Below are 127,569 nucleotides of genomic sequence, written 5' to 3' on the forward strand. Positions count from 1 at the left end.
GGAGGTCAGGTCGTTGGGTGTATTTAAGGCAGAAGTGGAGGTCAGGTCGTTGGGTGTACTTAAGGCAGAAGTGGAGGTCAGGTCATTGGGTGTATTTAAGGCAGAAGTGGAGGTCAGGTCGTTGGGTGTACTTAAGGCAGAAGTGGTCAGGTCGTTGGGTGTATTTAAGGCAGAAGTGGAGGTCAGGTCGTTGGGTGTATTTAAGGCAGAAGTGGAGGTCAGGTCGTTGGGTGTATTTAAGGCAGAAGTGGAGGTCAAGTCGTTGGGTGTACTTAAGGCAGAAGTGGAGGTCAAGTCGTTGGGTGTACTTAAGGCAGAAGTGGAGGTCAAGTCGTTGGGTGTATTTAAGGCAGAAGTGGAGGTCAGGTCGTTGGGTGTATTTAAGGCAGAAGTGGAGGTCAAGTCGTTGAGTGTATTTAAGGCAGAAGTGGAGGTCAGGTCGTTGGGTGTATTTAAGGCAGAAGTGGAGGTCAAGTCGTTGGGTGTATTTAAGGCAGAAGTGGAGGTCAGGTCGTTGGGTGTACTTAAGGCAGAAGTGGAGGTCAAGTCATTGGGTGTACTTAAGGCAGAAGTGGAGGTCAGGTCGTTGGGTGTACTTAAGGCAGAAGTGGAGGTCAGGTCATTGGGTGTATTTAAGGCAGAAGTGGAGGTCAGGTCGTTGGGTGTATTTAAGGCAGAAGTGGAGGTCAGGTCGTTGGGTGTACTTAAGGCAGAAGTGGAGGTCAGGTCGTTGGGTGTACTTAAGGCAGAGCTTGGTAGATTCTTGATTGGACATGGGATCAAAGGTTATGGAGAGAAGGCTGGGAGGTGGGGCTTAGAAGGGGAGAAAAGAATCAGCCATAATTGAATGGTGGAGCAGACTCGATGGGCCAAACAACCAAATTCTGCTCCTATGTTTTCTGATGATGATGATGGCACATCTGTAGAAATTTGTTAGAGTCTGATGAAACACCAAATCTGCTCAAACCAAATCAAATCAGTTGACCATTCCCTTGTGGTCAGACAGCACTAGCTAGTTGTCCCACATTTCACAGTCAACACTGATTAATCTCCTCTGAACTTGCCTAGAGGCAATTAATGAAGGGCAATAATGGTCAGCCCTGCCAGTGATGCCCAAGGCCTGGAAAAATAATAATAAATAAAACCACTTAACTATAGTTCTAGGCAATTAACAAGAACATAATTAAAAACTGTATTTGCACCCCATAGTTGCATCTTTATTTATCATCTCTCAGGAACACCTGGACAAGTGAGTTTTAATTAATTGTGCCTATTCATTGCTTCTCCTTTAAACAGAAATCCTCCTTCACAGGCAGTGATACATGATTAAAATTGGTTGTCATTGCTATTGAGATGTCAGAGCCAGCGAACAGGATGCAAAACAACTTCAAGCCTCTCATCTTAACATTTAATTAAAATCCTAAATAAACACCCTCAGCCTGCCAATTTTATGTAGTTGGTTTTAAATCTGCAATAGAAAAATTATCAGGGGACATACATTTAAACAGAAATCTAATTTGAATGGATGCTTATTGATTGGCAACACACACAAAATACTGGATGAACTCAGCAGGTCAGGCAGCATCTACGGAAGTGAATAATCAGTCAACGCTTCAGGTCAAGACCTTCTTCAGAATGGTAAAGGAAGGAAGAAAGACAGATACCAGATTTAAAAAGGTGAGGGGAAGGGAAGGAGGACTATCTAGAAAATAATAGTGGAAGCCAGGTGGGTGAGAAAGGTAAAGGACTGGAGAGGAAGGAATTTGATAAGAGAGTGGACCATAGGAGTAAGGGACCAGGGGGAAGTGATAGGCAGGTGGGAAGAAGAGGTAAGAGAATAGAAGAAAAGTGGAAAGGGAGGGAAAATTTTTTTTACCAGAAGAAGAAATCACTATTCATGCCATCAGGTTGAAGGGTACTCAAATGGAAGATAAGGTGTTGCTCCTTTACCCTGAGTGTGGCCTCATTGTGGCACAAATGGAGGCCATGGACTAACATATCGGAACTGGGAATGGAAATCAGAACTAAAATGTTTGGCTACCATGAAGTTCCGCTTTAGGCGAACGGAGCAGAGGTGCTCAGCAAAGTCATCCTCCAGATACATTAGTAAGACCAACAGGTCTTACCAATGTATCAGGCCACATCAGCAGCACCGGACACAAACGGCAACCCCAGAAGATTCACAGGTGAAGTGTCTCCTCATCTGGAAAGACAGTTTGGGGCCCTGAATGGAAGTGAGGGAGGAGGAGATTGGGCAGTTGTAGGACTTTGACTGCTTGCAGGGATATATGCCTGGAGGGAGATTAGTGAGGAGAGACGAATGGGCAATGAATCATGGAGGGAGTGATCCCAGTGGAAAGCAGAGGGTAGGGAGGTAAAGATGCATTTGATGGTAGGATCCTTTTGGAGGTGGCAGAAGTTGTGGAGAATGATGTGTTGGATGTGGAGGCTCATGGGGTGGTAAGTAATGACAAGAGGAACTCTTGCTGTTAAGGCAGCAGGAAGGTGGGGTGAACATGGATGTTCAGGAAATGGAGAAGATGCAAGTTGATTCAAAGTGTCATGAGTAATTGAGCAAAAGCACAGTTCTTCTTGTACAATATTCAATTTTTTTCCAACTGTAGTCACTGACAGTTTAGGGAAGACCTTGCCGAATCAGTTATCCACTCCTCTGAGGTCAGCATGCATTGGCATGCTCTCTCACAGTGTCTTATGTCTTCCAGGCAAAATGGCGCTGAACAGAGGTCTCCAAGATTGTGGATCAGACCTTTTTTGGGTTTGTAGGAATAGTTTTGGAGACAGAGAGGGTGTTAGGGGTCAGGTTAGGGTTTAGGTATAGGGATGTAGGGGAGTTAGAGGTCAGGTTAGAGTCTAGGCCTCCAGTCTGACCTCTGACCTCTATAGAGGACACACATGGAGGGATGTTAGGCCAGCAAGCACTATGGACAATGACCAGAAAGGATGAGGCTTGATGCCACCTCCCCCCCACCCCACAGATCCTGGGGTTCAGAGATCTGTGTGGAGAGGATGCATGAGAGCTAGTGAACCCCTAAATATGCAAATCAGTAAGTCCGGAGTCTGAGGCCTGAAGTTTGAGGTCCTGTCATCGGCGAGTCCAGTTATGATTGCTGCAGTTTCTGTTGCTCTGTCAAATATAGTGCCCATACTTTGTTGGTGCATGAATGTGTGGCAACATAATCATAGGTTGTGTTGGATTGTTAATGCAAATGATGCATTTCACTGCATGTTTCAATGTACAGATGCATAAATCTATAAGTAAACAAATAAATCTAAATCTGAATCTGTATAATCAGTCAACACCTCAGAGTCACTCCAGGCAGAATTAAAAAGATGTTTGTGGTAATGACAGGCCAAAGGTTATGGGGAACAGACAGAAATGAGAGGCTGGTTGTGAGTAGTGTCACAACAACCTTGCAGTCAACATCAGTAAGACCAGGAATTGATTGTGGACTTCAGGAAAGGAAAGTCAGGAGAACACACACTAACCCTCACTAAGGGGCCAGCAGTGGAAAGGGTGAGCAGCTTCACGTCTCTGGGCATCAACATCTCAGAGGATTTATTCTATTCCTAGAAGGCATGCTAGCAGCCATAATTCATTAGGAGTTTGAGGAGATTTGGTATGTCACCAAGACTCCAGCAAACTTCTGCAGATATACCGTGGAGCGCAATCAGAGTGGTTGCATCACTGGCTACAATGGAGATTCCAATACGTAGGATTGAGAAGAGCCACAGACAGGTGTACATTCAGCCAGCTCCATCATAATCACAAGTCTGCTCACCATCAAGGACATCTTTGAAAGGCTGTGCCTGGAGAAGGCAGCATCCATCATTGGCAACCCTCACCATCCAGGACTTGCCCTCTTCTCTTTGCTATCATCAGGGATGTGATTCAGGAGCTTAAAGATGCACACTCAGAGTTTTAGATATGGCTTCTTCCTCACCACCATCAGATTTCTCAATATTCCATGAAGACCACCTCACAATTTTGCTTTCATTTTGGACGCCACATCTATTTTTATATGTTTTTGTTATAATTTATGGTAATCTCTTATGTATTGCTCTGTACTGTTGCCACAAAACAACCAACTTCATGTCATATATCACTGATAATAAACCTGATTCTGATTTTGAAAATCAGAATGTGACCTTATTGGGGTTGTCTCTACTAAATTACTCAAGTTACATATTTAGTCAAGAAATATACTGGCTCAAGTTAAATTTTTATTTAAATTTGTGCCCTTATGTCCTGTTTGTTTTTAGGATTTTGTGACCCGCTGCTCAGTTTCACAACAAGAGATGAATGAGGAGAACTGCCTGACTGGATTTATAAACTGGACACAAGACAAATGATCTCGAGGTTGTTAAGCTAAGAGAAGATGTCAGATAACAGACTGTAAACCAACTGCTTTATTTCAACTGTCACTTTCCCCAGGCCAATGAAATCGTCTCAGGGTTGTCAAAGAGTGATAAATGTTAACAGAAAAACAGATTGATGGAAATCCTTGGTAAACTAGTCAGCAGCTTGCACTGAAAGGTCCAGTTTTATAATCTAAAAATTTACCGACTTACCTCTTAGACCATAAGACCATAAAATACAGGAGCAGAATTAGACTGTTCAGCCCTTCAAGTCTAATCTAACATTCGATCATAGCTGACTTCTTTTCCCTTTCAATCACATTCTCCTGGCTCAAATAAGAGAAAACCTGCAGATGCTGGAAATGTGTCTTGGCCTGAAACGTTGACTGTACTCTTTTCCATCGATGCTGCCTGGCCTGCTGAGTTCCTCCAGCATTTTGTGTGTGCTGCCATTATCTTGGCTTTTCCCTGTAACCTTTCATGCCCTTTCAAATCAAGTATCTATCAACTTCACTTTAAACATACCAATGACTTAGCCTTCAGAACCTTCTATGGCAATGAATTCTACAGATTCAGAACACTGGCTAAAGAAGTTCCTCAACTCTGTACTAAAAGGTAGCCCTTATATTCTGAGTGAGTGCCCTAAACTGTATCACTAATGTAAACATCCTCTGCACGTACGCTCTAAGCATTTCAATAAGATTTGCCCCCTCCCCCAGTTCTTTTAAATTCCAGTGCCCCAGAGACCTCAAAGACTCCTCATACCTTAACCCTTTCCTTCCTGGGATCATTCTTGTAAACCTCCTCTAGACCCTCTCAATGCCAGCACATCCTTTCTTAGACACAGGGTCCGAAACAGCTCCCAATACTGTACTCCAAATGTAGCCAAACCAACATGTTATAAAGCCTCAGCATTACATCCTTGCTTTTATTTTCTAGTCTTCTTGAAATGAATGCTAACATTGCATTTGCCTTCTTACTACCAACTCAACTTGCAAGTTCCTGTACTGGACTTCCAAGTCGCTTTGCACCTCTGATTTCTGAATATGCTCCCCATTTACAAAATGGTCTACGCTATTATTCTTTCTACCAAAGTGCATGACCAAACTTTGATTCCATCTGCCACTTTTTGCCCATTCTCCTCATCTGTTCAAGTCCTGCAGATGCATTGCTTCCATGACTTAGCCACAAAGCCATCAATTCCTTTTGAACTGAGCGATGTCTTTTGAACACACAAAAAAAGGACAGCAAATAACATAGTGAAAGAACTTAACCTTTCAGCCACAATGTCTGCAAAAACCATGACAGCAAAGTAAAGCAATCCTGTCTAACTCCAGCTGGTCCATACCACTCTATTCCCTGCCTGATACATATATCTATAAAAAGTATTCCCCCCCCCCCAGAAGTTTTCATGTTCTATTGTTTTACTGCATTGAATTACAGTGGAATTAATTTGTCTTTTTTAACACTGATCAACAGACAAATACTCTTTCCTGTTGAAGTAAAAACAGATCCCGACAAAGAGATCTAAATTAATTACAAATATAAAACACAAAATAGTTGATTGTGTAAGTATTGACCCCTTCCCCCACCCCCCTTTAACATGACACACCAAATCATCACTGGTGCAGCTAATTGGTTTTAAAAGTCACATAATTAGTTAAATGAAGGTCTGTTTTTGGAGATCTGTGTGCAGTCAAGGTGTTTCAAATTGATTGTAGTAAAAATACACCTGTATCTGGAAGATCCAACTGCTGGTGAATCAGTATCCTGGCAAAAACTACACCATGAAGACAAAAGAACACTCCAAGCAATTCTGTGAAAAGGTTATTGAAAAGCACCAGTCAGGAGATTGATACAAGGAAATTTCCAAGTCACTGAATATCCCTTGGAGTACAGTTAAGTCAATCATCAAGAAATGGAAAGAATATGGCTCATATTCTCTCTAGAGCAGGCTGTTCTCAAAAAACTGAGTGACCCTGCTCTGATGTAAGTGATTCATCCCACGTTTTGCTTTTTGTAATGTCTTTTCCGTAAGAGATACAAATTTAATTACTGATTTCTGATGCCCATGGTTCCTTAAGGTTATTACCGGGGTTGGTACTGGGGACAAGCTCCCACTACCTATTAAACCAATGGCGTGTGTCCCAAATAGCCTCTGACAACCAAGTCCAGCTCCTAGCCTTCATGTGTGGTTTAGCTGCTAAGCCCAGTGGTACTGTTTCTACTGACAGGCGAAGGGGAAAAGGCAGGCTACTAGCACCATAAAACCAGTTGCTTCGGCAGATGGGGTTCACCAGCCATGGTTGACAGTTCGAGAACGAAAACTCTGACCTCGAACCTCGGCTGCCTTGTGGCTATACCCATGGGGAGGGCGTCAGGAATAAACCCCGAGGGAAAAGTCCAGAGCTGGAGTCCTTAAGGCAGTCCCATATTGAGTTCAACACTGACTGTCAACTCCTGCGATACTGCGGGTGCCAAACTGTATCGGTCTTTGCCAATCCTTCGGGTTCATCAGATGTGTGGAGAGGGGGAGCTTGCTACATGGGCAACAGTTTGCTCTCCATATTGTACGCCTTGGCTTGTGTATCTAGACAGCTAGGACACAACATCCATGGTCAACCCTGACCGACAGAGGCCTCATCTGTATGCCCATTCAGAGATGCTAAATCTTTCCAAACACTAGCTGTTAAGCCAATCTAAAAATAGTGAGAACTCCCCAGCTCAGTGCCTTAATGTAGTGGAAGCACTTTGCAGAGGTATAGTTGCTAAATGGATAGGTTCAAGAAATGGGTCTGAAGCAGGTTTTAAGGCAGACTTTAAAACTTCTACTGATGTATTGTTGAAAGTCTCATGATTGGTTGCATCTTGGTCTGGTGCAGCAATTCAAACATACAGGAACATAAGCAGTTGCAGAGTAGTGGATGTAGCCCAACACATCACAGGCACATCCCTCCCTACCATCGATAGTATCTCAAGAAGGCAACACCCAACATACAAGATACCCACCTTCTGGGCCATGCTATCTTCTCACAGCTACCATCGAACAGAAGTCTGAAGACCCATACCACCCAGTTCACAAACAACTACATTCCTTCAACCACTCGGTGCTTGAACCAACCAGCAAAGCCCTAATCACTACAGTTCAGCAACACCATTACCACTTCAATCACTTTGTACTGAAATGGTTTTTGTCTTTTCTCTTGTTTTAATAGTGGTCTTTCTTGTAGAAACTATGTATAATTTAACTCTCAACACACACAAAATGCTGGAGGAACTCAGCAGGTCAGGCAGCATCAATGGAAATGAATAAATAATTGATATTTTGGGCCGAGACCCTTCTTCAGGACCCATCGTTTCTGTCTATAATTTAAGGTTAATTGATATTTTTCTTGCAAATGCTGCTCATCTGATCCTATGTGCCTGTGATCCAAGTTATTCATTGCACCTGTGCATACATGTACTTGCGTAGATGACAGTTGTTTGATCTTAACTGCAAAAAAAGAAAAGCTTTATGAAGAGAATTCTCAGATTAGACTGCAAAAAGATCACATATTATTAATCCGCTATGTGTAGCCTGGATTGGTTTTCAGGTGGAGTAGGACAATGCTCAAATTCAAAATCCCCACACCAGCCAGAGGAAATTGTCAGCGCTCTTACTCCCAGTTACATTCCAGTTGTAGCTGGAGGGAAGCTTCCCTAAACTGTTGCCAGGCGTGGAAACATGACTCAAAACAGCCAATAATTTTAAAAAAAGTTACAGAACTATTTCTTGTTAAATCCCCAGCACAATTTGGGAGCAGAATGAGTTACTTTCCTGAATTAACTTGGCACGATTGCTGTTAAGTGTAGTTACTTGTTACCTGACACTCTGTTTCCGCTTGTATAGCTGGATTCCTGCTCTCGATCTGGATGGCTCCATTTGTAATTTTCTCAGTTGTCCCCTTCCTGATTTAGTGTCAAAGCAAGAAACAGATTAATTGCAGTTTCTTTCCCAACTAACAATGTTAACCTGCACCGAATTGTTAATTGAAACTGAAACACACATTAAAGCTTTTTGCCATTACTTCCACAATCGTTAAATGAGAACATGCATTTTCTAAATGGTTGCTGGAGAAAATAACATTAAAGATGGGATTTCTTAAGACAACATGTAAACATTACAACACACTGCACAAAGTGGGAGCCATCTCTGTTTTGTGTTCCTGCATTCAGCCTCTGAAGGTTGGATAAGGCTTCTGAAAAGGTTGGGAAGGTGGGAGTGTTTGAGAAGATAGTTTCAAAACATGAGGACGGTTCGGCTGATATGGAAGCTCCTATGCACTGGATTACAAGAGGCTGCAAAGAGTTATGATCTCAGCCACAGGCACAAACCTCCCCACCATCGGGAACATTTTCAAGAGACAGTGCCTCAGGATGGTGACATCCATCACTAAGGACTCTCACCATCCTGGACATGTTCTCTTCTCATTCCTACAATTGGGAAGGACGTACAGGAGGCTCAAGACCTACATTCATCAATTCAGAAACAGCTTCTTTCCCTCCACCATCAGATTTCTGAATTGTTCATGAATCTATGATCATTATGTTAACCCTTCTTATTTGCACTATTTTTGTAATTTATAGTCATTTTATGTCTTTGCACAACAAATTTCATATAAGTCAACTATAATAATTCTAAGATAGGTAAGGACTATATCACAGTGTAAGTAACCTAATCTCAGTGCAGCATTTTGATAGAGGTCTAGGATAATCTCCAATTTGCTCTTTCAGTTGGGAAGTTGTAGTTACAAAGAACATGTCTCTTCCTCAGAGGGGTGAGGGAACACAAGGGCAGAACTAGAATAATAGGGATTAACAGGTCCTGGGGAAAACAACCAAAGGTGGATTTTGAGGCTGGGATAGTCTTAACTGTTGAATTTTGGAAGCAAGGAAGAAGAGTAGATAATAGAATATGGTGGCCCTGGAGATGCTGATCTGAGGATGAATTCTGTTCCACCAAGTAGAAATGCATCTGTTCATCTGTGGTGGGGAACACATTTTATGTTCATTCCCTTGGTCTGATTCTGAGTACTTAAAACGGCTGGAGAGATGCTTCTTTCTTCCAGTTGACTTGGACTTTCATTGTGTTTAGTCACACTAGGGATTGCAAGAGAAACCTGTATAGATTCCCTGTATCATGATGTACAGATAGCAAGGTTAACAACCTGTGGAGTTGCAGGAGCTGAGTGAGATTCTTAATGTCTATTTCTCTTCAGTGTTTACTAAGGAGAATCCTATGGATGCCAAACGAATGAGGATAATGTAATGAGGTCTTGAAACCTATGCATATTACAAGGGCTGAGGTATCTGCACCCTTGATGCGTATTAATGTGGGTGAATCCCTGGGAACCCTCAGATGTTCTCAGAGGCCAGAGAAGAAATTGTATAGGTTCTTGTAGACATATTGCCTTGATCATTAGCCTTCAGTGAAGATCCAGAAGTCTGGAAGGTGGCTAATGTTCTTCCATTGTTCGAAAGGGATGACAAGGACAGACCAGAGAGCCTGACTTCAGTTGTAGGGAAGTTACTGGAGGAAATTATGAGGATCAAGCGCTAACATCATTTGGATATTCAGTATGATTCTGTTTTTGGGAAGTCATGTTTGTCGAATCTTTTGGAGTTTTTTTTTTAAAAGAGGCAACTAAGGGAATAGATGAAGGTAGGGCAGTGGATGTTACCTATATGGACTTTAATAAAGCATTTGACAAAGTACGGTAGGCTGATCTGGAAGATTATGTTGCATGGGATTCAGGAGAGCTAGCAAGGTGGACTTAGAATTGATTCAATGATAGGAAGCAGAGGGTGATAGTTAATGGTTGATTCTGCAACTGGAAGTCTGTAACTAGTGGAGTGCCCAAAGGGTCAGTGTTGGGACTTCTATTATTCATTATGCAAATAATTTGGGTGAGATTGCACATGGCACGATTAGCAACTTTATTTATTTATTTAGATTATACAACACAGAGTGGGTCAATCCAGCCCTTTGAACCACACCACCCAGCAACCCCACACAGACAGGCCCAGTGGACTGTGGGAGGAGACCAGAGCACCTGGAGAAAACCTATGTATTTTACGAGAAGGAGATGCAGAGCCACTTTACAGAGGATGCTGGGATTGAACTCTGATGTCCCAAGCTGGAGTAGTGTCATGCCAACTGCTTTGCTATCACGGTGCCCACTGTTTGCTGATGCAGAAATAGGAGAGAGTATAGCAGGTGACAATGAAATGCAAGAAGATCTCAAGCAGTTAGGTAGGCCAAGGAACTGCAAATGGCTTTCAAAAGAGATAAGTGTGAGGTGATGAACTTTGGACATTAAGACCTCAGTAGGACTTGTGCAGTGAATGGAAGGACACTGACAAGTGTTGTGGAACAGAGGGATCTGGGCATACAAGTGCAGAATTTGCTGGAAGTGGCTGTGCAAATCAACAGGGTGGTGAAGAAGGCGATTGGCATGCTGGCCTTCATCAGGCAGGACATCAAGTTTAGGAGTAGGACATAATGTTTCAGCTCTATAAGTTGTTGATGAGACTGCATTTGGATATCGTGTACAGTTTTGGTCACCTATTATAAGGACATTGTCAGAAGAGATTTACAAGAATGCTACCTTGACAAGAGGCTCTGAATTATAGGGAAAGATTGGCCATGTTGAATCTTCATTCCTTGGAGTATAGGACAATGAGAGGCAACCTCAAATCTTATAAAACTATGAGGAATATGGATAAGTCATTGTGTTTTTCTCACAGTTGGGGAGTCCAAAACTAGATTTAAGGGAGACCTGAGAGGCATCTTCTTGACACAGAGGGTAGTGAGTACCTAGGATGAGCTACCAGAGGACGTGGTCAAGGCTAGTACAATTGCAACATTTAAGAGGCATATGGATGGGTACATAGAGAATTATGGGCCAAATGCAGGCAAGTGGGACTAGTAGTGAGGGTGCCGTGTTTGAGTGAACTAGTTGGGCTGAATGACCTGTTTCCATGCTGTATTACACTGTGATTCTCCTTTATAACATAGTTTATCAAGTATGTAACTGACTAGAACAGGTGTTCCCAACCTGGAGTCCACAGACGCCTTGTTTTGGTCCATGGTATAAAGAAGTTTGGGAACCCCTGGACTGGAAAAATCACTGACTTTATTTCTATTTGACATTTATGTTCATCTACCAAGCACATTGAGTGCCACTGTAGCATAGCAGCTAGTACAACACTATTACAGTTTGGGACGTTCCGAGCTTGGAGCTCAATTCTGACATCCTCTGTAAGGAGTTTGCGTATTCTCCCCATAAACCGCACGGATTTCCTCTGGTTGCTGCACTTCCTCCCACATTCCAAAGATGCACCGGTTAAAAAGTTAATTGGTCATTATAACTTCTCCTGTGATTAGGCTAGTGTTAAAAAGGTGGGTTGCTGGGTGGTGTGGCTCATTGGGCCGGAAGTGCCTGTTCTGTGCTGAATCAATAAATAAAAATAAAAAGTAATTATATCTTTTAATTAGCCCCATTTGCTATATAGAGTCACTCTTCACTCTAAGAATACTTTCAGCCCATTGTGACTGTCCTATGTCTTTCAAAGAGACATTAAGTCAGTTCCACCCGCCCACCACCCCTCCCATGCCCAGCCTTTTACTCTTGAACCCCCAAAATCAGTACAATCCATTTTGGATGTGCAAACTCAAACCCCTTAGGCAGTCAACGCCAGATCATAACAACTTTCTTCTCAAGACCAATCTGCCTTCACCCACTTTTAGATCTGTTGTCAATTATGCTTAATCGCAGGTTACTGATTTTTCTAGCATAGTAGACAGTCTTTTCTCTCTAAGTGGTCTATCAACATCTCTATTGATATGTGGGATCTATGTAGTTCTTCACTTCAGACCAAGTGGTTATAAGGCCCATATGTGATTAAATCAAAGGTACATGTCAGTCAATGTTATCATCCAGGCCAATATCAGAAAAACAGGAACAATTACTCTATCTACTGCACGACAATTGGAATTCCAAACTCTGTCAGTTAGCTGTTTTTTCTTTAATTTCTTTCCTCTAGATATTCAATAAGAAAGACTACAGTATATAATTGTTTCTTGAAATAAGGGCTAACCCCAATCCTTTAGGACCCATTAGAGCTTCTGTTAAACTTAGCACATACCCTGTTGGCACCAAGTATACACATAGTCAGGAAAGAGAACCAGTTATTCATGGTGTCGTGGAATTACAGGATCAAAGAAATCTGCAGCATGGGAGCCATTCAGCCATCCATATCTGTGCTTACCATAAATGCACTGAAGAGCCTATCTCACATGCAAATATCTAGTTGTAATCTATATTTTATCAGCACATTCTAAGTGCTATTTATAATAAAAGGAGGGCCTCTGCTCCTAATATCAATTTCAGAGTTAACCATACTATCCTTTGGATGAAAATTTTTTCTTCTTAATTCCTCTCAAATCCTCCCCTAAATAGCTTTATGTCTCTAGGATACTAAGCACTTTTCCATGATAAAATGTCTTCCCGACATTGTTACAGCTGAGCTTTAAAATAGATATCAGAAAGTTCACACCATCTCTTCATAACTGAAGGAATCTCCATGCAGCATCCCTCATGCTTATCAATAAAACTAGTGTGTTAACAAAGAGAAGTGAAAGGGAAGTTTGGAATTCTCTACAGTGGAGGTATCTGGGAATTAGTTGGCTTATTCGAATTCTGCATGAAGAATCAATATATGCATAACAAGATGAGATCCGGAAGCCAAGAACTTCTAATGCTCATCTTGGTCTGTCTTGATCTCATAGTCTGCCCTAATTTCACACAATAATGATAAGGGGTTACTGTGAGCTCTGCACTACTGAAATTGTTTTGGGCTTCCCAGTTCTGACAAAGGGTCTTTGAAACACTTGGGTCTGTTTCTCTTCACACAGATACTGCCTGACTTTCCGAGTGTTTCCAGCATCCTGTTTTTATTTGTGGCTGCTACAGTCATGAATATCTAAAGACAACTGGATCAGAAATACCAGACATCGTGCAGATGCTGGAAATCCAGAGCAATACACACACAAAATGCTGGAGGAACTCAGCAGATCAGGCAGCATCTAAAGTGAGGAATAAACAGTTGACGTTTCAGGCCATGACTCTTCATTCAAGATCAGGCTTGACCACCTATAACCTCCAAAAAACCTGCAGGGCTATTGATCTGTTCAAGTCGCTGCCCAATATTGGTTGGGTGAGAGATCGTGGGGGACTTCAGTACCGTGAAATTAAATTGCCAATATGAGCTCTTATTCACCAAGAGGAGAAAACTGTAGAAACAGCAAGTATTTAATATAACTAAACCCCAAATTTGCTAACTGTATGCAAATCAAAAACAGTCTAAGATAGGTTCATCAAAACATTGATGGAATTATTTGGATGTCTACAAATCAAATATTACATTACTTTTAAAAAATCAAAAATGTCAGGAAAGGATTTACCTGTCATTGTTTACATTCAAGCCCAAAGACCTGTGATAAGCATCGAAGCCATCCTGCGACAATTCTGTGTCAAGTCCCCTTTCTCCTGCTACTTTCCACCTATGGAATTGTCCGAGTAAAGATTACCCTGCTCTGGTTTCGAATTCTGATAGTAGGGAATGCTTACAAGTTATATTCCCACTCAGATTTGAGCAATTCCTCCCCCTGTGGAAGGTTCTTACACGATTACGTGTTTCCTCAGGGAGCATATGCTGCTGACAACCCATCCCCAGTTACACTTTTCAAGTGGTTCCATTTTCAGATGGCAACAAGATGCTGCTTTCAGTGTTGATTCTGCACATGAGTCTTTCTGCTGGGGAAAGATAAAACTCAGAAATGAGTGACAGTGTGTCTAAACAACAAATTGGTATTAAATGATTTCCAAATATACAATTGCAAAATAAGTCTGTGCTAAAACAAAATGTAAATATTTCCAGATTCCAAATTCAAGCAATTCTATTGGCTTTAAGGTATCGTTCATTTCCCCTCAGTCCTTGATTCATATTTCACCATGAAACAGGTGGTGCTGATAGCCCATCTTAAGTGGCCCTTGAAGAACTTGCATTATATAATGCACTTCACAAGCAAAATATTTCACAGCCCCTTTTTCCTGCTGTCATCCAAGAGACATCACAACAAACCCCGGCACAGCAAATTCACATAAAGGGCTACGTAATAACATCACTCATTGTTATGTGGAGGGTTATGGTCCAAGTGCTAGTCGATGGCACTAAACAGAATAGTCTGGCACAGACTAGATGGGCTGAAAGGCCTGTGTCTGTGCTGTACTGTTCTATCCCTCTATGACTCTATTAGATCATCTGTTTCAGTAATGCTTTGAAGGATAAATCAGCCTTGATGGAAGCAGATTCAATGGACTGAATGATCTAATTCTGATGTCCTATAGTCTGGTAAAAGGATGAGCAGGACACTGGTGAGATCTCTCTCAATCTTCCTATAAAGTCAAGGATGCCTAGGGAATGAAGACAGGAATAAATTTTGAAGGCAGGTTACAACATGATGATGCAAATATACAGCGCAATGAACAGAAGTGAATGAATAGGAGTTTCAAAGAGGAGCCCTTTGTGTTAATTAAGAGAATAGAGACTTGGGGGTTTATTGCCTAGTCATAAATATAGGCACAAAAGTCATATAGCACAGAAGCTATCGTCTGTACTGACGATTAAACACCCGTTAATCCTATGATAATCCTTGATTTTATTCCTCTCATATTCCCATCAATTCTCTCCACCCTTCACTCTAACACTCACCCTCATACTCAGGGCAATTTACAGCTGAGCAGGGAGAGGTTTAATAGGAAGCTGAGGGGCAACATTTTCACATAGGGAGTGGTTAGTATCTGACATCAGCAGCCTTCCAATAAGATGGCTACGCATTCGGTTGCAGCAGCTGCTATGGGGTCAATCAAAGGTGGTGGTGTCTTTTTTTAAACCTATTTTGTTTTTAAATGATCACAAGACCCTGCTGGACCTTTAGAACTTACAGTACTGCAGGTCTACCCCATCAGCGAATTGCTCTTTGGGGGAGGGAACTGAAGGAGCTTGACAGTGCGGATCGTGCTGCTGCTTCTGTCAGAGGCATCGGAGGAGCCGGTGCACGAAGGATGTGTGCAGCCTAACAGCGAGTAATCACCTTGTGATTACAAGACCCCGTTGGACATTGTTACTGTGGAATGCTGTAGGTCTGATTTATCAGCGGAGCTCTGTGGCCTTGGTTGTAGAGAGGACTAGGCCTCAAGCCATGGTATCACCTGTTTAGAGCTGCCAAGGACAGCGGCAGCGGAGTCGGTGCGTTCAACCAGAGGCGTTGTGGTGTGGAGTCAGTGCTGCCCCCAGTGTTTACTCAACAAAAGACACGCTATATTGTGGTTGACTGTAGATTTCTGCAACATTCATGAACTCAGGAGAATTGGACTATTTTTTTATGTGACTGTACTTTACTGATAACTTATATGTAGTTGCTATCTTATATCTGCTCCATGTGTTATGTGTTTTGTGCTATGTGTGACTCTTGCGACTGTGTGTTCCACCTTGGCTCCCAGAACAATGCTGTTTCGTTTGGCTGTTTTCGTGTATGGTTGAATGACAATTAAACTTGAACTTGAAGTGGTTGAGGCAGGTACATTAACAACATTTAGATGGTAGTTGGACAGCTGTGTGGATAGCAACAATTTGCAGAGATTTAGGCTAAACCTGAGCAAATAGGACTATCTTAGGTGGGATTTTGGCTGGCATGGGCCATTTGGGTTGAATAGCCAGTTTCCATACTGTAAGACTCTATTTCTCTATTAAACTAGCAATGTAGAAGAGACCAGATCACTCTGAGGAAACTCACAAGGGGGTGTGGGGTGGGGAGGTAATATTGCAAACTACAGAGTCAGCTCTGGATGTCAGGATAGAAGTGCAAATCCATTTTGTATTTTTGACTTTGTATCGGTCATTCATCAGCCTTGCCCCACCTTTAGAAACATAGAAAACCTACAGCACAATACAGGCCCTTCAGCCCACAATGCTGTGCCAAACATGTATGTACTTTAGAAATTACCTAGGGTTACCTAACTCTATTTTTCTAAGCTCCATGTACCTATCCAGGAGTCTCTTAAAAGACCCTATTGTATCTGCCTCACCACCGTTGCCGACAGCCCATTCCATGCACTCACCACTCTCTACGTAAAAAACTTAATCCTGACAGCTCCTCTGTACCTACTTCCAAACACCTTAAAACTGTGCCCTCTCGTGTTAGCCATTTCAGCCCTGGGAAAAAGCATCTAACCACACAATCGATTCCTCTTATCATCTTATACACTTCTATCGGATCACCTCTCATCCTCCGTCACTCCAAGAAGAAAAGGCCGAGTTCACTCAACCTATTCTCATAAGGCATGCTCCCCAACCCAGGCAACATTCTTGTAAATCTCCTCTGCACCCTTTCTATGGTTTCCACGTCCTTCCTGTAGCGAGGTGACCAGAACTGAGCACAGTACTCCAAGTGGGGTCTGACCAGGGTCCTATATAGCTGTAACATTACCTCTCGGCTCTTAAACTCAGTCCCACGGTTGATGAAGGCCAATGCACTGTATGCCGCCTTAACCACAGAGTCAACCTGCGCAGCAGCTTTGACTGTCCTATGGACTCAGACCACAAGATCCTTCTGATCCTCCATACTGACAAGAATCTTACCATCAATAATATTTTCTGCCATCATATTTGACCTACCAAAATGAACCACCTCACACTTATCTGGGTTGAACTCCATCTGCCGCTGCCAGTTTTGCATCCTATTGATGTCCCACTGTAACCTCTGACAGCCCTCCACACCATCCACAACACTCCTAACCTTTGTGTCATCAGCAAATTTGACAAAGCCATGCTGACTATTCCTAATCATATTATGCCTCTCCAAATGTTCATAAATCCTGCCTCTCAGGATCTTCTCCATCAACTTACCAAGCACTGAAGTAAGACTTACTGGTCTATAATTTTCTGGGCTATCTCTACTCCCTTTCTTGAATAAGAGAGCAACATCCGCAACCCTTCAAATCCTCCGGAACCTCTCCAGTCCCCATTGATAATACAAAGATCATTGCCAGAAGCTCAGCAATCTCCTCCCCCATCTCCCACAGTAGCCTAAGGTATATCTCATCCAGTCCTGGTGACTTATCAAACTTGATGCTTTCCAAAAGCTCCACCAGCACATCATCTTTCTTAATATCTACATGCTCAAGCTTTTCAGTCCACTGTAAGTCATCCCTACAATAGCCAAGATCCTTTTCCATAGTGAATACTGAAGCAAAGTATTCATTAAGTACCTCTGCTATCTCCTTCGGTTCCATACATACTTTTATCATCATGTCACACTTGATTGGTTCTATTCTCGCAAATCTTATCCTCTTGCTCTTCACATACCTTTACATCAGAATGTTTTGAATAAATATAACAAAAGTGGCCTCCAACCAGAATTTTAAAATTTTTACTTAATTATTCAGAGTTAATAAAAAAAACATGTTCTATTTTGAGTGTTTCTGAGGGTAGATATACAACATATGTATTTATATACTGTTTTAACTCCTAAAGTTCATTTCAACTATCATTCCTTTCAAAATGCTGATTTCCTTCTTTTGGAAGGACCATTGCCATTGCCATTTCCAATTGCAGACAGCTCTAATTGCTTAACTTGATGCTGTCCCTGAATGGTGCTCTCCTCAGACTGATGCATTTGCTGTTTCGTGTGGGATCAATTCTGCATTTGACAATCCTCCTGCAAGGTCTCTTAAAGTCTCCGGTTCAAAGTCTGTCAAAGAGTTTCTCCCTTTCAGCCATGGGATCTGTTCCAATTGACTAACCACACTAAGTGATTGATCCAGAAGGTGTTCTGCCATGTTGTGTTTCTCTCCTTCCTTGTCCTTTTTCAAAATTATCTTCAGATTGGAAAGAATTTCTTCCAGCTGATAAAACAAATGAATAATGTGATTCATTCGGTCTCGTTCTTCCCATTCAGGTTCTATCCTGACTAATACTTCTCTCTCAGAAGAATATTTGCCTGGTCGAACCTTGTGTTGCGAGTTTCCTGACAATTGACTATTGAGATTTTTAAGTATAGAACTGCAGAGGTCGAGGATCTGAAGCAAAGTACGTTCACTGATTAGAAGGTCTTTCTTTTTGTCTGCTGTAAAGTTACTTGCTGCCGTAGCTATCGTTACGTTAAGTTTTCCAAGAAGTTCTGTGAACCTTGGTTCATAGCTACGCAGAGAGTCAGAGGTTAGTATTCCAGCTGTCTTGTTAGCTAATAAATGATTCTGCAAAAAATCATTGATTTCTTTTGCCATTTGAGCAGCCAAATAATTGGTTTCATTTTCTTCCTCTTTTAGAATACCTTCAGGTACACTTTTCTTTACAACTGGTTCTGTAACATTAGACTGTGAAGTGTTACCACCATCCAAGACCTCAACAACAGCAACCACTTTACTTGGAGGCTTGGTTTCTTTCACTGGCGATGCTTCAGTAGTGGGCAGCTGGAGGAGATGTTGAAGTAAGGACTTCCTATTCTGTATTTTTATAATGTTTCCATTTAGGTGCTGTTTCTGCAATAAGCTGTTGATTTTAGAAAATCTCCTCAGATCATTATCATCTTCTTTCACTTGATCTGTATTTGTGGTTGTGCTGAGGGTTGTCGCACTTTGATTTAACTTTTCCACGTATTTCAGGGTAAGTTCTGGTATCTCACTTTGATTATGGGCACCATCTTTATGCAATAAATGATCTGGCAGAAATATGATATTGACAGTCAATTTTCGCAAGCTTACATTTACTCTGAACATTATTTACATGAATCTTTTTCAATAATAGAACAACCAGAAATACAGTAATAATGCCAATTTGTGTTGCTAATTATTTATGGGTTAAAAACACTGGTTAATAACTCAAGCGACTTGCACCTTTAACATTTCCCATGGTGCTTCACAGGGCTGTTATCATACAAAAGTAGATGTCCAAATAAGGGACCAAAACCTTGATTAAAGTTGTACAAGACATTGGTGAGGTCTAATTTGGAGGATTGCGTGCAGTTTTAGTCACCTGCCTACAGGAAAGATGTAAATAAAGTTGAAAGAGTACAGAGAAATTTACAAGAATGTTGCCGGATCCAGAGGATGGAGTTATAAGGAAAGACTGAATAGGTTAGGACTTTATTCCTTGGAATGTAGATGATTAAGTGGAGATTTGATAGAGGAAGAAAAATTATGAGGGGGTATAGATAGAGTAAATGCAAGCAGGTTTTTTTCCACTGAGGTTGGATGGGACTACAACCAGAGGTTGTGGGTTAAGGGGAACACTCAGAGGGTTGTGAGAGTGTGGAACAAACTGCCAGCGCAAGTGGTGCATGTGAGCTCTATTTCAATGTTTAAGAGAAGTTTGGACAGGTAGGGGTATGGAGGGCTAGGGTCCTGGTGCAGGTGGACAGGTGTAGGCAGTTTAAATGGATCACCATGGTCTAGATGGGCTGAAGGTTCTGTTTCTGTGCTCTACTTTTCTATGACAATAAGATGTATTTTTTATGAACTATCTTACTGGAGGAAAGAGAGGTGTAAAGATTGAGTGAGTGAATTCTAGAGTCTTCGAAACTGGAAATAAAACCACCAATGAAAGGACAAAAGAAATCAAAACCATGCAAGAGGCCAGCACTGGAGTTATGAATAACCTGAAGCTAATGGGACAATAGTAGAAAACAGAGACGGTCTGTGGAGAGAATTGAAAACAAGAATATAAACCATAAATTCAAAATGCTATTAGACCAGATGGTTTTGACCAATAGAATATTAAAGACAATTATTTTGTCTGTCATTGGGTATAATTAAAGCAGAGCTGGATAGATTCTTGATTAGTCAGGGTGTCAAAGGCTACAGGGAGATTGAGGTTGAGAGGGATAACAAATCAGTCATGATAGAATGGTGGAGCAGACTCGATGGGCTGAATGGCCTAATTCAGCCCCCTATGTCTTACAGTCTTATGGTCTGAAGGATAAGGAATAAAGGACTTCACAGTTCTGCACCTGGTGGCACTGCTTACTCACAGCTCTGTCAACTCTCACTCAATCCTGTTCTCTAGTGCTGTCTGTACGGAGACCTTTTATCTAAGATTGGTCTAACTCTTCCCTCCCACATAGCCCTCCATTTTTCTATCATCCATGTGCCTATCTAAGAGTTTCTTAAATGCCCCTACTTCTATCACCACCCCTGGCAGAATGTTCCACATACCCATCACTCCTTAAACAGCCTATCTCTGACATTCCCCCTATACTTTACTCCAATCACTTTAAAATTATGGCCCATCATATTAGCCTTTTTGGTACTGCGAAAAAGCCCTTAGCTGTCCACTCTACCTCTGCCATTTATCATCTGTGCCTCTCTATCAAGTCACCACTAATCCTCCTTTGCTCCAAAGAGAAAATCCCTAGCTAGTGATGGCTATTCCCAGGGCAATTTCTCCCAGAAGGCTCTAAACACTGACCTGCAAGGAAATACCATGACTAAAGTATTAATGGCACAGAATTTCACAGTAAATTTATTGTGTGTGTGTGTGTGTGTGTGTGTGTGTGTGTGTGTGTGTGTGTGTGTGTGTGTGTGTGTGTGTGTGTGTGTGTGTAAAAAAATTGTACAAATACAAAAAAGTAATAAGGATAGCCAAGTGATAAATGATATTGAGGTGTATTAAGTTGTAGAGTCCTTGAAAGTTGAGGCTGTAGGTTGTGGAACCAGTTCAGTGTCGAGGTAAGTAAAGTTATCCACGCTGGTTCAGGAACCTGATGGTTGGAAGGTAATAACTGTTCCTGAACCTGGTGATAATGAGACCAAAGGCTCCTTCCTAATGGCAACAGCTAGAAGAGAGCATGGCCTGGATGGTGGAGGTCCTGGAAAATCCAGTAGAATTAAAGTGAATTGACTTGACTTGACTTGATTTCTTTTTAAGCAGTTGGAACTTAGCTCAGAGATGGTTACGCTGTCGTTCCTGGTTAATGAAACAGAATTCTCGGGTGCAAAACATTGAAGGAAACTGCACTACACATCCAGAATTCTAGCTTAATATTTCTATAGCTTGCTGTTGATATGCTATTGCAACCACTATGCTACTCACAGGTAATTACTGTTAAAATGAAATAGCTTCACCTTTTTCATCGTTGAACTCATTTATAGCATGAAGTAATGACATTTCAAACAGCTTTGATGATACATTAGAACCCTGGAAAAGATATTTTAAAAAGTCAAATAAATTAAAGGTATTTTCCAAAACCTAAACCATTCTTCTGACTGAATCAAAAGCAGAATTAGTGAACAAAGAGCAGCAATCACCCTTAGGGATAGAGGACTGTTGACAATCCAGGTCAGTGCAGGCTTTCAACCAGAATTACTGACAATTCCCATCACAGATACACCCACTGAGTTCCTAGAGTGGGTTACTTGCTGCTCCAGATTCCAACATCTGCAGTTTGTTGTGACAGCACAACAGTCATTCTGGAAGTACAGTGAACTCTGGTTAATTGGGACACATCAGGGCCAGTATACTTGACCCAATTAAGTGGTTCCCCCATTTAGCAGAAGTTTCATGGAAATAGTTCAAAAGGTATAAGAAAAAGAAAAACATGTATTTAAACGAAGTACAGAAAAATTATAACACTACCAATAATACCGCGGTACTGGAAAACTGTATTAGTTCCAGTGTATTAGTCAAATGGGGGAATCCTTCTGCATCACGCTCTTTTGACTGTCACTGAACAAAATCAGCACAGACACTGAGTGCAGATAATGGGACTGTCAACAATTGTATCTTCCAAATCTTCATTTTCATTATAACATTCAGATGATTGTGATACCTTCAAATTCTTTGTAATTCCTAACTTGTTAAAGTAGTGAAATTGTTTCATTTTCACTCCTGGCCATTCTGGCATCTCCAATCCTGAATACTTGGAACCACAGTGAGCAGAACAGTTCTGAAATGTCTTACTGTTTATTTCTCACCAATTATCAGTGTCAAAAATGACTGCTTTTTGAACACAAGCACATGGAACTGATGCTATTTAAAATCTGTTCAATCTAAGCATGATGATTAATGGCCACACAAGTGTGCATGACTGGCACTGGTTAGAAACTGTTCAACAATAGTCTCCTGCCTCAATTAAGCTGCGTCATGTCCCAAATGAACAAAGGGAATCCTGGCTATTTTCTCAATTAGTTCGTATTCTTTAAGAGTTGTCTCAAATAGGAGACTGCCTCATTTAACTGATAGCTCAATTAACTGGAATCCACTGTATATGACTTACAAACACACCTGAAATCCTCACATGAAATTTTTGATGGAAGCTATTTTATAGAGGCATTATGTTTGAAGTTACAGGACCACCTAATCCATGTAGCTTGGTCTGCCTCTGAGTGTCTCACACAAACCACCTTCAATACTCGCAACAGAATATGAAGGACAAAACAAGCACAATTACAGATTGGCATTTATGATTTTGTAGGCATCACTGAATCATGGCTGAAAGATTATAGCTGGGAGCTTAATGTCCAAGGATACACTTTGTATCGAAAGGACAGGCAGGAAGGCCAAGGGGGGTGGCATTGCTCTGTTGGTAAAAAAAAATGAAATCAAATCATTAGAAAGAGGTCAGAAGGTGTTGAATCATTGTGAATAGAGCTAAGGAACTGCAAGGGTAAAAAGACCCTGTGGGAGTTGGATACAGACCGCCCAAAGAGTAGTAAGGATGTGGTCTACAAATTACAACAGGAGATGATAAATATACGCCAAAATGGCAATGTTACAATAGTCATGGGGGACTTCAATATGTAGGTAGATTCGGAAAAATCAGGTTGGTGCTGGATTCCAAGAAATCCAAGGGGTGAATTTCTAGAAATCCTTTGAGTTGGCTTATTAGAACAGCTCATGGTTGAAGCCACTAGAGGATCAGCTATTCTGGATTGGGTGTTGTGCATTGAACTGAAATTGATCAGAGAGCAGAAGGGAAAAGAATCCTTCGTGGAAAGTGATCATAATGTGATCGATTTCACCCTGAAATTTGAGAAGGAGAAGCTAAAGTTAGATGTATCAGTATTACAATGGAGTAATGGAAATTTAAGAGGCAAGAGAGATGAGTTGGGAATTGATTGGAAAAGAACACCAGCAGGGATGATGGCAGAGTAGCAATGGTTGGATTTTCTGGAAGCAATTTGGGGGCATAGGATATATACATCCCAAAGAGGAAGAAATATTCAGAAGGCAAGATGGCACAACCATAACAAACAAGAGAAACTAAAGCCAACATAAAAGTCAAAAAGAGGATATATAATAGAGCAAAAATTAGTGGGAAGTTAGAGGATTTGGGAAGCTTTTAAAAACAAGAAGAAAGCAACTAAGTCATTAAGGTAAAGATGGAATGAAAAAAAGCTAGCCAGTAATATTAAAAACCATACCAAAAGTTTCTTCAGATACATAAAGTATAAAGGAGAGATTAGAATGGATATTGGATCACTAGAAAACAATGCTGGAGAGGTAGTTATGGGGGACAAGGAAATAGCGGATGAAATGAATAAGTATTTTGCATCAGTCCTCACTGTGGACTAGCAGTATGGTGGAAGTTCTAGGTGTCAGGGGTCATGAACTGTGAAGCTACCATTACTAGAGAGAAGGTTCTTGGGAAACTGAAAGGTCTGAAAGTAGAGAAGTCACCTGAACTGGACGAGTTCCAAAAAAGGTGGCTGAAGAGTTTGTGGAGGTATCAGTAGAGATCTTTCAAGAATCACTAGATTCTGGAATGGTTCCAAGACACTGGAATATTGCAAATGTCAGTCCACTCTTCAAGAAGGGAAGAAAGAAGAAGAAAGGAAATTATAGGGCTGTTAGTCTGTCCTCTTACTAACGGGAATTAGTAACCTCTTTACTAATTAAAGAAGAGGTTAGGACTATCATCTTCCTAACAGGTTGGGAAGATGTTGGAGTCAATTTTTAAGGATGAAGTCTCAGGGTACTTGGAAGCACATGATAAAATAGGCCAGTGTCAGCATGGTTTCCTCAAGGGAAAATTTTGCCTGACAAATCTGTTGGAATTCTTTGAAGAAATATCAAGCAGGATAGACAGGAGAATCAGTTGATGTTCTGCACTTGGATTTTCAGATGGCCTTTGACAAGGTGTGTCACATGAGGCTACTTAACAAGCTAGGAGTCCACGGTATTATGGGAAAGATTCTAGCATGGATAAAGCAGTGGCTGATTGACAGGAGGCAAAGAGTGGGAATAAAGGGAGTCTTCACCAGTGACTAGTGGAGTTCCACAGGGGTCTGTGCTGGGACTGATTCTTTTTACATTATATGCAAATAACTAGGATGATGGAATTGATGGCTTTGTTGCAAAGTTTGCAGATGATATGACAATAGGTGGAGGGACAGGTAAATTTGAGGAAGTAGAGAGGCTACAGAAGGACTTAGATTAGGACAGTGGGCAAAGAAATGATAGATGGAATACAGTGTTGGGAAGTGTACGGTCATGCACTTTGACAGAAGAAAGAAAAGGGTTGACTATTTTCTAACTATTTTCTAGATGGAGAGAAAATACAAAAAAAGAGGCACAAGGGGACTTGGGAGTCATTGTGCAGGATTCCCTAAAACTTAATTTGTAGATCATGTCTGTGGTGAGGAAGATAAATATGATGTTAGCACATTCATTTCAAGAGGACTAGAATATAAAAGCAAGGATGTAATGTTGAGACTTTATAAAGCTCTGGTGAGGCCTCACTCGGAGTATTCTGAGCAGTTTTGAGCCCTTAACTTAAAGGATATGCTGAAAATAGATGCTAGAAAAGGGTGTGTCATATAGGGTGAGTAGTGAATGGTTAGATTGGCTGTTAATTAGTAAGAGTACCAACGGTAGGAGAATGGGGTTGGGAGGGATCATAAATCAACTATAATCAAATGATAGAACAGTCTCAATGGGCTGATGGTCTTAATGGCCTAATTGTTGTTCCAGTTCAATTAACTTTTATCAGAAGTTTAAGAAATACATTTTATTCCTATTGTGGTTGCTATTAAGTAAATCACTAAATCTGTAAATAGGGTTTTTTCTCTCTAGGGTACAAGCCTGCTGCCCAAACATGCTGTCCACAGTGCCTGCTTGCCAACAGTGTTCCCATGTTATGGCTCCATACCCGAGGGTCACCTTGGGAGACAATGTGGACACTAAGCAGCCAACTTGGACTGTAAATCAGATTCCTTGCCTGCTGATAATAGTTTTTAATGTCGGCAACATTTTTTTTAAATTCATGTGGATTTAAATAATTAAAACAATAAAAATATTGACTTTTTAATATATAAATGTAAAGATTGATTGACTGATCAGCTGCATTTATCACATGTATATCAAAACACAGAAACATACTGCGAAATCCATTGTTTTTCATTTACAATCAACAAAGTCCAAGGATTGTGCTGGGGCAGCCAGCAATTATTGCCACTCTTCCAGTACCAGTGTAGCGTGCCCACAAATCATGAATCCTAACTATACATCTTTGGAATGTGTGAAGAAACTAGAGGACCCAGACAAAACCTGCATGGTTACAGGGAGAACATACAAACTCCTTACAGAAAGCAGTAGAAGTTGAACCCCAAACAGAGTTTGCTGACGCTGCAATGAGATGGTGTTAATGGCTACACTACTATGCCATAAATGATTGAAGACATTAAAATGAAGTATCAGAAAGTAGATCATGCATTTACTTTAATCAATAGGGTCAACAAGCTCATTCAGATATCTCACACTTGACAGAGCTGAGGGGTCAGATTTAAAATGCATCCTGATTTTCTTTCCATCTTGTTCTTGAGGAAAAGCCATCAATCAGTCAGGTTGATTTATTCACTGTTGCAGACTCCAGAAATGTGCTAACTTTCAGACAGGTAAAAGTATTATCTCCCATTTTTATAATTGAGTTCTTTATCCCTGCAAGGTACACTCAAGGGCTACTTTATTAGGTACACATGTTCAGTAATGCAAATATCTAATTAGCTAATCATGTGGCAGCAACTCAAAATATAAAAGCATGCAGACATGGTCAAGAGGTTCAGTTGTTGTTCAAACCAAACATCAGAATGGGGAAGAAATGTGACCTAAGTATCTTTGACTTTGGAATGATTGTTGGTGCCAGACAGTGTGGTTTGAGTATCTAAGAAATTGCTAAATCTCTTGGTATTTTCATGCACAACTGTCCCTAGAGTGCACAGAGAATGGTGTGAAAAACAAAAAGAAAATCCAGTGACCAGCAGTTTTGTGTGTGAACATACCTTGTTAATGAGGGAGGTCAGAGCAGAAAGGGGCAGAATGGTTCAAGCTAACAGGAAGGTGACAATAACTCAAAGAACCACTCATTGAAACCTATTGAATATTGAAAGGCCTAGATAGACTCAATGTGGAGAGGATCTTTCCGATAGTGGGGGAAGTCCAGGGCCACCAGAGGGCACCAACGCAGAATAGAGGGACAGAGATGAAGAGTTTCTTTAGCCCAGGGGTGGGCAAACTTTTTGACTTGTGGGCCACAAAGGGTTTTAAAATTTGACAGGGGGGCTGGACCAGGAGCAGATGGATGGAGTGTTTTGGTAATACACCTCATAAGAGAAAATAAAATATCATGGGATATGTAGAAAACATGTGCTTTAATTTCAATTGAAAATGAACAAGTGCATTACAACAAAATATCTGTCTTTGAAGTCCCATGGTATTTAGCCATTTATTGAAATGACTTTTAAAACACTGAAAATTAAATGAATAAAATACAGCTTTTTTAATAGTAACAGTTATTATTTTAAAGCACTGGAAATTCTGTTATTCTTCAAGATATTATCATCATCACTCTCCTCCTGACTGTCTTTATTTCAAAAACGGTAGGAGATTCAGGTCTACTTGTCCTGCTCCTTCTTATTCAATTGTCCCCTGTGCCAAAACTCAACAACGACCAGCACAAAGACAGAACAGTGACAGCGCGCCAGTATGCGGAGCGCGTTATTTGATCTGGAGCGCATTTTTTATTTTGAGAACGTACGTGCACCTGCGCACTACTCATGTCCTTCACTTAACAGAAATGACATGTAACATGTAAGGCTTATTGAAAAAAATATTTTCAAATGCATTTTTTACATAACACAATGAAGAAACTTATTTTTAATTTCAGTGGGAACAGTGTTGTTGGTCTCCCTTTTTAGCCAGCGCATCAAAGGCTGGATTTAGTTTTGTTGTGGCGATTCTCAGGATGGATCTGAGGTGTTGGTCAGTTAACTTAGATCTGTGGCTGGCTTTGTTGATGTTCATGATGCTGAACGCCTGTTCACACAAATAGGTTGAGCTGAACAAAGAGTAAAGCGCAAATGTGGAGTAATACGCTGCACCTCAAAGGTCAATGTGTAGCGGTGTGCTACATGCAGCGCTAAAATTATGACACAGAGTCGGTAACTGCAGTCGAAGAAAAAAACTTTATTCGAAATCCCCAGCCTCACTTTTAAGCATCCCTCAACCTGCCCCCCTGCGCAGAGGCTCCAAAGCTCTGTGCTCGCAAATCCCCGCAGGCTATCTCCCTTAGCCGGAACACTGGCTAATTGTGAGCCAGTTCGGATGTGCCAGGAAATGGGTCGCCACAAATGTATATAGAGTGCGTCATCTATTGGGAAAACGCCAGAATTGTGGGGAAAAAACATTAACAAGGTTTATTAATATAATTTCATCAAGTTCTGCGGGCCGGATTAAAAAGCTTAACAGGCCGCATATGGCCCGCGGGCCGTAGTTTGCCCATGCCTGCTTTAGCCCGTGAGCAGTGAAATCAGTGGAATTCATTGCCACAGACAACTGTGGAGACCAGGTTATTAGTGTATTTAAGGGAGAGTTTGATAAATTCTTGATAAGTCAGGGTGTGAAAGGTTACGGGGAGAAAGCAGGAGAATGGGGTTTAGAAGGAAATGGACCAGCCAAGATCAAATGGCAGAGCAGACACAATTAACCAAATGGTCTACTTCTGCTCCAATGTCTTATGGTCTAATAATGACTTTTGCAGAAGATATAGGCTGATGTACTTGCGATAAAAGTAGCACAAAGTGTAGCCTGGACTATTTGGGCCAAAAGGCCTGTTTCTACACTGTAGTTATAAATATGCAGTTTATTCACTGGGTTTCAGCAGACTTATACATGACAATCCTTACATCTCAAAGAATTACTAATCATCAAAATTACATATATTGATATTCCAATTACAAAAAGATAAATTCAACTATTCAAAGGAATGATGGCAAGATGCACCTTAGGATGAGCTGGAACACATCATTAGTGATGTAACCTGGAGTCATCGGGTGTTTTGGGTCTTTCAACATCAGACATTCTCACCCTGGCTTCCCAGCCAGGGTTGATCTGACCCCGGCAGTATCGTTTCATGGGTCACTCCTCTCAATCCAGAGCTAACTAGAGGCTCAGTCAGTGGCCTCTGTGACGGTCCTGATGCCAAGGGGAGAGTAGGCTCTGCACAGTGAGCATCTTGCAGCACCTGAACACCCCACCTCTATAGGCTCACATGGTGCCCCTCCACCCGTCTCTGGCACTGTTCTACCACGCTCTGGTATTTGGCTTTCTTATTATGCTCAAAAGCCTCCTTAATCCAGTCTTCCCAAGGAACTGTCAGTTCTACCATGACCACCTTCTTCGAGATTTATGACAGATTGACCATATCAGGCCTCAGTCCTTCCCAGATGCCCGTTTACTTTCTACTTGGATATTTGGCCACATCACAGCTACTAATAGAGAGTGAACATACAACTCCTATTTACAAGTCAAATCTTAATTCTACTCCTTTTTAAAAAAAATTTCAAGTCAAGCTTTATTGTCATTTCGACCATAACTGCTGGTACAGTGCATAGTAAAAATTAGACGTTTTTCAGGACCATGGTGTTACATGACACGGTACAAAAAACTAGACTGAACTACGTAATTAAATAAAAAACAGAGAAAGCTACACTAGACTACAGACCTACACAGGACTACATAAAGTGCACAAAATCAGTCCAGGCATTACAATAAATAATAAACAGGACAGTAGGGCAAGGTGTCAGTCCAGGCTTCGGGTATTGAGGAGTCTGATAGCTTCGGGGAAGAAACTGTTACATAGTCTGGTTGTGAGAGCCCAATTGCTTTGGAGCCTTTTCCCAGACGGCAGGAGGGAGAAGAGATTGTATGAGGGGTGCATGGGGTCCTTCATAATGCTGTTTCCTTTGCGGATGCAGCGTGTAGTGTAAATGTCCGTGATGGCGGGAAGAGAGACTCCGATGATCTTCTCAGCTGACCTCACTATTCGCTGCAGGGTCTTGTGATCCAAGATGGAGCAATTCCCGAACCAGGCAGTGATGCAGCTGCTCAGGATGCTCTCAATGACTTTGGTATTGCTCCACCCCATCTAAACAATAAAAAAAAGTTTTGAATATCTGCCTTTAATGTCCTGAGTATCTTCTGTTCTCTTATTTTTAGTCTTTGCTGGACATCTTGTAGGAAACATTCAGAAAAGGATGTAGGCTATACCCTCAGCTATTAATTGCATGTGAGACATTTGAGATATCACAGATGAAGTGTTAAGACACCATGTCTCAAAACAGGACCATATTAAGGAGACCACAGGACCATGATCAATGTAACCTGATCGTATAGGCAGGCTAGAACATGCTCTGATCACGAAACATCCAAACTAACTTTGGAAGGTGCGACACAGTAACAGAGCATCAGTGACCCATACAGTATTCACCTTTCGCACCTGTGCGTAAGGAGTTTGTACACTGTCCCCGTGACTGCACGTATTTCCTCCAGGTGATCCAGTTTCTTCCCACAGTCCAAAGATGTACAGGTTAGTAGGTTCATTGGTCACATGGGTGCAATTGGATGGTACAGGCAGAATGGCCTGCATCTCTAAATAAATAAACAAAACAGAGACAAATGCCCTGAGGAACTCAGAAAGTCCTGACATTCAGAAGCATGAAACAATTACCAAAATTTTAAAAAATATTTGAGCAAAACTACAAAAATCTAAAAACAGTACTCGCCTTATTCTTCTTGCCTTTGTTCTTCAACAGCCTTAAAACCCCCATTCAAATGAACTGATTTATGGATCGTGTGCCAGTCAAACCTGGCATTGGTACTGTGGCCTGATCCCCCGGCATAGGTGCTGCAAGTATCAAGGATGTTTGTGCTCAGGTGTTGACCCCATAAACATCTCAGGTACAAAATGTAGCTATGAAATGAGAGACTTCACTCAGCAAGTTCCTGATCTCTACACTGACACAACATTCTGAAATTAGCCAGGGCATCAAAGGGTATGGGATTGAATGGCAGAGCAGACTCAATGGGCCAAATAGCCTACTTCTGCTCCTATATCTTATTACTGGCTCTTACAAGTAATAAAGTCAGGAATACCAAGGGAATTTAAAGTACCTCCAAATAAGTGCTAACCTTTTCTTTACATTTAAGTACAATGTGGGAAGATTCAAAGTTCAAAGTGAATTTATTATCAAAGTACATTTACATCCTGATATATATATAACCCTGAGATTCATTTTCTTGTACATTCACCTTAAGTACAAAGAAACACAACAGAACCAATGAAAAAAAAACACACAATCAATCAGTCTGGATTGGGAGCAGCATCTCCAACACCATCACACTGAGCACAGGGGCTCCCCAGGGTTGCGTGCTCAGTCCACTGCTGTTCACTCTGCTGACTCACGATTGTGCTGCAACACACAGCTCGAACCATATCATCAAATTAGCCAATGACACGACCGTGGTGGGTCTCATCAGCAAGAACGACGAGTCAGCTTACAGAGAGCAAGTGCAGTGGCTAACGGACCGGTGCAGAGTCAACAACTTGTCTCTTAATGTGAACAAAACAAGAGTTTTGTTGACTTCAGGAGGGCACAGAGCAACCACTCCCTGCTGAACATTGACGGCTCCTCGGTAGAGATTGTAAAGAGCACCAAATTTCTTGGTGTTCACCTAACGGAGAATTGCACCTGGTCCCTCAACACCAGCTCCATAGCAAAGAAAGCCCAGCAGTCTCTCTACTTTTTGCGAAGGCCGAGGAAAGTCCAACTCCCACCCCCATCTCATCACATTCTACAGGAGTTGTATTGAGAGCATCCTGAGCAGCTGCACCACTGCCTGGTTCGGAAATTGTACCATCTCAGATCGCAAGGCCCTGCAGCAGATAGTGAGGTCAGCTGAGAAGAAAATCGGGGTCTCTCTTCCAGCCATCACGGACATTTACACCACACGCTGCATCTGTAAAGGAAACAGCATTATGAAGGACCCCTCATACAATCTCTTCTCCCTCCTGCCATCTGGGAAAAGGCTCTGAAGCATTCGGGCTTTCACAGCCAGACTATGTAACAGTTTCTTCCCCCAAGCTGTCAGACTCCTCAATACGAGAAGCCTGGACTGACACCTTGCCCTACTGTCCTGTTTATTATTTATTGTAAATGCCTGCACTGTTTTTTGTGCACTTTATGCAGTCCTGTATAGGTCCGTAGTCTAGTGTAGTTTTCTCTTGTGTTTTTTTTTTATGTAGTTCAGTCTAGTTTTTGTACTGTGTCACGTAACACCACGGTCCTGAAAAACATTGTCTCATTTTTACTGTGTACTGTACCAGCAGTTATGGTCGAAATGACAATAAAAGTGACTTGACAATGTGCAAGAGACAACAAATTGATGATAAAGAGAAAAATATAATAATAATAATAAATATTGAGGGCTTAAGTTTTATAGCGTCCTTGGAAAAGAGTCCATAGATTGTGAGTCAAGACATACAAAGTGCCGGAGGAACTCAGCAAGTCAGGCAGCATCTCTGGAAATGAATAAACAGTTGACATTTTGGGCTGTGACCCTTCATCCACAGGTTGTGGAATCAGTTCAGAGATGAGGTGAATAAAGTTATCCATGCAGATTCAGGAGCATGATGGTTGAAGGGGTAATAACTTTCTGAACCTGATGGCATGATACCTCCTTCCGAATGGCAGCAGCAATATACATGTTTGCAATTTAATTAGAAATAAAAATTAAATGATACCCTTGTTTTCCAGGTGTTGGTGAAGAACGTGCCTATATTGGTTAGACTTTGACTCCTGAAGGTATAATAACCACTTCCCTTGACAAATCTGGCCTCACGTAATTGCATTAATTTTAGCTCTGGATTGCAACACATGACTATGTCGACCTTGATCCACTAGGGGGCAGCAGCCAGCAGCTATTACTCAACTTCACCCTGCTTTATTACAAAAGAAAAATATATGCAGTTCAGGAACATTTTAATTGGGAAAAGTTGTGATTCTGAGGGACTCAGAGGTAGTGCAGATATTGATTGGTAAAGGAGTTAAGGGTTACAGGAAATGCAGCCCCCAGTCAGTTCAGACTGACAACACCTCCTCCTCCATAATCATCTTCACATCCAGTGCACCACAAGGCTGTCAGCTTAGTCCCATGCTCTACTCGCAATATACTTATGACTGTAAGGCTAAGTACAGCTCCAATGCCATTTTCAGTTTGCTGATAACACCACTATTGACTGTATCAAAGATGGTGACGAATTGGCATATGGGAAAGAGAACGAAATTCTGGTTGAATGGTACCACAACAACAACCTCTCAACCAACTTCAGCAAAGCCAAAGAACTGATTATTGACTACCAGTGGAGGAAACCAGAAATCCATGAGCCATTCCTCGTTAGAGGACTGGAGGTGGAAAGGATCAGTAACTTTAAACTTCTTGGCATTACATCTGTCCTGCGATGTAATCCAGCATGTAATTGCCAAAGAAAGCACAGCAGTGCCTCTACTTTCTTAGAAGTTTGAGCAGATTCGGCAGGTCATCTAGAACTTTGACAAACTTGTATAGGTGCGCGGTAGAGACAAACTTCGTTAGATACACAGCAGAGAGTATGGTAGCTGGTATGGAAATATCAATGCCTAAGCCTACAAAAAGTATTGGACACAGCTCAATCCATCACAGATAAAGCCCTCCCCACAACTGAGCACATCAGTAAGAGCACTGCCAGAAGAAAGCAGCATCCATTATCAAGAACCCCCACCATCCAGGCCACGTACTCTTCTTGCTGCTGCAATTGGGAAGGTGGTACAGAAGCTTTAGACTGCACACCAACAGGTTCAGGAACCGTTATCAACCATCAGGCCCCAATGCTTAAAATGGCACTGGAGCAGTACTTAGCTTTACAGGTTTTGCAGTTTGTCTTTTTTCATACATTGGTTGTTTGTCAGTCTTTGTGTGCAGTTTTTCATTGATTCTATTGTATTTTTTGTCTACTGTGAATGCCTGCAAGAAAATGAATCTCAGGGTAGTATATAGTGACATATGTACTTTGATAATAAATTTACTTTGAACTTTGATAGTGCCGGAATGGGATTGAAAAACAAAATCAGCCAAGATTGAAAGACAGACCAGACCTGATGGGCTGAGTTTCAGGAGGGACAGGACTGGCAGATCAATCTTCCAGGGTTCCATTGTTTTAGACATGACAGAGTGAGAGGGATTAAAGGAGGAAGGGTGGAGTTACGAGTCAGGGAAAATGACATGGTACTGCTCCGTCACTGGAGAACTCGACTAGTGAGGCATTATGGGTGGGATTGAGAAATAAGTATGACCACATTAATAGAGCTATAATGCAGGCCTCCCAACAGTCCTAGGGATTTAAAGGATCAAATTTGTAAAGAGATCGTACACTGTTGTAAGAAACATAAGGTTGTTACTGTAGGTTTTTTAAACTTTCCACACATTGACTAGGAGTCCCATACAGTAAAAAGGCTGGATGAGGTAGAGTTTGTCAAACGTATTCAAGAAAGGTTCCTTCATTAGTACATAGAAGTCCCAATGGAAAAAACATGCAACACTGGATCTTCTGCTGGGGAATGAGAGGGCAGGTGACAGAGGTTTGTGTAGGGAAACACTTCACATTCAGTGAGCACTATGCCATTAGTTTCAAAGTAAATATGCAAAGAGGTAGGTCTGGTCCATGGGTTGAGATGCTAAATTGGAGAAAGGTCAATTGTCATTTGGATAGTATCAGAAAAGATCTGACAACTGTGGATTAGAACAGGCTGTTTTCTGGAAAAGGTGTCCCTGAAAGGTGGGTGGCCTTCAAAAACAAAATTTTGAGATTGTATGTGTCTGTCAAAATAAAAGGTGAAGATGACAAGTATAGGGAACCTTGATTTTCAAGAGATATTAAGACCCTGGTTAAGAGAAAAAAAAAGGATGTGCATAGCAGGTAGAGGCAAGCAAGAACAAAAGAGGTGCTCATGGAATACAAGAAATGCAAGAGAACACTTCGGAAAGAAATCAGGAAGGATACAGTAAGTTGCTCTGGCAGACAAGGTGAAGTACAATCCTAAGGGATTCTACAGGTATGTTAAGAGCAAAAGGATTGCTAGGAACAAAACTGGTCCACTGAAAGACCAGAATGGTAATCCACGTGTGGATCCGCAACAGATGGGGGAGATCCTAAATGCATCCTTTGCATCTGTATTTACTTGGGAGATAGTTTCAGAGTCTATAGAAGTGAGGCAAAGAGGCATTAACTTCATGGACACTGTACAGATGACAGAGGAGGAGCTTTTCGCTATCCCGAGGCAAATCGGGCTGGATAAATCTTCAGGGTCTGACAAGGTGTTCCCTCAGACCCTACGGGAGATAGGTGCAGAAATTGCCGGGGGCCCCTAGCAGAAATATTTAAAACATCCTTAGTGACAGGACAGGTACCAGAGGATTGGAGGATAGCCAACTTTGTACTGTTGTTTAAGGAAGCCTCTAAACCGAAACCAGTAATTTTATAGGGCAGCGACTCTGACATCAGTAGTGGGAAAGTTATTGGAAGGTATTATAAGGGACTAGATATACAAGTGCTTGGATAGACATGGACTGCTTAAGGATAGTCAGCATGGCTTTTGTATGTTGTAGGTCAAGTCTACCCATTCTTATAGAGTTTTTTGAAGAATTTACCAGGAAAGTGGATGAAGGCAAGGCAGTAGATGTTGTCTATATGAACTTTAGTAAAGCACTTGACTGGGTTTCGCACGGGCGTTTGGTCAAGAAGGTTCAGTCACTCAGCATTCAAAATTAGGTAGACATTGGCTTTGTGGAAGAAGCCAGAGAGTAAAGGCAGTAAAGGGTAGCTCCTCTGACTGGAGGCCTGTGTCTAGTGGTGTGCCACAGGGATTGGTGCTGGGACCTTTGTTGCCTGTCATCTGCATCAATGACCTGGATGATAATGTGGTGAACTGGATCAGCAAATTTTTAGATGACACGAAGATTGAGGGTGTAGTGGACAGTGAGGAGGCTATCATGGCTTGCAGAGGCATCTACATCAGCTGGAAAAATGAGCTGAAAAATGGCAGATGGAAGTTAATGCAGACAAGTGCCAGGTTTTGAACTTCAGTAGGACCAACCAGGGTAGGTTTTACGCAGTGAATGGTGAGGCACTGAGCATTGCGGTACAACAAAAGAATCTGGGAATACTGGCACATAATTCATTGAAAGTGGCATCACAGGAGGATAGGGTCATAAAGAAAGCTTTCAGCACATTGGCCTTCAAAATCAATGTACATATTGAGTACAGAAGATGGGATGTTACAATGAAGTTGTATAAGATGTTGGTGAGGCCTAATTTGGAGTATGGTGTGCAGTTTTGGTCATCTACCTATAGAAAAAATGTAAATAAGGTTGAATGAATGCAAAGAAATGTACAAGGATGTTGCCGGGTCTGGAGGACCTGAGTTATAAGGAAAGATTGAGTAGATTAGGACTCTATACTTTAGAACGTAGAAGATTGAGAGGAGATTTGATAGAGGTACACAAAATTATGAGGTGTATAGATAGGGTAAGTGCAAGCAGACTTTTTCCACTGACTACAATCAGAGATCATGGCTTAAGGGTGAATAATGACAAGTTTAAGGGGAACACGAGGTAAAACTTCTTCACCCAGAGAGTTGCGAGTGCATGGAACAAGCTGCCAGCACAAGTGGTCCATGCGAGCTTGATTTCACCGTTTATGAAAAGCTTGGATAAATACATGGCTGGCAGAGCTATGGTCCAGGTGCAGATTGTTTGGAGTCAGCACCTTAAATGTTTTTTTGCATGGACTAGATGGGCCAAAGGATCTGATTCTGTACTGTAATTCTCTATGATGCTATGACTCTAATTGCCTAATTCTGCTCCAGCTATGGTCTTATGGCCATCTCCAAGGAAGAAACTAACTTTGATTGCATAGGATTCCCATGCTTCCTACTGCAAGGATAGTCATCACCAGGGTCTTGCTTAACCACCTGTCCCCAGTGGATGAAGAGCAACTCATGTTGCCATGGAGATTCATAAGGAAATGCACATCTCCAACAAAGTTGCACTATCATCTACCATGATACATGACCTTTCTCTATGCTCACCATAGCTATTGATTCTGTCCTAGACCACATTTCAGGAGTATTTCATTAGTTGTAAATCACTTTAAAACTCTCCTTACTGACTAGCAGGTTTGAGCCAAACTTTGTCCAGAGCTAACATTAAGGTTAAACCAATCCGTCAGAGTGAGGACACGGAAAGGCAACATTAAACCCAGTTCAAAATGGCTGACACCAACTCTCCAAGCTCGCCTGCCTGTGCAATCATCCTCCAACACCAGCCAGAAGCTGATGACACCCATGACCTCTGTAAACAGGAGCAGCGAGTCGTGTATACTGGGTCATTCCAGATAATACCATTACATCTTATCTACTGGCTCCAGTAACGTCAAATATCCAGTTGCACTATTTAATTAAGACATGGTAATCTCACCAAAGGCCAGCATTTTAACTATGAGCAGATTTCCAAACAAAAAAAACAAGGAATGGAGCTACAGGAGGAACTCAGCAGGTCAGGCAGTATCACTGGAGGGAAATAAACAGCCGACATTCAGGGCAGCACACACACAAAATGCTGGAGGAACTCAGCACACCAGGCAGCATCTACGCAAACAAGTGCAGCCAACATTTCGGGCTGAAACTCTTCAGCAGGATTATTCACCAGGACTCTTGATGAAGTGTTTCATCCCAAAATGTCAACTGTTTATTCCTCTCCATAGGTGCTGCCTGACCTGCTGAGTTTCTCCAGTATTTTGTGTATACTGCTCTGGATTTCCAGAATCTGCAGAATCTTGTAGTTATGAAATAAACAGTTGACATTTGGGGCCTTCATTAGGACAATTAATTATATCTTCCTTGTTCAAAACACATGCAAACTGTTACTACAAAAGGCACTATACAAATGCAATTATTGCTTATTTTATGAGCAAGAAGAATTCATTTTTGAGGTTAATCAGTCGGAGTGAATTAGCTTGCTGTTACAAACACTATCCACTGGATGGCAGTACACTCTTAAGTATTTAAACATAAACCTTTAAACGACTCTACAAGCCAATATACAGTGTTCCAATATTTCTACACACTTCCAGCGCCAAGCTAGCATGCCCACAACTTTCTAACCCTAACCTCTACATCTTTGGAATGTGGGAGAAAACCGGAGCACCAGAGGAAACCCACACAGTCGTGGGAAGAACGTACAAACTTTTTACAGCCAGCCACAGAATGGGACTCTGAGCAGCGGCTGCTGGTGCTGTAGAGAGACTGCGCTAACCACTACGCTAAAGTGCCGCCCCCGGTGCCATGGGTTACAATATCAAAGGACGTAACAACATAAAGACTCAAGGTGATGCCGCACATATCATCAGAAATAAGTCAAAGCTAAAGTTGAGTGTATTGTTATATGCGCAAGTACAAATATGCAAAGGTACAATTAAAAAAAAACTAACTTGCAGCATCACAGATACATACATTAAAACAGCAATCACGAGAAAAAATAACAAATTAAACATAACTGAAGTGCAATTTTTACAGGAGGAAAAAAATTACAATTTTGACACAACACTTGGATTCCCCAACATGCACTAGAACAAAAATACAAGACAATTAGAACAAAAAAAAACTCAATTTTAGTGGAAAGTGGTCATAGTGTTGTTAAGCTGTTGTGATTAGGGTTCTAATCTTCAGAGGAACAAGACTTCTAGCATATCTGCACGATCGTTAAACTATGAAATGTTGAAAGAGCTAAAGATGGCGCCAGTGGGCGACTTCTCTCAGCTCGTCAGCGAAACAGCTGAATTCTTTCCATTCTAATGTCTCTATTTATCTTTTCAGGGTGGTTGGGGTCCTACTGGGACCTTTGAACTCCAGCAGCACTCAAAAACTGTGGTTGACACGACAGTGTGTTCCCATTCTTGGAGCTCACCAATTGGCTGCGTCTCAGTATGTCTACGTCGGGTGACTTCGTGCACTGCGTGGCCCTGTGGACACGAGTTCTCGCCGGTGTTATGTGCTGAAGCATAATGGGAGCCGGACCATCGAAGGCAGCAAGAGTGGCTGTTAGAGGGCTCTGTACTCCACAACTGATCTGACGATTCTCGAGTTGGAATCGCGAAATAAAACGCTTCACACTGACCGTAACATTGAAATAGTAACTGTTGTTGTGGAAGCAGCGATATCTCCCTCTCCCCTTGCTAGTGAGGGAGAGAGTCTGCGGGATGTCCAAAATGTTGGGGTGAAGAGTTAGTTTTTGATGTACTGTAGACCATGGTCTCACTTCGAGGGTTCTGCTGATGCTGCCATGGTGGGTGGTGGGAATGTTGATGCTTTATGCTGGAATAAGTGGGGGGAGGGGGAGAGATAATGCTGCTTGTGCGTAGGAAGGGGGTAGGGGGCTCTGGAGTTCTTAGGTCTTTATGTCATTCATTCTTTGGGTTTTGTCTTCTTCTGTTTTGCGGATGTCTACGGAGTGTAAGAATTTCAGATTGCATATTGTATACATTCCCTGATATTAAAGGGAACTATTGAACCATTGAAACTTCTTCTCTGAAGTGGAGTATAAATAGCTGTCTTCAGGCCTGAAGAAGGGTTTCGGCCTGAAACGTCAACTGTCCATTCATTTCCATAGATGCTGTCTGACCTGCTGAGTTCCACCAACATTTCATAGAAGCATAGAAAACCTATGGCACAATACAGGCCTTTCAGCCCACAAAGCTGTGCTGAACATGTCCCTACCTTAGAAATTACCTAGGGTAACCCATAACCCTCTATTTTTCTAAGCTCCAAGTACCTGTCAAGGAGTCTATTAAAAGACCCTATCGGATCTGCTTCCACCATCATCGCTGGCAGCTCATTCCACTCACTCACCACTCTGCGTAAAAAAAACTTACCCCTGACATCTCCTCTGTACCTACTTTCAAGCACCTTAAACCCGTGTCCTCTCGTGCTAGCCATTTCAGCCCTGGGGAAAAGTCTCTGACTATCCACACGATCAATGCCTTAAAATCTTGTACACCTCCATCAGGTCACCTCTGATCCTCCGTCGCTCCAAAGAGAAAAGGCCAAGTTCACTCAACCTATTCCAAGGCATGATCCCCAATCCAGGCAACATCCTTATAAATCTCCTCTGCACCTTTTCTATGGCTTCCACATCCTTCCTGTAGTGAGGTGACCAGAACTGAGCACAGTATTCCAAGTGGGGTCTGACCAGGGTCCTATAGAGTTGCAACATTACCTCTTGGCTCCTAAACTCAATCCCATAATTGATGAAGGCCAATGCACCATATGCATTCTTAACCACAGAGTCAACCTGCGCAGCAGCTTTGAGTGTCCTATGGACTCAGACCCCAAGATCCCTCTGATCCTCCACACTGCCAAGAGTCTTACCATTAATACTATATTCTGCCATCAGAATGGTCTTACCAGAATGAACCACCTCACACAAACCTAGATTGAACTCCATCTGCCACTTCTCAGCCCAGCATCCTATCAATGCCCCACTGTAACCTCTGACAGACCTCCAAACTATCAACAGCACCCCCAGACTTTGTGTCATCAGCAAATTTACTAGCCCATCCCTCCACTTCCTCATCCAGGTCAGTTACAAAAATCACTAAGAGTAGGGATCCCAGAACAAATCCCTGAGGCACACCACAGGTCACCAACCTTCATACAGAATACGACCCATCTACAACCACACTTTGCTTTTTGTGGGCAATCCAGTTCTGGATCCAAAAAGCAATGTCCCCTTGGATCCCATGCCTCCTTGCCTCCTTACTTTCTCAATAAGCCTTGCATGGGGTTCCTCATCAAATGCCTTGCTGAAATCCATATACACTACATCCACTGCTCTTCCTTCATCAATGTGTTTACTCACATCCTCAAAAAATTCAATCAGGCTCGAAAGGCACGACCTGCCTTTCACAAAGCCATGCTGACTATTCCTAATCATATTATACCTCTCCAAATGTTCATAAATCCTGCCTCTCAGGATCTTCTCCGTCAACTTACCAACCACTGAAGTAAGAATCACTGGTCTATAATTTCCTGGGCTATCTCTACTCCCTTTCTTGAATAAGGGAACAACATCCGCAACCCTCCAATCCTCCATCGCTAGAGGTTCAGCAAGTTCCTCCCTCGCCTCCCACAGTAGCCTGGGATTTCATGTGTATTGCTTTGGATTTCCAGCATCTGCAGATTTTCTCATGTTTGTAAATAGTCAGCAGAATGGAAAAAATCCTGGCAAATGAACAAAATACTGATAATCTGAAATAAAAGTAAAATTATAGCAAAACAAGGCTCAATGTATTTTAAATGTCTGCATTTTGGGGTCTATTAAGACAAGTTCTAATGAAAGGCAAACACCCAAAACATTTTTGTGTAAAAAAAATAACTGCAAATATTAGAACTCTAAAATAAAAAACAAATTGCAGGAGGCACTGGGATGACATGTGAGAGAAAGATAAACGAACAAAGATGAAACCTAAGACCTTTAATCAGAACCAGTTTGTCTTTTTTCCCCCTCCCCTTCCCTCCCCCACCTTCTTACTCTGACTTCTCAACTTTTTTTCCCTGGTCCTGATGAAGGGTCTCGGCCCGAAATGTCAACTATTTACTCTTTTCCATAGATGCTGCCTGACCTGCTGAGAAGAAGAAGAATAGCCCTTAAATGGCAGTGGAGCTATCGGGGCACCGTCATGACGGTGTTTCCATTGCAAGCTATTTTTGTTTTTACGAGGCCGAGTTGCTAGCTCGATGCTCACCCCGACTTGGATTCGAACACGGGAACCCTCGCTCCGGAGTCCGGTGCTGATATTATTGCGCCACCAAACAGGACCTGACCTGCTGATGTCCTCCAGAATTGTGCGTGTGTTGTGTTTTTAAATTGTTTCTTTCCAGCATTCTCCAATTCAAGACAGAATCAGATTTAATATCACTGGCATACATCAAAAAAATTTGTTGCAATGCAGAAGTACATTGCAATACATCATAGCAAAAATTGTAAATTACTGTGAGTATATATATTTTAAAAGGTTAAGTTAAATAAGTACTGCACAGTAGTGTGGAAGTGTTCATGTCTATTCAGAAATCTGATGGCAGAGGGGAAGAAGCCTCTTCTGAATCATAGAGTGTGTGTCTTCAGGCCTCGGTTCCTTCTTACTGATGGAAGCAATGAGAAGGGGGCACACCCTGGGTGATTGGGGTCCTTAGTGCTGGATGACACCTTTTTGAGGCGCCCCTCCTCGAAGAGTCTTGGATGCTAGCGCCCATGATGGAGCCGAGTGAATTTACAACTTTCTGCAGCCCCCGCCCCCCATACCAAACAGTGATGCAGACAAGTAGAATGCTCTCCACAGTACAACTGTAGAAATTTGCGATCGTCTTTGTTGAATTTCAAATCTCCTCAAACTCTCAGTGAACTATAGCTTGGCTTTTCTTCTGATATGTTTTTTTTATCAATCAGAAGTTTCATGGAATTTTCTTAAGTTACAAAAATTCCAGCTAGCCACAAGGTTCTATATATGATAACTAACTTTATCTTCCTTGGGACTGTTACTCTAGTCAGTTTATCACAGATAAGAAGAGACCATTTTAGGTTAAATAATTGATTCAAGTATTAAACCTGAGGGGGGAAACAAATGAAGGGTCTCAACATGAAACGCTGACTATCCATTTCCCTTCACAGATGCTGCCTGACCCCGAATGCCTTCAGCAGTTTTTTTTTTGCTCAAGTGAGTGCTCTGCCCTGAAATAGTTAACTACCACCCAGATAGATAACAAAGTCAACCATAATGTTGCAACACCCATAATGTGCCATCATGACGAACCAGTTTAAATTACATTACAAATTTCTAGAGTGTAAAGTGAATAACATTCTTATTCCCCGGAATACATTTCTCCTTAAAAAAAAACATTAAATTAGTCTTTATTTTTTTAAAAACTAAACTTTATTCCCTAGAGCATAGGAGAACGAGGAGAAATTTGATGACAGTATACAAAATTGTGAGGGGTATAGAAGCAGGCTTTTTCCGCTGAGGTGGGTGAGACAAAGAAGACTGAGGTCATAGGTTAAGGGTAAAAGGTAAATTATTTAAGGGAAGCCTGAAGGGTAACTTCGGCACACAGGGTAATGAGCATGTGGAATGAGCTGCCAGCAGAAGTAGTAGATGGGGGTTCGACTGAACATAAGAACATAAGAAATAGGAGCAGGAGGAGGCCATCCAGCCCATCGAGCCTGCCCCACCATTCAATAAAATCGTGGCTGATCTGCCCGTAAACTCAGCACCATCTACCTGCCTTTCCCCCATAATCCTTAATTCCCTCACTATGTAAATACCTATCTAACTGCATCTTAAATATATTTAGTGAAGAAGCCTCAAATGCTTCCCTGGGTAGAGAATTCCACAGATACACCACTCTCTGGGAAAAACAGTTTCTCCTCATCTCTGTCCTAAATCTTCTCCCCTGAATCTTGAGGCAATGTCCCCTAGTTCTCGTCTCACCTACCAATGGAAACAACTTTCTTACTTTTATCTTATCTATCCCTTTCAAAATTTTGCATGTTTTTATAAGATCCCCTCTCATTCTTCAGAACTTCAGAGAGTATAGTCCCAGGCGACTCAATTTCTCCTCATAGGTTAACCCCTTCATCCCTGGAATCAACCTGGTGAACCTCCTCTGCTCTGCCTCCAAAGCTAGTATATCCTTCCTCAAGTATGGAGACCAGAACTACACACAGTTGTCCAGGTGTGGCCTCATCAGTACCCTGTATAGTTGCAACATGACCTCCCTGCTCTTACATTCAATCCCTCTAGCAATAAAGGCCAACATTCCATTTGCCTTCTTAATAACCTGTTCTACCTACAAGCCAACTTTTTGCAATTCATGCACAAACACTCCCAAGTCCCTCTGCACAACAGCATGCTGCAACCTTTCATCATTTAGATAATAATCTGCTCTTCTATTATTCCTTCCAAAGTGGATGATCTCGCATTTACCAACATTGTATTCCATCTGCCAGACCTTGGCTCACTCACATAACCTATCTATATCCCTCTGCAGACTCTCCACATTCTCTGTACAATTTGCTTTTCCACTCAGTTTAGTGTCATCAGCAAATTTTTCTACGCTACACTCAGTCTCCTCTTCCCAATCATCAATGTAAATGGTAAACAGCAACGGGCCCAGTACTGACCCCTGCAGCACGCTACTCACTACAGACTGCCAACTGAAAAAAACACCTATTTATACCACCTCTCTGCCTTCTATTGGTTAACCAATCCACTATCCATGCCAATACACTTCCTCCGACTCCATGCATCCGTATCTTATTTATAAGTCTCTTGTGCGGCATCTTATCGAACACCTTCTGGAAATCTAAGTATACGACATCCACCTGTTCCCCTCTATCCACTGCACTCATTATGTCTTCAAAGAACTCCAGTAAGTTTGTCAAACAGCACCTGCCCTTTCTGAATCCATGCTGCATCTGTCTAATGGAACCAATAATGATTGCAACGTTTAAGAAAATTTTGAATTAGTATGTGGATGGGAGGGGTATGGTCCAGGTCAATGGGGCTGGGCAGAATAACAGTTCAGAACAGAATAATGGGATGAAGGGTCTGCTTATATGAAGTAGTGCTCTATGATTCTAGACAAAGCAGTTACCAAGAAGATGGGGTTAACTTGGATCAACCATAATCATGAGTCAGTGAACAGGGTACAAGGGCTGATTGTTGTTCGCTTGTTCCTCTTAACACCTTAAGCACCTGATGCAGGTGGAATTTTACAACTGATTAAACCACGAGTGTGTTTGGAAGCCAGCTTTTTTTTACTATTCTGCACTGAATTCCTAAACACATTAGAGAGTAATCCTGCTGGGAGGGGCAGGCTGTCAATTTCAATATCTTAATTGCTCAGTTCGAGCTGCATCAGCCAGTTTTTCCAGTTTACTCTGCGTCCAGGGAATTCCCACGTTTTCTAGAACTTTGGAGTGAAAGGACAATGAGAGTGTAGTGACCACAGTGGTGGCTAAAGTCCTGACTGGAAAATACCCAATAAACAGTGCTTCACTGATCATCAGGGTATGCACATCAGGTTATATCTGAAGTCACAGAGTCGCTGCATTTGACAATAAACTTGTCATTGACTTTAATATAATTTAGTTATGTCAAACCATGGGTGATAGAAGATTCACCAGGATGCTGCCCGGATCAGAGAGCATGTCTTATGAGGATAGGTTGAGCAAGCTGGGGCTTTTCTCTTTTGAGCAAAGCAGGTGACTTAATAGAGGTGTACAAGATGATAAGTGGCATAGATATAGTGGACAATCCAACACCCATTTCAAAGGTGGAAATGGCTAATGTGTGTGGGGACATGACTTTAAGATACTGGTGGAAAGTATAGGGGGTGGGATAGCAAAGGCAGATCTTTTTTTCTAGCACAGGTAGAAGGTCCGAATGCCCTGGGGCTCGCACCATCACATTCAGGAACAGCTGCTACCCCTCAACCATCAGGCTCTTGAACAAATGGGAATAATTACACTGGTGTTCCCACAACTGATGGGCTTACCTGAAGGACTCTTTACCTTCAAGTCAAGTCACTTTTTATTGTCATTTCGACCAGAACTGCTGGTACAGTACATAGTAAAAATGAGACAATGTTTTTCAGGACCGTGGTGTTACATGACACAGTACAAAAACTACACTGAACTACGTAAAAACAACACAGAAAAAAAAACTACACTAGACTACAGACCTACCCAGGACTGCGTAAAGTGCACAAAACAGTGCAGGCATTACAATATATAATAAACAAGACAAAAGGGTAGTAAGGTGTCAGTCCAGGCTCTGGGTATTGAGGAGTCCGATAGATTGGAGGAAGAAACTGTTACACATTCTGGTCATCAGAGCCCAAATGCTTCAGTACCTTTTCCCAGATGGCAGGAGGGAGAAGAGTTTGTATGAGGGGTGTGTGGGGTCCTTCATAATGCTGTTTGCTTTGCGGATGCAGCTTGTAGTGTAAATGTCCGTAACGGCAGGAAGAGAGACCCTGATTTTCTTCTCAGCTGACCTCACTATCCGCTACAGGGTCTTGCGATCCAAGATGGTACAATTTCCGAACCAGGCAGTGATGCAGCTGCTCAGGATGCTCTCAATGCTCTGTAGAATGTGATAAGGATGGGAGGTGGGAGATGGACTTTCCTCAGCCTTCGCAAAAAGTAGAGACGCTGCTGGGCTTTCTTTGCTATGGAGCTGGTGTTGAGGGAGCAGGTGAGATTCTCTGCCAGGTGAACACCAAGAAATTGAGTGCTCTTAACGATCTCTACCGAGGAGCCACCTCTACTTCATGCTCTTGGTATTTATTGCAATCTATTTATATTAGCATCTGCAGAGTTTGTTGTTCATTGGTCCTGTCTACAGCTACTGTTCCATAGATATGCCCGCAGGAAAAAGAATCTCAGGGTTGTATGTGGTTGCACGTATGTGCTCCAATAATAAAGTTCACTTTGAACTTTTGTGAGTGGTGGATGTGAGAAATGCACTGCTAGGGGTTGAGCTGGTAGAGGCAGATACATTAAGCAGATTTAAGAGGCTCTCAGATAAACACAGTATTAAAGGAAAAAATATCAGAATCAGAATAAGGTCTATTATCACTGGCATGTGTCATGAAATTTGTTAACTCAGCAGCAGTAGTTCAATGCAATACATAATATAGAAGAAAATAAATACATAAGTAAATCAATTACCGTATACATATATTGAAGAGATTAAAAATCATGCAAAAAACAGAAATAATACATATTGAAAAGGGAGGTAGGGTTCAAGGGTTCAATGTCCATTTAGGAATTGGATGGCAGAGGGGAAGAAGCTGTTCCTGAATCGCTGAGTGTTTGCCTTCAGGCTTCTGTACCTCCTACCTGAGGGTAACAGTAAGAAAAGGGCATGCCCTGGGTGCTGGAGGTCCTTAATAATGGACACTGCTCCTTGAAGATGTCCTGGAGAGCTATGTAGGAGAGACGGGTTAGACTGGTCTTGAAGAAAGTTATAGGGTTGGCACAACATCACAGGTTAAAAGGCCTGCACTGTGGTGTACTATTCTATGTTTTATATTTAAGGTGGCTGTGGAGGCCAAGTCATTTGGTATATTTGAGGCAGAGGTTGATAGATTCTTGATTAGTCAAGGTATGATGGGGTGCAGGAAGGAAGGAAGGAGATTAGGGCTGAGAGGAAAAATGGATCAGCCATGATAAAATGGTGGAGCAGACTCCATGGGCCAAATGGTCTAATTCTAATTATGGTCTTATGATAAGGAATAGTCAGTAGAAGTGTGACATGGGAAATGTGCACAGGATTCAGGAATTGCTCTGAATGTGGCAAAAATTTGATGAACCAAATGGTCTACAAGAAAATATAACCATATAACAACTACAACACGGAAACAGGTCATCTCGGCCCTTCTAGTCCATGCCGAACGCTTACTCTCACCTAGCCCCACCTACCTGCACTCAGCCCATAACCCTCCATTCCTTTCCTGTCCATATCCTGTCCAATTTTACTTTAAATGACAATACCGAACCTGCTTCTACCACTTCTACTGGAAGCTCATTCCACACAGCTACCACCCTCTGAGTAAAGAAGTTCCCCCTCGTGTTATCCCTAAACTTTTGCCCCCTAACGCTCAACTCATGTCCTCCTGTTTGAATCTCCCCTACTCTCAATGGGAAAAGCCTATCCACATCAACTCTATCTATCCCCCTTATATTTTTAAATAACTCTATCAAGTCCCCCCTCAACCTTCTATGCTCCAAAGAATAAAGACCTAACTTGTTCAACCTTTCTCTGTAACTTAGGTGCTCAAACCCAGGTAACATCCTAGTACATCTCCTCTGTACTCTCTCTATTTTGTTGACATCTTTCCTATAATTTGGTAATATAAAATAGGAAACATAGAAAACCTACAGTACAATACAGGCCCTTCAGCCCACATAGTTGTGCTGAACATGTCCCCACCTTAGAAATTACTAGGCTTACCTATAGCCCTCTGTTTTACTAAGCTCCAAGAACCAAATCCAAGTGCTTGCAAGCAGTGGGTTGGCGAGAAGCAGAAGTGTTCTCCAAAAGGACCCCAAGGAAACCTCGCAGTTCTTCATGAATGGAATTACATAGGAAAGATTGCTTCAGAATAGTGCCAACATTGAAAGAGTTTGCATGTCAAGTTGTCAGCGTAATGCCTCTGCTGCTTTGTTACTTCTGCATTCTTTTTATTCCATTACACTGATCTTATAACAGCAAGGTAGAAGTCAAAAGTCAAAGTAAAATTTATTATCAAGGTACTTATGCTACTGCATACTAACTTGAGATTTACAGGATTTACAGGAAAATAAAGTACTACAGAATTTACAAAAATTATACTTAAACAAAAACTGACAAACAACCAAAATAATAAAAGAACTTGACATGTAGAGTCCCTGAAAGTGAGTCTGTAGGATGTAGAATAATTTCAGAGTTGCCCAGGACACCCCCTCTTCACATTCCTTCCATCAAGGAGAAAGTACAGCAGCCTGAAGACACACACTCAACACTTTAGCAACAGCTTCTTACCTTCCGCAACCTGAGTTCTGAATTCTCCATCAACCTACGAACATAACTATTTTTGCACATTTTATTAAGATATATTTTGTATTATAATTTATAGTACATTTTATGTATTGCACTGTACTGCTGCCACAAAACAACAAATTCCACAAAATACGTCAGTGATTCTGGTTCACGCAATCCATCCCAGTTCTGGAGCATGATGGTTGTACTGTAGGATAATAAGTTGTCCTTACACCTGGTGATACGTGCTTTCAGGCTTTTGTATCTTTAGCCTGATGGAAGAGGGGAGAAGAGAGTCTGGAGTGGATGGGGTCTCAGAATGAAAAGAACATTGCTGGCCATCTAATGCAACCGATTTAAAACAATGCAGCAACTATTTAAATCATTTAGGAACTTCTCCAATTAAAGAATGAAGGCTTCTACATAGCAACATACTTTTCTAAGATTTTAGCCACTTTGATCCATTGGTCTGTTCCATGTTTCCATCATTTCTACTTATTAATTTACTTGATATAGTAATTGCCATTATTTATCACCTATCCCAAATTCCCCTTGAGAAGGTGCTAGTGAGAACAATTTTCTGAAACTGCAGGGGTCTGCCCAGTGAAGTTTACTCACACAGTTCTGTTGGGAAGGGAGTGGCAGTGACAACAGAAAATTTGGTGGTGTAATTAGCAAATCAAAGGAAGTAAAAGTCTAGACCATTAGTCAATGAATGCCATTAATAAATGTGCAGGAACAAAAGAAACTGCAGAGAGGAGTGGACGCAAAGGTGATAACTCATTCTTTCTATGTATAAATTATCTACCTGGAAAAGAAGCTAAGTTTCCACTAATATTATTGGATTGGCTGAGTACTTCTTCCATCTTTAGTCCATGTACCATAAATTTTACATATTCCTCTCCCCTTTCTGAATTCTCTCAATATCCCATCAACCAGATATGTTCAAAAGCAACATCACCTGAGAAACCCACCTTCATCCTTTCAGAGAGGTTTCCTTTTGGCTGACTCAGCCCTCCCAGATCTTCTCCTCAATTTAAAACTAACTTTGTTTTACTCTTTGTCAATTCTGACAAGAAGTCTTTTATCTGAGACATTAAATCGCTTCTTTTTTTTTTCTACGTGTTGCTTAACCTGCTAAGTATATCCAGCATTTTCTGCTTTTATCTCATAGAACTGCTTCCTCAGAGACAATAGTGATAGTGTAAGGAAGAAAATCATTCCAATTGGCCTTAGTTGTTACTGCCTAAACACTAGGATTTCCTTCCCAATCCTCTTTTTCACCTGAAAACATATTTATTCAAATGTCAAGACTCTTGCCCAACCATCTGATGGTATGTCAAAACAGTGAAGAATTGATGTCACAGTCACCTGGGGAACAATAATGTCACATGCCCATTTCCCAACCTGTCACTACTCACTGGAAAGCCAACAAACCTCATCATATGGGTTATTGTAAACACTGTGGCATTCTTGCTAATGATTTCTTCTTTAAGTTCTTACAGCCTACGGCATGGACATCCTGCTGTGTTGTTGAACTTCTCAATAAGGCCCTTCAGATACACTTAGTTGACTTTAAACCTACTCCATGAGTTCAAGACCCACCCTTTACATCCAGCTACGCAGATCCATTTGCAGCAGTCTGTTTCTTCCTCCTCCTCCTAAAGAAATTCGGACTGGCAATTCTCTAGACCAGATACGTAATACTTCAATATTCTGAACTTAAGCAAAATATAACTACTACATCTACTAAAATGACACAACCTGACATGAACATCTCTTTTTCTGCTTGCTTGCTTTAACTCATAATAGACCCAATTCATCCAATGGCATTTGAAATTATACAAGATCTTATTATCATAAGACATAGGAGCAGAATTAGGCCTTTCCATTCCTTGAGTCTGCTCCGCCATTCCATCATGGGTGATTTATTATCCCTTTCAACCCCATTCTCCTGCCTTCTCCCAAAAAATTTGTCACCCATACTAATCAAAAGCCTATTAATCTCTGTTTTAAATATAACCAATGACCTGGCCTCCACAGCCGTCCATGGCAATGAATTCCACAGATTCACCACCCTCTGGCTAAAGAAATTCCTGCTCATCATTGTCCTAAACGGTCATAGTTCTATTCTGAGGTTGTTCCCCCTGTTCCTAGACTCCCCCACTATTGAAAATGTTCACTCTATCTAAGCCTTTCAATATTATATGTGATGCCCCCTCATTCTTTTAAACTCCACCAAGTACAGGCCCAGAGCCACCAAACGCTCCTCATACCTTATCCTTTCCATTCCTAGGATCATTCTCATGAACCTCCACTCAACCCTCTACAATTTGCAGCTCTTTATATCTCCCACTTTCTTACATAAATGAATCTAGCAATACTCCAGACACAGTATGTAATCGTTCAATATTCAGAACTTCAAAGAAAATGTTCAGAGATTCAAAGTACATTATCAAAATATGTTAAGCAGTACGCAACCCTGAGATTCATCCACCCACAGACAGCCATGAAACAAAGAAACACCTTGGAGACTGTTAAAAGAAAACATCAAGCACCCAGCATGCAAAAAAGAGAACAAATTGTGCAAGGCAACAAAAAAAAGTGGAAAAAAAACACAATATAAAACATCAAACCAGTCATTGAAACAGTCTAGGAATGCTCTGCTTAGTTCAGTTCTATTTAGCACTGTGTCATTCATTGACTGCAAGCCATAGAGCCACTCTGCCCCAATCAAAGTTGCACAACATTCCAACACAAAAATGGAGTATCCAGAAGCCACAAACACATCATCGCACGAACTCCAGAGTCCCATCCACAAACTATGTTGAGTAAAGCTTGCCAAGGCTCAAGACCCCTGCACATCCTCCAGCAGCAGCGAGCGAGAGGGAGTTCGAGACCGATCAAACAGAAGTGAACACACACTCACCTTCCGCTTTCATCCTCATTGATTTCAATCTCGCTCCATGCTTTAATCGGCAAGATCGGCGAGAAATGGAGGAGATCATGGGCTCACACCCCATCCCCAGGTCTCTTGGCTTCCAGCCTCACTGTCCGCTCGAAACCTCACCGAAATCCCTCAGAGACAGCAAAGCACCAGATGGCCCAATCAGCCCGTAAACACACCAAAATGTAAATCACAGGTTTCAATATTGGCAGAATCAAATTTGAAGGAAGTAATAAAGGAAGTATTTTTGTGAACTGTCTGAAGGACATACATTGCCTTTGGTCATGACATTCACAGACACCATCTTCTCCAAGCTATTATAACATATAGCAATTGCATCTGCAAAAATGACACAACCTGACATGAAAATTTCTTTTCCGTCTGCATGCTTTTAGGAATAACAGACCTAACTCATCCAAAAGCAAATGAAGATATATCAATGAGGATACTTTTCCTGTTATACGGGATGTAAAGGGAGAAACATGAAGCACTTACCACAGTTTCTCTCTGTGTTGATCTTTTTGAACGGATGCTAGGAATTGAATCTACAAGAGAAGTTCTGGAGTTAGAAACAACTTCACTGATGATGCACAATTCTAGCCCACCAGCCTCTGTCTTGATAAATAATGACAATGACTACATCGTGTAATAAATTTTCTATGCTCTCCCCATGACTGGTTGTGTTTCAAAGTTCTGAGTAAACTTATTATCAAAGTACAGTCCTGTGCGAAGGTCTTAGGTTATATTATATAGATATAATTGTTAATGTGGAGTGGAGAGCGAGTTCGTAAATTTGCCAGGAGCAAAGGATGTTGGGAATGGCAAGGGTGGCAGACACATCCAGCCCTGAGACACCAAGCAAGGTCATTTGATTCCAAGTATTTGGTTTATTGATCATTGCTGAATGTCTCTCTGGTGCTTCCCACTTCCTCCCCTCTCCCTTCCCCTTTTCTGACTATGACCAATTCTCCAAGTCCAAAGTAATAATAATTTCTAGATGTGGAAAGTTGTTCGTTGGGTCGTACTACCGATGAGGTGCTGCTGATACTGCACATTGGTATTATTGTGTCCAAGTGGTGGAAGAACCAAGTTATCTGCATTGTCCTAAAAGCCTATTCAGTAAAAGTGGAGAATATTCTATCTCTTGCAGTTGATGCAGAGGTGGGGCCAGTGTCTGTTCCACTATTCCATCATGGCAGATCTATTTTCCTTTAACACCCTTACTAATCAAGAATCCATCAATCTCCACTTTATATATACAGTACCTGTAATAATATATTCACCCCCATTATAAGTTTTCATGTTTTATTGTTTTACAACATTGAATCACAGTGGATTTAATTCGGCTTTTTTGACGCTGATCAACAGAAAAACACTTTTTATAGGCACTGTATATACCCAATGATTTGGCCTCCACAGACATTCGCAGCAATTAATTCCATAGATTCACCACTCTCTGGCTAAAGAAATTCATCCTCAAGTCTGTTCTGAAGGGATATCCTTCTATTGTGAGGCTGTACTCTTTGGTCCAACCATCTCCCACTATAGGAAACATCCACTCCACATCCACTCCATCTCGGCCTTTCAATAATTGGTAGCTTTCCAGGAGATTGCCCTCCATTCTTCTCAACTTCAGCGAGTACAAGCCCAGAGCTATCAAAAGCTCATGAAATGATTTCAGATTCCCAGTTATGAATTTGTGAATATACGTTCCATGTTTTATAAATTGTTTAATTATTGGTTAGTGTGTCATTACTCATAGAAAGCTAAAGTTTCAGACCTGCTGACATAACCATTCTCTACCTCTGGGATGTAACTTCATCATCCAGATGGCAACACTTCAAGAAAGTGCCACCTTCTCAAAAGCAACTAGGGATGGTTAGATATTACCACATCTTTCTAAACTTTCAGCTAATTTCTGTAATGTGTCTCCATTGAGCATCTGTCTCTTATCATTTTTCTATACATCCTTCCCACTGCCTCATTTCTCCATGTTCTTTCTGAAATGTGAGGACATAACACATGACAGATGACTTGACCGGTAGATTACACAGTGTCAGCATTTAGAAAACAAACCTACAATCCTTCACCGGTGCAGAGAAATCAAATTGCATTGAACTAATTATTTCAGCATCTGACAACTGAAAATGAGTGGAAAATGATTTCCAGGTTAACTTGCATCAATGGGACACTGCGTCTCGTTTTCCAATCAGGGGTGCATGGGATGACACAGTTCCCCATCAAATGCTTCTTTTTAATCATCGTAGAGGAATCCTTCCCCCCCCCCCAAAAAAAAATCGCCTGACTGCAGTCTACAACCCCTCCCCGATATGCTGCTAGTTTCTATCTGTCTTTCCTATTCCTGGTCATCCCACAAACACAGCCATCCTGCCCTCCAGCAGACCCCTACTGCAAACATAAAATCACAATGCCCATCATCCCACTCACCTGCCCATCCCCTACTGTAGGGCTTTCATCCAGCCAAATGTCAGCTTCTCTTACCCATAACCTTCACCCCAACTCCCCCCTGCATGCCAGCAGTGCCTGGCTCTGATTGCTTTTGTTTCCCCTTTAATCACAGACCAGACCCAATTGGGTTCATAGGCAATGCAGCTAAATGAAATGCTAAAAACTCGGGCACCATGCAAAAAATTTCTTACTGGTTCTATGTTTTGCCTTAGCAGTAAATGTCAAATATACAGTACTTAAGAGATATTAATAGTGTAACAAAGAATGAGAAATGATAAATACCTTTGGAACTAAGTACTCCATCAGCAAGCAAGCATATTACATCTGATAAACAGCAGGACAGCTGAACAAGAGATTGGCTAGCTCAGTTAGTGCTTGGCACCATAAAGGTATGCTTTGTCATGTCATCCTTAATACAATTTCTGGTCTGGAGTATTTTATCATGCTCTTTGTAGCCATAAGGTGGCTTTCTATCTTAAGCCTGTTGGCAGATTATTCTCCTTTACGTTTAACAGTTAAACCCATATTGTCTGTTCAGCTTTCCAGCTCAGAAGTTATCAGTCCTAACTCTTTGTCATCATGATGTCAATCCTCTGGGAGCAAGGATTTTACAGAAAACATTATTGCGCTGGATTCATAGACAGAGTTGAATTTATCTTTACAGTTGCACCCCTCTTCTAATAATGTGCACTTCACTATGTGAAAATTGCTTTTGTCATGAGAAACTATCAGAACAATATCTTCTGCAGTTGTTGTATGACAACAACGTTAAACCCATCGTGGGTAATTGTTCCACAGTTCCTGATGTTACCAACATAAGTAAGGAAATCTTCCAGGGTAAATAATAATTAAACATATGGAATATACCAATGTTGTTTTGTATGTTTATACACTAAGTGGCCACTTTATTAGGTACACCTGCTCATAAATGTAAATGCCTATTCAACCAATCAAGTGGCAGTGACTTCATATACATAAAAGCTTGCAGATGTAGTCAAGAAGTTCTGTTGTTGTTCAGACCAAACATCAGAATGGGGGTAAAATGTGATCTAAGTGAATTTGACTGTAGAAAGATTGTTGGTGCCAGATGGGGTGGTTTGAGTATCACAGAAACTGCTGATCTCCAGGGATTTTCATACACAACAGTCTCTAGAGTTTACAGAGAAGGTGCAAAAAAAAACAAAAAAGACAGCCAGTGAACAGCGGTTCTGTGGGCAAAAATGCCTCGATACTGAGAGAAATCCAAGGAGAATCGTCAGACTGGTGCAAGCTGAAGGTGATTGTAAATCAAATAATGTTTCAAAGTTCAGTTAATGTCAGAGAATTCTTCTTCTTCACAACTATCCACAAAACCAGAGGAGTGCCCCAAAGGATGACAGACAGTTAAATGTTAGAACTTCAAAACCACAACCCCCAGCTCACCCCCCACCATGTGTAAACAGCAGCAAAGCAACTATCCCCCCTCCCCTACAAGCAAAAAAACACTGGCAAAAATGTTGCAAAAACACGGGTAGTGAATAGAAGTTCTGCGGACGAAAATGCCTTGTTACGTAGTGAAATCCGAGCAGAATGTTCAAGATTACATCAGAAGTAGTTATTAGAAAGTATCTTTGTATTCCTATCTCATCTGTCTATGTCACTAGGAATAATGAGGTTTTAGCTTGTCAGATAAAGTTGTGTAATTTGGTAAAAACTAGCCAATAGATTCATATAATACACCATAGGTAATAAAAATTGTCTTAAGTGTTTTGCAGAAACATGTTTGGACAAAAACTACAGTACATCTGGGAAGATTAAGAGGATGTCAATACTGGAACAAAATTGTCTTGCTGCAGGTGTACAATGGCCTTAGTGAGACAGCCCTTGAGAGTTCTATGGCAACAGACAACCTGCTGGAAGAACTCAACACGTCAAAGAGGTTCCTGGGAAGAAAATAATTTTTGATGTTTTGGGATAAAACCTTGCATCAAGACTTTTCCTTGCAGAGTGAAGAGTTTTGTATGTAATTTTAGATGCCTTATCTGAGAAATGTTGTCTGTTCATTGGACTTATTTCCTGGAGTGACAAGACTGATGAGAAATTGGGTTGATTAGGCACACAATTGTTAAGAGTTTGGATGAATGAGGAAGTATTTCATACCCTCTAAGGATTTCTAGTTTTGGGAACCAGGGGTCACAGACTCAGAATATGGCAAATGCCATTCAGAGGCAAGATCATCGGAATTTTTTTCACTCGGGTAATGGTAGGCCTGTGGAATTCTCTGCCATGCAAGGCAATTGAGACAAGTCATATTCAAGAAGAAATTGTATAACGTTCTTGATGATAAAGGAATTGAGGGATAAGGGGCAAGCCAGCCATGATCATTTTGAACTGTACAACAGGTTTCATGATCTGATTGCCCTGCTCCTGCTCCTATTTTCTATGCATCTGTTTCACAAGGAAGATCACTACCAGTCTGTTCATTGAGATCTTCCATAAAAGGGTCTTCGAGATGATAGAGGCAAAGAGGTAGAGAGATTAAAGATTTCCATTTCTGGAGGCAGGATAGTTGAAGACCTGCTCATAATGAAAGGGATGTGATGAAGCATTCACTAATTATTGCCAACAGGAAAAGAGATGGAATCTGAAGTCAAGTAGTCAACAAAGTGGATATTGGATGTCAAAGAGTTGGCCATGGTAGATATAGATGAGCTGAAACCTACCGAGTTTGCTTGCTGATACAGAAGACTACATATGTTGGAATCTGGACCAACAATGTATTGGAGGAATTCAGCAGGTCAGAGACCATCTACAGGAGGAAAGGAATTGTCAACCAGTACTGAACTCTGATGATTAAAGTAGGCAATAATGTGAACAATTAGCAGAGAGGTGAAAAGCTAAGGGTACCAGAATCAGATAGGGGAGGGGACAAAAATAGGAGAACCACTGAATTTGAGGGAGGGAATAATCCACTGGAGTGGAATGTTACATAAAATTGGAAAAGTCATGATTTACTGTCATTTTACAATACTTTGCTGGAACTAGTAAGATACAAAGAGTTGAAGACTCTACTGTTTAAAAGCAAAACTGTTCCACACTGACTGAACTATACATATATTTCTAAGAAAAATTCAGTTAACACATCAATAACAATTAAGTATGATACTGAAATGTAGATTTGTTTCTTTCAAAACTCTGCATCTAAGAAAAATAAATTTTATTTGATCGGTACAGCTGCATTCATGTTCTAAAATCTGAAAGATCTTCCATTCCAGATTATACATGCACCTTTTTGCCCCCATAACAAGTGGAAATCATGAAGAAAATGTAAACCTACACTGATTCCATGGTGATAAGAACACAGCTGTTTAGAGCCCACATCAGAAATAAATACTGTATCAAAATTAATCTCAGTGGTTAATGGTGCCTTGAACATCAACTCTTGTATGCAAAGTTTAAGAATGAGGCAAGTAACAAAGGAAGTATTGGCTTAAGTTGTCTTGCATTGTGTAGCTTTGGCCACAAGAAATGTGCAGAAAGAAACCGAATATCACATGATCTGCCATCAGCATTTCAAACTCTATTTCTTTTGATCATCTTGGCTGCTTTAGTAAGAACAACCAAACACCAGATATAGATAAGGAGACTGCAACTTTGAAAATGAAGGAAACAGTAAGTTTCATTGGGAATGAATTATATTTCAAAGCAGCAAGCAAGAGAGTGGAATCAAGAGGAGCAGGGTCTGAGAGGAATGGGTGCCATTTATGAAAAAACAGATCTTGTTGGAAGTGAGTTTTATTTGAGCCAATAAAAAGAAGCAAAGTATAAGTGGATTAGCCATTGTTGGAGTGGACCAGGATTAAACTGACCAGGCTTTGGCTCAACAGGCTTGGGCAAGAACAGGTGGGGGCTATATCTAAGTTTCTATTAATTTATTTTATCTCTTTCTTTGTCTGTCAGTACGCAGTTAATGCTGTGAGAATGAGTCCAGAGATAGTGGTATGAACTCTGGGAGATTTCCAGTTGCTCTGATAACTAGATCTGCAGCTCCTTAGAAACTGTGTAAAGGAATGAGAGCTGCAGCTCAATAACCTTCAGCTCATATGAGAGAATGAGGAGTGTTAGATAGGAACTACAGGGAGGTAGTCATTCCTAAACGTCAGGAGGCAGGTACCTGAATGACTGTCAGGAGAGGGAAAGAGAAATAGGCAGCCAGTGTACAGTACCCTGTGGCCATTCCTCACAGTACTGCTTTTGATACTGTTGGGGAGCATGACATACAAGGAGAAAGCCACAGATACTGGGTCACTGGTACTGAATCTGGCTCTGTGGCTCAGACGGTAGAGAAAGAGTAGTGTAGTAGTGATAAGGGATTCAGTAGTTAGAGGGGCAAACAGGTGATTTTATGGATGTGAAAGAGATACCCAAATGGTATATTGCCTCTTTGGTGTCAGGATCAGGGATGTCTCAGATCAAGTTAGGTTAGGTAGAAAGCTGAAAAGCAGGACCTCCAGGGTAGTAATCTCTGGATCGCAGCCTGTGCCTGATGCCAGTGAAGGTAAGAAAATGGTGACTTGGCAGGTGAATGTATGGCTGAGAAACTGGTGCAAGGGGTAGGGATTCTGATTTCTGGATCACTGGGGTCTCTTCTGGGGAAGATATGGCCTTTACAAAAAGGACAGGTTACATATCAACTCAAGGGGGAGCAATATTCTTCTGGGCAGGTTTGCTAAAGCTGTTAGCTAAACTAACTTGACAGAGGAATGGGAACCAGAATGATAGGGCTGAAGATGAGTTAGTTTGTATACCAGCAGATGCAGTTTATAGTGTGACTGTGAGGAAGGACAGGAAGATGATAGGGCACTGGGATGGGTTGAAGTGTAAAAAGGGGGCAAAATCAAAAAGGGTGATGAATACAGGACTGAAGGTGTTGTATTTGAATGCTTGTAGTATACGGAATAAGGTAGGTGATCTTGTACTGTAGTGTAGCTAGACACTGACACGTATGATGTTATGAGGATCACAGAGTCTTGCTTAACACCCAAGGATACACATTGTATCTAAAGGACAGGGATGTAGACAGAGATGATGGCATGGCTCTATTGGTAAAAAATCAAATCAAATCCTTAGAAAGAGGAGACATACTGTAGAGTTGGGAGATGTCGAACCCTTGTGGGTGGAGCTAAGAAACAAGGGTAACAGGATCTTGATGGGAGTTATATTGAGGCCTCCAAACAGCACCCAAGATGCGGTCTAAAAATTACAAAGAGAGATAGAAAAGGCATGTAAAAAAGGTAACATCATGGAGATTTCAATATATGTAGATTGGGAAAAATCAGGTTGGTGCTGGATCCTAAGAGAGGGAATTCGTAGAATGCCTATAAGACGGCTTTTTAGAGCAGCTTATGGTTGAGACCACTAGAAAAAGGCAATTCTGGATTGGGTGTTGTGTAATGAACCAGATTTGATTAGGGTGCTTAAGGTAAAGGAACACTTTGGAGACAGTGATTATAATAAGATAGCATTCACCCTGCAGCTTGAGAGGAAGAAGCTAATGTCAGACCTATCAGTTTTACAGTAGAGAAACGGGAATTTCAGAGGCATAAGAAGCTAGTCAAGGTAGACTGGAAAGGGACACTAGCAGAGATGACAGCAGAACAGCAATTCTGGAAACAATTCAGAAGACGCAGAATAAATAAAATTCCAAACATGAAGAAATATTCGAAAAGGAAGGATGACACAACCGTGTTGACAAGGGAAGTCAACGACAGCATAAATGCAAAAGAGAGGGCATATAATGTAGCAAAACATTAATGGGAAGTTAGAGGATTGAGAAACTTTTAAAAACCAACAGAAAGCAACTAAAAACCCATAAGAGAAAAGATGAAATATGAAAGTAATATAAAAGATACAAAAAGATATTCAGATATATAAAGAGCAAAAGAGAGACAAAAGTGGATATCAGACTGTTGGAAAGTGATGCTGGAGAGGTAGCAATGGGGGACAAAGAAATAGTAGATGAATTTAACAAGCATTTTCTATCATTCTTCACTGCAGAGGACATTAGCAGTAGACCAGAAATTCAAGAGTGTCAGGGGTCAGAAGCAAATGTAATTGCAATTACTGGGGAGATGGTACTTGGGAAGCTGAAAGATCTGAAGGTAGACAAGTTTCCTAAACTAGAAAGGTTCAGAACCCAGGGTTCTGAAAGAGGTAGCTGAAGAGATTGTGGAGGCGTTTCAAAGATCATCAGATTCTGGAACAGTTCCAGAGGACTGGAAAATTACAAATGTCACTCCACTCTTTAAGGGAGGGGAGCAGAAGAAAGGAAATTATAGGCCAATTAGCCTAATTAGAGTAGTTGGGAAGATGTTGGAGTCCATTATTAAGCATGAAGTTTCAAAGTACTTGGAGGCATATGATAAAATAGGCCAAAATCAGCATAGTTTCCTTGCCTGACAGATTCATTGTTATTCTTTAAGCTAATAACAGGCAGTGTAGACAAAGAAGATTCAGTGGATGTTGTTTACTTAGATTTTCAGAAGGCTACATAACAAAATAAGGGCTCCAGGTATTACCGGAAAGATACTATCAAGGATGAAAGATTGGCAGGAGGCAAAGAGTGGGAATAAGATGGGCCTTTTCTGTTTGGCTGCCAGTGACAAGTGGTATTCTGTACGGTTCAGTATTGGGACTGCTCCTTTTCATGTTTTATGTCAATGATTTGGATGGTGCAATTGATGACTCTGAGGCCAATTTTGCAGATGATACGAAGATAGCTGAAGGGGCAGGTAATGTTGAGTAAGTAGGGAGTCTATAGAAGGACATAACCAGATTAGGAGAATGGACAAAGTAAAACCATGTAGGGAAGTGTATGGTCATGCACTTTTTCCAAACGGGCTATTTTCTAAACAGGGAGAAAATACTCAAATCAGAGGTTAAAAGTTCAAAGAAAATCAACGTAAATTTATCATCAGAGTACATTTATGTTCATATATGTCAGCACATACAACCCTGAGATACATTTTCCTGTGGCCATACTCAGCAAGTCTATAGAATAGTAACTATACAAAGATCAATGAAAGACCAACTAGAGTACAGAAAACAACAAACTGTACTAATGCAAATATAAATAAATAGCAATAAATAATGAGAACATGAAATAACAAGATAAAGAGCCTTTAAAGTGACATAATTGATTGTGGGAACATCTCAATGGATGGGCAAATGAGTGTCCTTTTATTCAAGAGCCTGATGCCTATTAAAAGATGCACTGGCATTGGAGAGGGCTGTGGAGAATGATTTCAGGAACTAGACGATTAACACGAGGAGTGTTTGATAGCTCTGGGCCTGTACTCATTGGAGTTTAGAAGAATGAACCTATCAAACATAGAAAGGCCTAAATCAAATCGATGTGGAAAGGATGATTCCTATAGGGGGGGGGGGGGGGAGTCTAAGACCAGAGGGTACAATCTCAGAAGAGGGATGTCTATTTAGAAGAGATGAGAAATTTCTTTATCCAGAGGATGGTGAATCTAGAATATATCGCCAAAGACAGCTGTGGGTACCAAGTCATTTGGTATATTTAAAGTGGAAGTTGTTGGGTTATTGATTAATCAGGTCATAAAAGGTTCTGGAGTGAAGGTAGGAGAATGGGGTTGAGTGGGATAATAAATCAACCATGATGGAATGGCGGAGAGGATTCGATGGGACGAATGGCCTAATCCTGTTCCTATGTCTTATGATCTATGGAAATAAGTTTGCATTTCAAATGGTAAAATATATTTAAATTAAGTGAGCATAATGAGAAGATGCATGCACTGATGCAACATCAACGATGATCCAGCTAATCTCTGGAGTTGACTGAGATTCCAGTCTACAAAGTAACTCCTGGAGTTGTGAATACCTAAGAAAAACTAAGGCAGAACATATACAGGGTAATGGCCAAGAGCCAATAAAATGAATCAGGACGTTCAACCTGAAAGTTTAAAAGTCCCTTGATCTTCATGTTCAAGGAAAGAAGAAAGGGGGAGCAACAACACTTCTAATACACAATTTGCAACTGATCAACTTGCCCGTGTAACAAAAAAATACCAGAACTTGATAATGACTGGATGCACAAAGTCCAGAATTTAGAAAGTATATAAGCATGAAAGTGATGGATAGTCATGGAATCATAGAATGGTTACAGCACTGAAGCCCATTTGGCCCACCATCTCAACAATGCCTCACTCTACCGGAGCAATTCTCTTGCTCCAGGCCCTATTGATTTTTTCTCTGCAAACTTGTAATTCATTTGCCACCATACCTTTTATCCACTTTGCCACTTTATTAACTGCTTTACCATTTTCACTGACCTGTCGACATATATTTCCAGGTCTCTTGGCTCTCACTCGCCCTCCCCAGTGCTCTTTATTTTTATATTAATGTGAACAGGCGATCGATGGCCAGTCCAGACTGTGTGGACCAAAGGGCCTATTTCTGCATTGATGAATAAACTGTCACTGTTTAGGGCCATTATCCTTCATCAGGACTGGCCCAAATCGTAAACTATTTATTTTCCTTCATAGATGCTGCCTGACTTGAGTTCCTCCAGCATTTTGTGTGAGTTGTAGAATCTCTTGTGCTCATTTCTGTGTCACATTTCTTTCTAGCTCTATATTGCCTCTCTTCATTCTTCTTACTAAAATACATCATCTCATAAATCTTCACATTGAACTTCATCTGCCACGTGTCTACCCATTTCATCAACCTACTGAGATCCTGGCGCAACTGTTACTCTTTTCTTTACTGTTCATATTACCAAAGGGGCACACACAAAATGCTGGAGGATATCAGCTGGCCAGGCAACATCTGTGGAGAATTATAACCATGATGTTTCAGGACGCGACCCTTCACCAGTACGCAACTGTTTCCTCCTATCCACAGGTGCTACCTAACCTGCTGAGTTCCTCCCGAATGCCATGTGTGTTACCCTGGATTTCCAGCATCTGCAGAATCTCTTGTGTTTATAATGTTCCCAAGTTTGCTATTATCTTCAAATTTCGAAACTGTGGCCTGATCTAGATCATTACTTCTGCTCCAAAAAAAGGTAGCAATGGATCTATTCCCTGGAAACCAGAACTATTCATCTTCATCCTGAGAAACAACTATACACAAGAGATTCTGCAGATTCTAGGTATCCAGAGCAACACACACACAAAATGCAGGAGGAATTCAGAAGGTCAGACAGCATCTACAGAGAGGAATAAACAGTCTATCTATCAGGCAAAGAGCCTTCTTCAGGACTGGAAAGAAAGAGGGAGTTATTCAGTACAGCCTTCTGTGGTCAGTTCCTTAGCTAACCACATCTTGAAAGTGAAAAAGGTGAGGAAAAGATTTTGATTATCTATCATTGGAATTCATTGCCACAGGTGGCTGTGGAGGCCAAGTGTTTACATACGTATATTTAAGGCAGAGGTTGATAGAACCTTGATTGGTCAGGGTATTAAGGAAAATGGGGAGAAGGCAGGAGATTGGGGCTGAGAGGGAAAATAGATCAGCCATGACAAAATGGCAGAGCAGACCTGATGAACCAAATGGTCTAATTCTGCTCCTATATCAATGGTCTTTTGGACATCTATGCCTCTCATTATCTAACATACTTTATTCAGGTAACCCCTCGGCTTTCTTCACTTTTGGAAATCTAGCCAAGCCTGTCAAGTTCCTCCCCTTAATGCAAGTCCTCCAATCCAGGCAACATGCTGGTGAATCTCCCCTGCAATCTCTCCATCATAATCACATCATTCCTATAGTGTGGTGGCCAGAACTGTTCACAACGAGTAAAGTCTATTTGTTATGCAGCTCTCTGCTGTACATGCCATGCATTATAGAAATATGTGCATGTTGAACTCTGCTTCTGAGATTGGGTTTGTGCATGCAGTAGGAGAGAGATTTCTGCCCTATCATCTTTCACTGTATTGTAAAGATTCTCACTACTGCAAGGTCAGAATATACTGGAGACTGCTGAAGTGTGGTTTAGCAAAAGAGGGCAGAACAATGAACTGAATAAGCTAGTGTTTCACAAGTGAAAAGGAAATGTCCTGTAAAAAAAAAGAATCCAAATAACTTCTTGCTGTACTTTATCTGTGGACAAATGATTCGACTGAAATGCAATGATGTTCAAGGAAAGGTCATGGATCAATCTGACTCATTATGATGTTTCAATCACAGGCTTATCCATTCTCCCATCCAATGCCCTTCAATTTCATGGGCAAATGGGGAAAAGGAGAGAAGGGACTGGGTGTTGAGATGGAGGGGATGAGATCCATAAAGCTTCACTGAGTACCTTTATCATCTGTAGTTTGTCTAGGTCAGGGGTTCCCAACCTGGGGTCCATGGTCCCTCAGTTAATGTTATGAGTCTATAGCATTGAAAAAAATGGGAACCCCTGGTCTAGATGATCAACCAGAATTCCAAAGGGATTTTTTTGAAAAATTAGTAAAATGCAGTTGCCCCACTCTTCAGTGTTTGTGGAATTATAAACAGAGCTTAATATCATATCGTCCTCCAATTAAACCACATGACACAGTGAAGGTCATTGATGATGCAGCAATACTCTGATTCTGCCCCATAGAATTGCTATGGTGCTACTTTAAGGTGATTTTCAGCCAGTAATTACTTTTACACACTCTTTGCACTGTATGATTATAGAAATGGGAGTTATCCCCAAATGCCTCTTGACTCTGATTTTACTTAAAATCCTTGATATAAGGTTCAGTTTAATCTTGTGTTAACTTCTACAGCAGTCAATCTAATTTCCAAAGTCCAAAGATCAAGGTTAATTTATTATCAAAGTATGTTTATGTTATGTTTTGTAACTTCAAAACATTAAACTGATACAAAAGAAAGCACGGTGTCTGAAATGTGGGTTGAATTTTGGGTTAACTTTAAATGAGGTGCGCATGTATCAAGTGGTAGCATGATGACATCCAATCAACATATTTTTACATATAACACTTAATTATTTAAATGAACAAGAATACTAAAACTGTGTATATATCACAAATACATACATACACACACATAAACACACAGATTACTCAAACATTATTCAAAATTAAATACACAACATTCCTCTCTGCTTAACTATAAACTCCAACTCAGAGTATGCATCTCAACTATATACACAGTATGTTATATAATACAACTACGATATACAGACATCCACAGCATAGTAAATTATAAATTGTCACATTGAGGCTTAAAAGTTTAATCACTGTGGATGATTTCTTACTTATTAGGATAATATTTTTTCCAACAAAGGGAATCACTCTGCTTGGCATGTGAGACTTGCGGCTGTGAAATGATCTCAGGTTCTGGTGTTTCCTCTGTGGGGTTATAGGAGTTAATTCTGAGACTGTACAAAAAAGTTTTGACAGCTCTGGACCTTTCTTCTCCTCTGTTTTCTCCGGTCTACTTCAATCCCTCTTTTTTTCTTTCCCATCTTGCTTTTCTCTTTCACATCTTTCTCATTCACATTCTTTCTCTCTATCTCTTCTCTCCTTTTTCTTCTTCTAGTTTGTGCATCTTGATCTTGGATATGTGCATTTAATTCACTGGAGTATTCTCTTATTAATCCTTCTATTGTTCCAATTACGATCTGATCTCTTCTCTTGGTTTCTGTGCCCAGATCTTCATCTGACATATCTGCTGTTTTTGTATCTCCATTGATTGCTTTCCTTTTGATTTTCCACTTTTTGCATCTACTTTTACAAGCAGCTTTTTGTCTTCCAATGAAGTTCATGCAATAGCCTTAATGCATACAGAGTAGATTTTGGTTCTATGTACTCACAAAAGCCAAATGCTTGCAACATTCCTAAAGCTCCTTGAACTCTCTTCCTGCTTTAAACCAAGTCACATTTCGAAGCTTACTTTGATATGTTGCCGACAAAAACTGTTGTAGTCAGTCTACTGTTTTTTTTATCACTTCCTTGGTCCAATATGCTCTCCAACCAGAGGCACAGAGGTTGGCACTAACATTTGTTTGTCCTCTGTTGGGCAATGGGTTTGGTATGGAGACAGTTGGGGAATCATCCAGTACCTTTCTTAATTTGTTTTCAGTTGGCTTCATTATAGGGGATGTGGCATGCAATTGGTGAATGGATCTCCAATCAAGTTGCAGTTGTCCGACCATGCCCCCACAATGCTGGTCCTCCTGTTTTAACCACATACAAGCTCAACATGGTTTGTTGATTGAGCCAGTGTCCAATTCCATGTTGGATTAATTTGCCATTCACTTCTGGTGTAAGCCACATTACTTGTCCATTGTTAATTTTCACACAGTAAATCTCAAGGCTACACAATCCCATGTGACTATCATTGTCTGATTTTTCACCAACAGCATGCAGATTAGTGCTCTTTTCGAAACTGAAAATTGACTTTTCAGTGTTTTCTCTTCCCTGTGCAGACCATTTATTATTGTCCGCCTGACATGCTCTTTGTCCTACTTTGTTGCATTTTCTGCATGTTTCACCTCTAAACCTGCATTGATCTGATGTAAGCCTCTGCCACAATGGTAGCACAATTTGTCTGACCAACCATTTTATTTAGATGCTGCAATTTTGTTCATGCTCACTTTCATTCCTGACTGCAACTCAATTGCATCTCTGTCTGTGGTTTCCATTGAAACAGTGACTTCAACTGTTATTTTAGATGTAAGCTTTGCTTCAGTTAGGAACCCTTTTTGAATGCTTTCTTTTAAGATTCCACAAGCTAAACAATCCTTTAGTGTTTCATTAAGCCCATTACCAAACTGACAATGTTCTGACGATCTCTTCAATCCGGCAACAAGCACTAAAATGGACGCCTTTCCTTTTGATTCCACTTATGATACCTCAGTCATTCTGCAATCAACAATGTCTTTGGTTATAAGTATTTCTACATCACTTTTACAATAGCAGCAAAGCTCATTTCAGATGGTTTAGTTGGAGCAGTCAAACTTCGAAGCAAATTGCATGCCTTTGAACCCAATGCGCTCAGCAAAATTGGTACTCACTTCTCAATGGCCATTTCATTTGCTTCCAAGTCCTGTTCCAATAAGCTCAGCGTACACGAGCCAATTACCCGCTGTGTAATCACGTGTATCAATCTTTCCAATGTAGCCAGCCATTTCTTCTTTTTTTGAAAAAATCACCCACTACTCACTCTTTGAGCCCATGAATTCCTCCATTTCCTGCTTTTTTTTTTAAAAACTCAAATCTTGTCTTCCCTTACAAAAAACACATGCTGCTGTTTTGCCATTCCTCACATCTCACTGCATTTCAGTTAGATAGCCATCTCAGGTTCGTTTTTAGAAATACCTTGTTGCCAATGTTATGTTGTGTAACTTCAAAATATCAAACTGATTTAAAAGATATGAGAGTCCAAAATACAGGTCTAACTTCAGGTTTACTTTAAGCAAGGCACGTATACATTACATGGTAGGATGATGATGTATGCAATTAAGGTGTTTTTACATATAACCCATAATTATTTAAATAAAGAATACTTAATCAAATATAAGATTACTCAAATATTATTGAAATATTAAATACACAACAGTATATGTCACCATATACTACCCTGAGATTCATTTCCTTGCAGGGGTTCACAGTGGAACAAAGAAATACAATGGAATCAAAATCAAAAACTACGCACAAAGACTGACAAACTGTGCAAATAGAAATAAAACAAATATAGAAGATAACAAAGATAAATAAATACGAGGTGAATTAGAGTCCTGAATGTGAGTCTATGGGTTGTGGACCTGCTGGCCAATCTCACCTAATCTAACCCAGTCCCTTAAACAATATAATAAGAGTTAGTTGAGAGGTCCTAGTGAAATCTAAACTGAACAATCACAACAGGTCATCATTGTCTGAGTTTCACTTGAGAGCATTGATTCTTTCTGACATCTTCATGATATTTGGGAGTGGGCTAATTGGAACCAACTTGAATGGGTTGAATTTGTCTTTTGGGCAAGAAGAAGAAATATTCCATTTTATCAGGTAGATACAAGTGAAGTAGCTGTACCAGAACTACTTACTTTGGTCATGGATAGGTCTGAACATGGTCCTTCAGGCTATCATCGAGGCTTCCCATGTTATGGGGTCTTGTGGACCAAATCTACTTGGCTAAAAACTTGAATGCAATATTTTGAATTCACACTCATGGAAGCTTTTGTGAAATGGAATTAGTCTGGGGATAAGTGTAGAGATCAGAGGCCCAAAGGTAGCCTGTTCTGGAGTCCCAATGTTGACAGGTCCAGAGGTTGGGGGATTCTCACCTGGCACTGGACATGAAAAACCTTGTGGGTTGCCCCTAGCACATACTTAGAATGCGTTGGATGTTAACACCAATGATGCATTTCACGGCATGTTTTTATTTACAAGTGACACTCTAATCTGAAATTAGTTTATTATTGTCACATGTACTGAGATACAGCACAAAGCTTGTCTTGCAAACTGTTCATACAGATCAAATCATTACACAGTGCATTAATGTAGAACAAGGTGCAAAATCATAATGAGATAGATTGAGGTCAAGAGTCCTTTTTATCATACTTGGGAACCAATCATTAGTCTTATAACAGCTTCCTCCATTTAAATCTCTGGCCAGGATCCAGTTGTAATAAGATTAGGGCGCAAAGGGGCAGAGCTTTGGAGGACAATAGCGCCTAATGGTGACTCCTTTGTTTGCATCTTCAGAAACAGCGCTATTTCTATCTTTGAGATCTCTTTTCTTCCCTTCTCAAAGTTCTCTTGAAGACCCTGACCTGGAGTTATACGCTAACTTTGGTTCTTTGCGGAAATGGGACCTGTTCTTGGGGCCTGACGACCAGTCGCTTTACGAAATGCCAAGGATGCGGCCTGGAAGACCAGCGTACCTTCAGGGCGTCAGAGTTTCATGGCTCTGGAGGCGGGCAGATTAAAGGCTGCTGCCGCCATCGTCTGATGCATCGTGGGAGACTTAAGATCGTAAGCAGTGAGCTAGCTGCTGGCTGTGTGCCCAAAGACCCGGAAGACTTTTAACACCATAAATCAGTGAGTTGATTTGTTATGTCTCCCCTCTCGCTGTGAAACAGGGACACCTCTTCTTCACTTATTAGGGAGAGAGAGAGCCTGTGGTATGTCAAATACTGGATGAACAAGTAGTCTTTGGAGTACTGCAAGTCTGTGTCTTTATTGATGTTTTGCTGCATGCTTGAGTGCTCGGTGGGGGGTGCCAATGCTTTTTTGCTGGTGGGGAAGGGGGATCATTGCTTTGCTGCTGCTTATGTGTGGTAGGGGGAGCTGGGGGGGGCTTTGGAGTTCTAACATTTAACTGTCATTCATTCTTTGGAGCACTCCTCTGTTTTTGTGGATGTTTGCGAAGAAGAATAATTTCAGGATGTATATTATATACATTTCTCTAACATTAAGTGCACTTGTTGATTATAAAGCTTTGAATGGCACTAGTGTAACACGTTTAATATGAACTGGGTTCAATTCCCACCACCGTCTACAAGGAGTTTGTACATTCTCCCTGTGACTCTGTGGGTTTCCTCTGGTTGTTCCAGTTTCCTCCCACGGTCCAAAGACATACCGATTAGTAGGTTAATTGGTCACCGCAATTTGTCCTGTGATTAGGCTAGGATTAATTGAGGAATTACTGGGAATTCAAAGAGCCAACGGGTCTGTTCCATGCTACATCTCAATAAATAAATGTTCTTCCTATGACTGTCTGAGTTTCCTCCAGGTGCTCTATTTTCACCCCACATTCCAAAGACAAATGAGTTAGCATTACTAAGTGTGGGCTTGCTATGTTGGTGCCAGAACCATGGCAAGACCTGTGGGCTGTCCCCAGCACAAAGCATTTCACTATACGTATGTTTCCATCTAAATACAACTATTCTTTATAGAATCTGCTGGGTGTGGACGTACTTAACTCCATATGTATTTTCCATTTTTGCTGGTTATCCCTCATTATGTATTCACCATGTTAGCATCGATGTTGCTCTGCAGTTCATGTACAGGATCAAGCACCTGTGATCCTGGCATTGCAGTGAATCTCCTAACTCCCTGCTTAAGCTTAAATGACATACGGTTATTTATTAGAAAGCTCAGCAGAAAATTTTAAAACGACCAGCAACCCAGGGATTAAGTGCACTGACTCGAATTGAAAAATGAAGTTTTAGGCACTGGAAATTACAGCTACAGCAAGCAAAAGCCTCCATGGTAACTGATTTAAGATCAGTATGTAGTATGATTATTTCCAGAATGTAGTAACACGAACCCTTGTATGACTGTTCCTAAGTCTTGGATATGTTCACCTATTGATATCAACTATTAAAACATGTCAGACAAATAAAAATGGCAAACTTCCTCAGTCCATACAGTAAAAGTTTACAGAGGCTGGAAAATCTCAACCTATTGCTACTTTGCAACACCCTCTGGGGTTTGTTACATCCTGTGCAACAGAATACTCTATAATTTCCACTTCACCGCAGTACTATATTCTGAGCATCAATTCACAGTGTTGCTAGGTTGCCAGAACAGATGAGAAAATAATTGGAAACAGATCCATAACACCATTTCTCATCTACTTAGCACACGGTGTCAATTAGAGGAAACAGGGGTGACCAACACCCGTAAGAGGCAGGTGGTAGCTTCATTAACTGCTGAAACAAGGCTGCTAATGTCCTACACATAGACTTCTGAGATTTTTGCACACAGGATGTCCATTGATAATTATGTCCATTGATAATGAAGTGCTTGTGGGTTGAAAGGGAGTGAACAAGAGTTCATTAAAAGGGCATGGTGTAAAATTTGCAAAAAACAAACAAAAAATCACTTGTTTAGTAAATTCTGTTTTAATTCTCTCAATTTGTGGGAGGTAGTTAACCCTTTACCTGATTTGGTGTCGCAGAGTCCTGGTGACAATTGGACCCCAGTTTCCTTGCTTGTACTCTTTATCAACATAATCAACGGACTCTGGTCACTGCCACAGTGGCTCCCCTTTAAGACACCAGATGCCGAGGAGACAGTGAAAGAGGGAATGCTAATCTGGATTAAAAGTTCATCTAAGGAAGCATGACTTTCAAATGCCAATACCAACCCCTTAGCTGGCAAATGTGCAGCCTCTGGAAAATAAAACTGAAGATCTCGGAGCTAGAGTGCTGTATAAGAGACACATTAGGACCTGTTGCATTCCCTGTTTCACGGAATCTTGGTTAACCCCCTACATTCCAGATGCAGTGATTCAGCTCACAGTACATCGTCAAGGTAGCACTGCTGGGTCTTTCAATGGCAGGGGCGGTGAAGTATGCTTCATGGTCAACTCCTCGTGGCGTACAAATGTGGCGATGCTGTCCCAGTCCTGCTTACCACACCTGGAACACCTCGCGATCAGGGGTCCATCCATATTATCTGCCACAGGAAATTTCAGCCCTCTTCGTGGTAGGGGTGGACATCTCACCTCAGGCTACTGTAAGAGAGGCTCTAGATGAATTGAGCGATGTAATCAACAGGCAAGAAATAGCATATTCTGATGCCTTCCCCATCGTTTTGGGGGATTTTAACCAGGCCAGCTTGAATAAGTCTCTAAATAATTGTTACCAACAAATCTTGTTGTAGCAAAGGAACCAACACACTGGACCACCGTTACACCACCAAGAGTACTTACTGTGCTATCCCACACCCTCACTTCTGTTCACCTGGCTGCACTTCTACTCTCTGAGTAAAAGCAGAGACTGAAGACTGCAGCACTGGTAGTGAGGACCAAGGAAGTATGGCTAAGGGAGGCACAGGAGCACTTACTGGACTGCTTTGAATCTGTGGACTGGACCGTATTCAAAGATTCATTTTCAAGTCTGAATGAGTACTCCACAGCAGTCACTGACTTCATTAAAGCCTGTATGGATGAGTGTGTGCAAATGAGATCTTACTGTACAGACCCAAATCAAAAGCCTTGGATGAACCCAGGAGGTTCACAGTCTGCAGAAGGCTGAATCTGTGGCATCCAAGTCCGACAACCTAGATCTGTACAAGAAAACCACGTGTGACATGCAGAGGCCGACTTCAAGAGCTAAGGAACAATTCCAAGAGAGCTTGGAAGCAACATTGGATGCGCATCAACTGTCAGGGTTTGCAGGCCACTACTTCCTACAAAGCAAAACCCAACATCATGAATGGCAGTGATGATTCATTCCCAGACGAACTCAACGTATTTTATGCTCATTTTGAAAGGCAGAAGGAAACTACAGCTAGGAGGATCCATGCAGCATCCAGTGACCCTGTGGTCTCTGTCTCAGAGACCGGCATCAGGCTCTCTTTCAAGAGGGCGAACCCTTGCAAGGCGACAGGCTCCAGTGGGGTATCTGATAAGGCTCTGAAAACCTGTGCCAACCAACTGTCGTTGTTCAGGGTGTTTTTGTTTTTTTTTTAAAAGAGATTTTGAATTTCACATTGCTACAGTCAGAAGTTCCCACCTGCTTAAACAGGGCAACAATTATACCAGTGTCCAAGGAGAGCAGAGCACACTGCCTCAACAAACACCATCCAGTCCTACTCACATCTATGGTGATGAAGTGCTTTGAAAGTTTGGTAATGGCTGGAATTAACTCCTGTCTCAGCAAGGACCTGGAGCCACTGCCATTTGTCTATTACCACAATAGGTCGATGATGGATAAGATCTCAGTGGCTCTCCACCCGGCCTTGGATCACCTGGACAATACAAATACCTATGTCAGGATGCTGTTTATCGATGACAGCTTAGCATTTAACACCATTGTTCCTACAGCTCTGATGAAAAAGCTCCAAAACCTGGGACCCTGTACCTCCGTCTGCAATTGGACTCTCATCTTCCTAAATGGAAGACCACAATGTGTATGAATTGGAAATAACATCTCCACTTCACTGACAATCAACACTGGTGCTCCTCAGGGATGTGCACTTAACCCACTACTCTACTCTCTCTACACCCATCACTGTGTGGCTAGGCACAGCTTAACTGCTATCTATTAATTTTCTGATGATACAAACACTGTTGGCAGATTTTCAGATGGTGACAAAAGGGCACACAGGAGCAAGATATATCTGTTAGTTGAGTGGTGTCGTAGCAACAACCTTGCACTCAATGTCAGCAAAGCCAAAAGGCTGATTAAGGACTTCAGAAAGGGCAAGACAAGGGAACACAACCAACCATCAGAGGGATCAGCAGTGGAGAGTGAGTAATTTCAAGTTTCTGGGTGTTGATATCTCTGAGGATCTAACCTGGACCTAACGTATCAATGCAGCTACAAAGAAGGCACGACAGTGGCTATATACTGTATCATTCAAAGTTTGAAACACTCCCAGATTTCTGCAGATGTATTGCAGAAATACAATGCAATATGTAATTGAAAAACTGAATTACACTAAGTATATATGTATATTAGATAGTTAAATAATTAGTGCAAAAATAGAAATAAAGTAGTGAGGTAGTGTTCATAGGTTCAATGTTCTGTTACGTATTCAGGCAACAATAAATATGAGTTAGGCAAGGGCTTTTATAACAAACAACACATTTATTAAACACTGAAAACAAACCCCCCCAAAAGTAAACAAACACTAACGTAACCGGAAACAGATGCTGTGCGGCAGCTTAAACAGTTCTTAAAGCGATGTTGCAAAAACAGTTCTTTAAAGTAGTATTGCCAAAAGTTCGAAATGCTCACAGTCCATTTAAGGGAGAGACTTTTTAAGACGATTTAAATTCTCTTTCACGTCACTTTGCATCAGTCCCCGACGTCGAACTTTTCCCACGAAGAATTTACAAAATGAAACAAAACGGCTTAAAGGCACTGACCTTTCCTTTATCACACTGTCCTCAATCTTCTGCTATCCCGCAGAGATTAACACGAGAACAGTCAACGAATTCCTTTCGAATAAGGATTAAATAAGGTTGAACCCGTTTCACCATCGAAAATAGATTCTCCTTGATCTTTAACTCCCAAACTCCGATCTTCACTCTCCACTGATTCTCAAACTAGCAGTATTGTAAAGAACCTGCTGGCAATGACCTTTTAAACTTTAGGCATTAGATAAAACTTCATCTTTCAACTAAACTGCGTCATCACATTAAATCACGCAGCGGCATGAAGACAACTTGGCAAATCCAGCCACGAACTGCCCCTCCTCACAGGGTGGGGTCTTCCTTTTATAACCTGTAAAAAAAAACCTGTCACATGATCTCTACTGGCGGGAAAATGACATCACTCCACCAGCACAGGACCATTACCTCAAGTCCAGTATAGCTTCAACCCCAGTCACGTGACAAGGGTACCACTGTCATGTCACGAGTACGTAACAGTTCATTTAGGAATCGGATGGCAGAGGGGAAGATGCTGTTCATGACTCACTGAGTGTGTGCCTTCAAGCTTCTGTACCTCCTCCCTGATGGTAGCAATGAGAAAGGGCTGGGTGATGGGCGTCCTTGATGATGCATGCTGCTGTGGAGAGCATTCTAACTGGCTGCATCACCCTCTAGTATTGGGGGGCGGAGGTGGACTGGTAGTGGCTACTGCACAGGATTGAAGTAAGCTGCAGAGAGTTGTAAATTCAGTCAGCTCCATCGTGGGTACCAGCCTCCATTGTATTAAGGACATCTTTAAGGAGCGAGGCCTTAAAAAGGTGAAGTTCAGCCTTATGGATCCCCATCACCCAGAACATGTCCTCTTCTCATTGCTATCATCAGGGAGGAGGTGGAGAAGCCTGAAGGCACACACTCAACGATTCAGGTTCTTCCCCTCCGCAATCTGATTCCTGAATGGACAATGAACTACCGCGCCACTTCTTTTATTTCTATTTTTACACTACATATTTAACTATAATATACAAATACATATACTTACTGTAATTCAGTTGTTTGAATTATGTATTGCACTGTACCGTTGCTGCAAAGTTAAATTTCACGACATATGCCAGTGATATTAAACCCAATTCTGATGGAAAGTAAAACATTAAATAGCGCAAAGTCCTTAAGGCTTGGAATCTGCTTGATTGTATTCAGACTAGAGTCAGACTACAACAGTTGCTTCAGCCTATCTCATCCACGCTGAACTGTTATTCTACCCAGTCCCATCAATATGCACCCGGACCATAGCCCTCTATACGTCTTCCATCCATGTACTTATTCAAACTTCTCTTAAATGGGGAAATCGACTTTATGTCTACCACCTCTACTGGCAGCTTGTTCCACTTTCACAGCAACCCCCGAGTGAAGAAGCTCTTCCCCTCAGGTTCTACTTAAACATTTCACCTATGTATTACCTCTAGCTCTTTGTTTAACCCAACCTCAGTGGGAAAAGCCTGATTGCATTTATCATATATCTATACCTCTCAAATTTTTGTGTACCTCCAACAAACCTCACCTCATTCTCCAACACTCCAGGGAATATAAATCCTAACCTATTCAACCATAACCTATATTGCAGGCCTCGACACTTGACAAGATATTTGTAAATTTTCTCTCTAGTTTTTCAATCATTGATATTTTTTCCTGTAGGTAGGTGATCAGATCACCACTCAATACTCCAAATTAGGCCTCACCAACGGTTTACACAACTTCAGCATAACATCCCATCTCCTGTACTCAATACTTGAATTTCTAAAGCCAAGTTGTGCCAAAAGCTCTCTTTCCAACCCTATCTACCTGTAATGTAACTTTCAAGGAGTTATGGATATGTGTTCCCAGATCCCTAATTAGTCTAATGGATAGGCTTCTGTCTGATCTGGCAACATTAGAGATGCTTGCATTTGATATCTCCTGCCACATCTACTGACACCAGCAGACTTAATAGTTTTGCAGATCATTAGTGTACAGGTAAATCTCCTGTAATGCATGCTTCCACAACACAAGTTAAATATAACATAACTAATGAATTAGGAAACACTATTTGTATTACATGGGCCAAATTGGTTATAACATAATTTCACTCAGAATCTAATCCTGTGCTCGCTTGACACCATTGTCTCCAAGTGTTACGTTTTGAAATTTCAAAAATAAAACTAATCAAAAGAAAAATATAGAACTGGAGATAATACATATGCTTCTGAGTTTTACTTTTAGTGAAACACACACTTATGACGTGGTGGTGAAACGACATCATTTATACACCCTGTAATGAACTACGTAACACAGAATACTTAATCAAACAATATATTTGCAATGTTACTCAAATATTACTACAAGTAATACAGAATATGGAACTTAGTGCTCTCTGGTCATCATCCCAGGGATGGAAAGGCTCTGCTCTTGGCAGCTTCTAGACGTGTCGGCATCCTGAACTGTGCATGGCAAGCTGCTCAGGCCACCAGACTAAGCTTCAAGCCAATGCTTTCATTTTGACCACATCTAGATGGCTGGCATGAAGCTCTTCCAACACTTCAGCTCTCAGCTTGGATGGTACAACAATTCTCAATCCTCACATAAAGCAACCCCAACAAGGGCAAGTTCATCCCGGTGCTGGTAAAACTGCAAGAAGCTGGAATTTATGCTGTACATTCCAGCCATTTTGAATTGCCATGTAAGCCCTGAGACAGGATGGGGTATTTTCTGTTTTCCCTTCAGATCATCTCTTCTGCAGTAGGAAGACTTTCAATTTGCATTAGGGAGAATATGTCAAGGGGAGTGTCCCCTTTTATAAATTCTTCTAATATTTACTTGTCTTTTTGAATTCAATCTTTTAATTGTGTCCCACAAGAAGCTGAGTCCATCTCTGTACTCGTGCTACTGCCATTAGTGGAACACCTTTCTGTGGATTGAAAATGGGCAGTAGTGGTTGATAATCAGTAATGGGTGTAAACTCTCTCCCATATATGTACTGTACTCCCCAAAGCAAACTCAAAGATTCTTTGTCAACCTGTACATCATTTTTCTTTGCAGCAGTAAGGGAACATGATGCAAAGGCTACGAGACATTCACTTCCATCTCACACACTATGTAACACGACTGCACCTGCCCCATTAGAGAAGGCATCACATGCAAGCTTCACTGGATGATGTAGATCATAATGTGTCAGTACAATGTCCGACATTGCCATTTCCTTTAACTTTTTGAAAGTCACCTCACACTGTTTTGTTGATTGCCATTTCTTCTCTATCTGTAGTAATGAGCTCAAGGAGTGAAGCACAGGAGCCAGGTTTGGTAGGAACCTGTTATAGTAATTGACAAATGCTAAAAATGACCACAGCTGTGACAAACAAGAGAAAATTTGCAGATGTTGGAAATCCAATCAACACACACGAAATGCTGGAGGAACTCAGCAGGCCATGCAGCATCTATAGAAAAAAGTACAGTCGACGTTTTGAGCCAAAACCCTTCGGCAGGACAACTGTGACATATCCTTTGGCCTTGGGGCATCCAGTATTGCTTAAATTTTCTCAGCCCACTTAAGCAATCCTTGTGCATCAATGGTGTGAGCACAGTAAGCGATGCTTGGTTTAAAGAATTCACACTTGTTGCACCATGCTCTGAGGCCACAATCTTCTAATCTTTTTAACAATTTCTTGAGATTTTGGAGATGTTCCTTGTCATCCTTACTGGTAATAATAACTGAATGCCTGGACAGCCTTTCAGCACGCACCAAAGCACAAGTAGCAAATGCTACTCAAAAACTAAGCCTATTAGTGATGAAGCCCTTTTTGAGTGTTTACGGTGAGAAACACTTTGGACTCTTCTTCCATCTTCATTTGTAGATAGGCCTGAGCCAAGTCCACTTTTTTTTTTTTTTTGGAAGTGTTTCCCTCCAGGAAGGTTTGCAAAGATATCCTCTATCCTGGGCAGAGGGTATTGACCTTCAATCCATCCTGACAGACCTTTTTGACTACTGGGATCACAGGCTCCACGCAACCTTAGAAAGAATTTCTTCAACCTCCATGCAATCTAGCTCACTGACTAGTTTATCACAAATGGTATAAGGAACCATTCAGGCTTCGTAAAATCTGGGTGTGGCATTTTCATTGCACACTATTTTACCCTTGATATGTTTGAGTTTTCCCAGTGCCATCCTCGAACACTTGTGGCAACATCCAGTACATTAATTCGCATTCATTTGACAGTGTTGCAGGGATGTGGTGTGCAAATGGTGGATGGATCTCCAATGAAGTCATAATTGTCTCAGTCAGTCATGTCCCCATAATGCTGACCCTCCTGTTTTTATCACATACAAGCTCAATATGGCTCACTGGTTGTTGTATTTCACTGCTACAAATGTCATTCCCACAAATGTTATCTTTCCTCAAGATTAAGTTCTTGGCTGGATATCAGAAGGCTTTGATTCAGCATCTTTGGAAAGTCGTTCAAACTCATTTTGTGGAATGACCGAAACATCCAAGTTATTGTCCATTTCCATTTTAGTTCATTTGTCATTCACTTCTAACGTAACCCACGTTGCTTGTGTTTTGCTAGTTTTCACATTGTAAATCTCAAGACTGCTTGGTCCTGTGTCACTTCCATCATTATTAGATGTTTCATCAACAGCATGCAAATTAGTGCTCTATTTGGAACCCCTGCCACTGCAGTAATAAAATTCGTTCAGTCAGGCTGATTTCTGTTTAGATACTGCAATTTTGTTCACACTCACTTTCATTCTTGGCTGCAGTTCAATTGCATCTGCCTGCTGTTTCCACTGATACTGTGATTTCAACTGCTCATTTAAATGTGGGTTGTGCATCAATTAGGTGCCATTTCTGAATGCCTTCTTGTAAGATTCCACAAACTAAATGATCTCTTGGAGCTTCATGAAGCCCATTACTGAACTGATAATGCTTACACAATCTCATCAATTCAGCTATGTACACCGAAACAAACTCTCATTCCTTTTGATTCTGTTTCTGAAACCTAAACTGCTCTGCAATCAACAATGGTTTGGGTTCTAAATGTTTCTGCATTACTTTCATGATATCAGAAATGCTCATTCCATCCAGTTTGGTTGGAACAGTCAAACTTCTAAGCAAACTGTATGCACTCAACAAATTTGGCACTTGTTTCTCAATGGCTATTCCATTTGCTTTAAAATACTGCTCAATTCATTCAATATATACACACAATTATCTTTTGTGCAAACACGTCCATCTTTCTGATGTAGCCAGCCATTTCTGCTATTTACTTATTATTATTACTATCATCACCTGGTACTCATTGTTTATGAACCCGTGAATTCTGTCTGGTTTCTGCCTTTTTGCTTGACTCAATTGTCTTTCTCTCCCCCTTCCAGAGAAAGAAACTATACGCTGTGTGCTTTTCTAAAAAAATTCAAACATCTCTTTCTCTGCTAGTGAAGAAAAAGAAACGTGCTGTGCTTCAACAGGTAGGTAATTGTCTCAGGTTCATTTTTAAACTACGTTGTCGCCACTGTTATGTTTTCTAACTCCAACACATAAAACTAATTGAAAGAAAAACACAGAGCCAGACATGGTGGCATAATGTCACTTGCCATTCATGTCCTTTTACCTAAAACCTGTATAAATTATGTAAACAAGAAAGAATGCTTGTTGTTCTTTGCACCTCCGCTCCATGCACCAAAATGGGAACTACCCGGTGGGCAAACATTTTAACTCCGATTCCTATTCTCCTTTCAACATACCAGTCCATAGCCTCCTCTTGTGTCAAGATGAGGCCACCCTCAGGATGGAGGAGCAACATCTTACATTCCGTCTGGATAGCCTTAAATAAGATGGTATGAATATCGCCTTCTCTTTCCAGTGAAAAAAATAATAATTTCCTCCCCCTCCTCTTCTTCTATTCCCCAGTCTGACCTCTTCTCACTTGCCTATCATTTTCCTTTGGGTCCTGTCCTCCTTCCCGTTTCTCCTGTAGTCCACTCCTATCAGATTCCTCCTTCTCCAGCTCTTTACCTTTCTCACCCATTTGGCTTTACCTTTCGCCTTCTAGCTAGCCTCTTCCCCTTCCCCCACCTTATTATTCTGGCATCTTCTCCCTTCCTTTTCAGTCTTAAAGAAGGGTCTCAGCCCAAAATGTCGACTGTTTATTCATTTCCATAGATGCTGCCTGGCCTGCTGAGTTCCTTCAGAATTTTGTGTGAGTTGCTTTGGATTTCCAGCATCTGCAGACTTTCTTGTGTTTATGCTTAATATATTACTCAAATATTACTGAAATATTAAATACAAAACACTGAGGAACATAGGTTGCCAGTTTCACTACAAGAATTAATTTCTAAATTGACAAGTAATTACTTCTATTGCGAGTTTTTTAAAATTTGTTAATGCTCTATAATACCGCTATTTGTTATTTCTAGCTTGCAGCTGTTAAAAATGCCTTGATTTTTCAATACTCTTTGGGAAAAATAACTTTGTAATTGAAAAATAACATGAGGATTCCTGGAATGCAACTATCATGTTATAGCAGAACTACCTGTATGTGTAGGCTCCATACCTACAGCCAAGAAAGCTCAACAATGTCTCTAAATTTTAAGGATCATTAAAACATAAGAAATAGGAGCAGGAGTAGGCCACTGGCCCATCTAACCTGCTCTGCCATTCAATAAGATCATGATGATCTGGCCATGGACTCATCTCCACCGACCTGCCTTTTCCCCATGACCCTTAATTCCCCTACTATGCAAAAATCTATCCAACCTTGTCTTAAATATATTTACTGAGGTCGCCTCCACTGCTTCATTGGGCAGAGAATTCCACAGATTCACCACTCTCTGGGAAGAGCAGTTCCTCCTCATCTCCGTCCTAAATCTACTCCCCTGAATCTTGAGGCTATGCCCCCTAGTTCAAGTCTCACCTATCAGTGGAAACAACTTTCCTGCCTCTATCTTTTCTATCCCTTCCATAATTTTATATGTTACTATGAGATCTTCTCTCATTCTTCTGAGTTCCAGTGAATACAGTCCCAGGCGACTCAATCTCTCCTCGTAGTCTAACCCTCTTTTCTCTAGAATCAACCTGGTGAATCTCTACTGCAGGACCATCAAAGCCACTATATCCAGCATAATCAAGTAAAGAGACCAGAACTGCATGCAGTACTCCAGGTGCAGCCTCAACAGTACCCTGTACAGTTGCAGCATAACTTCCCTCAACAATGAAAGCCAACATTCCATTTGCCTTCTTGATAGCCCGCTGCACCTGCAAACCAACCTTTTGTGATTCATGCACAAGCATTCCCAAGTCCCTCTGCACATTAGTATGCAGCAATCTTTTTTTACCAGCTAAAGAAATTCAGCATTACCAGTTCTTATCAATGCACCGCAGCATTCTGTCTGGATGCATAATGGCCTGATACAGTAACTGCCCACCAGATGACTGCAGAAGGTTGTGGACACAGCCCAGCATATCGCAGGAACCAGCCTTCCCTTTATGAACTTCTGGCTGCCTCAGCAGAGCAGCCAGCATAATCAAAGACCCCACCCATCCTGGACATTTTCACTTCTCACTTTTCCCACTGGGCAGAAGATACAAAAGCCTGAAAGCACATACCACCAGGTTCAAAGACATAGGTTGCCAGTTTCACTACAAGAATTAATTTCTAAATTGACAAGTAATCACTTCTATTGATAGCTTTTTTTTTATTAGTTGATGCTCTATTATACCACTTCTTGTAATTTTTAGCTTGAAGCTATTTAAAATGCCTTTGTTTTTGAATACTGTTATCAGATTCTTGAACAGGCTCCTTGTACAATAAGGTGGACTGCTCAGAATCAACCTCGTTATGATCTTGGACTTTATTGTCCACCTGCACTGAATTTTTTGGTAGCTTTTACACTTTATTCTGCATTGTTAATACCTTGTTCTAACTCAATGCAGTGTGTAATATTTTGATCTGTATGATCGAGACAAGCTTTTCACTGTATCTTGGTATATGTGACAATAATAAACCAAGACCAACAGACGCAAACGTAGATCGTACCACACAAAATACTTCAGTTGCAGTTTCTTATGCTTTACACTTCAAAGTTCAAAAAATGTATTATCAAAGTATATATACAACCCTGAGATTCGTTTTCTTGTGGGCATACTCAATAAATCCATAATAGAATCAATGCACCATAAAAGAAGTAATAACACAAGGAAAAAAGGCATACCAAAATGGATATCTTGCTAAGCCTGCAAAGATACTATCAACTGTATCATAATTGCTGCTTTTGGCAGTACAGCAACTAGCATTACCAGACTACATTAACTTCAAACTTATCTTCAACCTTTATGGACAACTGGCAGCACACTAAAAAGGAATAGTGCAATGGAGCTAGACACAGGATTGCCTGCTTTGTCATCTATTTCAGAACAAGCGCTTCCTTCATTTCTATCAGTTCTTAGACTTATCTCACCACTTTAATGAGTTGACATGCCACTTCAACCATTCCTTATTCTGAGCTGACTTCTATACCCTATCCAAGCACCTTCTGTTACGAATCTTAGCTCTGTCTTCAATGAGTCTTCTCCACTCAAGTTAAAATCCTGACATTTTCCTTTAAATATTTCAGTGGCTTCATTTCACCTCTGCAACCTCCATTACTAATTCCTTAGCATCCCATGGTTTCATCATCATTGGAGTGAGATCCTTCCTCCAATTTAGAAATTCTCTTCTCCCCAACTCCGAACACACTGAATTCTAAAACCTCCGCCAAGCTATTGAACTTTACTGTCAGAGGCATGCATACACAAGGTATAAATGCCATTAAAATCAGCCTTATGCAGTACAACACAGTATATTATGAATATACATTCAGTGGCCACTTTATTAGGTACTTCCGCCCTCTCCCATTAACAAAGCATTTTCATCCACAGATGTGTTTTCTTTTTGTTTGTGTTTTTGTACCATTCCATGTAAACTCTGGAGCAGAGGGTCCAACCTGGGGTCCATGAATCCCTCCGTTAATGGTGGGGGTTCATGGTATATAAAAAAAGTTGGGAAATCCCTGCTCCCTGCTGTGTGTGAAAATCCTGGGAGATCAGCAGTTTCTGAGATAATCAAACCACGCTGTCTGGAACCATGGTGAAAGTCACTTGGATCACATTCCTTCCCCATTCTGATGTTTGGTCTTAACCAAAACTGAACCTCTTGACCTGCTTTTATACATTGAATTGCCGCCACACGATTGGCTGATTAGATATTTGCATTCATAAGGTGTACAGGTGTTCCTAATAAAGTGGACACCGGGTGCAAGTTAGACAAAGATAAATTTATATGAATTATATACAACAAGAGAAACATAATGTCATTAGTGCAAACTGAAAGAGAGCATCCTTATCTATTTGGTTTTCTCTGCTACTCACTAACTTTCTGTTTGTCATTCCATTTAGTAATATCCGCAGACTTTTTAAAAATATATTTTAACTACCCAATAAAATATAAATTCTGGTGTACGTGAAGTTTTTATCCCCACACCATTTCCCACTCTCAACAACGGTATATTACATACTTTTATTTCAAAGCTCCATGTAGACTTTTTGATTTTTATCATTAAAAAATCATATTATTGGAAAGTATTTATATGATTCAGCAGAAGTCAAAACCATCAAGGCAAGATATTTTTGCAATTCTGTCTTCAAAAAGTTGATCTAATTGTAGCACAACTTATCTGACATTATGAATAACTGGATTAAAAAAATCAGTATTTTAATTCAAGTTTTGGTGCATGTATAACCATGCACCAAAACTTGAATTAAAATACTGTGATTAATACTGAGAGGCTTATCCTCTCTGGATGAATGCTGTGGGAAATGAACTCAAAACTAAATATTGGAGTGTGGTTTATTGCAGAAGAGAGAAAATTGCAAAAAAAAAATGGTGATAGCAAGAGTTGAATTGAAGTTTGTCAACTTTATTTTCATTAAAGGTACCTTAACTCCTATAATTTGTACAGAATTGGACAAAGCTCTTATAATGCCATGGCTAAGATTTCTACTGCTATGGTGAACAATAATTTTGCATGGAGCAGCATTTACACAGCATTCGCTACAATTAATGTTCCTTGATGGGACGCATATTGCTTATGAAAGGTGACCTTCACACCATTGAGTCACATGGCTGTTAACAGAATTGGCTAACAAGCCAAGTTTGTACATGAGCCTGGTGAGAGGTTTGCATTTGTAGGGGCTTGTCGGGGATTTCAGATGCTGTGTGAGTGCTGTATAAGGATTGATTAAATGGTTTATTTGTGTGTTTAAACTAGTGTTTGAAAAAAGTGAGGGGGTGCTATAATACTTTATTACGGATGCTGCAGGGATTAAGGTTTGATGTTGTTCAAAGAGGATATCCACAAGTAATGCTTGTATTCTGAGCAGGGTGGATGTCCAAATTCCTGATGAACTGCTACTTAGAGTATTGAGTCCCATAAAAGTATTGGGGAAAATCATCCTGATTGAATGGCATTTTGACCAATCAGCTGGTAAAGACATGTTAGTCCAGACTACCAGTAATGTGACTTAAGTTGAGCTGTTCAAAAGGATATGGGCACCTGGAGAGGTATGGCCATGGGCAGTCCATATTTTTAAAGAGGGGAATATAGCTGAAGGTGAAGATTTTGAAGACAAGTTGATCTGGACAAGTTGAAGGGAAAGGAGCTGTCTGATGCAAGAAGTCTAATAAGTCCTTCAGCAGTTGATTTATGTTCTGAGCTGGTTACATCACTGGTTGATAAATGCCCAAGTGAACCTGCGGAGAGCTAAAATTATCATAGACTGAGAGTGTTCTCTGAAGTTAAGCCCACACCCAATGAGGAAGAAGAATATGAGGCTTGAGGTGAGCAGACGTCTCAGTTACTGGATGAATGCCAGTGCTCAAATAATGGGAAAAAAGAGAGACTGGTAGAGAGTTCAATGTCCAGTGGCTGATATAGTGAGATTCTTAAAAGTAGAAAATCCATTAGCAGCCTCTTGGGGTAGGGGCAACCAAAGGAGCTTTTTTTCTTTGTAAAATTTGTTTTTTTTTTAAAATGACCCAAAGACAATCCTACTCATCGATTGGAGTAGCTGGAATGGTGTCAGCAGCAGAGCTGGCCAAGATGTCAAAGAGGTTGGCTAATATGTCGGAGTAGTCAGTTTGGGTACAGGGGAGCTGACCAGGCTGCAGACCATGTTGCTGCCTGCTACTCAAAAACATCGGCGTTGGTGCAGTATAACTATGAGATTGTCTCAGACATCTCACTTGCAATCGCAAGACTCTGTTGGACAGTGATAATGCAAATTGCCGCAGGCCTGTTTCCCCTGTCTGATGGGCAAAAAAAACAGGCCTTGTCATGGGAGCTGTGTAGTCTTGATTGTGGCAAGAACTAGGCCACAAGCCTTGGGCTTGCCTGCTGCTGCTGCAGACCAGGTGAGGGACGCAGAAGCACTAGAGCCTGTTTGAGCTCAGCTGGGACCTGGCCTTACCCAGCAGGGCTACCCTCCCATGTTCAAGGAGTGGAAGGACAGGCTGGATTACATGCATCTGTACTATCCATTGCTGGACATTGTCACTCAGGGTCTTGTACTATATATATACTTTTTTGAGTGAATATGCTTCTTTGAATTTGTTATTCACCTTTTTTTTTGAATGTTTGCTTGCTATTTTTGAATGCTTTGTACCTTGGCCCCAGAAGTACACGGTCTCATTCAGCTGTATCTATGTATGACTTGATAATTAAACTTGATTTGATTTGATGGATTTACCTGCAAGCTCTGGAAAATGCTTTTAGCACTATTGATAGTTCAGTTGACCTTATGATGAAGCGTGGACAAACACTCCAAGAGGAAGGAGAGAAGCTGTGTGCCTACCTTTTCAGATTGCTGCACCCTTTGTGCCACAAAGAGGGCATTCGACTGTCTGAGAGAAATTGCTCGAGGGTGGAGCGAGTTGTGAAGAGCACGCTGTCGCATGACATGACTGCTCTATGTATTTGAATGACCAACAAGATGCACCCTACTCCATTCTTTACCAAGTTGCTCAGAGAAGTTAGAGAGGAAGAAAACACGATGGTGAAGCAGAACATTTCCAAAAGCCGAGTAGTGTCTCCAGTGATAGCCCCTGCTGCTGAAGTGACCCGTTACCACAGAGAAAGAGCTTTTGAGGAATGGTGTAAAAATCCTTCGAGCTGAGCTGACTCAATGTATGCCTGCTAATGTTTCAGCCAAATGTGACATGGCTGTTGGGAAGCCCTACCCACCTGCAGGGCTTGCCAAGCAGAGCAATGCTGCTGAACAAGGTCTTTCAACTTGCGAGACGACCAGTATTTTCTGTTACAACTGTGGAGAAGATGGACATTTCACGTGAGACTGTGAGGGACAGGAAAATCTTCAGAAGGCAAGTCAACGGTTAATCAGAGAAAATAAATAAGCAAAGCTACAGAGGGACCCAGTAAGGAAACAGCCTGGTGTCTCAGAGGGAACGCGTTCCAATTAGCGTATCAAGGGAAACACTGAAGTGCAAAACACTGATGTTTTACTGGTACCAAGGTCTGATGAATCCTTACAGATTGAAGGCACCTGTACTACAGGCGTACTTGAAACGGGTTCTCAAATTACTTTACTTCATAGATCCTTTTACAACTGGTATTTGATATTTATCATTAATGCCACTCTGTGCCCTAGAGATTGGGGTCTTAGTACTGAAGTGCTTTGCGCAGATATTCCGGAGAGACCCAGTTCATTCGAGATGGTCCGTAAGGGAAGTTTGAGCTATGGCAGGTATCCTTCACATAGAATGTGGGTTCAGCACGTGAATAAAGCGATACCCCTGACTACACCAGAAAAAGAAGGTCTCAGAGAATCAGAAACACCCTAGATATGGATGATGCACTTGGGAAACAGTGTGTTATGTCCATCCGCATGGTGAGATATGTTACTTCCATTTACAAGTGGGTCCTGAAATCAGAAATTGATTTGAATATTGTGCATTAAAAATGGTTTAATAAGTTCCAAGTAATGAGGACATGACTATTTTTGTTGGGGGGGAAGAATTTAATGTCCTGCTTAAGATTTCTACTATGTACTGAAAGGTATTTTATTTTAGCAGCTTTGAAGTGCTTTACACGGAGTAGTATTTACATGGCATTCACCACAATCAATGTTCCTCAATAGGAACATCCCAACTTTCCTGCTTAGCTGAATGCAAAATCATACTGACCCTAGGCGTATATTGCTTATGAGTCGCATGGTTGTTAGCAGTGTTGTCTAATGAACCAGGCTTGTATACGAGCCCGGTGAGAGGGTTGCACTTTCAAAATAATTTATCCCCATGCAGTCACACTTCAGGCTTGAGGCTCAATTCCACTGCCAAATTCAGTTAAGCTAGTATCAATACAACAGCAGTCTAGAAGAGAATACATTGCCATTGATGTCTATTACCATCAAACAGAGATAATTGCAACAAGATGGTGGCCTCATGGTCACCATCTCATTTTGTTTAATTACTTGGAATTAAATTCCCCAACTGCTCTTGTAGAACTTGGATCATGTCTCTGGATCAATGGTCTAAACCACCATCGGAAAGCCCAATAATTCAACCACCACGTCTACAGATATTGAAGCTTTTAAGAAAGGAAATTAAGGGATATCTTGCAAAGACGAGTCATATCATTTTGGTCACTACCCACCCTGAAAACCGCCTTATCCAGCAACTCAATTTTTTCAGATTCAGTTTATTGTCATTTAGAAACCACAAATGCAATGCAGTTAAAAAATGAGACAACATTCCCCCAGAATGATATCACAAAAGCACATGACAAAACAGACTACACCAGAAAATCCACATAACGTTTGGCAATCCCCAATCCAGAGTCTTTGAAAGCACAATCAGACCATTAAAACAAAAACTTCATACCATCTTAAAGTTTCTTTCTCCGGGCAGTTAATCTGATCAACTATTTTAGTTATGGTCCCCCACTCCCTTCTACCTATTACTCAGTAACTGCAAATAGAACCATAGAACATTACAGCACAGAAACAGGCCTTTTGGCCTTTCTTGGCTGTGCCGAACCATTTTTCTGTCTCGTCCCACTGACATGCACCTGGGCCATATCCCTCCAAACCCCTCTCATTCATATACCTGTCCAAGTTTTTCTTAAATGTCAAAAGTGAGCCCGCATTCACCACTTCATCTGGCAGCTCATTCCACACTCCCACTACTCTCTGCGTGAAAGCACTTTTTATAATGCTGTTTACATTATAAATACATGCTGATATTTGTGCAAATTTTTTTCCATATCTCTACCTTAACCTCTAAATTTATTTTTATGTAACTATCTTTTTATAATTGTTAAATGTTATTGCTTTGTGTTGCATGTCACACCCTGACCAACACACTGCAGCAAGCTCTTAGCACATGTAAATCAAGTTGACGCTTGATAAAGTTGACTGTTGATCTGATTGACTTGATGCATTATACAGTAGAATCACCAGAATTACACCACAACTAAAGGTTTAACCATGAAGACAACTGCAACTGACCACTATTCCCTTGGGGGTTGAAAAATGATCTCATTAAGATCCAAAAAGATGATAAAGAGATTCAAAAGAAGGCATGAAGATAACTTTAAAAAACGCAAGAGGTTCTGCAGCTCTGAAAATCCACAGCAATACATAATATACTGGAGGAACTCAGCAGGTCAGGCAGCATCTAAGAAGGGGAAGGAGTACAACTTGGTAGGAAGAGATGAAACCAGGTGAGATGGAAGGTAGATGGGTGGGTAGGGAAGATGAAGTGAGAAGCTGGGAGGTTATAGATGTAAAAGGTAAAAGGCTGAAGAAGAAATCTGAAGGAGACAATGGACTACGGGAGAAAAGGAAGCAGGAGGGGCACCTGAGAGAGGTGATGGGCAGGTAGGGAGAAGGGAAGGAGTAAGAAGGGAGCCAAATGAGGAATTTAAAAAGAGTGAAGGGGAAAGGTGAAAATGACTGGAAATTAGAGAATTCAATGTTAAAGATAAATGAAATCCTTTGGCAAAAGAATCCCAAATAAGCACATACTCCCTTTTCATCAAAATTGCCTACTGGACAATGACTGCTTTAAAAACTGAATATCTTTAAAAACATGTACTGTTCCTCAGAATCCTGGTACCCATGCTTATATCTTATCACAATCCAAAATATGTTTCTTACCAATTTTAAAGACATGTATTGACATGAGTTGCCACATAATCATTTCACTTTTTCTTTAAAATGTGGTAGACCTTAATCCTGAAAAGGGCACTGTATTGCAAAGTAGATGTTCACCAGACATTTTACCCTGTTTAGACTGCCACAAGAGTCTGCCACTGTATATCCTGCTGTCACACCTGCACCATGCACATGTGCTCTATCACAAAGAGATGGGGCAGGTAGGACTCTGTGAAGTCACTGTTACCAACACGCACAAAATGCTAGAGGAACTCAGCAATTCAGGCAGCCTCTATGGAGAGGAATAAACAGTCGATGTTTTGAGCTGAGCCACTTCATCAGGACAGATTAAGGTTTTCCAGCATTTTCTGTATGTTAGTCTGGATTTCCAGCATCTGTAGAATCTGCAAAACTCCTTTTTAAACTAATCAGTGGAAAATGACTTAACATCACCTTGTTTAGGGCTTTATTCAGTCTCGCTCTTGAAGTTTGTAACTGCAGTTAAGTTTCTTCAGGTTAAACAGTTAAGTCTCCCATATAATTCTGGCCTGAAGTTCAAATGAGTTTCAATGTATAACATCCCTGAGCTCACACAAAAATCTAAGTTTAACATCAGCTAAATTTGAAGGACAAGGCAGAGTTTTCATCTGCCAAGTTCATCTTGGGCTTATTTCAACCAAGTATATTTTGACCATATAAAAGAGTGCATAACTACTACAAATATCTCTGTCTACTAAACCAATCACTGCCCTGGCACTTACCCATACTTTATGCTTTAACAACCACATCGGCAGTAACCCAAATCAAATTTCTTCAAGTCCATCACTCATGTTCTACCTCAGATTGTTCAGGGATGAGGAATGTACTTCATCATTCAGGGCTCAATCAGCCATGGAAGTCTATGAAGTCACAAATATCCACACAAAGGCTCATTGTCCGTTGGTGTGCTGCCATCAATACCAAAGGCAACCAACATACAGTACCTGCTGCTTCAGCCCCAGTTATTCGATGACCCGAATTGAATTCTGCAAAGCTAGAAAAGCATTTTAACTGAAATCAACATCTTTCTTTAATGCTATTTTAATGGCCTTTATCATCCCTTTCAGATACATTGAGTCAACCAGACCCCTCAGCCCAGCATGTCAATACTGATCATCAATTGCCTACATGTTCTTCAGGTCTTTCAGCCCACAATGTTGGGCCGACCTTTTAACCTACTCCAAGATTAATCTAACTCAGGGGTTCTGAACCTGGGATCCCCTACTTAATGGTATTGGTCCATGGCATAAAAAGCATTACGATCCCCTGATTCCTCCATCGCAGCCCTCTAGTTTTCATTCATCCATGTACCTATCTAAGGATCTTCTAAGTACCTCTAATTATCAACCTCTACCATGACCCTTGGTAGCATGCTGTACCCACCCACCACTTTAACAAAAACTACATCTGTTATAGCCCCTATGCATTCTTCCAATCATTGTAAAATTACACTCTCTCATATTAGCCACTTCCACCCTGGGAAAAATGTGCTGGCTGTCCACTCTATCCATGGTACAGGTGTCCCCCTCCCCCCTTCACAAAGGTAGAGCATTCCTATGAAACCTTTAAGCTAAAATGGCGTAAAGCAAAGAACCATTAATTTATATGGGAAAATTTTTCGTAAAAGCGAAAATAGGTTACGAATGCAGGTCCTTTGTAAAAGCAAAGTGGCGTAAAGCAAACATTCATGAAGCGGGGGACATCTGTACTTACCATCTTCTACATCTCTCTCAAGTCACTGCTCATGCTCCATCACTCCAAAGAAAAAAACCCAAGCTCGCTCAATCTTTCCTTATGTCATTCTCTAACCTTGACAGCATCCTGGTAAATCTCCTCTGTACCCTCTCTAAAACTTATGCATTCTTCCTCTGATGAGGTGACCGGAATTGGAACAATACTCTGAGTATAGCCTTACTAGAGCTTTATAGAGGCAATTGTTTTGGGGAAGACACTTCAAGTATGGAGGTATGAATGCATAGGTTGGGGAAAAAGCTATAGAAGTTGGTAGACTCAGCTCCATTATGGGCACTAGCCTGCCTATCATTGAGGACATCTTCAAGAGGTGGTATTGCCAAGAAGATGGCATTTGTCATCAAGGACCTCATCACCCAGGACATGTCCTCTTCTCATTGCTACCATCAGGGATGAGGTACAGGAGCCTGAAGACACACACATAATGTTTTAGGAACAGCTTCTTCCAATCTGCTATCATACTTCTGAATACTACCTCTCATTTGCAATATGTCTTTTTTCAATATTTCTTAATGTAACAGCAATTTTTACATATTGCACTGTACTGCTGCCACAATACAAGTTTGATGACATTTGTCAGTGATAATAAACAAGATTCTGATGTACTTATCCAGCTACTACTTAAATATTGTGAATACCCACTTCTCCCACCATTCACACAGTGCATTACCCTTCTGCCACCGTCCACACAGCGCACTCTCCTTCTCCCACCCTCCACACAGCGCATTCTCCTTCTCCCACCCTCCACACAGCGCATTCTCCTTCTCCCACCCTCCACACAGCGCATTCTCCTTCTCCCACCCTCCACACAGCGCATTCTCCTTCTCCCACCCTCCACACAGCGCATTCTCCTTCTCCCACCCTCCACACAGCGCACTCTCCTTCTCCCACCCTCCACACAGCGCATTCTCCTTCTCCCACCCTCCACACAGCGCACTCTCCTTCTCCCACCCTCCACACAGCGCATTCTCCTTCTCCCACCCTCCACACAGCGCATTCTCCTTCTCCCACCCTCCACACAGCGCACTCTCCTTCTCCCACCCTCCACACAGCGCATTCTCCTTCTCCCACCCTCCATACAGTGCATTCTCCTTCTCCCACCCTCCACACAGCGCACTCTCCTTCTCCCACCCTCCATACAGTGCATTCTCCTTCTCCCACCCTCCACACAGCGCATTCTCCTTCTCCCACCCTCCACACAGTGCATTCTCCTTCTCCCACCCTCCACACAGCGCATTATCCTTCTCCCACCATCCACACAGCGCACTCTCCTTCTCCCACCCTCCACACAGCGCATTATCCTTCTCCCACCCTCCACACAGCGCATTCTCCTTCTCCCACCCTCCACACAGCACATTCTCCTTCTCCCACCCTCCACACAGCGCACTCTCCTTCTCCCACCCTCCACACAGCGCATTCTCCTTCTCCCACCCTCCATACAGTGCATTCTCCTTCTCCCACCCTCCACACAGCGCACTCTCCTTCTCCCACCCTCCATACAGTGCATTCTCCTTCTCCCACCCTCCACACAGCGCACTCTCCTTCTCCCACCCTCCACACAGCGCATTCTCCTTCTCCCACCCTCCACACAGCGCATTCTCCTTCTCCCACCCTCCATACAGTGCATTCTCCTTCTCCCACCCTCCACACAGCGCACTCTCCTTCTCCCACCCTCCACACAGCGCACTCTCCTTCTCCCACCCTCCACACAGCGCACTCTCCTTCTCCCACCCTCCACACAGTGCATTCTCCTTCTCCCACCCTCCACACAGCGCATTCTCCTTCTCCCACCCTCCACACAGCGCATTCTCCTTCTCCCACCCTCCACACAGCGCATTCTCCTTCTCCCACCCTCCACACAGCGCACTCTCCTTCTCCCACCCTCCACACAGCGCATTCTCCTTCTCCCACCCTCCACACAGCGCATTATCCTTCTCCCACCATCCACACAGCGCACTCTCCTTCTCCCACCCTCCACACAGCGCATTATCCTTCTCCCACCATCCAGACAGTGCATTATCCTTCTCCCACCCTCCACACAGCGCATTCTCCTTCTCCCACCCTCCACACAGCGCATTCTCCTTCCACCCTCCACACAGCGCATTCTCCTTCTCCCACCCTCCACACAGCGCATTCTCCTTCTCTCACCCTCCACACAGCACATTCTCCTTCTCCCACCCTCCACACAGCACATTCTCCTTCTCCCACCCTCCACACAGCGCATTCTCCTTCTCCCACCCTCCACACAGCGCATTCTCCTTCTCCCACCCTCCACATAGCGCATTCTCCTTCTCCCACCCTCCATACAGTGCACTCTCCTTCTCCCACCCTCCACACAGCGCACTCTCCTTCTCCCACCCTCCATACAGTGCATTCTCCTTCTCCCACCCTCCACACAGCGCACTCTCCTTCTCCCACCATCCAGACAGTGCATTATCCTTCTCCCACCATCCACACAGCGCATTCCAGATTCCAGCTGCTCTCTGGCTTCAAAATTCTTCTTTAGATCCCCCTTAAACTTCTTCCTTCTTACCTTCAGCTGATATTCGCTAGTTTTTAACTACTGTGCTGTCATTTTATCTAATCAGAAGACAAGGAAAAATACACTTTGTTCATAGTGCACAAAATCACCAAGGTAAAATGAACAATTGGCATGGTAGCATAGCGCTCAGCTTAACTCTATTACGGCACCACTAACCGGAGTCCAATTCTACCACTTTCTGTAGGAATTTTCTCCAAGAGAACCTCAACCTTGTCAGAGTTTGGTAGAGGACCACAACCTTGTTGTGGCTTGCATGCCTCAATGACCCAGAGCTCTATGTTGGCTGGAGTCAGGGCTTTATGTTTTGGCTCTACATCGAGTCACCAATGCCAGACAGGTCAAAGAGTAGAGTGCAGACTAAGAGTAGTCCTCCAGGTCTGGTGGTTCATCTCAGAGCTATCAACCCTGACTGGTAAAATAAACCTGTTACAGAAACAGCAACAAAGAGTCCTTCTACATCTGAGTGTGGCGGTATTCCTTAGTCTCCACCCAGAATTGCATGGCTGACAGTGAAAACCAAAAGCAAGCTTCTGACATGATGAAGGAACACCACCAGAAATGGAGGACCTTCACTGCTGCCCTAAATGCCGGTGGTGTAACAGGCAGTTTACTATAAGGAGTTTGTACATTCTCCACATGACCAAGTGGGTTTCCTCCAGGTACTCCAGTTTCCTCTCAGGTTCCAAAGACATATGGATTAGCAGGTTAATTGGTCACTCGGGTGGTGTGGGCTCACTGGGCCAGAAGGGCCAGTTACTGTGCTGAATCTCTAAATAAGTAAAAAATAAAAGCTAAGGCATAACTAAATCATGACAAGCTATCGGCAGAAGTATAGCTTGGGTTTCAAACTCCAAAGAATCTAGAAATAGTGTGGAAGTGTGGGTTAATTTTGCAAAGAGGATTGCAGGGAAAGGATATTTTTAAAATTTATTGATTGATATACAGTGCGGAATAGGCCCCTGGGGCCCGTCAAGCCACACCACTTAGTGAGCCACCTAGTTAACCCAAGCCTACTTACAATGTCAAAGACAAAGTAAAATTTATTATCAGAGTATATATAGTCTCCACGTACATCTCTGATATTCTTTTGCCTGTGGAAGTACTTCGCAAATCTATAGAAGAGTAAATGTAAACAGGATCAATGAACAACTATGCAAATACAATAAATAACAAGAGCATGAAATAACAAGATAAAGAGTCCCTAAAGTGAGATCACTGGTTGTGGGAACACCAGAAATAGAATTAGTGTACTTATCCTCTTTTGTTTAAGAGCCTGATGGTTTTGGGGTAGCAATTGTTCTTGAACCTGCAGGTGCGAGTCCTGAGGCACTTGTACCTTACACCCGATGGCAGTAATAACCAATTAAACTACCCATGGATACATCTTTGGACTGCGGGAAGAAACGGAAGCATATGGAGGAAGTCCATACTGTCATGTAGAGAACATGCATTTTCTGATATTAAACTGAACCATTTGAAATTACAAACTCCTTACAGACAGCAGCGGGGACTGAATCCACGTAGCTTGTACTGAAAAGCTTTGTGCTAACCACTGCACTCCAACATCTGCAGTTTACAAATGGAAAGAAAAATTAAGAACTCTCAGTATTGCAATGTTAGTAAAGTTGTGATACAGATGAGCAAGGGAGAGGAATGGGCCAATATTAAAAACATGTTCCTGGACCAATAGAATAATACCAAACAAGGTAGAAATCAATGAGCTTGGAATTAATGTTGATCAATTTTGCTGAATGATTCAGAATGAAGTCATCTGTTGGAAAGAGAAGCAGTAATGGAGAAGTTCAAGTCCATCACTGCAGTTTTTACTACAGTGGCAAACTCTACAACCCAAATTCTAATCCTGTTGAAAATAACCTATTACATGCTCTCAATGGCAAGCAGGTTTAAAGACCAGAGTATGGGTGCAAGGCAAATTTTCCAGAATGCCAATAATCAAGAAGATATATTCTCTTTATACCAGTCAACATTCTGTAGCAATTCAGTTCCTTAGTCCATGATTGCTTTGAGCTCTGTAATATTCATAGTGATTGGAATTAATAGGAATAATTAAAGCATCAATGAATTCTATATCATTTCTGTTTCATAATGTGTACTTTAATTGCATACCACAAATATTTTACAAGGTTTTTGTTTCAGAATGAGTTTTGAAAATTAAAATGTGTATGATACAATTACAGTTTAGGTTCAAACGTATTCAGAGAAACATTTTAACTAGACAGTAATATCTGCTGAAACTGCAATCTGAAATTTACAAGAGGTTACAAATGTCTAGATTGATCGTTCTGACATGCCCAGAATTACTAGCTGCATTTCCGACTTAGAGTAGTGTATATAATATGTATGAGTGGGCAGATTAACAGCATCATAAATGATCATTAGTTCTGGACTGTCTACAGTCCCATGAGAAATTTGATAAAACTTCACAGAGCAGCTTAACCTCATTTCACACCAAATAACATGTTTCATCTTTATCTGTTTGATCTTCATTTGTTATCCTCAGTAAGCAAGAGTACAATATAACAATATTATTATTGATTTTGCAATCACTCAAGTATGGTAGAACAACAATGATTTCATTTATGTAATGCTTTCAAACATGGCAAAGGTAATTATCAGGAGAGTTTGACAAATGAAAATTGATGCTAAATTACATATGTAAACTTTAGGAGAGGTGATCAAAGAGGTGAGTTATAAGGATCACCTTAAAGCAAGGGTTCCTAACCTGGGGTCCACAGACCTCTCAGTAAATGATAGGGGTCCATGGCATTAAAAAAGTTTGGGAATCCCTAACTTAAAGGAAAAAGAAAGATTGGAGAGGCAGAGGGTATTCCAGGACAAAAGGCAATGGTAAACTTGTTTACTGTTGTCACTAAAGGACATCTGCACTGCCATCAGTTTTGTCTTGCATTTCAACTGCTGTCAGGCTCTTTTGGGTTATGTAGGACAAACCAAGGTACAAGACAGGACAATCTAAACTTCAGTAATGAAATACATCTCATGGCTCAATTCAAACCAAAATTCCATTCATTTTCCTGGCCAACATTTATCTCTTAACCAATGCCAACCAGCAGCGGTCTAATCACATTCTCAGAGCTAATTGTGAACTCTGGCTGTACAGAAGTCGACCTCTATACTTCATTACCATAGTTAAGGAAGACAGGACCAATTAAAGAACCTTTTACAGGACACCTCTCCATTGAATGTCCTCTCTATTGCTTATCTTTGCCAACACTGGGCAATGTCTTGTTCAAATTTGGCCTTTCACATTTCCTAATATGGGCACTTCAATCCCCTCCTGAAAGCCCTGGTTTCTATAAACTTCAGATGATTTAAAAGTCTGTTGCCAAACCACGTTTCCAGAACTGGTCTCACACTCCCTGAAATCAGGTGCATTTACAGTCATTAAGCATAAGAATGCCTGACCATGAAAAGGAAATTGTTGGCTCAGAGACAAATCACCTTTGAGAAGATTGCAGAAGTTTCACCGATAGAAGAGAACAGAGGCTAAAGAGTTAGAAAACCAACAAGTGAAAGATTAAAATGAGAGGTCATCTCAGTTTTCATTCATTTATGCCTTGGAGTCCACATATTTTGGGAGCCAGAACAAAATGTAAAGTAAAATATACATTTGGAGAACAAATGCAGAAGTCCGGTGGTTGCAGAGGATTTGAAATCCAGGTGTCCATCCTGCAAAGTTTCAGACCTAACATCATGAGGACATCTGGGAACTTTCCCATTGTATGTCACAAGAACTATAAGGACACATACCCCAAATGAGGGCAGGCAACTATAATACTGGGTGTGGGAACACAGCTTGGGAAAGAGACCGCCTGGAGTTAGTTTCTGGAGTCTTGCTATCTTTTTTAATAACCTGCCTGAAAATTTATTCTAATTTGTAGCACTAATCTGACTTCTTGCTAGGATCGGGCTGAAGGAATTTACCTGAATGCCAAAATGTGACCTGTTTCACCAGCCTAGTAAAAGCACACATTCATTTCATATTTTGGAATTGGGCGATCATTGACACATGTACCTAGATACAGTGAAGAACTTGTCTTGCATACAGTTCATACAGATCAAAACACTACACAGTGCATTGACATAGAACAAGGTAAAACAATAACAGAATACAGAATAAAGCTACAGAGAAAGTGCAGTGTAGGTAAATAATAAAGTGCAAGATCATAGCAAAGTAGATAATGAAGTCGCGTCCATCTTATAATACTAAGGAACTGCTCAATAGTTTATAACTACTAGGTAGAATCTATCCCTGAGACTGGTGGCATGTGTTTTTGGGCTTTTAGACCTTCTAGCTGATGGAAGAAGGGAGAAGAGTATGTCCAAGATGGGTGGGGTCTTTGATTATGCTGATTGTTTCCCCAGAGGTATAGACAGAGACTTTTCTCGCATTTCTTAGCACAGAAGGCCATTCAGCCCATCAATTTTTCCAGCTCTCAGAGAGCTCCTATCTGTCCCATTACCCTACATATCCTTTTAACCAATTCTATCTCATACCTGTGTCAATTCCAACAGGATTTCCTATAATACACCTATCCTGGGGTAATTCACGGTATCCATATGGCCTACTGACCAGCACATCTTTGGGAAACTGGAACACATACAGAAACTTACACAGTCATAGGGAGAACATACAGAGAGCACTGGAGGTGAACATCAAACCTCACTAACTGGAGTTGGGAGACAGCAGTGTTACTGTGTACAGTACCATCTTCATTATAGAGGCTTACAACACAGAAACATGTCCTTACACTCAACTCTCCCAGGCTCTCCAAGTTAGATCCATTTGCCTACAATATGGCACAGAAGACCATTCAGCCCATCAAGTCTGTGTCAATAAAACAATCTTCATCATCCCCATACTCTCTTCCTTGCTCTCTAACATTCCCTCTCAGGGGTGTCAAAGAAACAGGAAATCAGGCATGGTTTTAAGACCACAGTTAGGAAGTGCGGAACCAGGTCACCTACCTCGCACCGCCAGGTAAGTGAGCGCATAGAGGGAGAGGGAGCAGAAGGCCATCATTCCTGCCTTTCTGCCACACATGGCGTGTTATTATTTTTTTTCTCTCTCACCTGTGGTCTCGGGAGCGACCTCGCGTGCGCGCGCGTCACAATCCGTCCACGCGGCCGTCATGCGCGTGCGCACTCGCCCGGCCGGGCGCACCTGTGGCCAGCTCAGGGCGCACTAAGTGCCAATTGCGCACCTGGGAACGGGTCAACCGGGAAATCAAACAAGTAAAGGTTTTATTTCACACACTTTCACTCGATGTGTGTTCTCTGCATCTTCCTTGGGTTCTTTTTTTTTAAAAAAAATACTTTTCAAATTAAGAAAACCATCGGTGTCGTTTAACTTTACGCTATTACAGGCGTGATGGATCAGTTGGCTTCTCCTGTCTGCTGAATAATTCAACTTAAAGTCAATTTCGCCAGTTCATTTCGATTTACTTTATTTGTTTGTGGAACCCTCTTCGTTTTCTAGTATTTATCTTTTATCCCAATTTAATTTTCCTCTACTTTCCTCGGGATATCAAATTTAAAGTGAGATCTCCAGAAACAAAAAGTGGTACCGAGTGAGCCAATACAGTGATAGGTAGGTCTACTCAGGGGTTCCCAACCTGGGGTCCATGGCATAAAAAGGTTGGGGACCTCTGGTCTAGATCATAAAGTTATAGACATAGAAATTACAGCCCAGAAACAAGCCCTTCAGCCCATCTAGTCTGTGACAAACTATTTAATCTGCCTACTCCCATCGACCTGCACCGGGACCTTAACCCTCCATACCCCTACCATCCATGCGCCTAGACAAACTTTTCTGAAATGTTGAAATTGAAATCGTATTCAGCACTTGCGCTGGCAGGCTTGTTCCAAACTCACAAATCTATGAGTGAAGAAGTTTCCTCCCATGTCCCCCTTAAACTTCTACCTTTCACCATTAACCCATGACCTCTGGTTGTAGTCCCACCTAACAGTAGAAAAAGTCTGTTTGCATTTACCCTATTCTATACCCCTCATATTGCTTGTATTTACCCTATTCTATACCCCTTATAATTTTGTATGATTCTACCAAATCTCCTCTCAATCTTCTAAATTCCAAGGAATAACATCCCAACCTGTTTCATCTTCCCTCATAACTCAGGTCCCCCAAACCCAACAACATCCTTGTAAATTTTCTCTGTACTCTTTCAACATTATTTGCATCTTTCCTGTAGGTAGGTGATCAAAACTGCACACAGTACTCCAAATTAGGCCTCATCAATGTCTTGTTCAACTTCAAAACAACATCCTTCATAACATTGATTTATGAGGTCCAATGTGTCAAAAAATGAGATGCAAAAAAAATGTAATATCTCCTTCATTTCTTTTGGCTCCACACGTGGATTACTATTCTGATCTTTAAGAGAACCAATTTTATCCATCGCAAATTTTACTTTTAACATACCTGTAGAATCCCTTGGGATTCTCCATCACCTTGTCTGCTAGGGTATCCTCGTGCTTTCTTTTAGCCCTCCTGATTTTTTTTCTTAAGTATTCTATTGAATTTCTTATACACCATAAGCACCCCATTTGTTCCTACCTGCCTATACCTGCTATGCATCTCCTTTTTTTCTTAACCATGGCCTCAATATCTCTTGTAAACTTCCACCATCTTTACCTTTTATTCTGACAGGCACATACAAGCTTTGACCTCTCAAAATTTCATTTTTGGAGGCCTTCCACTTTCCAAGTACAATTTTGCCGGAAAACAACTGCTCCAATCCACACTCACCATATCTTCTCCGATACAATCAAAATTGGTCTTTCTCCAATTTAGATTCCCAACCTGCGGACTAGAAACTTCTTGCATTTTTTACTTCGAAGCTAATGGCATTATGACCACTAGATGCAGTGTTCCCCTACACAAATATTTGTCACCTGCCATGTTTCATTCCCTAACAGCAGATCAAGTCTCGTTGGGACTTCTATGTACTGATTAAGGAAACTTTCCTGAACACTTTTGACAAACTCTGTCCCATCTAGTCCTTTTACAGTATGAGAGTCCCAGTCAATATGTGGAAAGTTAAAGTCACTTACTATCACAGTCCCAAGAAAATTGGCAGATCCAAGCAACACACCAAAAAGGCTGGAGGAATTCAGCAGGCTAGGCAGCTTCTATGGAAACGAGTAAACAGTCAATGTTTTGGACCCTGTCCTGATTAAGTGTCTTGGCCCAAACTGTTTGCTCTTTTCCATTGTTGCTGCCTGGTCTGCTGAGTTCCTGCATTTTGTGGTTGTTTGTATCACAACCTTGTGTTTCCTACAACAGTCTGTGATCTCTCTACAAATTTGTTCCTCTAAAAACTTTAGACTGTGCCCCATTAACGTGGTCATAAGACCATAAGAGATAGCAGCAGAGTTAGGCAATCTGGCCCATCGAGTCTGCTCCAACATTCAATCATCGCTGATCCTTTTTTCCTCCTCCCCAACCCCATTTCCCAGCCTTCTCCCCATAACCTTTGATGCCATGTCCAATCAAGAACCTATTGATCTCTGCCCTAAATACACCCAACAACCTGGCCTCCACAAATTCACCCTTTGGCGAAAGAAATTTCTCTGTTATGAAAGGACACCCCTCTATCCTGAGGCTGTGCCCTCTTGTCCTAGGCTCTTCCACCATGGGAAGCATACTTTCCACATCAGCTCTGTCTAGGCCTTTCAACATTTGAAAGTTTTCAATGAGATCCCCCTTCATCCTTCAGAATTCAAGCAAGTACAGACCCAGGGCTGTCAAACATTCATCATGACAACCCCACCTTATTACTCAGTTCCACCCATAATGTCTCACTAGACAAGTTCTCCAGTCTGTCCTGACTGAGCACTGTTATGACATTTTTTAATTCCCAATACCAGTTTGTAATATCCTAACATTTACCTAACTTTTTACTTTTTTAAAAATGGAGTGAATAGGTAATGAACTACACTCAGTAGCCACTTTATTATGTATATCTTTACACATGTCCATTAATGCAAAATCTAATCAGCCAATCATGTGGCAGTAACTCAGTGCATAAAAGCATGTAGACACAGTCAAGAGATTTAGTTGTTGTTCAGACCAAACATCAGAATGAGGAAGAAATGAGACCTACGTTTCTTTGTCAGTGGAACGATTGTTGGTGCCAAACAGGGTGGTTTGAGTTTACAGGGAGTGGTACCAAAAAACCATCCAGTGAGTGTCAGTTCTGTGGGCAAAAAGGCCTTGCAAATGAGAGAGGTTAGAGGAGAATAGCCGGACTGGTTCAAGCTGAGAGGAAGGCAACAGTAACTCAAATGACCCTGTATTACAATAGTGGGAAACAGAAGATCTCTGAAAACATGACAAATCTTGAAGTGGGTGGGTTTCAGCAGCAGAAAACCACAGCAGGTTCCAATCTTGTACCTAATAAGCTAGCCACTGATTGAACCTTAATGAGCAGGAGATTTAAATTGTGACAGAAGCAATTTGAATTAGAACATGATTCCATAGTTGAAAATTTTATTCAAATAACCTTTCTTGATCAGAACCAGGAGGTTCTTTAACCAAGTATGATGAGTAAGATAATTAGAATACACTGAGCACTCAGGACAATTAGCCTAATAGAATTTAAATTGGCATCAAATTGCAGTTGAGTGTTGTGGCCAGGCTGATGGAAGGTGGGGGAAATGAATGAGGTGTTTTCAAGTTTTCTTCCCTAATGTTTCTATTTGTATTGAATAATATGATTGTGAACTGCATCTAATTAGATTAGGATGTCCATTGTGTTTACAGTGAGCTTCATTGTGCCCTGTATTAAGTACACTTGAGAGTCCCTGATTGCAGTCCTTTAAGCATTACAGGGTTGACTAGGGCAGTTTATACACTTGTGACTAAAGGTGGATCCTTTTTTTTACCTAGTTTCAAGAAGCTGTGTTATTGACCCACTTCAAGGCTGAGACCTCTTTATAAATCTGCGGCTAAATTTAACATTTAAAATTCCAAGCCTGAGACCTTTCACCAGAGTGTTCTGGTGAAGGGTCCAGGACTTGAAACATTAATTGTTTCTCCTTGCACAGATGTATGTTACCAACATTTTCTGTTTTTATTTGCAATAAAATCTACCTGGTGTATGATTCAGTTTTGGCAAATAAAATAAAATTGTGCACAGTTCTGGTCACCAAGTTATAGGAAAGATGTCAACAAAATAGAGGGAGTACAGAGGAGATTTACTAGAATGATACCTGGGTTTCAGTGCCTAAGTTACAGAGAAAGGTTGAACAGGTTAGGTCTTTATGCTTTGGAGTGTAGAAGGTTGAGGGGGGATTTGATAGAGGTATTTAAAATTATGAGGGGGATAGATAGAGTTGATGTGGATAGGCTTTTTCCATTGAGAGTAGGGGAGATTCAAACAAAAGGTCATGAGTTGAGAGTTAGGGGGCAAAAGTTTAGGGGTAACATGAGGGGGAACTTCTTTACTCAGAGAGTCGTAGCTGTGTGGAATGAGCTTCCAGTAGAAATAGTAGAAGCAGATTTTGTCATTTAAAAAAAAATGGATAGGTATATGCACAGGAAAGGAATGGAGGGTTATGGGCTGAGTGCAGGTAGATGGGACTAGGTGAGGGTAAGCGTTCGGCATGGACTAGGAAGGCCGAGATGGCCTGCTTCTGTGCTGTAATTGTTATATATGGATATAAATACATCCTATTTACACTAATTTCTATTTTGAAATAACTCACTGCCACATTGTTTTGTTAATTATGACCTATTTACAGAAAAAAATACATTATATACATTAGTTTATTGATTTTTTAATTCCATTGATTTTTTTTTATTTAATCAGTTTTATAGATGGCACCATGGTCAAACATTTGTTATGAGTTAGGACAGTCAGATGAGTGAAGAAGGCAGATAAACACAAGTTCACAGCCCCATGTCCCGGGAAGGAACAGGGCAAGACCACAGAGCTGATTGTGGACTCCAATACGGGTAACACGAGGAAACACGAACCAATCCTTGTAGAGGGATCAGTGGTGGAGAGAGTGAGCAATTTCAAGATCCCTAACCTGGTCCCAACATATTGATGCACCTATAATGAAGGCAAGACTGCAGCTATATTTCATTAGGAGTTTGAGGAAATTTGATTTGTCACATAAGATATTCGAGAACCTCTACAGATATACTCTAGAGAGCATTCTGACAGGCTGCATCACTGGTATGGTGGAGCTACTGCACAGGAGCGAAAGAAGCTACAGGAATTTGTAAGGTTAGTCAGCTCCATCTTGGGTACTAGCCTCTGTCGTATCCAAGACATCTTCAAGGAGTGGTATCTCAGAAAGGGGGCAACCATTATTAAAGACCCCCATCACCTAGAACATGCCCTCTTCACATTGTTACTGTCAGGAAGGAGATACAGAATCTTGAAGGCACACACTCAGCAAATCAGGAACAGCTTCTTCCCCTCTACCACCTGATTCCTAAGTGGAACCCATGAACAGTACCTCACTTTTTTTTATACTATTTCTGTTTTTACACTACTTTTAATTTAACTAATGTACGTATACTTACCATAATTGATATAACTTTCTTGTATTTTATCATGTTTAGCATTGTACTACTATAAGTACAAATTAAGTACTAAGTAAACAAATTTCACGACATGTGCAGGTGATATTAAACCTGATTCGGGAAGATCACAGGAATAACTCCTGTAATTTTCCATTTACTTATTGAATTAGCTGGGACACGAAAGGTGTGTTTAATGCTGTCATTATTTCTAGATCAGTGGAAACAAATTGAAAGACTATTATTTGTATCTCTTAGACACATGGAGTACAGATTTACCAGATTCACTGGCCAAGAATGGTTTGTTTCTGTTATACTTTAGTGCTCCTCCTGGTGGCTCTGTGTGATATTTGAAGGCTAGTTAGTTTAAATCTGTCCCTAAAAACATGGCCTAGTAAGGCTATGGAAAGGAAATTAGAAATTAATTAGAAATGTAAAGATTCTTAGGAAATGCTTCTTTGCAAAGAGAACATTGAATAATTTATACATAAATTACCATTAAACTAGCAGATTAGAGATTATGTCATTATGACCGCAGATAGGGGTAGGGAGAATTAAAATGTGTATAGGGAGTGTTTATAATTTCATTGTTGGTAAGTGGAAATTTGTGCTGCATTGAATTTCATCAGTCTGCTTGTTCCATTATTGAGAAAGTGAAGAATAGTAAGCGAATGATTTAAAACACTGTTGATATAACACAACAGCACCTCTTTCACCTCAGACGGTTGAAGAAGTTTGGTATGGCCCCAAATTCTAAGAACTTTCTATAGGGGCATGATTGAGAGCATCCTGACTGGCTGCATTACTGTCTGGTATGGTAACTGTACCTCCCCCAAATGCAGGACTCTACAGAGAGTGGTGCAGACAGCCCAGCGGTGTGTGAACTTCCCGCTATTCAGGACATTTACAAAGACAGCTGTGTGAGAAGGGCCCAAAGGATCATTGGGGACCCAAGTGTTATGCCCGTGGCCCCCTCCTTTTTGAGAATCGCAAGATCACTATTGAGTCAGTTCAGGAGACCCAGGAAATGAGAGAAAGACATGCAGAATCCACAAAGAATTTGGAATGTCCTGGCCTCTGAAAGGCAGAACCATTGATACCGGTTATTGTCTCTTGGAGACGGAATTGTGTATTGAATCCCGTATGATGCATCGAAGCCCCCAGGCAATGAACCAAGGGGGAGGTTGGTGGAGGGATTTTATCATCCCAACCTGATTGACATCTGAGACCCTGTGAGTCAGGATAAAAGAGGGTCTGTGGGAACAGCCCCCCCAGACGCACCAGAAGGTACGCTAGCGATCCCGTAATAGCAAAAGCCGATGGGAGGAGGACACGTGCGTCCATTTCCATTTGCCCCGGAATCGGTGGTCCTTTACCACGGAAGAACGGTTTTTAGCTAACAATGGGGAAATCAACTCCCAACGACTCTTGAAGGATTAACATCATAAAAGGAATGGGCAAGTTTTAACCCGTCTTTCTCTCCAACCAAAAAGCTGGAGCTTGAATGAACTGAAGTGACTTTTATATTTCCATCAGACAATACATTATCCCCTAGACAACGATAGAGCTATTCCTTATTGATTATTATTATACCCGCGCTTTTAGATTTAGTATTGACAATGTATATTTTCTGTATGTTTGCATTGATATTATTTTTGTGTATTTTTATCAATAAATACTGTTAAAAATAGTACCATCAGATTTCAACGGACCTCTCTATCTTTGCTGGTAAGTGACCCAGTTATAGGGTACGTAACACATGTCACCCCAAACACAAACTGTTCCAGCTGCTACCATTTGGGAAACGTAACCACAGCACAAAAGCCAGGACTAACAGACTCAGGGATGGCTTCTTCCACCAGACCATCAGACTGATGAATTCATGCTGACACCACTGTATATTGACTATCTTGTTGTACATAATATTTATTATAAATTACTATAATTGCACATCGCACATTTGAATGGAGACATAACGTAAAGATTTTTAATCCCCATATATGAAGGATGGAAGTAATAAAGTCAATTCAATTTGCGTCACTTCTGTAACACTGCTGAGTGCACTGAACATGTGAATTTCTCTTAATTCCAAGCATGTGTATTAATTTGTTTGTCTCCAACGACAGCTTTTGAGTTAAAACTGGAAAAATATTCAAAACTTTTCAATTTGTTTTTTTGTTATTCTTAAAAGTATATACATTGAACTCAGACTAGAGCTAAGCCATAGCTAGGCTCAAGGTCAAGGTGACCGCAACAGTATTGAGGTGCCATGTGCTCAGAGCCAGCTATTACCCCACAATGAAAAAGGAATCAGCATACTGCCTATTCATTCCTATAGTAACATTTCTTTTTGCACACTGTGGGTTCGCCAAGAAGGTGTGGAGGAGGATGGAAAGGACAGTGTTAAGGTTCATCCCCAGCAGCTGCGTAACAGAGGACTCTCTGATCTATGGGCTGTTCCCAGGGACGCACACAGAGACCGACATCCGGTGCTGCTGGCAGACCATCAACTCGGTGAAAGACGCTCTTTGGTCTGCCCGAAACTTGATGGTCTACCAGCACACGGAGATGTCCATGAGATGCCAACTGGCACATTCTCAGCTGCAGGAGTACGTGCTGAGGGACTCACTCAAACTTGGTGCAGCCACCGCAAGGGCCCGGTGGGGAAGGACCACAGTCTAGGGTTCTTCTCCTGCGGGAGTAGAGGGATGCGGGGGCGGGGTGTATACCCCTGAACAAGTGTATGTAAATATGAAGTAACAGAGTGCCACCTGAGTGGCTAAAATGTGGGAATGTAAAGACCGTAATGGAAACATTTGTAATGGACTGAGAGTCATTGAATGGTTTGTTGTACATAATTTTATTTTTGAATAAAGTATATTTTGATTTTTAAAAAAACATTTCATATTGCTAAACTCCCTGTTGTTGTATTAGGTAGTCAACGGATCTGTGAAATGCATTTCTGCAACAGAACGCTTTGCTGGAGTGTTTTTATTTGTTTTAATATATCTTTTCATTTTCTCTGTTTCTCTTTGAGGCCTCATCTCATGGAAATGGAAAATCCCTAGTCATAATTTAAAAAGAATTATATTAGGTTCCTTGACCAACATTTATCTTTCATTTAGCACTTCCAACAACATAATTTTGCCAAATTTCACTTAACTGCTTGTGGGACTGTGCTCTTTCCTTTTTACAACGTGAATAAAAATAATTAATTGGCTCTTTGCGTCTTTCTGAGGTTGTGAACGTGTGGATCGAAATTGCTTATTCTTTTTGTATTCAAGGTATCTTTCAGAATTTACCCCACTAAGTGAACCTGTTTGGGTCGCCTAAGACAGCATGTTCTATATTCTCTATCTGAAAAGATTTTGCACGAATGTATTTTCAATTTGAGGAGGGGGGGTCCACAAAATCACAGTCAGAAGCAGGAACAATGGCTTATTGTGACTAAACTAAAACGGAGCCACACTGAAGCTGTTGAACCAGAGGGGATAACTTCAGTCATTGAAATGTTCCCACAACCTACGGACTCACTTTCAAGGATGTTTCATCTCATGTTCTCGATAATTATTATTATTCTTTCTTTCTTTTTGTATTTGAACAGTTTGTTGTCTTTTGCACATTAGTTGGTGCGGTTTCTCATTGATTTTGTTATGGTTATTATTCTATTACAGTCTTATTTACTATGCCCGCAAGAAAAATAATCTCAGGTTTGTATATGGTGACATATATGTATTTTGATAATAAATTTATGTTGGACTTTAAACTTTTAACTGGGAAATACATGTATATTTGCGCATTGAATCTCCAGTAAGGAGAGTACAAGAGAATTTCATGCTCCTGACACGATGGATTGTACTTCCTCAACACAAAGAAAACAATGAACAATTAACTACAGATTTAGTCACTGTAATCACCTACTTAACTTTAACATTTTAAAATTAGTCAAGTCAATTTACAGAATTACATACATTCAATGGTGATAATCCCAAATAGCCCAACCCCATTGAATATTCAATACTGGTGTCTGTTCCAAAAGCCAAATACCCAAAATATACCCCTTTCGAGACAGTGTTGAGGGATTGCTCCATGCATATACAACTAACCAAAACCTCCAGGGGCAAAACAGATCTGTCGTAAGCTGTGCAATAAGTGACAGAGATACCGCTTTAACAATGTGCTGATAGCAGGAACATTCATCTGCACCTAAAAAATGCTGGAGAAACTCTGGTTGAGGAATGCTGGTTGAAGTGGACTTCAACCCAGAAAAGTGTGAAGTGATTCATTTTGGTAGGTCCAATTTAAAGACAGAATATAAATACTGCAAATGCTAAGAATCTTGGCAGTGCAGAGGATCTGACAGATCTTGGGGTCCATGTTGATAGGACATTAAAAGCTGCTGCACAGGTTGACAGTGTTGTTAAGAAGAGGTATGGTGTGTTGGCCTTCATCAACCGTGGGATTGAGCTCAAGAGGTAATGTTACAGCTAACCAAGACCCTGGTCAAACCCCACTTGGAGTCCTGTGTTCAGTTCTGGTCACCTCACTACAGGAAGGATGTGGCTTCTATAGAGAGGGTGCAGAGGAGATTTACAAGGACGTACCTTATGAGAATAGTTTGAGTGAACTTGGCCTTTTCTCCTTGGAGCGACGGAGGATGAGAGGTGACCTGATAGAGGTGTATAAGATGATGAGGGGGCATTGATCATGTGGATAGCCAGAGGCTTTTTCCGAGGGCTGAAATGGCTAATATGAGACAGCATAGTTTTAAGGTGCTTGGAAATAGGTACAAGGGGGATGTCAGAAGTTTTTCACACAGAGAGTGGTGGGTGTATGGAATGCACTGCCACCAGGTGGTGGAAACAGATACAATGGGGTCTTTTAAGAGCCTGTTAGATAGGTACATGGAGCTTAGAGAAAAAAAAGAGGGCTATGCAGTACAGAAACTCTAGACAGTTTCTACCATAGATTACATGGTTGGCACAACATTGTGGGCCAAAGAGCCTGTAATGTGCTGTAAATTTCCATGTACTATGTAACTCAGCATCTATGGAAAAGAGTAAACAGTCAACCTTTCAGACTGAGGCCCTTTATCAAGACTGAAATATTAAATACATAACACTCCTCCCTGCTTAGTTTTAAACTCTAACTCAATATTGAACGCATCTCAACTATATACACAGTATACTATATAATTTAACTACCATACAGACATCCATGGCATAGTAATTTTTTTAATTGTCCCAATCAGACCTAAAGTTTTAATGTCTGTGAAGGCTTTCTTACTCTTGTCGGATAATGTCTTTCCAGACAAGAGGGGTCACTCTGCTTGGCAGGTGAGACTTGTGGCTGTGAAACAATCGTGGGTTCTTCGAACTACTCTATGGTGGTTGTAGGGGTTGACTTAGAGACTACAGGAAGTGGCTCTGAGAACTCCTGGCACTTCTTTTTCTTGACTTTTCTCCTTCTTGCTCATGCCTTTCTGTCTATCTTGTTTTTCCTTTTCAACTTCACGTCCTTCTTCCTTTTGCCTTCCTTTTTCTTTCTTTCTAGTTTGTGTGTCTTGATCTTGGGATAGTGCTTTTGGTTCACTGGCATGTTCTCTCATTAATCCTTCTATTGATCTCATTACAATATGATCCTCATCCACAACATCATCTGACGAATCGTCTATTTCCGTACGTCCATTGATTCCTTTCCTTTTGGTCTTCCATTCATCCAGCTGGGCTTTGGACTTAGTATTTACTTTTACAAGCTGCTTTTTTGTCTCCCTCTTGAAGTTCATGATAAAACCTTAATGCACACAGAGTAGATTCTGGTTCTTTAAACTCACAAAAGCTGAATACTTGCAATTTTCCTGAAGCTCCTTGAACTCTCTTCCAGCTTAAAACCAAACCACATTTTACAAGTAAAGGCCCGATTAACATATCAGAAGCTTTCGCAGATATATTGCCTCCAAAAGCTGTTGGAGTCAGACCCTGCTTTCAGAACTCCTCTGAGCAGCATGGTCCTTACTTGCTCCAATATTCTTTCCAACCGGAGGCACAAAGGTTGACACCAACACCTGTTTGCCCTCTGTTGGGCAATGGTTCGTGGTGTATAGCATGGAGACAGTTGGGGGATCATCCAGAACCTTTCTTTATTCACTTTCATTTAACTCTCTTTCAGGGGATACAGCATGCAAATGGTGGATGGATCTTTAATCAAGATGCAGTTGTATCGGTCACTGACAACCCCCCCATACAAGCCCAAAGCCCAATGTGGCTCATTGGTTGGCGAATTTCACTTTTATAATATAAAGGTGATTCCCACAGGAATTATCTTTTCTCCAGTATAATTTCTTGGTTGGATATCTGCAGGCTTCAGTTCAGTATCTTTGAGATGCCATTCAAACTAATTTTGTATAATGACTGAAACAGTTGAGCCAGTGTCCAATTCCATTTTAATTAACTTGCTGTTCACTTCTGGTGTAAGCCATACTGCTTGCCTATTGTTAGTTTTCATATTATAAATCTCAAGGCTACTCAGTCCTGTGTCACTCTCATCATTATCAGATTTTTCATCAGCAGCGTGCAGATTACTGCTCTTTTTGAAACTGCAACTTGACTTTTTTTATCTTTATCTCTTCCCTGTGTAGTTTATTTATTATTGTTTACCTAACATGCTCTTTGTATGTGTCTTACTTTTTAGCATTTTCCGCAAATTTCACTTTTAAATCTGCATAGGTCTGGTGTATGTGAAACCCTGCCACAATGGTAACACAATTTGTTCAGACAGGCTGGTTTCTGTCTTTTTTAAATGATTATTATCACCCAGAACTCACTGTTTATGAACCCATAAATTCTTCCAATTTCTGCCCTTTATAACCTGACTGCCTCTGCACAAGTTTTTTACTCAAACTTTCCTCACTGCCTTTTTCTTTTAATTCAAACACCTCGCTGTGCTTCAACAGGTCAGCGCCGTCTCGGGTTTGCTTTAAACATACCTCGTCGCCATTGATATGTTTTGTAACTCGAGAACATAAAAACTAATAATAATCCAGAATAATATATCTAACTTTGTGTTTACTTTAAGTGAGGCACGCACATATCCCACTGTAGCATTATGACATATGCAATTATCTTGATTTTACATATAACCCGTAATGAATTATTTAAACAAATAAGAATGCTTAATCATGCAATATATTTACAAAATTACTCAAATATTACTGAGATATTAAATACACAACCAGGCTTATTAGAGTTTATCCATAATTATGCTGTCCATATAGTCCAACTCCAGAATGATGGCAAAGTACCTGTTACTGTGTTCCATGTCATGGGCCTGAATCAAATCCTAGAGCCCTATTACAATGGACAATAGGTGCAGAAGTAGACCATTCGGCCCCTCGAGATCATTCCTTACCAACACCTCTAAACTTCCAAATCAGACGCATGAATATTTACCAACATTGTCTGGTCAAAACTGAAACTCCCTGCAGTGTATCTCCGCAGCACACACTGCAGAGGTTTGGCACTGCCACCTCAAGGACAATGAAGAATGAACAGATTCAAGATTGGTTATACAATTGCTATATTCACAATGGTACTCAAATCAGAGAATGAACTTGATCCAAAGTTAATATAGTTCCTTGCATGTGTATTTGACTCTGTATGACAAATTTGTTTGCTCTTGGAGAAATACCTTGGCTTACATTTAGCTTATCTATCTTAAAATTCCAGTTTACAAATTTGTGTAGGTAGTTTGTGTATTCTGCAGAGGGTAATGTGCTGAATATATACTTTTAGATTAGGCAGTTCAGCATTGTTTAGGATTATAATGTATTTTCCAAAATCAGTGTTTGTCTATGGTCTGTAACTTAACAGAGCTATACCTTAACATTAATCAAAGGTTCATTATGTGAAACATTAGGTGAAACTAGTACAGTGGTATCATAATTCTCCAGAACACATAAACCAAATAGATAAAGCAGTAAATTACAGATTTCATGGAACTGAAGAAGAAAATTTTATGATGCAAAGCAGGCCATTAAGATAAAAAATGAATTTCAGCAATAGTCTTCAAGTATATACAGTATGCTGCCCTCTCCATGGTGCTGAGGCTCTGAAGACTGCCCTGGCTACAGGGCTCCATGTTCGCTAATACGATGAACTGATAAGCAGGGTTTTGGGCCTGCTCCAGGCTGCTCCGGCATTCAGATCTGAGGACTCCATTTTGGTTCAGAAAGTTATTGTTTGCTTCGATTGCTTGCAAGACTTGTGTTTTTTTTTTCCTCTTGCACATCGAGTATTGCTCTTTATTTTTCAATTGGATTCTTTCAGATTTCTTGCTTTGTAGCTACCTGTGAGCAAATAAATCTCAAGGTTGTATAACGTATACATTCTTTGATAATAACTGCCCTTTAAATCTTTGAAGACAGTACTTACATTCAGTCTCCACTTTGTTAGGTACCTCCTATACCTAACATGAGTGACAAATGAGTGTTTCTTCATAGTCTTCTGCTGCTGTAGCCCATCCACTTCAAGTTCAACGTGTTATGCATCCAGTGATTCTCTTCTGCACACCGCTGTTGTCGTATGTGGTTATTTGAGTTACTGTCACCTTCCTGTTTCTTGAACCAGGCAGGCCATTCTCCTCCAGCCTCTCTCATTATCAAGTTGTTTTTGCCCACAGAAGTGCCATTCTCTGGATTTTCTTTTTGCTTTTGTACCATTCTTTTTAAATGCTAGAGACTATTATGCACGAAAATCCCAGTAGTTCAGTAGTTTCTGAGATCAAACCATTCATCTTGCACCAACAATCATTCCATAGTCAAAGTCAATTAGATCACATTTCTTCCCCATCCTGATGTTTGGTCTGAGCAACAACTGAACCTCTTGACCGTGTCTGCATGCTTTTATGCATTGAGCTGCTGCTACATGATTGGCTGATTAGATGTTTGCATTAATGAGCAGGTGTACCTAATAGAGTGGCTACTGAATTTATTACAGTTCTGAAGCGCTGTAAGTTAACAAAGCTTTGCCCTAAGAGCACAGACAGCAAAAGTAGAGATTTCAGACACTGCAGCTCCCTACCTATAAAAGAGGAGCCAGAGGACTGGAGGAATATTGCACCATTGTTTAAAAAGGGAGCAAGAGATAAGCAAGTAATCACAGGCAAATAAACTTAATTTCAGTGGTGGGAAAGTTGTGGAAAAAATGCTGAATCAGAATCAGTTTTAATATTACTGACATATCTCATAAAATTTGTTGTTTTGCAGCAGCAGTATGGTCCAATACATAAAAACACCATAAATTTCTATAAGAAATGTATATATGAAATAAATTAAATAAGTTGTGCAAAAATAGTGAGGTAATGTTCATAGGTCTATTATCTGGTAAGATAGCGGGGGATTCGATCACAGCAGCTTCTATGTGGTCGACCAAAGGAGATATTGTCTTTTTTAAATGTACTTTTTACAACCACGAGACCCTGCTAGACATTAAGCACTTAAAGTACTGCAGGTCTACACCATCAGCGAGTTGCTCATTGGTGGAGAAACTGGACTTGGTGTGGCTGCCTGCATCACAGAGGCGTTAGAGGAGTTGGTGCACGAAGGAGGTGTGCATTCTAACACCGAGTGATCATCTTAGCTGCTTTTTTTGCGATAGTGAGATCCTGTCGGGCATTGTTAATGTGGAATGATGCAAGTCCGATTCACCGATTTATTGGTGGGTGGCAGAGACAGACGGTGGGGTAGCTGCTTGGCCTCTGTCGTAGAGAGAGCTAGGCCTCGAGCCGTGGTATCGCCTGTTTCCAACCACCCAGGAGTGCACTCCACCAGAGGCAGTGTGATATGGCTTCCAAGCTGGAATCTGTGCTGCCCCCAGCTTTTGCTCGACAGAAGACAAGCCGTATTGTGTTCGATTGCAGATTGCTGCAAGATCCATGGACTTAGGGTCTTGGACAATATTTTTATTGTGCGACTGTATTTACTGATATCTTATATGTGCTCTGTGTGCCTTGTGCTGTGTGTGACTGTATTTTACACCTTGGACCTAAGTAATGTGTTTCATTTGGCTGTATTCATGGGTATTCATGTATGGTTGAATGCCAATTAATTAAACTTGAACGTGTCCGTTCAATAATCTGACAGTGGAGGGGAGAAAGCTGTTCTTAAAACACTGAGGGATAGAACATCCCTTCATTGAAATCCAAACAAATTAAACATGGAGAGTCAGCAAGTTAAGAAAAAGTTGTGCCCAGTGAACCAAATTGAATTCTTTGAAGCTGTGTAAAGGAGGGTTGATGAAGGGAGTATATCTGATGTAATCTATTGGGACTTTAGCTGGCTTTTTGACATGGATCATCAAGAAATTGAAAGCCGTCAGGATCCAAGACAGAGACAAATTGGATGCAAAATTAGCTCAATGTTACGAAGCAGGAGAAAAGGTCAAAAAAGAGTTTTCGCACAATGGAGTTTTCCAGATCTCTCTCCTTTACAGTTTATAGGATATTTTAATAGCTTATCCTTAAATTGTTGGAGGCATCTGAAGTAAATTTTTAAATATATGGCTTAATGATTGACAGAGAGGAAGAAAACTTAAGACAGCAGATGGTGTTTATGATGCAAGTACGAGGAAATCTACAAATGCTGGAAATTCAAACAACACACACACAAAATGCTGGTGGAACACAGCAGGCCAGGCAGCATCTATAGGGAGAAGCACTGTCGACGTATTGGGCCGAGACCCTTTGTCAGGAAGACACATACTCCTGACGAAGGCCCAAAATGTCAACAGTGCTTCTCCCTATAGATGCTGCCTGGCCTGCTGTGTTCCACCAGCATTTTGTGTGTGTTGTTTGGTATTTATGAATACCACAACAATACCAGTCCAGCAGAAAAATGGCAAGTCAAATTCAGTTTGAAGAAACATCAAGTAATCTGTTGGAGGGGCAACAAGACCAGAAAAAATCAGAATCAGACTTCTTATCACTGACATAAGTTGTGAAATTCCTTGTTTTGCACGGCAGTACAGTACAATATATAAAAAGCTAAAAAGTACAATAAAAATGTATATTAAAAAAAATAAATAGGTAGTGCCAAAAGAGAGCAAAAATAGTGAGGTGGTGTTCATGGGTTTGGCCATTGTCGGTTCATAAATCTGATGGTGGAGGGGAAGAAGCTGTTCCTAAAACATTGAGTGTGTGTCTTTGCTCCTCCCTGATGGTAGTAATGAGAAGAGGGCATGCGTGGATGATGAGTGTTACGTTTTGTAACTTCAAAATGTTAAATTGGAGAATAGAGGAAGAAGTTGGTCTTGCAGTGTATGTCCATGCTCCTTAAAATTAGCCTTTAAGGTCAATTACATGGTTAAGGTGGGATTAGAGAGTGTGGCTCTTTTCTTTTAACTGGCAAACACTCAGCGAGCCAAATGGCCTTTTTCCGTATTTTTTTTTTCATATTTCCACGATTCTCTGATAATGTGCTTCTCTTGCTCTTCTGTCTGAGGTAATCTTCAGGAAAAGGTTACTAAGAGGAACTAATATTCCTGGCTTTTGATCCTGGCTTTCCATGGGTGGGGACATGCATTGTGTGTGTGGGTAGATCACATCATCATATGGAAAAAAACTTAGGAACTGTTATTCAAACTCTGTTTGGGATCTTCCACCTTTATTTGATTTTGTCCAAACCTCTGGAAATAAACACGCAGGCTAAGTGTGGCTTGGAACATGTACACTTTTGGAAAGTGGTCCTGTGGATGACCGGGTTCCTCACTGATGTCACTGACTGAAGTGTCATTGGAGATCGAAACATTGAGACAGCAGGCGGTGTGCGCTGTTGCTGGATCCAGCTCCTCCCCTCTTCATCCCTACTCTTTTCCACTACACTCACACCCCCCTCACCCCCTTCTCCCTCCTCTCCCCCCTCACCACCCTCTCCCTCCTCCACCCTCTTCACCCTCGCCCCTCTCCCCCTCTACCCCCTCCCCTCTCCCCCTTCCCCTTCTCCCCCTCCCCCTCACTCTCTACTCCCCGCACTCTCTTTACTCCACCCCACCCTCTCTCTCCCCAATCACTATGTGTAAGAGGCACTTAGAAAGGCACTTAAATTGGCAAGGCATCAAAAGCTATCGGCCTAATGCCGACTGACGAGACTAGTGCCAAAGATCTACATGGATGAGCATTTCTGCGCTGTACGACTCTTGTTACCGAATGATAATCACAGGGTGAGTGAGATTGCACTCAACACTTTACGGGACACTTTAGGTGGTTGGTGCGGAAGGTGATGACTTTGCCTAATCTAATTCCCATCACAACACTCCCCCATCTTTCAGTCCTTCTCCCCTGACAGTGCTGTTGCTCTGGACAGTAGTCCCAACTGCACATGACCAAGGGATGCCTAGCTGAGATTCACCGATATGTGTGGCTGAAGTAGGAAGGACTGGTGCTGCTCCGGTTCTGAATTTCTGTTTTTTTTACACAGCAAGGCAGCACAATATCAGTTGATTATTGTGATGAGTGAAGGTGTCCATGCAGGCTCCTAAACCAGCATGGAGATCTTCATTCACCTCAATGCTGAACTGATCACTGAACACATCCTATGACTCACTTTCAAGGATTCTACAGCTCATGTCCTCCGTATTATTTATTTACTTTTTGTTTTTGTTTTGTATTTGCACAGTTTGTCTTTTGCACACTGGTCGCTTGTTATTCCTTGTGCATAGCTTTTCACTGATTCTATTGTATTTCTTTGTTCTGCTGTGAAGAAAATGAATCTGAAGATAGTATATGGGGACCTACACATTCTTTAATAACAAATTTACTTTGAACTAACAGTTAGGAGGCATATAAATCAGCTGGAGTTACTCACTGGAAGGGAAATGAAATATTCTTGTAAATTAACCTAGTTATAGAGTAGTATTGCTGTCAGGGGATATGTAAATTGTTAGGTTTGGAAATGCAGCTTCAGATGAAGAAGTTTTTTTCAATCCAGTTGATCCTGTTGTTAAAGCACGCCAACCATATAAATTGTAGCTGAATGTGGAGTGAGCAGTGTCCTGGTTTCAAATCCCTTTTAGTGGCAATCACTACCATCCCTTTCACACATACATGTCCTGCCTTCATGTGAGAGTGAATTCAACATGCTGTTCCAGCTTTAGAAATGCATGGAGATTGTTTTCCATTATTACATTAAAAAGTTACACCCACATCTAATACACAAATCACTGACACAGTACAGTGCAAAAGTCTAAGGCACATAAATATAGCTAAGGAGCCTAAGACTTTTGCATAGCGCTGCATGTTATGTCTGTCCAGTTGCCAAACAGCACTAAACCTACTGAGCTAATACGAAGTATTCTATATAGGAAGGTGATTGGGAAACAGATTGCAAAAGTCTAAGGCACACTCACTAAATATATATTGGGGTGTCTAGGGAACGGTAGCACCTCTGGTGAAGGGGCATTTTGTGTCAGTTCTGGGGCAGTGCACTCATCTTTGGACCCCACCAAACACTGGGCTCTCACCTATGGCTTCAAGTAGCTGTTTGCACGTGACAGCGGCCTCGCCCTGATACACCGCGTTGGCTGGTGGGTGACAGTAACCGGCGGGTCTCATACCCTGGTGAGTCAGGGACGTGCCTCCCCTGGCATGAAAAGTCATCTCCGGCAGACTGGGCGGATGAGGTGAACGATGAGACCCTACGGCCTGGAAGGTGGTTCTGCAATGCGAAGGACGAGGCAAGGCACAGAAGATGTCATGGTCATCCACTCCAAGCAAGGAAGATCCAGATGTCATGCCCACTCGTACCACTGGACCCGGACTTCCGAGGTTGAGAGAGTCATCATTGGAAATGATGGATAACCACTGATACATAAAATTAATGATATACTCCATTTCAATCAGGAGTACTGATTTAAATCTACAGAAGGAACAATTAAAACTGTCACTGGTGTCAAAGTTATAGTGTAGATACTCTGGGCAACCTCATGTCTGAATATCCAAGTTTTGCATTGGTGGGTGTAGATGGATTAGAAAGATTAGCTTTATTTGTCTCAATTACATCAAAAATACAGTAAAATGTATTGTGTCAAATCAAGTCAGAGAGGATTGTGCAAGTGTCGGCACAATTCTTGCACCGTCATAGCACGCCTACAACTCAGTTACCCTGAACAGACTGTATGTCATTGCAATGTCGGAGGAAACCGGAGCACCCAGAAGAAACCTACACTTGGGAAGAAGTTGCCAACTTCTTGCAGACAGTGGTGGGAATTGGACCTCAATCTTACAACTGTCTGCTGTACCATGCCACTCGATTATTACAGCACCACCTTGACATGCTATGCAATTGTCTAAGTAGTTGTATGCGAAGTGAATGGTTTAGCATCCTATTCCTCCTCCTAGAGGACCACAAACTTGTCATAGGGTTTGGAGGCTTGTGTGCTCAATGACCCAGAGAGCTGTGTAGGTTGGAGTCAGGGCTTTATGCTTTGGCTCTTGGTAGGGTCACTCATGCCAAACAGGTCAAAAGGTAAAGGACAGACTAAGAGTGGTCCACCAGTCCTCCAGGTTCAGGGTTTCAGCCCGGGGCTAACAACCCCGAATGGTAAAACAAAACTTTTATGGAAATGGCAATGAAGGTTCAGTATACATCTGAGTGTTACGGTATTCCTGAGTCTCCATCTGGGACTTGCATGACTGACAGTAATGAAGACTAAGAGAAAGTTACTGACATGATGAAGGAAGCCTTGAACACCACCAGAGATGGAGGACCTTCAATGCTAGCACCTCAACAGGCAGCAGAGATCTTATTTCTACATTTCGAAAGACGAATTCAGTTTTTTTCTGTTTTGACTTAAAGGTGGTTTACGTTTCAAAATTTGCAAGTTTAAGTTTACATGTGGGAGGGAAAAGGCATTTATTTTTTGGTGTGATGGAGGAACGATCCAAATGAATTATGCATTGATTTTTTTTCTGCTGCTCAACTATTGGTTAAAATAGCATTTGGAAAAATAACATAGGTTGGATTTTCCCAGTTATCTGACACTCCAAGTAAGATAATGTTCTTTTTTGCCAGTGACAGCCCTGGCATTGGGTAAGGTATCCTGTTCTGTACAACTATGGAAAAACTCGGATGAATATAAAAACATTTTCTCATCCTCCAGAATTAAAGCTGTTGACAGCCATAGAAAAAATGATTGGGTAATTTCCTCGTCAAACACATTTGCTAACCATTCCGCATTCACTGACTGAAATTGTTACCTATGCGTACAGGTTACATGTAACAATCCTCTGCTTAATACACTTTCATAGCACACAGAACATACAGCACAGGTCAGCCCATTCGACCCATGATATTCTGCTGGCCTCTTCATTCACTCTAAAATCAATCTAACCCTTCCCTCCATCCTAGTCCTCCATTTTTTCTCTCATATCTATGCCTATAGTTTTTTTAACTGTTCCTAACATATCTCCCTTTACCACCACCCCTGGTAGGATGTTCCATGCACCCAGTGCTCCCTGTGTGTAAAAAAATAGAACGTTCCTCTGACATGTCCGCTATACTTTCCTCCAATCACCTTAAAGTTATGCTCCCTTATATTAGCTATTCCCACCCTGGGAAAAAGTCTCTGGCTGTCCACTCATTCTATGCCTCTCACCATCTCTGGCTGTCCATCATTCTATGCTCTCCAATCCAGAAAGCATCCTGGTAAATATCCTCCGCATCCTTTCTAAAGCTTTCACATCCTTGAAATAATGAGCACCAGTGCAAAAAAAAACTGGGGGAGAAAAGCTAAAAAAGCTCAAGGCTTGGAAAGATATTATTGCTAATATTTAGAATTACTTTGAGAAAGGAAGGAATGGGAGCTCAATGTTACTGATTGCAGGGAATTCAGTTGAGTAGAGAGAGGGATAAAACCACGCAGAAGGGAAGGGGTAGATTTATATATTAAATAAATAATGGTTGTATCATGAGTTCATGGTACGTGCGAAAATTAATGAATGAAACCATGTAGGTTGAGCTGAGAGAAATCAAAGTGAGGCTACACTGCTAGAAGCAGGTTATTAGGTACACCTGTACATCTCGTTAACGTAATCATGTAGCAGCAGCTCAATGCATAAAAGCATGCAGACATGGTCAAGAGGTTCATCTGTTAATCAGACCAAACATCATAATGGGGAAGAAATGTGATCTAAGTGACTTTGTGGAATGATTGCTGGTGCCAGATGGGGTGGTTTGAGTATCTCAGAAATTGCTGATCTTCCTAGCTATCACATACAACAGTCTCTAGCATGTTCAGAGAATGGTGCAAAAAATAATTTTAAAAACTCCAGTGACAGCTGTTCTGTGGATAAAAACATCTCATTAATGAGAAAGGTCAGAGAAGAATGGCCAGACTTGCTCAAGCTGACAGGAAGGTGATAGTAACTCAACAAACCATGTGTTACAACACTGGTGTGCAGAACACCTCTGAACACACAATACATTGAACCTTGAGATGGATGTGCTACAGTAGCAGTCGGGTGGCGGGGTGAGGATACATCTCTACCAATCAAGGTGGTAAAACACTCCTTCCTTCTGCTAGCCTGCAGGTTACCCTTGGGCAAGGTATAGCACCTGTTTAGAACCCCTCCCCCATCCCCCACAATCAAGGTCATATGAAGCCATGGGAGCAGGAGGCGGATGTTTGTATGAACAGTTGGTACAGATCACAAGTCCGGGTTATGAGACTACTGTTGCCAGGCATACAACCTCTGAAGAGTATTGATAATGGCTGGGGTCACCCGTCTTGTAAAGACACTGCCCAGAAGAAGGCAATGGCAAACCACTTCTGTATAAAAATTTGCCAAGAACCATCATGGTCATGGAAAGACCACGACCATCCACATCATAAGACGTGGAACATATGAATGAACAGCAGCAGAAGACCATTAACGTAACTCAGTGGCCACTTTATTAGGTACAGGAGGTACTTAAAAAAGTGGCTGCTGAGTATATTAAGCAGACAGACTGTAAACTATGGCGGACAAGTGATGCATGAAAGTTTTGAGATACAAAATAAATTATCACTTAGAAACATAGCCATTGCTGAAAGACTGTCAAATTGGATTTGTGTCAAAAAGGTCTAGTCTGTCTAACAATTGAAAATGTTGATGCTACAGGGAGGGTCAATGAGGATATACTGTTTGATGAAGTCCGTGTGGATATCAGAAAGCCTTTTGATTGGCATGGCAGGTTCTTCAGTGCGGTAAATGCTCATGGGATCAAGGCAAAGTGACAAGTTAGAGTCAAAACTGACTCTGTGGCAAGGAGCAAAGTGTTAGTGTATGTTGTCATGACTGCATGCCAATTTGCAAATCCTTCCCTTGATTGTGCTGTGACTGCAGCTTTCCAGAGCAAATTTGCCCAATTGAATATACTCAACATGCTTAATAGCATAAGATGCCATCTCTTGCAGTTGAACTGATAGGTGGCGTGGACATGAGCTGGACGTTGGTGGAGATATAAGCATCCGGGAGGGAAATGTACCTTCGAAATGCTAAAGAGATAGAAGAGAATTGGTGGCGTGGCTTCTCATTGAAAGTGTTGGAAATTGCAGAGAATCCGTGAAGGCTGTTAGGGTGGAAAACAAGAATGAGTCAATCATATCCCAGCCTGAGATAGGGCAGAAGGAAAGCTGGGCAAGTGGTATTGTTGTTGGATGTACCAAGATATGGTGAAAAGCTTGCATCCTGTTCATACCGATCAAATCATTACACAGTACATTGAGCTGGAATAAGGTGAAACAATAACAATGCAGAATAAAGTGTAAAAGCTACTGAAAAGATTAGTGCAAGTAAACAAAAAAGTGCAAGATCACAACAAGGTAGGTTGTGAAATCAGAATCTGGTTTGTTAACACCGGCATGAGACGAGAAATTTGTCAAGAGTCCATCTTATCGTTTCTTCAAGAGTCTGATTCAAGATTCAAGTACATTTGTTATCAAAGAATGTATAAATTGTACAACCTTCAGATTTGTTTGCTCACAGGTAGCCACAAAGCAAGAAACCCGAAAGAACCCAATTAAAGAGAAAAAAAGAATAAAAATAAAAGACCAACACTTGATGCGCAAGAGAAAGAAAAAAAAATACAAGTCATGCAAACAACTGAAGCGAACAACAGCATTTCGAACCAAAACTGAGTCCTCAGACCCGGACCCGTGGGGCAGCCTGGAGTGGGCTCAAAGCCTCACTTCTCTGTTCATCATATTGGCAGGCACAGAGCACAGCAGCCGGGCAGCCTTCATAGCCTCGGCCCCATGGAGATGACCACTGCGGAGAAGGAACAGAATTGGCTCTCGTCTTGACTGACACCCTGTCTTTTCAATGATAACAGTGGGATAGAAGCTGCCCTTGGGCCTGGTGGTACACCTTTTCATGCTTTTGTATCTTCTGGCTGGTGGGAGGGGGGAGAAGAGAGAATGTCTGAGGTGGTTGCTTTACTGCAACGAGAAATATAGACCGAGTCCATAGAGGGGAGGGTGGTTCCTGTGTCGTGCTGAGCTGTGTCCACAACTCTCTGCAGTTTATAGTAGTCTCCTGCAGATTAACTGCTATACCAAGCAATTATGCATGCAGACAGTATGCTTTCTATTTTGCATTGATAAAAATTGGTAAGAGTTTAATGGGGATATGCAAATTTTTATAGTCTCCTGAGGAAGTAGAGAAGTTGGAGTGTTTCTTGGCAAGTAAAAGAATTGATAATGTTGAATATTCATAAATTTTCTATTTATATCAGATTTCCGAATACACAGAACTTTACTTTTTCTGTTAAATTTGCGGGGACCTGGATGTTGATAAAATAACTTAAATATGCTGTATATCAGATAGAAGTGCAACCCCACAACCAGATCTTTAATGGCACAGAGAGGATTCCCTTGGGCAGAACTCTGCAACTCATTTTGCAATTTAATATTTAATTAAGATTTGCAGTGGTTTGGCTTTCAACCACAAGTTCAGTGTTTACCTTCAGTTTGTCCATCAACACAGATTGTCATCCTCCATTGATCGTCCACATTCTCTGTTTTTTTGCCTCCACCTGTTACCTCCCAGCCTTTCATTACTTCCAACTTTCCCTTGCCCATCTGACTCCATGTGTCAATCGCCCCTCCTCGCCTGGATCCACCTATCACTTGCCAGCTCTTGCCCCACTCTACCCCTACCCATTGCCTATTTTCCCTCTCTTCTTTCAGTGCAGATGAAAGGTCTTGACTTCAAGCATAGACTGGCCTTTTTCCACCACAGGTGTGGCAGGGTAGCGTAGCACAATGCTTTACAGTGCCAGTAGTGAGACAGAGGTTCAATTCCCACCATTGACTATGAGGAGTTTGTATGTTCTCTCCATGACCACCTAGGTCTCTCCTCCAAGTGTTCCAGTTTCCTCCCACGTTTTAAAGGAGTGAAGGTCAGTTAGTGTGGGCATGATACATTACCACCGTAACTACTTGCAGGCCAGCCCCAGCCCATCTTACTCTATGCTTCAGTGTATGTGCGATAAATAAAAGTAATTTCACTTTAATCTCTGTTCCCCAGAAGTTTGATTTAGCTCCAAATCCAGGATATTTTGTGTCTTCAAATCCAAGATTTTGTTTTTTTTTCTTTTCCTTTGTAAACTTGTAGCCTCATGTGGAAAGGATGCTTCCTGTAGTGGGAAAGTCCAGGCACAGCCTCAGAATGCAAGCATCCCTTTAGATCAGAGATGAGGAGGGATTTCTTCAGTCGGCGAGTAGTGAATCTATGGAATTCGTTGCCACAGAGGGCTGTGGAGGCTGAGACATTTTTATGCTTAAAGTGGATGTTGATAGGTTCTTAATTAGTCAGGACGTCAAAGCTTACGGAGGGAGGGGGGGGGAGAATAGAGTTGAGAGGGGCCATGAAGGAATGGCGGAGCAGACTCAATGGGCCGATTGACTTAATTCTGTTCCTACTGTGCGTCACATGGTCTTTATCTGGTTAACTGTAATTCTCCCCCCACTTCTCCATTTCTGCTGCTTCATGATAAAATACAATCATTTTGTCATCTTCCAAGGATCTTGCTGGCCCATTTTGGCGACACACACAGAATGCTGGAGGAACTCAAGAGCTCAGGTAGCATCTATTCAGGGGATGTTTCAGGCTGCATCGGGACAGGAAAGAAAGGGGGCCAGAAGCCAGAATAAGGAGGTGGAGAAGTGGGAGGGGAAGCAGAATAAGCTGGTAGGTGATAGGAGAAGCAAAGCTTTGAATTTACGGTTGATGGGGTGGAGGTACGTCTCTACCAAAGGAAGTGTAAGCTCCTTTCCTCCACCAGCCTGCAGGTTACCCTTGGGCAAGGTGTAGCTCCTGCTTCGCCCCTGATCAGGCTACATGAAACCATGAAAGCAGGTGGTGCACATCACAAGTCCTGGTTATGCGACCAATGACACCAGGCAGACAATCTCTGAAGGGTATTGATAATTCCAGACGAAGGCAATGGGCAAACCACTTCTGTAGGAAAAATTTGCCATGAACAATCACGGTCACGGAAAGACCATGATTGCCTACATGATATGACACAGCAGGCAATGAATGATCCTTATTTTCAGATTCCTTCGCCAACCCTGCAATCTTCTCTTGCTTGATAAATACTGAAGATTTGTGATGGAATGGTTCTAGTCAGCAAGATGGGGAGACCTTTCTGGAAGTGAAACAAAGTCCATCAAAACCAGGAAAGGTTGAAAGCAAAGCAAGCATTTGAATTACTTTATGAACATGGGAAGAAATAGAGAGAGCACCCTGCAAAGAATGAAGACCAGGAAGCGGTGAGTGAACCTCAGTGGTGAAACCAGGTAAGAAAGGCTGGTCAAAAACTAGTGGATATATATATATATATATATCACCATGCACAACCCTGAGATTCATTTTCTTTTAGGCATGCTGAATAAATCTGTTGAATAATAACCAGAAGAGGATCATTGAAAGATCGCCCAGGTAAGGCTTTCAACCAGAGTGCAGAAGACAACTAACTATGTAAACAAAGAAAGAAGAAATAATAATATGTAAGTATACAAACAATAAATATTGAGAACATCAAACCAAATTATGTTTAATTATCATTCAAACTATACAGACAGCGTTTCTCGGGGTCCAAGGTGCAAACCTTCAAAAATAATGAGTAATATAATACAAGTATCAAGTAGAGAAGCATACTCACTCAAAAAAACCCCAAATATAGTCCAAGACCTTGGGCGACAACATCCAATGATTGGTGATACGTCTCCAGGCAGTGTACAGATGCATGGAATCCAGCCTGTCATCTCGCCGCTGGAACATGAGAGGGCAGCTCTGACGGGCGAGGCCAAGCCCCAGACAAGCTCAACCCCACTGTTGCACTTCCGCATCTCTCACCTGGTCTGCAGCAGCAGGCAAACCCAAGGCTTGAGGCCATAGTTCTCGCTACAGCTGAGGCCACACAGCTGCCATGTCGACTGTCCTGCCACTGGACAAGGGTAACAGGCCTGTGGCAACTTATATTAACGTGAGCTGAAGAGTCCTCGAAAGCCAGTCCACTGGCTGTGGGAACACTTCAATGACGGAGCAAGTGAAGCTGAGAGAAGCCATCCTTCCTGGTATGACATGTCCTGTGAGACATGTCCTATCCTTGACATGTACTGTGAGTGTTTCTTGCGGCAGCAGCACATACAATATATATTAAAGATAAGTAAGTAAAGTGAGAAGAGAGCAAAAATGGTGAGGTAGCATTCATGGGTTCATTGACCATTCTGAAATCAAACGGCAGAGGGGAAGAAGGTATTACTGAATCATTGAGCATGTACCTTCAGGTTCCAATATCTCCTCCCTGACGATAGCAATGAGAAGAGGGGAGTCCTTCATGATGGATGCTGCCTTTTTGAGGCTTCACCTTTTGAAAATGTCCACCATGCTGAGGAGACTTGCGCTGATGATGAAGCCGGCAGAGTTTGAAACCCTCTGCAGCTTTATCTCATCCTGTGCGGTGGCCCCAATCATACCAGAAGGGGATGCAACCACTTAGAATGGTCTCCAGGGTACATCTGTACAAATGTTCTAGGGTCTTTGGTTTGCTATTTATGTTTGCAAGTAGAAGGTGATAAAAAGAAATCTAAAATTACCCTATCCTTTCTATTGCTTTCCTGCCTTGCTTGTTTGGTTCTAAATGGTATGCGTATTCACATACAGTCAGTGGCCAATTTATTCAATACATTCAGTGGCCACTTTATTAGGTACAGGAGGTATGTTCATGGTCTCCTGCTGCTGTATCCCATCCACTTCAATGTTCGACGTGTTGTGCATTCAGAGATGCTCTTCTGCACACCACTGTTGTAACATGTGGTTGTCGGAGTTACTTTTGCCTTCCCGTCGGCTTGAACCAGTCTGGCCACTCTCCTCTGAATACTCTCATTAACAAGGTCTTTTCGCGCACAGAACTGCCACTCACTGGATTTTTTCTTTATTTTTGCACCGTTCTCTGTAAAAGCTTGAGACTGTTGTGCATGAAAATCCTAGGAGGTCAGCAGTTTCTGAGATAAACTATCCTGTAGACTAGAGCATCAACAATCATTCCATGGTCAATGTCACTTCTATCACATTTAGAGAGGGCGGATGGGGGTTGTGGAGAGATTGAGAGGGGCGGAGAGAAAAGGAGGGGTCACAGGGAGAAGAGATGGAGGGGAGAGAGGGAGAGAGAGAGGGAAGGAGAGAGGGAGGAAGATATATATAGTGTGTATATATATATATATATATATATAGAGAGAGAGAGAGAGAGAGAGAGAGAGAGAGAGAGAGATATGTTGATATGTTGATCAGAGAGGGAGTGGTGGAAAGTGAGGGGGGTGCTGAGTGGAGTAGAGGGATAGAGAGAGGGGTGGGAAGGAAGAGAAAGTTTGTAGGGGGAAGAGGGAGAGGAGGCAGAGCGGGAGGAAGGGGAGAGAGAGAGGAGAGAGGCTGGAGCAGGAGGTGTAAGAGAGGAGGGAGGTGGGGAATGGGAGTGTGGGGGAGTGAGTGGAGAGAAAAAGGAGAGATGGGAAGGTGAGAGGGTAGTGGGGTTGAATGAGAGAGATGCAGGGGTGTGCAGGATGGAGTGAGGGAATGGTGCTGAGGAACAGAGGTTTGAGAGAGAGGTGGTTAGAGGGAGTGAGCAGGGGAAGACGGAGGGAGAGGTCAGAGGGTAGGGGAGGATAGGGAAGTGAGGGAAAAGGGAGCGGGAGAAAGGGGGAGTCGGGATGGCAGAAGGGAGAGCGAAAAGATGAAAATAGAGTGTGGGAGGGAGAGGGAGACGAGGGATGGTGGGGGAGAGCATGAAGGGAGAAAGGACAGATGGGGTTGAATGAGAGGGCAAAATTGCGAGGGAGTGGGATGAGGGGGTGAGAGAGAGGTGGTTAGAACGAGAGGAGAGGAGGTGGGACGAAGGGAAAGTGGGGGTGGGGAGAGGAGGAAGGGAGAGAAAGGGAGGAGGAGAAGGCAGGGAGGAGAGATAGAGGGAGGGGAGATAGAGGAGAGATAGAGTTGGGGGAGAGAACTGGGGAAAGAGTGGGGAGAGAGAAAGAATGCGGGAAGATAGAGCAGCGATTCCACTGTTGCCTTTCACAGTTTCTCTCCCAAACCCTTTTTCGGTTATAAGTTCTGCGATGCTGGCTGGAGGTATCTATGCTCTGGCCTTTT

The 127,569-nt window shown here is 41.5% G+C and overlaps 1 protein-coding gene across 2 annotated transcripts; it reads right to left on the reverse strand.

Moving 5' to 3' along the window:
* Positions 1-17,959: 17,959 nt before the first annotated feature.
* On the reverse strand, positions 17,960-98,399 carry LOC132382367 (uncharacterized). 2 transcript variants are annotated; one of them, XM_059952488.1, is made up of 4 exons: positions 98,304-98,397; positions 51,927-51,976; positions 21,603-21,675; positions 17,960-19,201 (listed from the first exon to the last, which is right to left on the reverse strand). In XM_059952488.1, exons 1-4 carry the CDS (start codon positions 98,377-98,379, stop codon positions 18,144-18,146), a joined length of 1,257 nt encoding a protein of 418 aa, XP_059808471.1. In that variant the 5' UTR covers positions 98,380-98,397; the 3' UTR covers positions 17,960-18,143. The 2 variants fall into 2 exon arrangements, with proteins under 2 accessions (XP_059808471.1, XP_059808472.1); XM_059952489.1 differs by lacking the exon at positions 51,927-51,976 and having other exon boundaries at positions 98,304-98,399.
* Between the last annotated feature and the right edge of the window lie 29,170 nt (positions 98,400-127,569).

Source organism: Hypanus sabinus, chromosome 28 (assembly GCF_030144855.1).
Source record: "Hypanus sabinus isolate sHypSab1 chromosome 28, sHypSab1.hap1, whole genome shotgun sequence".
Lineage (NCBI taxonomy): Eukaryota > Metazoa > Chordata > Chondrichthyes > Myliobatiformes > Dasyatidae > Hypanus > Hypanus sabinus.

Coding starts and splice junctions, on each gene's coding strand:
- LOC132382367 (XM_059952488.1), bottom strand. CDS start 98,379: ATGTGTGGCAGAAAGGCAGGAATGATGGCCTTCTGCTCCCTCTCCCTC. Junction 21,676..51,926: donor CAACACAGAGAGAAACTGTG/GTAAGTGCTTCA, acceptor TATCTTTTCCAG/GGTTCTAATGTATCATCAAA. Junction 19,202..21,602: donor TGAGTTCAACGATGAAAAAG/GTGAAGCTATTT, acceptor TATTTCTGCCAG/ATCATTTATTGCATAAAGAT.